Raw genomic sequence first — 104451 nt, forward strand, 5'->3', positions numbered from 1 at the left:
TTACAATAGTACGCACTTTTTCATACTTCCGTATTTCAAAGTGCATATTATAAAAACAGGACTTACCGGTTGTAACTTGATTACTTAAATAAAGAGCCAGGTAAAAAAACAACAGTTTCATTGTTAAACTTCTTTAGAGACTTAACTTGCTTCATGCAACTGATTTTTTAACTTGTGTTTAATGATATATTTATGCACTAACAGAGGATGATACTACAAAAAAATGTTAAATTTTACGGAACTGGTGGGTGGAAAAATTTCGTATTGCCTTAAGGGATGTTTGTTTTGCAAAAATTATCCTAGTTTATTCAATTCCGATATCCTTTTGGCAATGTATCCTGTATTTAAATGTTAATTTTAAACATTTATAATTACTAACTCGGTATAGCAACCTACTTTAATAGCAATGTTTTATTTAAAAAAGAAATAAAAAAGTTGTCTCTTATATTATGAGTTGGGGTACCATTAAATACTGTTTATAATATTGGTATTGACGTAATATAAAATTAGTTTATCTGTTTTTACAAATTTACTGACTAGCAATAATCAATTTTATATTTATATTCTTGGGCTTTTGTCACCTTGGGATAAAGTGAGTGCGTTTTTATAATCAATTCTCGGTAACATTTGTGGTTAAGCAACAACTTCTAAATTAATTACATCATTTTGCGCTACACACTTTTTGCCTATAAAAACTAAAATGGCTATGGGCGATATACCGAATTAAAAATGTTGCTTTATTACTAACTACAATTCTAATATTTTTATTTTTAATTAAATTTTTATATATTTTTATAAAACGCAAGAAGGTGTATCTCTTAAATCGGGCGTTTGCACATAACAAAATAGTGTTCACATGTTGGTTTTCTTTTGAACTAGAAACAATTTAACGAATGACATGCTTGGGTTTTTTGCAAATGTTTTATTATATCAACACCAAAAGCATTCAAATATGTGCGAATAAACAATATATCATTATCAGAATATTTACTATTATCAAAATTTGAATGATCAGTATTTCTTGAAACATTTATTCTTTAATTTTTTCAAACACAGGAAAGCTTTGTCTAAGGAATAAGGTTGGGGACAATACCTAAAACTTAGTTTTAAATGATATTTAGAGAAAAATATTTTAGTTTTATATAGAATGTAGATGCCATTCTATATAACATTAAAGGCAATACCAAATATTATAATGTTGTTTATATCATCAAAGCTCAAATGGATATACAAATAAAGGAATTTCAACTGATAAAAATTAGATAAAAAGTCAAACTTACAAAAGGTTAGTGCTTTTTATTTTCTTGTGTTAGTTGTTTATATAATTTAGTTAAAAGCAATATGTAAACAAACGACCATGAACGTATAAGTGAATTGTACGAAGAACAACATGCATAAATATTACAAATGTCGTGAACGTATACTTAAAATGAAAAGTCAACGTATACCTAAAAGGTACAAAAGCTGGTTCACGGTTAAACATTTAAACTTTGAACCTGACAAATTGAGTAAGTCGTTTTAAAAAAGTCATTTGGGTAATAAATATATATCTTGAAGTTGGCAAAATACGTTGTCAGCTTCAAATTTAAATACTTGAGGTATTTGATTTAGACGTTAAATAATTTAGTTGCTGTTGCTGTTTTAATGTAGACAATGTTTGTCGAATATAATTTGGACTTTTAAAATTCTGTCCAAATATTATCCGTTGTTTAAATTGGTTTGGACTTATTAGTAATTACTTTAAAAGTATATTTATTTTTCAACATCTCCAAAGTTGAAATAAGAAAAAAAATCGGGTACTTCATCTGTAAAATAATAACTTTGTTATATTTTACAAACAAAGGTAAAATTATAACATATGAAGTTTATGTTAACTTTTTTTAATATATGGTTGTGTAAATTATTAATTAATTACTTACTGCATTGACACGTTTTACTTTCACTTGCTTTTCCGCCAATGTTATTCTCGCAAGTTCTTGTATGTTCTATAAACCTCCCTTTAGAGCAACTTCTGTACCTAGTTTTTCTGCACGAGTGCTGAAAACAGGTACCCCACGATTCCCAATTGTCCCATGATACCCCACATTCAGAAGCGGGGCAGGGTTCGCTTTGTGAAGTCTTGGGAAATTTACAGCGGGAGCTAAATGGACATGATCTTTGCTGAGTTTTCATGCAGTTGAAGTCACATTGACCCCACCTGCCCCATTCGCCACATGGCCGGCATGGCAGCGCTGCCGTTTCAAAACAAAACCGCGTTTCTTCGCTAAAACCAACACACCAAATATCGAGTAGATCGGTGAGCACATTGTCATCTGGTGAATGGCAAACTCGTTTCCGTTTCTGCTGGGATAAAATTCCTTTTTGGACACACTCGCTCCATTGCTGCCAACTGCCCCATACCGTTTCTATCACAAAATTTAAAATAAAAACGTCGATAAACAGCGTGAAAAAAGAAATGCCTGATTTCTAATTTAAATAGGGTTTTGACATAGTTGTGCTTGCTTAGATGTTGACTAAAAAAAGCCTGTAAGCAACATTATAAACTTTACCTGGAAATATGCTGGGCACGCAAGTATCTAATATTGGCCTTAATGGTGATAGAAGACTGGTTTGTTCAAGCATTAAACAAGGCCATTGCGGGGAAATATCGGAGTTGTAGCCTTCTATATCAGTGATGTCGTCAACACACCCGCCCGCGCACAAATCGCATCTAAAATAAGATTAAATTTATAGAAATCAAATAAAATAATATACGACGCTCCTTCTTAAACCCTAACCCCGCCTTGTTGTAACACAGTTCGTGCTTTTAGTAGACTATAACGTAAATTTGTTTATAACGTTTACATTTTATTCTATTTTCATTTTTTGTGTTTAAGCTTACCCGAATTGAGTTTCTTGTTCGATAAAAATCGACAGCGCCGAAATGTTAATGTTGTCATTTTGGCCTCCTTCCATATCAATGCAGCCCACAAATTCAAACAGGTTTTCAAACACTTCGTCCAAAAGATTTTCATTGTTCTCTTGTAGTCCCGTCAGATCAATTACGGGTAATTCTGTATCTATGTCAAAGTCAGGTATACTACCGAATTCACCAAACGAGCTAAAATCTACACCATTAAAGCTTAAGTCCGAAAGAGATTCCGGACCGAAGTTGAAAGAATTATCGTCAGAAAATTCGTCAAAAGATTGTCTCTTTTTTCTTTCTGCAAAAGTGGTGAAACTGTTTACTAGTTGGTTAAGGCACATGTGTTAATGAATATACAGCTCAAGCGATGATTTGTATAAACGTTTTGAAACGACGTATTTAAAATGGTAACTAGTAATACTTATTTTAATTTTAAATTTAATTACTTTTTTGTTCTAGTTTTGAATATTTCTTTATGCACTTGCTTGCGGGTTTTAAAAACCTAGACTCTTTTCGTAAATATTTCTCTAAGTTTTTTATCAAACAGCCAGCATTGTCATTGTTATCGTTATGCCTGTAAATTAAATAATTTAACATTTTTGTTGGGGCAAAGTCGGTGCTTACAAACTTTGTACAACCCTATTATGTCTATGTTAAGAAATGGTAATTTTAAAAATTATCTATGTCTATGTTAAGAAATGGTAATTATACTTAACATTGTTGAAATCATACCCGCAATTTTGTTCGTTATTTATTTCAAACCAACTGCTGTCGTCTATTACGAACTGAACAGCATAATCTAGATTCTGAAAACATAGGCATAAATACAATTTTCGTAGCAAATAGGCTTTAATTATCATTTATAAAATAACAAAGTTGTTTTGGTAAATTTTTTATATAAGTACCTTGCTAGTTTCTTGTTGAATGCAATTTGTGAAGAAATTTCGGATGAATTTTGAAGTTGCTCGTTTTTTCCTATGTCCCCTGAGGTACGGCAAATGACAACCTGTCATATATTAATCACCGATAAGTAACTATTTAACGAACTAGTACGATGTTTAAACAGTTTTTTCTCCAATTTAAACAGTTTTTTCGACGATTTTAGACGTTTAAATATATTACAATAGTACGCACTTTTTCATACTTCCGTATTTCAAAGTGCATATTATAAAAACAGGACTTACCGGTTGTAACTTGATTACTTAAATAAAGAGCCAGGTAAAAAAACAACAGTTTCATTGTTAAACTTCTTTAGAGACTTAACTTGCTTCATGCAACTGATTTTTTAACTTGTGTTTAATGAAATATTTATGCACTAACAGAGGATGATACTACAAAAAAATGTTAAATTTTACGAAACTGGTGGGTGGAAAAATTTCGTATTGCCTTAAGGGATGTTTGTTTTGCAAAAATTATCCTAGTTTATTCAATTCCGATATCCTTTTGGCAATGTATCCTGTATTTAAATGTTAATTTTAAACATTTATAATTACTAACTCGGTATAGCAACCTACTTTAATAGCAATGTTTTATTTAAAAAAGAAATAAAAAAGTTGTCTCTTATATTATGAGTTGGGGTACCATTAAATACTGTTTATAATATTGGTATTGACGTAATATAAAATTAGTTTATCTGTTTTTACAAATTTACTGACTAGCAATAATCAATTTTATATTTATATTCTTGGGCTTTTGTCACCTTGGGATAAAGTGAGTGCGTCTTTATAATCAATTCTCGGTAACATTTGTGGTTAAGCAACAACTTCTTCTAAATTGATTACATCATTTTGCGCTACACACTTTTTGCCTTAAGAACTAAAATGGCTATGGGCGATATACCGAATTAAAAATGTTGCTTTATTACTAACTACAATTCTAATATTTTTATTTTTAATTAAATTTTTATATATTTTTATAAAACGCAAGAAGGTGTATCTCTTAAATCGAGCGTTTGCACATAACAAAATAGTGTTCACATGTTGATTTTCTTTTGAACTAGAAACAATTTAACGAATGACATGCTTGGGTTTTTTGCAAATGTTTTATTATATCAACACCAAAAGCATTCAAATATGTGCGAATAAACAATATATCATTATCAGAATATTTACTATTATCAAAATTTGAATGATTATATCAGTATTTCTTGAAACATTTATTCTTTAATTTTTTCAAACACAGGAAAGCTTTGTCTAAGGAATAAGGTCGGGGACAATACCTAAAACATAGTTTTAAATGATATTTAGAGAAAAATATTTTAGTTTTATTATTTAAATTATAGTAAAATTTTTAATTCGGTGCTTACATGCTTTTTAATTCGGTGCTTACACCCACCCCAAGCACAAGTTCCCGTATTACCCAGCAGTGGCCCGGACCTGAGAGTCTAGCTTCGATCCGAGAAAGTGAATCAGAAGGGGAAAACAACGTCAAAGTAAAAAAATTATTTGATTTTTTAACACTTTTCAATTAATTCTGATAAAATCAGGTTTTTGAAAAAAAGATTACTACTTTTAATTTAATAATATTGACTTCTGTCATTTATTTTTAGATAGGTACCTTTGCGCCCATTTTTGAAAACCCAACAACTGTCAGACGCCGTCGAGACGACTTCGAAGACGAGGAAGATGACCTTTTGGTGACCTCGGGCGACCTTGACGAAAATGTGAGTGGCAAAGTTGGTTTGTTCGACGTTGTAAAAAGAGAATTTCGATGCAAAACTGCGGTGATTACTAACAGGGCAATATACGAAGACCCAAAAGCGGTTGTCAGAAAACCAAAAGTGAATTTTATACAGGTATTTCTTTAAATAAATTGTGTTATTTTATGTTTTCTGTTTTGGTTGGTTATTAGAGTCGTGCTGTTATTTTTTTTCTTGGTTAATTTTTGTGCTACAACTATGTATTGGTACCGGTATTTTTATATTAACGTTTAGGATATGAAAGCCAAGGTTAGTATAGCAATGGAAGTAAAAAACAAAGGAATGGAGGAATTACAACCAAATACTTTCACCAAGCCTTGTTGTATATAAAAGGTAACAAAAAAGGGCAAACTGAAGTTTAAAAATATAAACTAACACAATTTTGATAATTTTTTTTAGGTTTAGACCCGGACGAGGGAGTAACTTGGAATCCTGAATTTGAATCTATGGACAAAGACAAAATGCCGTTAGGGGTTATGCCAAATGAGTTAAAAGAGATCAAAGAAGCGGTGGAGATTGACTGTTACCTTAACTTAGCAGGTTAATTTACACTTACATCAAAACTAAAAGTAATTTATTGTTATAAAATTCGGTTTAATTCTCCGCCTTTTTTACATTTTGACATGGTGGCTTTTACTTAAGGCTTAATTATGAATAGCAATTATATTGAAAGTATTTGAACAGAGTTATTTTGAAGAGGTCCTTTAGACTAATATAGGATTAACTTGAATAGACGAGGATTATTTCTAATTCCTTGTATTGCTTTTGACGATTTTATTCAGGGTTATTTACAAACGGTTAATGTAATTCGTTTTATATTGAAAACCCACAACGCTATATAAAGTCAAAAGGTTAACCTTTTATTTTTAAGTTTGTTGTATTTTATTTTCAATTGTAACAATAGTTGATTTTTTGTTTTGGATACAGTTTAATATTGATACCTTTGACAGTTTAAATAGGTTCAAAACAGCTGGCAAAAACACAACGAACTCTCCAAAAGCATGACACTTTAAAATAAACAAATACAGCTTTATGAAAAAAATAATTTTGAATAACTAATATCGCTTTTTAAAAATTGAAAAATGACAGCGTTAAATAATATCTTGAATCACGTATATTGGTCATCCGATATTTGTAAAAAACAAATCATCAATTTTTCAACTTTTGATAAATGCGACACAAAAATATGACATGAAACACAAACTATAAAGTATATAATCAACAAATTAAGTATAAAAGCGAAAGTCTAATTGTGTGTTAAACCTTACTTCGGCCTTACTTATTTATGAGTTTTTACGTCCAGCGAACTGACCAAAAAGCTATATTGCCAGTTATTTAAAGCGAAATAAAATAGGAGAATGCGCTTACAAACAATAAAGAAAATACAAAGCATTATTGATAAACAGAACAACAAGTGCGTCGTAAATGACGATGGGGAGTGAAAAATCTCCCGCAGCTGGGATCAAGCCGAATGATTCAGCGTGAAACGCCGAAGCTCACTAAAAGTGACCTCCCGCTAATAAATCATTTCAAATTTTTAATAAGATCGATAATGGACATAACATACCGGCCCCAAATGACAGAGTGTAATAACACGAGGGCATTTAACAACAAAAATGTTCATTATACGATAACAAAATACAAGAAATAAACACAATAACTATGCATTCGAAACTTTAACAAACATACAAAGTATTCAGTTAACATTACGTATAACATATAATAACGATAAAAACTAACGCTACATCTATAAGGTAGCAAGTGTGCCAGTTCATGCAATACAAGGCACACCTATCACAAAAATACGTTTTACAAAAATGATATGAGGTGTGAAGAAGAAAAACTGAAGAAAAACTGTGTAAAGAAGAAAAACTGTGAGGCATGCAGGCGTGAATACAAACACAAAAAACATAGAAAATACAAATTTATGCGACCCCTTCTAAAAGGCAAATTTTGCGAATGTCTCGGGTTAAGGTAGCATATGCAGTGCGCACCTGGACACGGCGCACCATCCCGTTCTTGTCTTTAATGCACTTCTCGATAATCCCCTTCGGCCAGAGTCCTCTCTTCGCGTTCTCATTAACGATTAAAACCACGTCGCTAACCGTGAAATTCCTCATCGGTTGAAGCCATTTTTGTCGCAATTGTAACAAAGGCAAATACTCTTTGGTCCATCGGTCCCAAAATTGATCAGCAAGAAGTTGAACCAACCTCCACGATCGCCTGTAACCGTCTGCCTTGACAAACGTGTCTGGACGCAGGTCATTGTCTATTGCTCCTTTTAGCAACATACTTGGCGTCAATGCCAATTCATCTTTGCAGTCGTCGCTGAGTGGCACCATAGGTCTGCTGTTCAAGATTCGTTCCACCTCAGCCATCAAGGTTAAAAGTGAAAAATCGTCAAGAATGGTTTCGCCCACTATTAGCCTCATGATTTTCCGAACGGATCGTATCATCCGCTCCCAAACTCCGCCTTGGTGACTCGCAGCTGGCGGATTAAAACTCCAATCAATCTCATTTTGTAGGAGCGCGTCGTGAATTTGCTTTTTATTCCATCTCCTGATGCCTTCTCTTAGCTCTCTCTCGGCCCCAACAAAGTTTGTGCCGTTATCGCTATAAATTCTTTTTGGACGAGAATCGGCGGTAAGCATCAATAAAAGCACTTGTTTCTAAGGATTGGGCTACTTCGATGTGAATAGCCCGAGTAGCCATGCAAGTAAAAATACAAGCATATCGTTTAACTTGACTTCTTCTACTTTTTGTGAGAATTGGCCCCATGTAGTCAACTCCCACACATGAAAATGGAGGATTATTTGAAGTGACCCTCGGCATCGGTAAAGTGGCCATAATTTGTTCCCCCACTTTAGCAGACCAAAATCGGCATTTTCTACAGCCTCGTAGAATCCTTCTGACAGTGGCTTGTCCGCGTACAATCCAAAAACGTTCTCGAATGGCGGACAAGACATGAATTGTTCCCGAATGCCCATGGCAGCTGTTGCGCTATTTAGTTCTTTTAGCGATAAAAATTCAGGAATGGCGTATTCGTCGTTAGATTTAGCTTTCCGTTGAGACACCTTCCGTAACAAAAAGGTGCGATATCGCAGAATCCAGGCGGTTGCTCGTTGTAGGTTTGTAAACGAAGAATAACGACGCCACAAACGCAGTAAACTAAATTGATCACTGCAAACAACATTACACAAGGTCACTGACTTGACCTCAGGATCGGCGGTCAACAACGGCAAGATAGCAGGGCGAACCGGCCAATGTTCGACTGTCTTATAAAGAAAGGTTGGGCTTTTAAACCACAGGTCTGCCTTGTGCAGTTCATTAGGCATTAAGCCTCTTAATGCAATGTCAGCGGGATTTCGCTTTGTGTCAACATGCATCCACTGTTCTGGTTTCGAAATCGAATGAATCATTTCTAATCGATTAGCGACAAAGGTTTGAAATCGCGTTGATGTGTTTGTAATGTATTGGAGAACGGTTGTAGAATCAGTCCATAAATAAACATTGTCAATTTTATATTCCAGTTCTCGACGTATAAGGTCGCTGAGTTTTACGGCTACCACGGCCGCCGTAAGTTCGAGTCGGGGTACGCTTACAGGCTTAAGGGGAGAAACACGTGCCTTTCCCATTACAAAAAGACAAATAAATATTTCCATGCAAATCAATCATGCGTAGATAACTAACAGCACCATAACCAACATTGCTAGCATCACTAAACGTGTGCAGCTCAATACAACAATAATCAACATTTACAGGCTTAAAACATCTGGGTATACTAATGTGCTCTAAATCAACAAGAGTGTTAAGCCAATTATTCCAAGTGTTAATATGTTGTTCTGAAACCGGATCGTCCCAGCCCAACTGTGCAGAACATGCTTTCTGTAAAAGTTTGCGTGCAGGAAGAATAAATGGAGAAGAAAAACCCAATGGGTCATATACCTGACTTACCATCGATAGTATACCTCGTCTCGTGGACGGTTTAGTTTGAACGTTTACTTTTACCTCGAAACGGTCTAAAGAGGTGTTCCAGTACACACCAAGCGCTCTCTCGGTTGGCAGTACGTGTAAATCTAAATTTACCACCGAAGATGCCAAGTCACACGCTGGTATTGACAATAGTACGGACCTGTTATTACTAATGTATTTCGTTAAAGGAAAGCCACCGCTTTTAAGAAGCGGTGAAATAGCAGATATAAGTTCTACAGTATCATCAACAGACTTGCACGACTTTAACAAATCGTCCACATAAAAGTTACGCTTAATAGTATTTACAACATTCTTATCTGCTTTTGTTGCGTTGTCGTCAGCGGTTTTCCTAAGCGCATATGACGCACAGCTTGGCGACGAAGTTGCACCGAAAATATGCACGTTCATCTGATAGTCAACTGGGGCTCGAGAAAGGTCATTATCGGGCCACCACAAAAATCGCATGGCATCACGATCACATGGTCTCACAAAAACCTGATGGAACATGCCTTTAATATCTGCCACAAGGGCAATAGCCTCTTGGCGAAAGCGCAAAAGCACTCCCACCAGGCTGTTAGTAAGGTTATGCCCCTGTAATAAAACATCATTTAAAGAAACACCGCAGTGTTTCGCAGCACAATCAAACACTATACGGAACTTAGGGCCCGTACAGTGGTGTGGTATATACCACGTTATATCATTTACACAGTTCCTATTAGCCAATACAGTGGCATGTCCTAATTTTACATATTCATCAATTTTCTCCCTATATTGCCTAAAAATATCAGGGTTAGCAATAAACTTCTTCTTCAAAGATTGCAGCCTTTGAAGTGCCATTTTCCTATTCTTTGGAAGTTTGATATATTCCTATTTCCATGGTAATCCGATTTCATAGTGTTCGCCGTTCCGCGAAACTGTTTTATCCATAATTTTCAACGCCCTTTTGTCGTTTAATGACATTTCGCTCTTTGCTCACAATCAAGGTCATGAAAGTCGCTCGACAAAACATTTAAAATGTCGCTGCATGATGCTGATACTTGTTCAGGTTCATGCATAAAGTTAACATTTATTCGTTGCGATCGTTTCTTTATATTATGGTCCGAGCCAAATAATGGCCAGCCTAAGGCCATGTGTAACCCGAAAGGCTGGCCCTTTTTGCCGTAACGCCATTCAGAAACCCTGAATGCATCGTGAACGTTGTTTCTCAAAAGTAGCTCCACTGATTTTGATTTAAGTTCAGGAAACTTCAGGTCACGCAGATGCGGATACATGTTTGCCACCTTTTCCGTAGGAATGCTGTCACTAACGTTGACAGTATGGTCGAGCACCAAAAGTTTTTCGACATTAAACGACTCTGTTTCATTGATCCCCTTTACATATAACGAGTCAACTCGGCTCCCATGGCTTGTTACCGAATTTGCTGTGTAGAGCTCGATATGTTCATTTGTCTCCTTGAGACCCAATTTCTTTGCAAGGCTTGCAGTGCAAATACTTGTATCTGAACCGTCATCCAGAAAAGCGTTAGTTTCCACAAAATTACTTTGATTGTTGCCCCAAACTTTAACTGGCACAATCTTGAAACGTTTCACATTTTTTACGCTGTTGTGGGAAACCTCGTTGCATGCCACAATAGCTGACTCGCTTTGCGGCTCCGCACTAGCCTCGGCGCTACTTGGCGGAATATTAATATGCAGGAGAGTATTGTGTGTCTTGCCACAATCCCTACAGCCTTTGTCATATTTACAATCTCGGGATTGATGTCCTGCTCGAAGGCATTGAAAACATAAGCGTTTGTTTTTTACGTGCTCACGTCGATCTTGTGGGGTTTTTGATTTGAAAACTCCACATTGCCATAAAGGGTGGTGTTCACTGCAAGATGTGACCAGGGCGGGTTACCTTACCTCTAGCGGTGTATTGGGCAGTGGGCACCTTTGACCTGCAGTCCCGTTCAAGCTGCAGGCGGTGTAAAGATCGACGTTGATGTTTCGCAATTCTTTTTACGAACAACATAACATCTTCAAATGTTGGTGTCTTGCCATTATCTTCCATGTCATTAGCGAATTCTTTGTAACTTTTCCAAGCATTTTCTGGAAATCTTCGTAAGACTTTGAAGATTGTGTCTTGACTGTTAAGGTCATATTCAAAGCCACCTGCACTTAAAGTACAAGCACAAAAGTAAAGGTCGTCGGCAAATGTGTTCCAGCCGTCGGCATCAAACTCTTTTAGTTTTGGTGCCTTTACTATTTTATTCATTGCAGCTTCTTTGAGTATATCAGGCTGATTGTACTTTTCATGCAGTCTAAGTCGTGCCTCACGGTATGCCTTTGTTCGTTCTGCAATGCTGTCACAACCGCGAATCGCTTGTAGGGCCTCGCCAGTACAATATTTAAGTAGAAAACTTAAACGGGCACTATTATCGTGTATTCTACGTTCAACAAATTCTTCAAAACGTCTTATAAATCCTAAGTATTGTAACACGTTGCCACTAAAACTATCCAATTCAATCTTTGGCGTGGCAAAATCAAAACTTGAAAATGGCGGCTGATGCTGCTGAACAGGTTGAGGTCGGTCATAAACACGATCTTCTTGGCCGGAAAGATAATTTCTCGGGTTCGCCAATACAGACGGCCTTGGTCGATGTGCCAATGCCGGTGAAACTGCAGTTGGTGCCGGCCCCGCTGCCTTTATTGAGCGAGGTGATTTGTCGCCTTCGTATATTCGTAAATGCGACAATGATGTTTCATTAAAGTTCACTTCTGGTTCGGTAACAGGCTTTGCAGCATATTGTTTCAGTCTTAAAGGCAAAACTTCAGAGATATCGGAGCCAAATTCGCTATCTTCGTATCTCTCAGCAAAACGAACCTTTTCTTGTGCATGAACAATTTGTTCCTGCATTTTAAGTTCCTCGCGTTTCCTGTTTAACTCTTTAACTTTTCTCTGAGCTTCAAGCTCCTGCCGCTGGGCTTCGAGTTCCCTTTTCTGGCGCTTAGCTTCAAGTTCATCTTGAAGTTTGTCAATTTCGTGACGCTGTTTCATAAACTCGGCTGTTGAGCGGACAACTTCTACATTTTCTTCGAGAGCTTCAACGCTTCGTCTGCTACGGTGCGAGCGACCAGATCTAATCGACCGTCCGGCAACAGAACCTGCTCTTGAAGAAGTTTTTCGAACACAGGTCTCCAAATATGCCTGGTACCGATTGTCAGCTACAACTTTCCGCTGTTCTACTTCCTTCAATTTTAAAGTAGCGGAGGTTCTTACATCTCTCTCTGACTGGGAAATATAGTTCTTGCACGCGCCTACAACTCTTTCGTAGGCCATATCAAAGTCACCCTTTAACCTTGTGACTTCTTTACTATCAGAACACTCTGCTTCCATTTCTTTGTAAAGTTTGTTCTCACATCGGGTAAATGCCGATAGAGCATATGTACGCTCTTCCTTTGACCCCAAAGGTCCCGACTTAGTAACAGTTTTACTAGTGGAAATGTCTACAGTGGTAGACGAAGTAACAACCACACCTTCCGTTGTTACGGCAGGAGAAGTGACGTTTCCTTCCTCCATATTTCACAAAAATTAATTAACAACTTAATTAACAAAACCCTATGTATATTATTAACCAAACACACAAGTTATTGAATCTTATATTCAACAACTTTACAAAAGCTAACTATCACAAATTAGCACACAAAAAATACTTTCAACTACGCACAAGTAATACCTAACAACTTTCCAAATCTTACTTAGGTAAAACTCATAAATCTCGCAATGTAGGATCTAATACACTCCTACTATGGCTTAAACAATTATTAAACCCCAATAGAGTACGCTGTAAAGATAAGCATCGATAAGAAAGTCACACTTAATTAAAATACACAAAATAGTCGTGTTAAATCAAACTCGCTAACTTATTACCAAAACCTGCCCAGAGATTCAATCTACCAAATGTAATCTGTACAAGCGGCTTTTAATTAGAATTGAAACTACAGGAAATGCGAAATAAATGCGACACAAAAATATGACATGAAACACAAACTATAAAGTATATAATCAACAAATTAAGTATAAAAGCAAAAGTCTAATTGTGTGTTAAACCTTACTTCGGCCTTACTTATTTATGAGTTTTTACGTCCAGCGAACTGAACAAAAAGCTATATTGCCAGTTATTTAAAGCGAAATAAAATAGTAGAATGCGCTTACAAACAATAAAGAAAATACAAAGCATTATCGATAAACAGAACAACAAGTGCGTCATAAATGACGATGGGGAGTGAAAAATCTTCCGCAGCTGGGATCAAGCCGAATGGTTCTGCGTGAAACGCCGAAGCTCACTAAAAGTGACCTCCCGCTAATAAATCATTTCAAATTTTTAATAAGATCGATAATGGACATAACATACGTTTTTCATTACAATACATATCCGTTATAGGATATGTTTATATAATACTATATGGCAATTCTCATTGAAGGTTTGTTATAGTGGTTGACATGTAAACATATTATAAAGCGTGCTGAAGATATTGTTTAAAATAAGAGTGATCAATTAATTAATGTCTTTCACATTTTATTTTTTGTTTGTAAAATGTTTTTAATATTTTATTTCAGTGTTTACTATCTAAAACAGCTGAGTAAATTTTCGTAAAGGCGACTAAATTATGGTAACTATTTAAGATGGTATCTGCCCATATTATACCATAAACCTTTTAACCGGAAGGAAATTTACCCGAAAATTAAAATTGACATTTTAACAAAATTTTGGTCAACCTTTTTTAAAAATTTAAGGGCATTTTTTAAGGAAGAGTTTGGGTAAGAAAGGATTGATAGAAAATGTCTTATTGTCGGTCAAAAGCTGTTTTCAGGCATACAAGTTTTGGTTAAAAGTTCATTCGGCAGAATGGTTTTCAGTAAAATGACAAGAATTCGTATTAAAAATGCCTATAGGCATAACTAAAACTAAAATTTATAAAAAATATTTTATGTGTTTTGTTCTAAGGTTAAGAAATATCATCGTATAAGCACATGCGTATTTGTTTCCATTTTGCTAATAAAAAGTCTTTAAAATTGTTCATAACCAAAATATATGTTTTTTTGTAGTTTGCCTTATGCACAAAGAGCGGGTTCCCTACAAGAGAATAAAAGAATATTGTTTGCACGTTGTCGATATTAGAGACGACCACATTAAGGCTAATATGCGTGCAGGAATGGCATGTTATTACCTAAGAGAATATGAACTTTCGAGATTTTATCTTCAAAACGCAAAGGACTACTCACACGAGCCAATGGGTAGGCTGTATTTAATTAAACATAAATATAGTTACTTTGGGTATTTAGTTTCATGTTGCCTTTGGCAGATATAAATATTTAAAATGATTTTTCTTGATAATAAATTTCTTGACAATTTTTTGACGCAAAAAAAACTTTGTACTATATATAAAATCTACGACTAGAAGCAGTGGAGATCGAACCTAAATCATGAAGCAAAAACGTTTATAGTTGTACCAAACCATCGAATTTATTTATATTGACTTAAGTGTGTACGTTGTTATGTTAACATTTGTTTTTTTATTTTTTTTAGATCTTAACATTAAGAAATATTTGCACATGGTTGAAACGCAACTTTTGAAATCAAGAAAAAAGAAGTAAATGCGCCCACACAATTAAAAACAGTGCAATTTTTTTACAACGAAATTTTTGTCTGATTTTTTACAGCCCATCAAATCTCATTGCTTTTGCAGTTTTTTTCCGAAACTATAATTACTTTTATGGCTATATAGAACCGTTAAGTTAACACGTTTCTATTTTTATTCGCTTAATGCTCTTTATTAGTTGAAAAAAAAATTGTTTTTATTTTCTTGGTAATCTATGCTTAAATTATATTTTAAAAACATTGCCAAACATTTTCTGATTGATGGTGTTGTCACAAACAAAACAATTCACATAACTGCCTTAAAAATAACCACGAAAATTAAAAACCGAGCACCGCACGCAAATTCTTGCCTTAAGCTGAAAATACAATTTAATTGGATTGGCACAGCTGTATGCAGTTCTATTCTCGCTTTTTATAGAAAGAAAAGAATTTTTTTTAGAAATGGTGATTAAACTCGTAGTTTAAAACAAAACAAATTAATATTTTGTAAGCAAAAAAAAGGGCTGTTTATTAACCTGTAGATGCCATTCTATATACCATTAAAGGCAATACCAAATATTATAATGTTGTTTATATTATCAAAGCTCAAATGGATATACAAATAAAGGAATTTCAACTGATAAAAATTAGATAAAAAGTCAAACTTATAAAAGGTTAGTGCTTTTTATTTTCTTGTGTTAGTTGTTTATATAATTTAGTTAAAAGCAATATGTAAACAAACGACCATGAACGTGTAAGTGAATTGTACGATGAACAACATGCATAAATATTACAAATATCGTAAACGTATACTTAAAATGAAAAGTCAACGTAAACCTAAAAGGTACAAAAGCTGGTTCACGGTTAAACATTTAAACTTTGAACCTGACAAATTGAGTAAGAAGTTCTAAAAAAGTCATTTGGGTAATAAATATATATCTTGAAGTTGGCAAAATACGTTGTCAGCTTCAAATTTAAATACTTGAGGTATTTGATTTAGTCGTTAAATAATTTGGTTGTTGCTGCTGTTTTAATGTAGACAATGTTTGTCGAATATATTTTGGACTTTTAAAATTCTGTCCAAATATTATCCGTCGTTTTGGTTTGGACCTATTAGTAATTACTTTAAAAGTATATTTATTTTTCAAAATCTCCAAAGTTGAAAAAAGAAAAAAAATCGGGTACTTCATCTGCAAAATAATATCTTTGTTATATTTTACGAACAAAAGTAAAATTATAACATATGAACTTTATGTTAACTTTTTTTAATATATGGTTGTGTAAATTATTAATTAATTACTTACTGCATTGACACGTTTTACTTTCACTTGCTTTTCCGCCAATTTTATTCTCGCAAGTTCTTGTATGTTCTATAAACCTCCCTTTAGAGCAACTTCTGTACCTAGTTTTTCTGCACGAGTGCTGAAAACAGGCACCCCACGATTCCCAATTGTCCCATGATACCCCACATTCAGAAGCGGGGCAGGGTTCGCTTTGTGAAGTCTTGGGAAATTTACAGCGGGAGCTAAATGGACATGATCTTTGCTGAGTTTTCATGCAGTTGAAGTCACATTGACCCCACCTGCCCCATTCGCCACATGGCCGGCATGGCAGCGCTGCCGTTGCAAAACAAAACCGCGTTTCTTCGCTAAAACCAACACACCAAATATCGAGTAGATCGGTGAGCACATTGCCATCTGGTGAATGGCAAACTCGTTTCCGTTTCTGCTGGGATAAAATTCCTTTTTGGACACACTCGCTCCATTGCTGCCAACTGCCCCATACCGTTTCTATCACAAAATTTAAAATAAAAACGTCGATAAACAGCATGAAAAAAGAAATGCCTGATTTCTAATTTAAATAGGGTTTTGGCATAGTTGTGCTTGCTTAGATGTTGACTAAAAAAAGCCTGTAAGCAACGTTATAAACTTTACCTGGAAATATGCTGGGCACGCAAGTATCTAATATTGGCCTTAATGGTGATAGAAGACTTGTTTGTTCAAGCATTAAACAAGGCCATTGCGGGGAAATATCAGGGTTGTAGCCTTCTATATCAGTGATGTCGTCAACACACCCACCAGCGCACAAATCGCATCTAAAATTAGATTGAATTCATAGAAATCAAATAAAATGTTATAAACAACGCTCCTTCTTAAACCTTAACCCGCCTTATAAAAACACAAATCGTGCCTAAGCCATAAAAACATTTTTTTTTATTTATTTATTTATTTTTTATTTTCATTTTTTGTGTTTAAGCTTACCCGAATTGAGTTTCTTGGTCGATAAAAATCGACAGCGCCGAAATGTTGATGTTGTCATTTTGGCCTCCTTCCATATCAATGCAGCCCACGAACTCAAACAGGTTTTTAAACACTTCGTCCAACAGACTTTCAATATTCTCTTGTAGTCCTGTCAGATCAATTACGGGTAATTCTGTATCTATGTCAAAGTCAGGTATACTACCGAATTCACCAAACGAGCTAAAATCTACACCATTAAAGCTTAAGTCCGAAAGAGATTCCGGACCGAAGTTGAAAGAATTATCGTCAGAAAAATCGTCAAAAGATTGTCTCTTTTTTCTTTCTGCAAAAGTTGTAAAACTGTTTTACTAGTTGGTTAGGGCGTGCATGTGTAAATAAGTAAAAAAAAAAATTCAAGCGATAACTTATATGTTCGTTTTAAAACGTCGTATTTCAATGAAGTGTTACTTAATTTAATTTTAAATAAAGTTACTTTTTTGTTCTAGTTTTGAATATTTCTTTATGCACTTGCTTGCAGGTTTTAAAAACTTAGACTTTTTTCGCAAATATTTCTCTAAGTTTTTGATCCAACAGCCAGCATCGTCATTGTCATCGGCATGTCTGTAAATTAAACACTTTACCACTTTTTGTTGGGGCAAAATCGGTGATTACAAATTTTGTACAAACTTATTATCTATGTCAATGTTAAGAAGTAATAACTGCGCTCTATATTGCTTAAAATGGTACCTGCAATTTTGTTCGTTATTTATTTCAAACCAACTGCTATCGTCTATTACAAACTGAACAGCATAATCTAGATTCTGTAAACATATATTTTTATAGCAAATAAGCTTTGGTTATTTAAAAAAAAAATATTAAGTTGTTTTGGTATATTTAAAAAAAAATATAAGTACCTTGCTTGTTTCTTGTTGAATGCAATTTGTAAAGAAATCTCGAATAAATTTGGAGGTTGCTCGTTTTTTCCTATGTTCGCTGCCGTACGGAAAATGACAACCTATTAGTCATATATTAATTACCGACTAGTAATTAATCAACTAACTAGTACGATGTAAAACAGACTTTTCTTTAATTTGAAATTTTTGATGACTTTTTGTTAGATTAAATGTAATGCATTGGTACAAACTTTTTCATACTTCCGTATTTCAAAGTGCATAATATAAAAACAGGACTTACCGGTTGTAACTTGATTACTTAAATAAAGAGCCAGGTAAAAAAACAACAGTTTCATTGTTAAACTTCTTTATAGACTTAACTTGCTTACTGCAACTAATTTTTTAACTTGTGTTTAATGATATATTTATGCACTAACGGAGGATGATACTACAAAAAAATGTTAAATTTTACGGAACTGGTGGGTGGAAAAATTTCGTATTGCCTTAAGGGGTGTTTGTTTTGCAAAAATTATCCTAATTTATTCAATTCCGATATCCTTTTGGCAATGTATCCTGTATTTAAATGTTAATTTTAAACATTTATAATTACTAACTCGGTATAGCAACCTACTTTAATAGCAATGTTCTATTTAAAAAAGAAATAAAAAAGTTGTCTCTTATATTAAGAGTTGGGGTACGTTTAAATACTGTTTATGATATTGGTATTGACGTAATATAAAATTAGTTTATCTGTTTTTACAAATTTACTGACTAGCAATAATTAATTTTATATTTATATTCTTGGGCTTTTGTCACCTTGGGATAGACTGAGTGCGTTTTTATAATCAATTCTCGGTAACATTTGTAGTTACGCAATAACTTAAATTCTAAATTGATTACATCATTTTGCGCTACACACTCTTTGCCTACTAAAATGGCTATGGGCGTTTGTACTGATCTATGGGCGATATACCAAATTATAAATGTCGCTTTATTGCTAACTACAATTCTAATATTTTTATTTAATTAAATTTTTATATATTTTTATAAAACTCAAGAAGGTGTATACAATCCAGCCTTTTTTAAAACTTTATACACAAACGGAACAACGCCAGAACGTTTCAAGAATTAAAATACTGTAGGAGAATGGTTACTGTTATCTCTTAAATCGGGCGTTTGCACTTAACAAAATGGTGTTCACATGTTGGTTTTCTCTTGAACTAGAAACAATTCAACGAATGACATGTTTGGGTTTTTTGCAAATGTTTTATTATATCAACACCAAAGGCATTTAAATATGTACGAATAAACAATATATCATTATCAGAATATTTACTATTATCAAAATTTGATTGATTATATCAGTATTTCTTGAAACTTTTATTCTTTAATTTTTTTATTCTTTAATTAAACAGAGAGAAGCTTCGTCTGAGGAATAAGGTCGGGGACAATACCTAAAACATAGTTTTAAATGATATTTAGAGAAAAGTTTTTTAGTTTTATTATTTAAATTATAGTAAAATTTTTAATTCGGTGCTTACATGCTTGACATGATTCCGTATATAAATGTGAACCTCCAAGAATATTTGTACAAGTTCTAATATTCTCAACTCTGTTTCTTCTTGCACATCTTCTCCTTCTAGTCCTTAAGCACGTGGTTCGGCCACATCGTCCCCAGTTGCCCCAGTTTCGCCACTCAAGTCTACATTCTTTAGCATCACACGTTTCTCTCTGTACAACTTCTTGTCCACATTGTCGCCTATTAGGACAACCTCTTCTTCGCACTTTGATACACCTCGCTTGACAGATGCTAAACCTTCGCCACGGCCTGCAGGGTTGGCATATCACACAGGATTGCGTTTCCTCGTTTGATCCAACGCAAAATAGGTCAGGTATCACGATCGAAATAGGTTCAGGGGAGTAACAACTTCGTTCTCTTCTTTGTCTAGGTCTCCCCATCTTCCTCGCACATTCGCTCCATTGCTGCCATTCGCCCCAAAATGGTTCTAAGATAAAACACAGTCAATACATCTGTTAGTAAGTATCTTTAGGGTTAAGATGCCAATTATGTTTGTTACCATCGTTATTTAAAATCATAGATAACAGCCACTATGTAAGTGGTGGTTTTAAAGTACATAAGATGTGTAGTTCATTTTAAGACTTGCTTTCTTTATTCTAAAAAATGCCTTGCAAAAAAAGCTTGACATTAAAAAACTAATCGCACCTGGAAAAATATTGCTAACACAACTTTCTAGTATAGCAAATAATGGCGAAGATTCTCTTGTTTGTTGAAGAAAACGACAAGGCCATTGTGGAGAAACGCCTTCAGGCAAAGGAATGTTAAGATCACAACCTCCAGGACAACTTTCACATCTGTGGCAAATAAAAACGTTGTTTGGGTACACAAAGTATTTTTTTTATTTTTTTTTAAAAAAAAACAGTTTTTCAAAATTTAAGATCACAAATGTTTAAAAAAATTTCAAGAACTGAAGTCTGCTTACCCGTATTTGGTCTCCGCTTGCACAAATCCCGCAAGAGCGGTTAAATTGGAATTTTCATTCTGCCCCCCTTCCATATCAATACAACCTATAAATTCACCCAATAATGAAAAAACGTCACCTAAAAGTCCAACGGCTAAGCCAGTTATTTCGGAAACTATGGAAAGATCTGGAACTGAAATATTGGAAATGTCCGGAATGTCCGGAATGTCAGGAATATCCGGAATATCTGGAATATCTGGGATCTCAAAAGCAGGAATTGGGACGCTTGGAAATGAACCAAAAAAGCGTTTTACTCTTTTGTTTTGAGATTCCTCGTTCGCATATCTGGCCACGCATATTTTTGAGGGTTCCAAGAACTGTGAATTTTCAGCAAAGTAGTTGTCAAGATTTTCATTCCAGCAATTTACATTATCGTTCTCATCCTCGTACCTGTTGTTTATGCAATTTTAGATAAAACAGTTTTGTTGCTTTACTATCGTAATATAACCACTTACTTTATATAAAGGTAGACAATTTTTCACTCACGCACTATAAAGCGTTTTTTTAATTGTAAAGGTTTTTAAATTGGACGTACAATTTTTTATGGACGTCCACTAAACTTCATTATATACAAATAATTTTAAAACTTTAGTATTTTTTTACTTACTTGCAATTGATTGCATTGTTAATTTCAAACCATTCGCTATCTTCTATCACAAACTGAACAGCATAATTCAAGTTCTGTTAAAAAGCATATACAGTAAAATGTAATGTTAAAAGACGAAAGAATTTGAATAGATTTTATCGTCAACTAAGTTATTTTATAATCCTGTTTTGTTTTGCCTTTGGCATAAATACAATGTTTTTTAACCTCTGATGTCACGTCCTGTATACAAGTGGTAAAAAAGTCACGAAGTTCTGATGAAGTGGATCGTCTTCGTCTGTCATGGTCTTCATCATAAGGAAAATGACAACCTTTTTGCAACATTTAATTTTGATTTAATTCTTTAACAATTATTGTAAAATATCGACGTAATTCTAACGTACCTATGGCTGCTTGCAGGCTTAATACAAGCAAGCAAATAACAGTCGAACAATTCATTCTACCTAGCTTGACACTACTTCTGTAACTGAATAAAATTATCATTTAAATAAATATTCTACTTAACTCAAACGGTCTTTAAACCAACTTCTATTTCTTGAACGTATGTTATCTAATTTCACGTTGAAAAATGTGCCAAACCTTAATTTAAGTTGTTTCGTGGTAATAAGACACAAAATATAGTTTATGGCGGTTTGGCCGGTTCTTAAACAATAAAATTTGCCGCAAGCAACGAGGTGCTGCAAATGGTTACATTTTTTTTTTCAATGTTGTTTATATATCCATAATATGTTTTTTATTGAAAGAATAAGTAATAGAACTGGAAATCAAATCCAACTTAGCGGTTTAGAGGTAACCGCGTAAGTCTACCATACGCCTACAAGGCATAAATAATTACAAGGTTTAACTTTAAGTTGGCGTATAAAAAATAACAAATTGATTATAACTGAACAACGTGCGAATCTTGTTTTCAAGTTTAAGCTTTATTGTGTGGGCGTACGATATTTATCGCGTGGTAAAGAATCAGGATTTCCCGCTTAAATTTTTCGCGTTTTTGTTAAGTTTTTTTTCCTTGTGGTTTGTGTCTCGGTTGAATTGCTTTTACATTATTATAGTATGACTACACCTTTACACGTGTTTAACTTTAAATATATAATTTTTTAAAAAAGTTTTGATTTTTTATTAAAAAATGTATTTTTATTTATCAATTTTTGCAAATTACTTTTATTAAATTTACGATGTGTACTAATTATATGTTTTTATTATTAAGGTTTTCTTTATGGATGTAACAACAAAAAATTGAATAACTTTAAAGATCAAGTAAAGAATTGAAAAAAAACAAGCAATTTAGACCTAACAGGTGAGAAAACAACATTTTTGTTTCAAATATATTTTTTAATACTGGGTAATAGTCGACTTTACCGACTGCAAATTAACCCATTTGGTCAGGTGCGAGTACATCGTTTATTTTATTATTGGCGTACGAAAAATTACTAGTCGGCAAATTGATTTAAACTAAACCAGCCATGGCATCAGGTTATGGACTGAGTGAACTGTGATTTTAATTTAAGATAAAATTAAACACATGTTTTATTTTAAAGCTAGTTGCTCAATTCTATTTATATATGTCTACTTCTAGAGTTTTGACAAAAAAAATTAACGCAGTTACTTTTTATAGTAAGCGTAACGCTATTTACATTTATTTATTTTTTTTATGCAACATTTACAAAACTGTAGATTTAAGCAAAAAATAAGTACATGTGGCTTTTAAAAAGTATCATTGACACGGAACTGAACAGCTTTGCACATCTATATCACGACCACTACCACACAACGCTGATCTGACCTGCAACAAAAGCTTAGTAATTTACCGTTATCCTTAAAATTTATAGATGTAATAGTTATATATCTATTTGTCCTAATAACAAATAGGAAGCGCTTTTTTGAACTTACCTGACGAGTTTCTGATCGTAGACAACGTCGGGAACGAAGTCGAGTTCCTTGTCCACACCTGCTTGATCCTCTTGATCGACATGGTGTAAAATTTGACCAGTTTGTCCATTTGACCAGTTGAACGGTCGAACCTTTTTTAAAAAAAACAAGTTATAGTGTGCAGAAACCTGAACAAGCATAGGCTTTTATATAAACAGCTTACATTTTGACCTATGACAGGTTTTTTGGTCTGTTGGATCACCGCCACAATATTTCTCACACAGCCGATCGTCGACTCTCGAATCAAATCGTTGACATTGCCTTGATCGTGTCTGGATGCAGCTTTTACCTTGGAAAAAGCAATCTGTAAATGAACCCCATGATTCCCAATCCAGCCCGCAACCCCCGGTAAAACAGAACTCCTTTTGTATTGAATCACCATGACAGCTACCACTGCTACATCGCCTTTTTCGATTTCTTTCACAATTTTTTCCGCAAGTCGACCAACTTTGCCACTTTTCCCAGTTTGAACAACTGTTTGTTTTGCATTTTTTCGTTTCTGTCGACGAGCCCACACACCATACATTTGAAAGCATTGCCTCTTTTCGAATTTGAGAAAAGCACTTTCGTCGTCTTGTTTGCTTGCCACCATTGCACGTTTTGTCGCAGTTGCTCCATTGCTGCCATTCTCCCCAACAAGGTTCTTTATAGCAAAAAAAACTTTAAAACATTGAATTCCTGTTTTACCCCCTAATTCTAAACGTGTAGTTAGTTACTCTTTAACTATTAAGTAGTTACAAAGTTGCCTATTTACTTTTAATCTGTTGTTAAAAATACAAGAAAGGCGGTTTACTCACACTTTGAAATTTGTAACCTAAAATTATTCACATGAACTTACGTGGGTAAAACTGCTGGTTGCATCTTTCAATCGGTATTCGAAGGCTGGACGAGTTTTTTGTTTGTTGTAAAAACAAGCACGGCCACTGCGGCGGAATCAGCCTCGGGTTGTATCCCTCTATTCTTCTAATATCACGACATCTTCCCAAACAAGCTTCACACCTTTATAGTATAACAAAGTTAAATAAACAAAGGCAAAAGATTGCGTAAATTTGAAATTGGACTATAGAGAAATTAAATTAATAAAAGTACCACAAAAAATGATAATCTTTTAATGGTTAAAAAAATAATTTGCAAAACATTTTGAAACAAAAGTGTTAATTTTTGGATAGTATTTTGTTTGTGGACAAACTTACCCAAATATTGTGTTATCTCTTACAAACTCAGCAAGCGCCAAATAGTTTCTGTTTCCGTTCTCTCTTCTAGATAGGCATGATGCATATTGCTGAATTCTGTTTCCAGCACTTAAATCGTCTTGGTAAGGATTACCATTTTCATCTACAGCGGTCAGCAAAGATCTCTTTTTACGCGCTTCTGCGTTTAAACAAATGGTCAACAATATTACCAAAAAAAAATAAATAGGCATAAAACAAAACTTTACTAAGGACATTTATTGAATTACTAAAATAAATTCAAAAATTTTTATTTTTAACCAAACAAAGGGAGCTAATTCTATTACATTTTTACCATTTGCCTTATTGTAATTAAGCAACATATTACATTAGACCTTTTAAGTGTTTAAAATTGATCTTTAGTAATTAACAAAAAAGAATATAATAGTAATAAACAAACAAAAATTAAATCAAGAACAAGTTTATTACGAACAATAACAATATATTAAAAATTGCAGGCCATTAGTAAGCCATTAATTGCTTTAGAGCGAAAATAGGTGAATCCATTAAATAAATCCATATGAACCTAATTTATATATATCTTAATTCTTCATGTTTCCATTTACCTATTATTCCGTAAATATCAACACATGTTTGAGTTACTGATAAAAAATCAGAATTGCTGTCAAAGTATTCATTTAAATTATCGTTCCAACATGTTGTAGTGTCAGTTCCTTGTTGATTTCTAAAAAAAAGATTACATTCTAGAAAACAAATTTTAAGAAAAAGAAATCAAGTAATCTGGAAATTTCGATTCTATTTTTGTATCGACATTTATTAAATGTTAATGCAGTTGTATTAAATTAAAATTTCTATTTCACAAATAATAAATTTTAGCGATTTTTTGTAAAGTTGTTGTTAACAAAAACACTACTAAAAATAATATTAGCGTAATTAGAGTTTTTTCTAGCTTTGTATATGCGCCCGTCAGTTACTAGATTCGTTATTTGTTTATTTCGTTTTTTTTTCATTTGCAATTTTTTTGTTTTTAATAAATTGCGAATTTTTTGTTTAGTAGGTAATGATTTTGTTAAGTAACTTTGGGTTTATATTTTTAAATTTTTAAAATTGAAGACTTACAAGATTAGATTTTACACAACTTACACACAATTTACTTTATTGTTCAATTCAAACCAAGTTGAATCATCTATAACAAAATTCACCCCATAATCGACATTCTGAACAACAAAGTTTATATTTTTAGTAATGATATGAAAGGCATATTTCTGATTAAAAATTTATGCTCCCTTTTTTCTATTTTTGCTTTTTCACCTGATTAATTTCTAGAATTATACAATTTGTGAAAAAACTTTGCAAACCCTCTGAAGTTTCGCGTTTCCTTCTACGTCCATAAGGATAATGACATGCTTTAATGTAGTTAAAGATTTAGTTGTTTGAAAAAAATATTAATTTTAAATTTTTAGTTAAATTTTTTTAAACATTTTGATTGCCTAATTTAAAGTTTAAAAAGTAATAAAGTTTTGAAAAAACTTACCGGATGCAAAACCAACGAAAATCATCAAAACACTAAATAATCTCATTTTGTATTTATACGCTAACTTTCGTTTATATCATATGTCAATTTAACATTATAAGTGGATCATAAAATAGAAAAATATCTTTAATTTTGCGAAAATTGCAACTGCCTTATATATTTTGTTTGCAGAAAAGTAATTACACGATTACCTTTTTTCCGTTAGCTGCTATTTTAAATTTATTGCCGTTGGCAGTTTTTTGTTTTTAATATAAAAACCGTTGGAAAATGTCAGCTTTGCAAAAAAATTTCCAAACCCAAGGCGGACTTTATATTATTGTTCAAAATTTGTATACAACATTGCCAATGGTATATATAATAATATTTAACAAAGCTATATTATAAAAGGCCACAGTAATGACATATGAAAAATAGCCTTGCTTATAGTATAACGTATTTCACCAAAATCAATTTAATTTAGCCCGAAAAATAGCAATGTACATTATTTTATATTCTGTTTAAAATATTCATCAATATTTAAAATAAAAATTACAACTAATTGTAAAAGACTTTAAAGTCAGTTAAAAAACGTTTAAAGCCTAAAATTGACTAAATATTTATTGGTTAAATTAATTCAACAATATTTATCGACTATAATATGTTTTAAGTTGTTAATTATAAATAAGTAATTTACTTGTAAGAACAAAACTTATTTTGAACCGAGCTACCAGAACAAGTTCCAAAGCATATTATTTTTTAAAATTATAATATAATAAAAAAGATTTGATTCTTTTAAAGCATAAAGTAAAATATTTACAACTACCATGTTGTTTATATATTTATTTGGCATGGAACTTTTATTAAATTTACGATTTGTTTTAATAATGTTTAAAATATTAAGATTTTGTTTCTAGATGTAACGACAACCAATGCTAAACTGTATAATTTTTTTAAAAAGTGAAGACTAAAAATCAAGCACTTTAGCATTCACAGGTAAATGTTTTTTAAAAACTAATATAATACTGTTATAAGACAAAACTACTGACTGCGTTTTAACCGGTTTGGCCGCGTGCGATCACCTTGTTTATTTTAATGCGGTTGCACCAAATATTTTCCCGCTATGCCAAACAAAAGTTGATGCATGAATCATTTAACCTTTTTTATTATTCCACTAAATTTGTCAAATTTTAGTTCGGTTTACCGGCTATGGCATTAAAAGAGACTGTATTGCAAATTTAAAAAACAAAAAAAAGAATTATTATTTTAAAGCTATGTTGCTTTTCTGCCTGTTTATACATATAATTAGTTTAGGAGTTTAAAAAAAATAAAACAAGATCAAATTTAATTGTAAGTGTAATGCTATTTATATTTATTTCTTGCTTTTTATACAACAATTATAAACTATAGATTACTGAGAAGCAAAAGTACACGTGACTAAAAAAAACTAATAGCACGGAACTGAACAGCTTCGGAAATCTGTATCACGACCACCGCACAAAGCCGAATTAACCTAAAACAATGGCTTAAAATTTCACTACAAGCTGAAAAAATTTATAGGTGTAAAAGTAATAAAATGCCGTTATACAAATAATAACGTTTTTTGAACTTTGAATAAGCAATTTACAAACCTGACGAGTTTTTGATTGCACACATCGTCGAGAACGAAGTCGAGTTCCTTGTCCACATCTGCTTGATCCTCTTGATCGACATGGTGTAAAATTTGACCACTTTGTCCATTGAACTGTTGAACCTATTTTGAAACAAAATATTGAAACGTGTGGAAAATTAAACAAGCATAAGCTTTTATATAAACAGCTTACATTTTGACTTATGGCAGGTTTTTTGGTCTTTTGGATCACCGCCACAATATTTTTCACATAGCCGGTTATCGACCGTTGCAGCGAATCGTTGACACTGGCGTGATCTCGTTTTAATGCAACTTTTACCTTTCGAATAACAATCTGTAAAAGAGCCCCAAGATTCCCAATTCAGCTTGCAACCTCCGGTAAAGCACGACGTTTTTTGTATTGAATTGCCATAACAACTACCGCCGCTACATCGCCTTTTTCGAAACCTTTCACAATTTTTGTCACACGTCGACCAACTTTGCCATTTTTCCCAGTTTGAACAACTTTTTGTTTTGCATTTTCGCGTATCTGTCGACGAGCCAATACACCATACATTTGAAAGCATTGCCTCTTTTTGGATTTGAGAAAAGCACTCTCGTCGTCTTGTTTGCTTGCCACCATCGCAAGTTCTGTCACAGTTGCTCCATTGCTGCCAATTTCCCCAATTAGGTTCTAAATTTTGAAAACGAGTATAGTATATGCTTGCGTCCAAACTAGTACTTTAAAATTTTAAATTACTCTTAAAACCCCCAAAATCGTTTGTCTACTCTTTGTTTGTTGTTTAGAACACCAACAAGGCGTCATTATAAACATTTGAAAACTACAAGAAAAATCCAAAAACTTACGTGGAAAAAATTGTTGGTTACAGTTTTTAATGGGTAATTGAAGGCTAGACGAGTTTTTCGTTTGTTGTAAAAACAGGCACGGCCATTGAGGCGGAATCAGCCTTGGGTTGTATCCCTCTATTCTTCTAATATCACGACATCTTCCCGAACAAGCTTCACATCTAAGTCATATAACATCGTTACAAAAAAAGTTATAGCGGGAATTTAAATTTTGCACCATAGAAAATTAAAACGCGCAAAGATGCAGCAAAAAATTACAAAAAACAATCGCAAAGCATAAAAAAAGTGTTAATTTTTGAATAGTCTTTTTGTTCGTTTACAAACTTACCCGAATATTGTGTGATCTCTTACAAACTCAGCAAGCGCTAAGTAGTTTCTCCTTCCGCGCTCTCTTTTAAAGAGACACGATGCATATTGCTGAATTCTTTTACCAGCAGTAGAACCGTAGCGTTGAGTTGTTTTTTGGTAAGTGTTGCCATTAAAGGAAGCAGAATACTGGGAAACAGAATACCGTGAAGTAGAATACCGGGAAACAGAATACTGGGAAACTACAGCCCGCTTTTTACGAGTACCTGCATTTGAACAAATGGGCAACAATTAAATCTAATTGAACCTAATAAATATATATCTTAATTGTTGTGTTGTAATTATACTTCGTTCTGTATTGTAATTATCAACACATGTTTGAGTTGTTGATAAAAATTGAGAATTGCTGTCGAAGTATTGTTCTAAATTATCGTTCCAACATGTTGTAGTGTCTGTTCCTTGTTGGTTTCTAAAAAAAGATCAAAATTTTGGAAAAAGGTTTCAGAAAGAAGAAATCAAGTAATCTGGAAATTCCAATTCTATTTTTGTATCGACATTTAATAAATGTAAACGCAGTGGTTTCAAATAGGAATTTCCATTTTACAATTAACAAATATTTGCAATGTTTATGGTTGTCAAAAAATCACTTTCAAGATTAGTATCTGTGTAAATAGAGTTTTTTCTTGCTTTGTATATTTATTCGTCATTGCTACGTTTAAAAAGTTGTAGTTTGGTCATTTTTTGGTTAATTAGCGATTTTTTTGGTTAATAATTTTTTTATTCCTAATATTGGAGACTAAGGTTTAAATTAAATTACATCATAAATTTTAAATGACTTACACACAATTTACTCCATTGTTTAATTCAAACCAAGTTGAATCATCTATGACAAAATCCACCGCAAAGTCGACATTCTAAACATTAAAGTTTTTTATAATAATAATAATAATGGTAATAAAGGTATATTTCTAATAAAAATTTTATGTGGTCTTTTTTAATTTTGGCCTTCTCACCTGATTAATTTGTTGAATTATACAATTTGTGAAAAAATTTTGCAAACCCTCTGGAGTTTCGCGTTTTCTTCTGCGTTCATAGGGAAAATGACACGCTTTAATGTGTAGTTAAATATTTAGTTGTTTAAAAAAATATTAATTTTTAGGTTGGTAAAACTTTAAATACATTTCAACAACTTAAATGAAATATACAATGTAAACAAATAATTTCTACACTAAACTTACCGGATGCAAAACCAAGAATAATCATCGAAACACAAAACAATTTCATATTAAACTCAAGCACCTTTTCCTCACAAATTGTGTGTTAACAATGAAATTGCAAAATTTAAAACTGCCTTATCTATTTGTTTGCAAGTTATGACATAAATACTTTTACTTTTTTATGCTGTTATATAATATATATTGCCGTTGGCAATTTTTCGTTTTCAAATACAATGACGTTGGAAAATTTTAACTTCGTAAAAAAATTTCCAAAAATTCTCTATAGTAGAATAAAAAACTTGTACTGAACTGATTATTGTATTTAACCTAATATTAAACAAGGCCATGTTAAAAAAACATAGTCAAGATATTTAAATAAGTTTTATAAAAAATATACATTTTCTTGAAATCGATTTTATTTACCCAAAAAAATTGCAATGTACATTAGTTTATATTACTTTTTGTTTATAATTTAAAAAAGCATTCTACAGCTAATTGTGAGATGCTTATCCCTCCAAGCCAGTTGGAAATCCTCCAAAGCCTGGTTGAAATCCCCCAGGCATTTGTCCTAAAATCAAAAAAGTAATATATGGTAAAATTAATTCAACAACATTTATCGACCATAATATGTTTTATGGTTGTTTTACTATAAACAGTTACTAACCTGTAGGGGGACAAAACTCACTTTGGACAGAGCTACCAGAACAAGTTCCAAAACATTTTCTCCTTCTGTTACGAAACCGAAAGAAAACTTGACATGTTGACCACGTTTGCCATGCTCCCCATCCCGAACAACCATTTGTGTTACAAATTCTTGTCTCGTTAAACCGGCCAATGCACCATACAGTTGGTACAGCGACGTGCTTTTGTATTTGAGAGAGACATTTTCGTATTCTTGTTTGCTGGCCCCTCTTACAAATTTTGTCACAGACGTTCCACTCTTGCCAATCTCCCCAACAAGGTTCTGAATTGTTTAAAAAAAATTATTATACCGATCTTGCTTGTGTAAACTAACTTTTGGTTTTAACATCATACCTGGATAATATTGTCGGTTGCAATTTTCAATTGCTCTTCGAAGAGTGGACGAAGCTTTAGTCTGCTGAAGGAATAAACATGGCCACTGTGGTGGAATTAACCTGTAGTGACATGTTCCTAATCTATTATTATCGTAACATCCACCTAAACAGGACTCGCACCTTTAAAAAATAGTGTTTTAAAATTAGAACTTTGTTTTCTAGAAATGATAAACGTTAAAATTGGGGGTTTTGTCACATTTAAAATACCTACTATAAAACGCAATACTATTTTCTTCTCTTGAAAAAAAAACTCACCCAAACATTGTGTTGTCGCGAATAAATGTGGAAAGAGCAAAATAATTTCTTCGTCGCTTTTCATTTTCTGCCAAACATTTCGAATATAGATAAACAACCTGATCAGGAACAAGGGCGACAAGTCTGTTGATGCCACCCGAATAGAAATACAAATTATTGTAAATAAAAGAAGTGGTATAAGTGTTTGGCGAGGTTGCTGAGTTTTTAAGAGATCTTTTTTTTCGTCCTAAATTTAAAAGTGTTAGGACAGCAATACTTTTGTGAAAAAATATTAAAGTTAATCTTTTTTTTTTTGCATTACCTCGTTGGTTACTGTATGCAACCACACATGTCTGGGTTGCTGATAAAAGTGCAGAGTTGCCTTGGAAGTATTGTGCTAAATTATCGTTCCAACACTGTGTGGTGTCGGTACCAGTTTGGTTACTAAAACATATTTTAGAAAGCATAACTTTGTTTATATACAAACAGTTTAGTGTTATTACAAATGCTTTAACATGCGTTCTGTACTGCTTATATTATAACTGTTTTAATTTATTCTTTTTTGTTAGGTCATTGATTTTTTTTAAATTTAAATTTAACTTACATGCAATTTACTGCGTTGTTGATCTCATACCACGTCGAATCTTCTATTACGAATTCCGTAGCATAATCCAGGTTCTAAAAAAAAATATGGCAGTAAGATTATTTTTTTTAGATGATTGCTAGTTACTTGAATATGTACCAACCAATTTTTATCTTAGATTAAACAAGTATGGGCAAGCAGTTTAATTTAAATGCGAGTAAATATTATCTTACCATCCCTGTACTTCCTAATAAACATTGCGTAAAAAATGTTTGCAGCTCATCAAACGTTTGTCGCTTTCTTCTTCGTTTACCAGGCCAATGACATCCTTAATAAAAAAAATATTTTAAAATTATTTATTTAAAGAAACATTGTTTTTTTTGGATTTTGGCTGCACCAATGCTACAATATTTGCCATTGAGCCACGTGTTTACATGCAGCTTAAATATGTGTTAAACATCTTTTCAAATAAATATACATGTACACCAATAAATTTGGGATCAAGTTACCTAATTAAACTTACCAAGCACAAGTGGCAAAAGAATAATAAAAAGACAAATTTCAAAATATTTCATTTTTACGTAACCTTTAAAACTAAAGGCTAATTTATTTTATAAATCGCCCTAAAAAATAATATCGGTAACCCTAAAAAAAGAATGATTTTTAATAGATTTTAATGTTAATGTTATTGGGTATAGCTAACTATATCTATAGTAATAAACGCTTTCTTACTTTATGTATAACATGCATACGATCCAGCATTGACCTTTTGCAGCAAACTGATAAGCTTTATTAATCTTTTTGTTAAGACGGAAATGTTGCCTTTGGCAAGCGAAATTTTAATAAAACCACCAAAAATATTTAAAAAGTGGTTTAGAATTTAAACATTAAGCTTAGTATATTGTTCTCTTTTGCACGTTAATATTAAATTTTTGCTCTGAAAATGATTTTTTTAATCGGTTTTAAATACTTTTAAACTTCAGAATAATAAAAAATTTATATTTCATTTAAAAGATGATTTTCCAATATTTTTTCCATTTAAAAATATTATAAAACCTTAAAGCACTAAGCATTTTTAATCAGTGCAAATAAGTAAGCACTGCAATATGCTGCTAAGTTATTAGCCATAATTTTTAAACTGACAACTCTATGATCTCATTTAGGCCCAATCTATGTCACACAAATTTTCGATTTAAACTTTGACTAAATTTTGCCTTATTTTATGATCCTATGTTTTTAAAATTACACTGAGCCAAAACACTTTGTTTATTTTTCTATTTATCGTCGCCTTCGTTTCGGTTTTCGTTTTGGTGCTTTCTTTTTTTTTGAAGAAACACTTTTACGTCTTTGTTTGTTGCCTCCGGTTGTGCCAAGCTTTAGAGCTTTACCGGTCAGCTTGATTCGTGCACCTTTCTTTGCAAGTACTCTTTTTGACACCAACCAGACGATGACATTTTTTAGAATAAAGTCATTTCGAACTTTGTATCTTTCCTCTATGTACTTGGCTACAGCGTTGTAACTACAACCGTTTGGCTCGCGAAGCGCTTTTACAGCCCTCAGTACCATATCTCTGTATTTTGGCTTTCTGGCTCTCTTTTTTGGCTTTCTCTTTCCTGCCCCCGAAGGAATTGGGGTTGAATAAATTAACGAACAATCCTCCATGATGAATGGGGCTCTTTTTATTTTCTATAATTAATTTACCATTAAACGAAAAGTGTGAAGTTTAGAGTTTTAGTAGTATAAAGACAGACCTTAACGAAACGTTATTACTTGTTACGTGACAATGCTTCTCCATTATTTGGTGACAACAGACATTAAATAACTTATTTACATCTTAATATTGCGTCATACAGGCGATTGCTTAGCAAAAGTATAAATTCAAGGAAAATAACAAACTGAAAATTTAAAGCGGGAATCAGGTAAACTACCACATCTTGGTAGCTCCTGATGTTATCACCAAAGGAAAATTTTACAGAAAGCTGAATACTTACTCTAAGATAGAAAATATTTCTAAGAAAGATGTGTTTAGATTTTAACGAAACTTAAACAGATTTAAAAAGATTGCATTCATTAGCAAGTTTTAAGTATTGCGTTTATTTTAAATGTGCTATTTTCTTTATTTAATTTGTTTTATTATTTTTTGATTTGTATTATATAGGGTTCTATTAAAAATAAAATGTATGCAAGGCTATAAGTGCAATTTATTAAAAAACGTTTATTTATTTTGATTTCCTTAACCTATCTCAAAATTCTGTGTTTTTGGTTATTTAAATTTTATCAAACATTTTTAAGAAGTTTTATTTTTATAAGAAAAAAAATACAAAATATCATAGAGCCTAAAATGTAAAGCAAACACGTAAATTATATGGCCTTTTAAAACTAATACTGCCCAAGGTACTCAATAACTAATTTAAAATTGTGGATAATACCACAATTAAAGCTTATTGCAATTAATATTAAACATACAGCTCTGCGAACAAGTAAATCAAATTGGCGGTGACGCAAACAAAAAACAAACAGAATTGCTGCTTTAAAATATAATGTGCATATATATATATTTATGTATAACAAAAACTTTTAAATAAAATTATACTGGCTAGGATAATATTATCTTCTTTGTTACATTCAAATAAGACTTAGGAGGTTAATATGTAGGATTTGCGATTTGATATTATGTTTTGCATGTAAAAGATTTTTCTGTACTATTTTAGGGCACAAATTGGTTAACAAAGATAAACTTATAGAACCTTCCATTGTAAAATAGGCAGTTTCAATCTAGCAAGCCAAAATTGTCTATGTTACTATTAATAAAGGAAAGGGGAAAAGTGATGTAAAATAGAAACAGGGGCAAAGCTAAAAACAGTGCCTGTGTATTATACCAGCGCCATGCTCAAAATACATGTCCTCAGAAACACAGAGATTGGAAAAATTTGATTGTTCAGAAAATATAGAAGCCCCGATCCAAGTTGCGTCAGCCCCGTTAGTTGTTTGGCGAACATGAAATTTATTTTCACCCAAGACTGAATTTAGTTCATTTTGAAGTCGAGTTTTAAATCCTTTTAGCAATCCGTTGCCGCCAGCAAGAAGTACTATGTTGTCAGATGCCGATAAAACGTCAGGATCCGTCCTTTGTAAAAAAAAATGTTAAGCCTTAAAAAGCATATTTTATTACAGAGTTTCTAATATAGAGGTGAAAACTTAAAAAAAAAATTAAAATTTTATATGTTTATTAATTTTGTATTAAATCAAATACATTAAAAAACACTTAGTCATGCTAGAACTGTCATAACTACTTTAACAGCGCTTTCGGGTAAATTTTGACATGTGCTAAAAGAAAAGAATTGTAATTTACTATATACCTTTCGACAACTTTTTTAATAAGTTGGGGAAGTCCGGGTTCTGTTTTTCCAACTAAATTAGGGTCAAAAAGCGGTTCAGCGCAGTAAGTAAGTTCCTTATCAAGGTCGATTACACGGCCATCAGGCAAAGTCATCTCGCTTTGATTAGAATTGCTGGGCGGTCTCCACTTGTCTATCAATAAACCAAAACTTTTGTAACTAAAAACACTATTATAAAAATTTATGTTTATCTTTAGTAACATATTTTCAGCACTATAGATAGAACAATTTTTTATTTAAAGAAACACATTTTATCCTAAATTTACCGGAGCTAGAATTTCGGACAAAAGCATGCTGTTCTTTAATGTTGTTAAGGATTTCAGTTTCTGCAACTGTTTTAAAACTAATTCCCTTTTCTCGTTGTGAAATAAGAGATAAGTAATCGCTAATGTGTCTTCCACCAATTCCAAGCTATACAAAAAAAGATGTTTTATAAAAAATAACATTTGGCAAAAAAAAATTAATTTCAGTTTAGGCCTGTAGTCAAATATTAGATAAAAACGACCATAAAAAACATTTTAAACCATACCTGTGCAGTTTCCAGCTGAAAACCATCATAAACTGGTGTGACCTCCGTTGTACCATAACCACTGTGGACAACCAGTGCCACCTTGTGGTCGGCTGAGAGTGAGCTCAAAACCGCTTGCTGTCGGGAACATACCCCGGGAAACCGTAAGGTTTCGATTAAAACCTGAAATTCGGTTTATATGTTTAATTGATATGCAAATTAAAAAAAATTATTAAAAAAGTATTTTCGGGTAATAAAAAAAACTGTTATTGTTTACCTCTACAAGTTTTTCACGTTGTTTTTTGTCAACCGCTGCGGACTCAGAAATTAAAATTGGTTGGTTTGATGGCTCTGCTTCTAGAATTTCCGATAAAAGATGATTCCAAACTTCATTTTGGCCTCGCCAATTAACGATTTTACCATCTATAAAAACATGTAATATACAAATAAACTTCAGTTTGTATAGCAAGGTTTGTTTTTTTTCCGCGTTAAGTTTTTAGTAGGTTACGTTAAACAAATCAAAAAAAAAGTTTAATAAAGTAACCTTCGACGGGGTAGTTTAACGAAAGCGTGGCATGTCTTTGAATTGCTGTTTCTCCAACAAAAGTCGACCCGAGGGCTTCTTGCCAAGCCTCGCTCGCTTCTGCCCTCCAGTTACCAACAACATTTCTCACGCGAGCGCTTGGCTTGTATTTTCCTGACCAGCCAGCTCTTACTGTATACGAACCATTATCAACAATAAGAGGTCTTTCATTCAAGGCTTTAAACCCAGAAGATTTAGAGGTACTGGAATGGATGCTTTCTCGAACTCTCTGTGATAATTTTGTTTTAGACTCAATGTTTTCAGTATCGTCCGGTGTCGAGGTGCTTGATTTTTCGTCCAAATCGTCGTCTGTAGTATCGTCGATAAATTCAACGTCATCGTCGTTCAGAAGTTCTTGTTGAAGTTTGTCACGCCATTCTGTTTACACCGAAAAAAAAATTATAAAATAACAGCTAAGAACCTTGCAGCAGTTCAGCTATAAACAGTTATCAGTAAAAAAGGGATTAATATAAATCTATTAACACTAGTAGAAAAAAGGTTGTAAATAGCATAATAAATTTCGTACGATTTAAATACAGGAGGTTGTATTTAAAAACATACAAAACTTATTTATGAGTTTAATAAACTTACTAGCCTGCGGTGTTTATTATTTAGATGTTGTTATTAAAATTATTATTTGTAATAACTAAAGCCTTCTTAATTGCTCCGTTTATCATGATTGCAATTAAGCCGTCATAAAAGTTATGCGCAATTATAATATATGTGTGGTATCATATTTATTGTACGTTTAAAGGTTCTAATAAAATTCTAAAATGCCCACTGTATTATTTATATACAAAACCAACAAAGTGCGAACAATGCGGTTTTAAAAATTAAATGTAACTTAGTCTACCTGAAGATCCTCGATTGTCGTTAGCGTTCTGGTTGACTTCATCCGTGGTTGAAATGTTGTCGTCAGAAACATTAACCTCGGCATGATTAGTTAAGCTAACTGTGTCCGCTTCCAATACATAGGAATCGCCTGAATTGGAAGCAGTCCGCGATATGGAACAAGAATCGTTTTTTGAAACTTCTGGAGCCGTGACGTCATCGTTGATTGCGTCACGCGACCCTGAGGACTGCAATGTCTTTGATTTGTCAAGTTCTTCAAAAACAAGTTCGCTTAGACTCTTGTCGTCGGACGGAAGTCTGAATACCTCGCTGAGGTCGCTGATCTGTCGCATCTGTCGTGGTTTGCCGAAGTCTTCTTTGTCGCATTTTAGTTGTTGTTTAACAAAGACAGTGTCGTCTTCTTTGGCAAACGCATTGTTGTGGTATCCATTTTTTTCTTCCTTTTCCACAGCTGCAAAAATAGGTTTTGATAGGGATAAGTTACAAATACAAAAATTTTTTTTTTTTGTGATAAAACTATATCTTTTTTCCAAATACAACCACTTCCAAATACAATTAAAAATAGATTTAAATACAGGTTGCTTGAATTCGAATTTAATTTTAATTTATAACATATGATTATAGTAACATGGTTTTAAAATTCCATTATGGTTTAAAGAATAATTTTGCTAAAAATGGTCAGCAATATTTGCCCAGGGCTAATTTATGCTCACTTTAATGGGTAAACAACATATTCAAAAGCTTTAACATGTTCAATTTGACCGCATTTATCTCAAACAAAGAACTGTAACAGTAGATTTTAAAGCGATAACAAAGTGTAACAAATTGGGGGAAATTGAAACAAATTTTTTCGGCAACGATAATTTAATTTTTTTGAATTTAAAATTTAAAATAAAACGCTTACGTTTGTTTGATGTTAAATTGTTCACTTTAACTGTCGGTACATCATTTTTCTTCGGCGGTAATTTTGACTTAGTCGGTAAATCTGTTTAACAGAAAACAAATTAAATAGTTGATGTTGATTGTATTTATAGAAAAGTGATTTAGAAATTAAAAATAGCATGTCAAAAAGTTTTTTTTGTTAATTCCAAGCTAACACTGTTTTTATACTTTTATTAAACTAAGATCATTGCTATTGCTAATACTAAAATCACTGGCATTGACGTTCGGTCAGGCGTAAAAACAACCAGTTAAGAAATAGCACTTTAGCTTGAGTCGCCACTGCAATCAAAATTCCTCGAAAATTGTATGTGACTGTAATGTAGGTTATGACATTTTAGTGCTTTTACTTGTGTATGTATATCAACGATTGGTATTACAGAAAATTGGTATTTTGTAAAAAATTCTTTTCAAAGTTTAAATTGTATGTTTTTTTTTCAAGTGATAATCGCTTTTTAACAAAAATAGTACCACAGAGTATTACAAATTTATTCGTGCGTTTTTTTTTAATTTGATTAAACATCGTATCAACTAAAATAAGTTGTTAAAAACATTGATCTCCTTCCAAATATGATCATTCGCCCGTTGCATACCTATGACATATGTCGACATTCTTTTTCATTTATATCTTTGTATGGGTCTTGTTTTGTACAAATATTCCATATTAGGCTAAAAAGCACCCGTCTTACAACACATGTTATTTTTAAACATTTATTTATTCGTGTTCAAACTTGCTGTTTATATGTATTACACACGCATGTGGTGGTATAAATAAAATGTAAAGGGTTGCGTGCGGTTGTGACGTCACTCAATGTCACGGTGAGCGGGAATTTGAGCTGGCATTCGTTAATATGATTTCTATGCGCTCTATTTTCGGTACAATACAACATTTTTCTAACAACTTGTAAATGGCCGTGTGAAGTTTGATGATGTCATTTCCGGCATTTTAAATAGCGGAAAACAGGTTCGAAACATTTACTTGTATAACGTTTAAACACTAGTCGCTAAAAAGGAAATATCTATAAATAACGTCATGTTTTAATTTAGAGCGAAACTGAAAAATCTGGAAACAAAATTTTTATGAGGTTCTACATCGAAATTGTCCTACGTGAAAGTAACCACATTTTTATATCGGCAATTAAATTGTCTAAGTTGTCACAATAAAAAAATAAGCAGCATTTGTTAAGGTACTAATAATGACTAACAAATGCATAAAAAATTTGGAATGCAAATAAACTATTTCTTTTTCAACTTTTAATTGTTATGACTACACATATTAATATTTAATATTATTATGAATAAGCCTTAAAACAGGAAATATGAATTTTAATTGTTTCAATACAAATTGTAAATTAAAATCGAAATTCTGCAAATTAAGCGCTTTTGGAATTAAATCGTTTCACGAATTAAAATCTTGGTTTTAAATAATTAAAAAAAAATTATTATTATGTCATATGTTTATATATATTTTTTTCTATAGAGGTATGGTTTTAATGTTTACATCACTCTAACACGTGATACAATTAACAAGTAAAATAAATTGCTCGTTAGTTTAATGAGCAAATCCGTTTTATTGGCAATCTAATAAACACTAACACAGTTTAATGGATTCAACATATAATTAATAAAGCGTTAACTACATACTTAACAGTTTAATGTGCTAAAGTAATAAGTATTTACTTAAGCCTGTAGGGATGGGAAGTTTCTAATCTATCAAAATATGTTTTACACACTTATTATTGCACGGCTGACTTGTATGTTCTAAACAAGTAAAACTTTTCCCAGAAAAGAAATAACAAAAAAAGGATTTTACTAAAAATCTTAACAAAACTATGAAAATAAATAATTGTGGTATACGTTTGAGAATTATGACGTCGTTTGTGGTGGGTTCGCATGTCGAAAGCCTTACAAAACGTCTGACGTCAGAAGGAAACAGTCGAAATCTTACCACATAAAATTACACGCCGCCTCTTGTTTTCGATAAACTCAAAAGACAAAGAAGTTTTAAAATAAGTGATTTCCTATAGGTTTTAATTCTACCTTTTAAGTACTTCCATAATCTAGATTCGATATATAAGATAACGCGATATGACGTTAGTATAAAATACCAAATATATTATATTTTACCATAAGCAATTTAAAGAAGTGACGTAACTTACCACGCGTTATTACGTTTACAATTTCCATGTAAACCGGCGTGGTAATTTGTAAATCAATATGTCAAATGGATTCATAACAAAATCCGAAGTCTTATAATTTTTAAGGGGGGTGGGTGATGATATGTTATACAAAAACACATTGGTCTAATATTTTAACGTGATATATTTTTAAACTATATTAAAGTTTAATTATTTGTACATTTGTTTCGTCAGTTTTAGTGTAATATCCGTTATTTCATAACAAAAACAAACAGTTTTAACGAAACTAAAACTGGCTAAACAAATATTTATAACTAACTCTAGCTCACCTTGTTTTATAAGGTCTAAATCAAAAGCCTCGTATAAATATTTATAAAAGATGTATTGTTATATACTTTCACCGTACTTTTGTTTACAAATTATATATTGGCTTGATAACTTACCTTGTTTAGAATATTTAGAACCGCAGCAAATACAACATTTTGTCACGAAAAATCGTTTAAGACTCATTCTAAAGTGGTTTATTTAGCTTTCAATTTCCCTTGAATATATCCAATATATGGATCGACTATATTTTCTTTTAATACAAAACTTAAACTTGTTCAACCAAAAATGGTAATTTCTAAAAGTTGCATTAAAAAAATACTTTCATTTTTCAAATTTAGAAAATAAGTTGTCATATCTCAATTGAAATGTTTTTTTTCTCATAAATGACTCATTGAGTTATCCAATGCCTTAATTGTCAAATTGAGAAAATCGAAATCTAATTACTATTAAATTACGTTCTTTGATCTAAATTAAACCAGATGATTTTATATCTCTTACTATCATAACTAAATTACATTTACTATTGCAGTGTCCCGAAGCTATCTTGATATTACAATAAATATATAGCGATAAGTGTAGTCCCTGCATTACACGATAATTATCCACTCAGCAACCAATAGGCTACATTATAACCTGATAAGAACTTGCGCTAAGACTGCGTACACTTAATCTTAGCCTTGACAAATCTTCAGTGCCTTAAGGCTTACAGGTTTATTACAAGCGATTGTAAATGGGTTGCTGCACAGATCTGTTGTTTTACTTTTACGCCATCATTCCAGCGCAACGCATCGCATCATTTGACGAAACCCAGCCGTTCCTTAAACCGCGGTGGCCTTGTTTAATGCCAGAAATTACTAACCAAACTAAGCAAATCTTTACCATTCCTAAAGGAAAGGGTTGGCAGTCTATTGGCTAGTCGCGCGTGAAAATACAACTTAAACCACACGCACTAAACTGTTCAGAAAACACCTCTCTTGTTCTAAAATGACTGTTTTACTTTTGGCCAAACGCGTCATCACAAATCGCATTGTTCTCAAACAATGGAAATCGCGCACTGCGCATAACATTGCATTATAAAGCCGGCCATTTAGCAAATGGTTAAAAAGAAAATTAAAAAAAAATTATTTCTAATAAAAAACTACAATTAATTTATTTCAACAATAACCAACAATTTTCTAAGTAACAAACTATTTTAGTTAAAATGATGTTAATAACCAAAAATATAAAGTCCATTTTAACCTCATTGTGCAATTTAAAAATGTGTTTTTCTGACTAATTATATTACTTGCTAAGTTCACCATGCATTGACACTTTTTGAGTACTCTAAATAAAACTTTTTTTTTTGTTTTAATATAATTTAAATAAATTAGTACTTATAATAATGTTGACTCGTCGTAGCAATTATTACCAAACGAAGAGCAATCAAGTACTATAAACCTTTAATCAAAACGTAAATATTGATTTAGTTGCGCTTTAAATTATTTTTTTGAAAACCAAGTATTTGTAAAATTAATGAATTGTTTTTATAGATTACCGTTTTTAAACAATTTAACCGCCTTTAAGGTGGCAAATAATACGATTTGTTGTTAAATATTACTGGGGCAAAATATTTTCAATTTAAATTTTACGGATTACGTACATAGGACATAACTTAATGTTTAAAACTTACACGTTGTTGCACCACGTGTTTATATTTAACTTTTTTATAATCCACTAGAGGCAGCACGGACTGGTTTTCATTAAAATATTTTTGAAGATAGATGGCGTAGTCCGGTAGTGTGACGAACCGGTCATGGCGTCGGACTACGAGCCGAAAGGTTTCGAATTCGAGTCGCACCAACGTCACACTATTCGCCCTTGAGCCAGGCGTTTACGGATAGCTCAAAACACGTCTCAACAGCACACCCTACCCCAATAAAAAATATAAAACTTATCACCTTAATGTGATATGGAAAAAAAAAAAAGATAGATGGCGTAGTCCGGTAGTGTGATAAACCGGTTATGGCATCAGACTACGAGCCGAAAGGTTTCTGGTTCGAGCCGCACCAACACCACACAATTTGCCCTTAAGCCCGGTGTTTAAGTATAGCTTAAACATGTCATAACAGCACACCCTTACTAGATAAAAATATCAAAACCTATCAACTTCAGGTGTTACGGGAAAAAAATATATATATATTAATGGCGTAGTCCGGTAGTGTGGTATAATGGTCATGGCGTCGGACTACGAGCGGAAAGGTTCGAGCCGCACCAACGCCACACTATTCGCCCTTGAGCCAGACGTTCACGGAAAGCTCAAACACATCCCAACCGCACACCTGATAAATCATCAAAAACCTATCCCTCTAAGAGGAAATGGAAAAACAAAGATATTTAATCTCAGTCTGGTAGTGTGGTACACCAGATTTCATTTATTTAATATTTCTATTAGTAGAAATACCTAATACAACTGTTTAATTTATTACAGCTGTAAAAGAAGTTTTCTTAAAAATTTGCTTAATTGTCATACATACTACTAACATCATAGAAGGGTTGCCAACAGCAATATGTTGTTTTAAAATTATGTAGAAAACATTGAGTATTTGCAAGTTTTACGATAAAAGATAGTTTGCCTAATTTTAAAGAAGGAATTTATAGGCAAATAAAGGCCACGTAAAGTGGTCAACTATTCGTTGCGGGTTTATAGTAGGAACGCTTCGCTTTCTTCGTATTACGAATTACAGTGGCACGATCTAATGGCACAATCCAGAGGCTTACAGTAATTTTACGTTAATTTAGAACACCACGTATTCTATAACAACTGATAGTTAAACAATGTCTGTTCAAGACCAAGTTCTTGACCTAAACTTAGGCTTAGAAGTAATACAGTTTACCAAAACGAGATTAGTATTTTGCACTAACGATTTTTGTTTACACATCGTTATGGATTTCACCACACATTTCAGTTAATTTAAACATTTTTTAACAATTTTTTTTATATTTATTATTTTTTCCGCTTAACTCGTGTTAAAACAAATTATAGAAGGCTAAGTGTGTTCAATCTTTAAGAATTAAATTTGTATATCTTCGTCAAATTAAATAATCGTCTGTTGTATTGCTTTTCACTTCCTCATATTTTTCTTCTTACTCACGGATACGCTTCAGTGGTTTTAAGTTTCAGTTTTGCCCTATGGCTGGTACTCTTATATAACCAATTACCAAAACTTTTATAAAAATACACACTTTTATATTGTTAAGAGTAATAAAACCTTAAGATTCTGGCAATAAATATGGCAAAGGGTTGGTGGTTTAAATATGCAATACCAACGTATAAAGTCAATATACAAAGATAATTATTTGTATAATGAAACATTCGGTTTCGGTCATCTTAAAAGTGTAAACGACACATACTGTTCTAGTTTAAACACCATTTGCTTTTTTAAAAATGTTGTGTGATTAATAACAAAAAAATGTCTTACTTGCTGAACCACGAATTCTGTACCATCGCAAAAATAGTATCGACACAAAAAATAGCACAAAAGCTAACGTGAGTTGCCAAAATGGAACAGCATTCATTTTTAACGATCGCCTAAAAAAATATTTTTTTTACATTATTCGTTGTGCAATAAAATTTTAAGAATATTTTAACTAAGTTATACAAAAACTTTTATATAGCCGATTCCTAAAAAACAAGTATAATTGTTTGCATGAAAAATGATCTTATATTTTAAATAGTGCTTTAACTTGCCTCTACTATCATTGTAAGTAAAACTCCACAGGAAACTGTCCGTGTACTGTGGTAGCTTTTCTTAAGCGAAAGTTAATTAACCCTGTCACTTTTTTTTAATAGCCGCAAAATAAGCCTAGTGTTATTTTAAATCTTTTGCTAGTGATATTAGTAATATAAAAGATTATTTTTTTGCTGAACTCGCTAAACTAAACGAATATTGTAATTCTGCTTTTTAGGTGGTAATAAAATAGTTTATAGGCTTATAGTTATATTGCTATAAAATTCAACACTAATTTACAAAAGAAATTGATACGATTGTTACAGACAAAGCTTTTCGTTCGGGCTGACGAAACAACAGTGCAGTTTGTGTGGCAGCTAATGTAAAAGCCCAAAAGTGAATACACAGAATTTTGAGTACTCAAAGCCTGAACCATGAAACCACATTAGGTAATAATTTTTCGATTGTTTTTATGATTTTAGCAAATCATTCACGTCAAATTTTATTTGGGTTTTAAGGTTTTACCTATTGACAAAATAAATTTATTGTGATATAATGTAAATATAGAGTAATAAATCAATTTGTACCGAGCCGGTGCAAAGTTGAAATTTGTAAGCTTTAACCATTTCTCTTTTATTTGGTGCTTTAGGTATTGCGGTAATGAGATCATATTTTTGCAATGCAACTGAAATTAAAGAAGGGGGTTTAACTAATCATTGCTACAGCGCAACGTAAAACAAGAAGTTTTAAACAAAGGTTAATATTTATTTTCTTTACTTAAAACTCTGACCATAGATATTACATTACAGTGTAATATCTATGCTGTAATGTAATATCTATACTCTGACATATAAAAAAAAACAAAAAAAAAAAAAAACAACAACAAATATTAATTTTTTTTTATTGTTACGCAATATCTGCTACTTTGTTGTTATCGTTGTGACGGAACAATTAATAAACAGCAGTTTGTTAGGAAATGACCTTTGTCCTTTAGTTATCAAACTGGGCAAACCAAAAACCCAACCACTTGTTTTTTGAGAGAGGAGAAAAAATTAAAAAAAGGAACAGTGGGACGTGTATGAGCGCGTTCTCTCTTTCAATAGAGCGCTCGTGGATACACCTCCTTTTCATGTTTAGTGATAAGTAAAATCACGTCGTGATATCCAAACCAGCTTTTGATTGGTTAATATAGCAAAGCGTGCCTGTAACTATCACGCGCAAGAGAATTGAACAGAAAAAGGACGTTGTTGTCATACCAAAGTGAACCAATAGTCAGTTTATACAGTATATATAGTTGGAAACTAAGTAGGTTTCGTATCTTTCGTGATGGTATTGTTTCACGTGAGTAACAAATTTTGAGTATTGAGTAGCCGTTTTTAAAAAGGGATAATCTCTTACAATAAAGCGATGTAGTACACAATGTAAAATACTTACTACACGTGTTTCTTAATTGTGGTAAGCATTAGGAGCATTTACTTGAATAGCTGCAATTACTAGATTTAAGTATTTTAAAAAACAGGTTAGCAACAATTTTTCTTAGTTTTGCGAAAATGTAAAATGCAGGTGTTACCGTTTGCCTCAACTTAATACCAAATATTTAGATTTTTTTATCTTACTTATTTTATATTTATATAAAGTTGTTTTGACTTTTTAAAGAATTTTTTATAAACTTTACTTGTGTTTTCTGTTTAAATTTATTAAAGAATGAATGAAGGTGAGTCATTGATTTTGTATTTATTAGTTTATTACAAAGGTAATTTAACTTGGTTTTGGTACATTACTATTATCCAGCAAATTGCTATAATTGTACTTTTAATGCATTTATGTAGATAAAGTTCTTTCTGTAGAAGTACAAAATATAAAAGCACTTTATCCGAAGTCTCTATTGTAAGTTTTAATATTGATTTAATTTTGTGTGCACCTGTAGTTGGTAAAGTGGAGGGTCGTTAGGACCCTTTGCAAATGGTGTATTTTTTAGATTTCAATAAAATGATAGCTTAGTAAAACAATAACTTGTACTTGAAAAAAAAATTAAAAAAAAATTGCTACTTATTGTACTTCTTGTTTTTAATGTTCAAACACTATCAATGATATTGTTTTAGGCGATCCAAATCTTTGCGAGTTAACACTTTAAATATGAGCATGATAAATTCTAAATGTAGCGAATCCAGCCTCAAGAAAATAAGGCAAACTGCAAGAAAGTCCACAAACTCGAAACTAAATAACCATATAAATGGATTGAAAACAAGCGAGGTCGTTGAATCCACAAACACAAATGGGCAGGATAAAATTGTGTTAAAAATCAAAACCTCAAATGTTTCTTCGAACTCGAAACATTTTTATGCATCTACTACAGAAACAACGGGGGCTAATTCTCCGCTAAAACCTACTGTTCAGAAATTTACTTCTAATGGTAATTTAAACGAAGTTATTAGTATCCCATTACCTAAAAAGGTTCCAGTTTTTAAAAATGGAGTAAGTTTGTGTAATGAGCAGTCAGCTTCAATAGTTACACCGATAAAATGCAATGCTAACAAAATTGACAATCCCGATACCACTAAAATAAATAATGGTTTGCCAAATGGACAGAAAATTGATAATATTTCTTACACGAGCACTCCATGTAAAACACCAATTCCACTTAAAACACCAATTCCACTTACAAAAAACAAAAAACCCGATCAACCAAACAAGATTGCAAAAAATAAAATTTCCCAGAAAGAAATTTTATTGGAAACGCTGTCAAATTCTGATTCAAGAGAGAAAAAAAATGGTATCGAGCCAATTTCCAATGAAGAAAAAAGTAAGTTATTACTCCGTAAAAAGGAAAAATGTGGATCTCCAATTGCCAGTGCTGCTAACAATTTGTGTCTACCATTAGCAAACACCTCTCTGAACAAAAATTTGCAAAACTCTAAAAAACAAAAATTTTCCCTGGAATCTGTGGTGCAAAATCTTAACATGAAAAAACAATTAACAAGCAATGATGAAGTTAAATTATCAAAAAGTGTAAAAAGATCTGGTAGTGTTTCTAGTGATGATAATTGTGTAAAGAAACAAAAGCTCTCTGTTGTAAGTAACTTTTAATTTTAAAAATTAGGTGTGTTTGTATATAGGCTGTATCAACAAATTTATGACTTCTAATTATTTTTAAGGATATTTCAAAAAAGGATAAAAATTCAGCAATTACAAATACAGTTGAAAAAAATGCTAAATATTGTTCCGATGTATTAACCTCACAGTGCAGTTGTCAATTAGAAACCTTTAAAACTGACATTGAAAAGGTAGCAGGCAAATACAATTTTGTTTAATATTTTTATTGTGATAAATGTTCTGTTTTCTGGGTTATGTAATTATTATTTTTTTGCTTAGTATGTTAAGCAATTTGTAATTCAAGCATTAGAAGCCAAAAAAGAGCTTGCAAAAAAAGATGAAGAACACCAATTAAAGGAAAGATGCAATAAAATTGAAAAAAATTTTCGAAGTTGGATTGAGTTTGCAAATAAACTGCAGGCTAGGGTAAGACATTTTTAGAGTTTGAACTGTAAGTTGACATACACTTTAAATGAATATTCACTTTATTTTCATTTTAGATGAAAAGGGTAGCTAGTACTGTACAAAGAAATCAAGATACATTGAAATTTGTTCAGCAAAATCGCCCGTCTATTTCAAAAAAAGATGCAAATACCCAGACTGACTTAATTAAAAAAATGGAGGAGATACCCAAGGTATGGTGATCCAACACAAAATTTACTTAACTGCAATTTTTTTTCAGGGGTGTAAATATGCTTCATTAAAGTAGTTTTTAAACATTTCTAATCAGTCTGTTTATTAAATTTTTCTAGTTTATAAATGTTGTTGTTGTAAAAAAAAATTTGTTGTTGTAAAAACTGCAAAAATTAGGTGCAAAAACAATCTTTTTTATAATTAATTTATTAATAAATAATACATAAATAAATAATTTGGACAGTCACAGTGGTTGCCAGTCAATCCGTTCTTATGTCGATGCACAAATGGTGATCCATACCCGGGTTCAAGTCGATCCGTACTCGCATCATGTAACCCTTTAAACAATTCAGGCTCTTATATATGACGAATCGGTTTATTAAATATGATTTATCTTAGTGGTAATATGCGATAAGTACTTACATATGGTACATTGTAAAAGTTTTGCTTACCATGACAATAGTTTTAAAAGATTTAGTCAACTGATAAAAATTTCAATTACATTAAAGCTACCGCCCTTATCTTACGACTGTCTTAGTTCCGATAATGGTTAAAAAGCAGCTGATAAAGAAGAGATATCAACAACACAATAATTCAATACTACAAACATTAAAACATTATTAAACGCGAGTGATGGTCGCTTGTTGATACAGTGGATTGCAAGACAGTCTAAAAGGCGATAAACTCCAACAGAGAAATTTCAAATTTTCTGTTGTTTTTAGTACCTAGGACGCATAAATTTGAGTAACAGCCACCATGTGCTATATTATCAGTCACTAACAGATTTAAAAAATTTTAAAAGGAAGGCTGTAAAATTTTGTGTTTCTGGCTTTGCATGAGATTGGTGTAGACCAACCTTTAAACCAAGCCATGATAATTAAAGCCTGAATTTTTTTTAATGATTTATTTATCACAGATAAAGACTTGGTGGCCCCTTAATTGGAGGCACTATCTAAATCTTCTTTACTGTGTTTTTAATTTTTTTTAGAAGAATATAAAAAGCCCTCAGAAGTCTGAAGAAAACATTGAAAGCAGGTAAATTTAATTTTTTTCTTGTAGACTTTCTTTAGACATAAAATAATGTAAAAAGCAGTTGTGATAAATAAAGGTTTTTATTGTGGTTTTTGTTTAACAAAATTTTAATTTATAGATTTGATTTGATTATCTCATTTTAAAATTGACTTTAGACAAATGTGGACTAAATATTATTACCATTATTATTTTAAATATAAGAAGTGTTAATTACAATAATGTGAAATGTTTTTATCATAGGCAACAACAAATTTCCACCTCTCAGTCAGTTGAAAAAAATTTGCCATTGAAGGTTTGTAACTATATTATTTTTATCACCATTTTATTCAAGCTTGTAAGTGATGTAGTGTACCCTAGATCAATAAGTCACATATTTGTTTTAATAAAATATTTGGACTTTGAGAAAACAGTCTTTTTTAATTTCTCAGATTGCTCGAAAAAGTCCTCAGGGCAAAAAACCTGGACCAGTTGCTGCTGTAATTGATTTGACAGATGACACTGAAGAAGAATTGCCAAAACCAAATGTACAACAATTATTAAACACACCAAACCAGATTGCACCAGCAAAAAAGGTTTATACTTTAAAGAAGCAACTCATAAATCTACTAAACTAAAAAAAAACAATTTAATTATTAATATCCTTTATTACAGACTATGTACAATGGAATCAATAATACATCGACTCCCATTCAACCACAGCTTGTAAGTTAAAAAAATGGATTTTCCTTATTTAAAAATAGATTTACAACTCATAAATTTTATGTTTTTATAATTTAGATTACGAATGGGTTTAGACAAATTCAACCAAAACTTAGCCATAATCAAGGTTGGTAACATCAAGGTTGTGATTGTTAATTACAACAAATTTTGAGCAAAAATTTTTTAATTTATTGTCTATGTATCCACAGATAAGAATAGTTCAGTCTTACAGCAGATTGTCCCAGAAGGCAATAAAAACCAAGCAGTGTTTGTTGATAAATCAAACATTGCATACCAACCCACTGGAACAGCAAGAACTGTTTTCTCAAACCATGCAAGGTCAGCTTTTTAAATATTTAGCTTTAAAAGGAGTTTCTGTTTTATTCTTTATCAAACTTTTTATCACACTTGATCTGATTGTATTAGTTTGTCTTAAAATAAATTGAAAATGCTGCTTTAACACTTTATTTAAACACAAAAAAACATAAGGGACCAAGTCTGCAGTTATTTTGGCAATTATTACCCTGGCAATGTAGCCTGCTGACTACTTTTTAGGCTTAGCATAAAATGTGCTATTTTCTAATTCTGCAAGGTTGAAAGCAGTAAAACCAATCTCAGATGATTTTGGGTAGATGTTTATTGCTCCATTGAATTATACAATTAATATAGTGTTAATATGTGAGATTATGATTTAAAATTTTGTTTTTAATTTTAAGAACATCGATGCCAAATCAGCAGAAGTCTTCTCGAATAAATTTGGTACCATAAATTTACTTAGCTTTTATTTTAAATTAAAAGACATTAATTTATTTTAAAACAAATTATTAATTCTTAGCCTACACTTCCATCAACTGTTATGTCCTCTAATCAAAAGTCTTCAAACCGAGTGGTATTAACTTTTTAATTATCAAATTGTTAAAGGCTTCTATAAATGAATTTTTTTTAGAAAACAATTTTATTTGCAGAATCAATATAAAGGAAACAATGCTGTTAATTATCCACCGCTCCCGCATACACAATCGAATGCTAATATTAAAGTTCCTGCAAATGTTTTGGGCCCACCACCCAAATTGGTAATTGCAATCAAAAAGGCAAGTGATATAAAACTTTATGTAAAAACAAATAAAACTAGATTTATTTGGAATATAAATCTTGATTTTAAATCAGTGAATCCTTTTGATAAGTATACTTGTATTTATTATGTATATTAGATAAATAATAAAATTCTAATATAAATTGTTATTGGTTTGACTAAATTTTAATCAACAAACATGCATTTACTTGCAATAAATAAAAAAAAAATACTGTTAAAAATTTTTTTAAAGTTTTGATATTGCAATACATATATAACTAAACAAAATTAAAAAAAAAATATCAATCTTAATTTTTTTTAATAAAAAAACAGTTTTTAAGTATCACTAATAAACAAAAAAAAATTTAATACATAACTTTACTTTTACCCATATTTTAACTTTAACCAGTATAGCAAATAAAATGCTATTAAATTTTAATAAATATTAAATTAAACATTAATAAGATATAAATATTAAATTAAACACTAATAAGCCACATTTGAATCTTTATTTTAAATAGCAACCAACAGAATATAACAACAGGCAGTGTGGTGTAGTGGTAAGAACACTTGCTACACCACACATGAGGTCGTGGGTTCAATCCCCACTGATCTCATGCTGTAGCGGCCTTAAGTAAGGCGCTATAAACACTTAATCAGCAGCATAATTACCGGGCAATTATAGTCTCTATAATATCCCAAACTGCCACAGGCAACTCGAGACTGGGTCGGAGTAACTTATGTTACTCTATGTTTAAGTCGCGCATTCGACTTTCCCACATCGAGGATAAAGATATATACAAAAAAAAAAAAATAAAAATAATTTAGAGGATTTACTCAATCAGAGCAAACATTTTTGTCTTCCAAAAAATTGTTGAACAATAATGACATCAATAATGATAATAAAACCGACGTATCAAAAATTGATTTAATTAAGTAAACCCAAAAAACTCTAAAAGTCTTATTCCTTCATCTAACGATTTTTTGAAGTACTTTTTAATATAATTTTTTTTTTGATTTTGTAATTTTGTTTAAAATTTTTTTTTTATAGAATGAAGGTGGAATTGTTCTTTCGTGGCTTAATGAACCCCCTGTACCTCCTCATGCAAAGATTCACAGTTATGAGCTGTTTGCTCATCAGGACCCAATGAACCTATCCAAAACATGGAAAGAAATAAGCAATGGTAGAGTTCATGGTTAATTCAAAATGAAATTTCAAGTTTAAGTTTTCAAAGCTAGTCATAAATTAGTGTTAATCGTTATAGTTCCTGCTTTTGAATAGTTTGAACTATTTATATAGAACCAAAAATACTTTTACGTAGGTTTAAAATGCGTATGCCAGGATTATATATTAGTAATCGACTAAACCGGATACTTAATCCGCATATTTTTAATGTGGGAGTAACTGGGATTAAAAAAAATAAAACTTGCTTAGATAGCAAATTTTATATCCTAGCAAAAATATGTCGTTAAAATTAAACGCGTACTGTAAAGAAGTTCGTTTTTTTTTTTTAGTAAACCCAAAATTACCAAATGTAATTTTAACCAAAAGTTGCGCGCTATCGGACCATTACTTTTGTAAATTATTCTTTAACCGACAACGTACTTGTTGTCTACAACAGGTCTGGCCCGCAGAGTGCGTGTACAAGTAAGAAACTAAAAAGAGAAAGTCGCGCATTCAGGATGATACACACACAAAGTGCGCGCTCTCTTTTTTATTTTAATCGTTAAAAAATATTGCGCAACAACTTCAGTTGGTTGTTAAACAATATTGCGCAACGCTTGAAATAGAATAACAGGACTGTTTCCTTGACAGGGCCTAAAGGAATATAAGGATTCATAGGATAGTAAATTTAAACTTGGAGTGTATCGTAATATAACTTTATCGTATAAAATTTGTACTGGTTATTTACCAAAAACAGTAATTTGTTAATGGAAAATACAAATAAGTTATTGGAATTTTCAACATGGCGTAATTTCACAAGTTTTATTCAATGCATATCATCCTTGATCACGTAACAAATTGAAGTTAAGTAGGCCCTTATTTACGGCAAAAAATTTCCACACGCTTGGTTGAACGCGGAAAATTTGCCAGACGTCTGATAATGACTTGCCTTTTTCTCACCAGCAAGTCACGTAATCTACTTTATTAAAGAAACATTGCTGTTTTGGTAGCAGTTGCAATGATAAGATATTAACTTTTAAATGCAAATAATTTAAGTAAATTCACTATTTAATGTAATATTTTTACACGTTATTAATAGAATAATATGTATTTTTTGCATACAGAGAGTATTAAGGCTTTACCCCTTCCAATGGCGTGTACCCTAACCCAATTTTCGACTGGTGCTACCTACTTTTTTACGGTTCGCGGAAAAGATGTGTATGGGAGGTATGGTCCGTGCAGTACACCTTGTAGCACTAAACATATTACATCATAGAGAGTTTGGTTAGACACAGGCCCATTGTACTAACTCATATTTTGATGAAGTTCCATGAACTAAGTTATCGCTTTATGTTGCTGCGTCCTTATTTTTGCCACCTCTTTTAACAAACCCAAGGTCAAGTGTCAATATTAAAATCATTGAGTCTATTCACACCATATTATGTAAACAATAATTTTCTTGTCAGAAAAAAAGAAACGATGCTGATTTGAAAGTTGTTTACATTTTGTAATAATCCACAAAAATAAACTGTTTTTTTTACCCCCAGTCTTTATCAAATTTTTGTTAAAATCCATAATATTTTTTTGTACATTTTACTTGTTTTTGTAAATACACACCTTTTTAATAACATGTGTACCGATTACTGTGAATCTTTGTAAGTTAAATTTAAATTATAATATTTTTTTTTATATGATAAAATATAATCCATTTGACTAAAAGGTAAGTAAATATTTTTATTATGATTTTTTGATTAATTTTTAAGTTGGAAAGTGGTTGATAAATTTTTTGTTAAAAAGTTAGGAAATAATTGATGATACTGCATGTACTTCTAGCATTAACAAAATAATTTAAGTATAGGCCTGAGAAAGTTTTGTTAGTACTAACGATTTGTCAGCAAGCAAATTGTTGGTTGTAAAACTTGACTAACAAACTTTTAAGAATCTAATATTTTACCGCCTTCTTCACTTACATATCGCAGCGCCTTTGGGTAGGCTATCCCTAAATCACGATTTCAAAAAAAGTTTGTTTTTCTTGCAAAAAAGCGAGTTTCCCACGCTCTTCTTGCCTCAACAAACAATTTATGGTTAATTTTTAACAACGTCATGTGGTGTTTACATTAAAACAGTTGTTTGGAAAGGGTAGGTTTTAAAAATAAGTAGACACAAACAAATGTGAGTTTATATATAGTTCGTAATATTAAATAAAAACTACTTTAAGGCAACCAACCTAATGGTGGTTCACTTACGCGGTATAGTCTGTTGTAGCAGTAGTCCAATCGTTATTGTCCTAACATAATAAAATATTTTTATTTGCCTCTTGGCTACACTTACTACGGCAGATTATTAATTTATGTTATACGTTAAGTGAACTTAACTTTTAACATCTGACTAAAAGTCTATAAACAAACCACACGTTTTAAAATCAGTGTACCTAAAATTTTTATTCGATTTAATATATGGCGTGCTTTAATATGCACACCGACGTAAGTTTAATTACGTATTGCGCATATTGTATTTCATGTTTTATATATTTTATTAAAACCACGTAAATACAAAAAGGGCATTCTGACAGCTATATTATGCAAGTATCATTTTTTTTATTACTTCTGTTCCATTAACTTCCGTTCCCTTTAATTCTATTCTATTTCATTCCACTGGTTTCTTTTCTACCGATTTTATTTTTTACTGCTTCATGAGTTTTTGTTTTTTAAATTTTCGTTTTACTTGTTGCTGTTTTATTTTATTCGGTTTTATTTGTTTTTCTTTCCATTTATTTACGTTCCACTTCTTTCTGTTCTAACGATTTTATTTTTTTGCTCTGTTAGTTCGCATTTTATTTGTTTTTGTTTCACTTGTTTCTGTTTTATTATATTTGGTAGGTATTATAAGTTTCTGTTTTATTATTTTATTTTCTATTAACCTGTTCTACGACAACCAGCCCCTTCTTTGCTTTAATTTTAGAAAAAATTTTCGACTTAAATTTCGATAAAATGTGTTTTTTAAATTTCAGTTTTCAGATGTATGTTTATTCGAAGATGAAATTTTTGGTTATTCCGTCGTCGGTTAATAATATAATTTTTGTATATTAGTATCTCTATGGTTACCACACGCGATTGTATCTTTTTAGGGGAAATACCAACAGTTATTAAAAATTTTTTTTATAATTTCATGTTATAATATAAATTTAAGACTGCAGTCTTCGTTTATTTGTATAGAAAAAGAAAATGAGCAACTATGGAAGCTTTAAAAATAAGTACTTTTAATGAAGATGGTCTAGATTTTTGTACAATAGCATTATCGCCTAATCATATTGCTGCAGTGAAAAAAAATGATATTGTTTTGATTCCAATGGCAATTGATGTTTTTAGTCAAAAACTTGAATTTCATCAACAGGTAATTTTGTTTTAAACGTGTTTTAATACAATTTTTAGGCTCACATATTTCTTGCCTTAAAAATAACTTTTACTAATTACACGCTAATTACAAAAGAGAAAGCTAGTAATATTAAAAAGGCAGTGTGGTGTAGTTGTAGCAGTGAACACTTGACTTTTTTTAGCATCTTTATTCTCCATGTGGAAAAGTTGACTTGGTGACCTAATCATAAAATAACAACCTTAACTCTGGCCAAGTCTCGGATTTCCTTTAGCAGTTTGGGATATTATTGATTATAATTGCCTGATAATTAAGCTGCTGATGAAGTATGCCTTACTCAAGGGTGCTACAGCATGGGAGCAATGAGAATCGAACTTTTGTTCTCATGTGTTGTAGAAAGTGTTCTAACCACTACACCACTTCACAACAAAAGGTTAAGGTTCAATTCTTACAGATTTTTTTTTGTAACAATCTTAAGTAAGGCATTTTAAATGCATCTTTTTGGACTGGGGCAACAAATGTTGTCATGCTGTAAAGTTGACCTTCGTTAATAATTGCTGATGCGTAAATGGCGCTTTGCAGTCACATTGAGTCATTCTTTATATTATTCTGGCATATAAATGTGTTGAATCAGTATATTAATAATTTTCTATTTTGGTATATATTTGGCATTAAGCTGTTTTTAAATGAAACATATTGAATTATTATTTTCACGATATTATTTAAGTTTATGTATTTAGAGACTTTTGATTATAAACATAAAATAACAGCTATTATTTTTGTTTAAGAAAATATTACTTAAAGGTCATCATGTAAAAATTTCATTTCTTTTGTTCGTTGAACACTTGAACAACACCTTCCTTTTTAGTGGAGCATCAGATTATATTATTCGATGGAATATAGATGATATTTTAAAATGCAACGAAAACGGTAGTATCGTAGTTGTATTGTACATTTTTTTGTTAGAGTTTTATAAAATTTCTTAATTTTGTTTACTATTTTTGTAAATATTAACTAGCTAAAGGAATTAGGGTTGTAATGCAGTAATCTAAGGTTTAGGGTTTTAATGTATGCCTAAAGTATAAATATAAAAATTGAGAAACAAAATTATAAAACTTAACAAAAAAAAAATTTGCATAGAAACTGTTAAAATATTTTATTATTAATAAATTTAAAATTTTATTGAACAAAAAAAATATGTGCCTTATAGGTAAAGAAATCAGGGGGCATGTTGTTATTTCCACTGAGAATATTGCACCCTCCTTCATAGCAGTTTGCCCCTTATTTAAAACCATGTGTTTTTCTGTTGAAGGTCAAATATTATTTCATGATATTGCCACTAAACAAGTAAATAACTGCTTATCTTATTTAATAGTTTAAACAAAGTAAAACTTTTTGTCATTTTGTTGACCAAAAGATGTTACATTGTTGGCTACATGGTGTAGTAACTGGAACACTTTGGTTAACAGTGTAAGTTCATCGGTACTATTCTATCTGTCACCATGTCTTAGCACCCTTAAATAAGGTGCTATTACTTGTATAAAGTCCTTAACCAATTGGCAGGTTATATATCCGGTAATAAGAGCCAAAACTGCCAAAGACAGAGTTAAAGTATCAAATGTTACATTAAAAATAAAAATATTTGAGAAAAGTGGGCCAATTCAATAACTTTTAAAAATTATTCAAAAATACCTTCTGTACAAATTTTTTATGTTATATTAGTAATTGCTGTTTAGACTAAAAAACATTTCCCTGGTCTTTAATTGATTATTTCATAACCTGTATTGGTTTAAAATGTATCTATATCAAATTTTTAAAATTTAAAATTATTTATGCTTAAATTTTTTTGCTTTTTATTCTTGGACATTTTAGTTTACCCAAAAAATTCAATTGAATGAAGTTTCTGCTATAGTGTTCCTGTCAGAATATGAAGTTATAGCATCAACATTCACTGGTTACTTATATGTTTGGAATGTGTTAACAGGAGAAAATGTTTGGAAAACTAATACAATACATGGTTTGATTAACATTAAAAAAACACAACCTTTTTGTCAAAGTCAAGACTGTCAAATAAAATATATATATAATACTTGGTAGGCTTTATACCTATACTTCTTAAACTCACATTTATTTTTAATAGGGGCAAGTTTGAATTGCCTTTGTGCTTCCAATATTAGAGCTTTTGCAAGTGGAACATCTAACTCAGTGGTAATTTTTTTCAATCATAAAAACTTTCTTGTTTGTGTTTTAACATTAATAAGTAATTTAACATTTTATTGTTTAGGTTTTTATGTATCGTTTTTGCAATAGTTTAAATAATTATCTGAAGTACTTTAAGCTTGATTTGGATGAAAAGTTAATGCATATTGATCCAAATTGGAAACAGATTGGTATTGTGTAATTAAAAAATTATTTAAATCTCTAACTAAAACTAATACAAGTTCATTATTAAACATTTGTTTAACCTAACTATACTGGTATAGTGTGTTTGCAAGTTGTGATATATTTAACAAGGTTCAGGGGATGAGTCTAGGGGAAATGTGATAGCAATAATTTATTGTAACAATACAAACAATATTGATTTGAAGGAAATTGGTGATACAAGGTATTATTTCAATATTTCAAAAAAAAATAACTTAATTGTCTGATAATAAACATTTATTTGGAGACCGATAAATTTTTGTGATAGCACACTTAATTTGTCTAAAATTACTTTCTCCAAGTTTTAACGTGGAATGCTTAAGAAATAATATTGTTGCTTAGTAATTTGCATGAAGAAGAGTATCTGATATGTGCAACAGAACGTGCAATATTTTTAATTGATTGTATGAACCACCAAGTTGAAATATCGAAATATTTAGACCAAGATATTGGGCCTCCTGTTATGTCTCATGTGCATTTTAATCAAGATCCTCTTACGAAAAAGGTTGGTTAATCTTTTAAACAGGTCTATTTATTATTTAACAAAAGATTTTTTTTTATTTCTAAACACATTTTGCAATGTGTTTGTTTTTAAAATGTGTTTTTTTTTCGTTTTTATAGGCAGTTTAGTGTTAATTAAAATATAATAAAATCAAGTCATACTTTTTAATAATACTACTTAAATTATGTTTGTCATGTTGTTAGTTTTTAAATTTTGTTATAGATACTTTGTGTTGCAACACCTATGTTTACATCTGAAGCTATTGTTTACTTAATTTCCTTGCCTGAAAATAATTCAACACTCTCAATTTCAGTGATACCCAAGTACAGTTTAAATTACTTATTTTTATTGTAGAAATAAAATTAATTTTTTTATTATTTTAAAGAATGAATGTAGAATCTTTTTCTTATTTATTTTTGTACGATTATATCGCCAATTTTTAAAACAGCGTTAGAAGTTTTGACTGTTATTGATCCTACCTCATAATTTACTTGCTCAATCATTTTTACAGAAGGTAGTTTGTGTTATAATTCTTCAAGGGTGCAACAGCATAAAAGCATTTGAAAATAAACTCATGACACCATGTTATAAAGTAAAATGTTCTAACCATTTTTTGGTTGTCATGTTTAAATATGATATAATATAATTTGAAACTATAGGGTTGCTGTATGTGAACAATCACCCTTACGGAGCAGCGTAAAATTAAAAACTAAGACAAAGAAGTCTTTAGATCAACCTGTTACTTTTAAAAGAAATATTAAGAGTTCTGGTTATAGTTCTTCACCAAGGTATTTAAAAAAAAATTGTATTTTTAAAAAGTAAAAATAATTTTTAAAGATTTTTGTAGTTATTGTTAGGAAAAAAATTTTAAACTTTTAATATTATTTTGTTTGCAGAATGACCATGTTTAAGCCTGTATTATCCACAACTAATAAATCTTTACAAAACCTAAGAAAAAAATCAACCCAACCTACCCACTTAAAATCATTGACTTGGGATAATGCTCCTGATTGGTCAAATCAAACAGAAATTCAAAAAAGTATTCAACTTTGTGAAAAAGAGACATGTGTGAAACATATTTCTATTAATGGTAAAAAAAACTTTCGGACAACTATTATCTAAAATTTACATTTAAATAAAAAAGTTTTTTTTATTGACATTTTCTAACTTAAAGTATTAAAAAAAAACTGGCTTTACCAGACGACTTTAAAAACTAGCTTAACAAGACGACATTCTTTTTTTTTTATCCTCGTAGTGGAAAAGTCAACTTCACAACCTAAACATAAAGTAACAACCGTTACCCTGACCCAGTCTCGAGTTGCCATTGGTAGTTTGGGATATTATAGATTTATATTTGCTTAATAGTTATGCTGTTGATTAAATGCTGGCTCAGCAGTAGTTTATACCAATTAAAGCGCCTATGAGAGCAGTGAGGATCGAACCCACGACCTTATGTAGTGTAGCAAGTGTTTAATTAACTGTGATGTCGGCCTTTCCACATCAAAATAAAGATGTATACAAAAAATCTGACATAACATTTTTTTAAGATAAGAATCACTACATAGCTTGTACTATGACAGATTCAACAGTTCATGTCTCAAGAATACCCCTGCCCAGTGACAGCAGTAAATTCAAAATAGTTACCGGTAAGTTTTGTCAAACTATTTTGTTAATATTTAATTTTTTTTATTAAACTTGAGAAAACATAAAACAAAATTTTATACTCTACTAAACGAACATTTGTTTAAAAATTACAGAAACCAAATTATATTCTAAATGTATTGACTTTTTTCTAGTTAAAAATCTACTTTTTTGATCTATTATGCATATTTATTGTTTTTATTTTAAAATTTAAATTGCAGGGAATAATAAAATATTGCAAGGTTGTGATTGGTCAAATGACAAGGACCTACTTCTTACATATTCAAATAAGGGTGAAGTGAAAATTTGTAGTCCCCCATTTACTGGGGAATCGTTACAGCTTTCATTTAATGTTGAACTTAACAAGGTGAATACTTATTTTTTATTAAATTTATTAAAATATTGTAAAATTTTGAAATAAAGTTAAAAAATAACTGATCTATGTAACCTTCTTACTTACACGTTTTTTATAATGGGTTTGTTTTTTATTTAGTCTTCTAAAGATCTTACCTATGCACAATTTTACTACCTTGACAAGTTTTTGCTCTCTGCTTTAGGCAATTTAGTATGTTTGCATAAATACCATTTGCATGAAGAAAGTAAAGATGATGTAAAAAGGTAATAAAATTAAATACAAGATTAAAACTTAATCAATCATTACCTCCAAATAATGCACCATTAAATCAGCAACTCAGGACTAGGTCAGAGTAAGGGAAATTATTACTCTTATGGTTAGGCACTTTATGGATAAATATATTTAAAAAAAAAAAAAAAAATTTTAATTTAGATTAAACAAAAAGCAAAGAAATGTTTATTTTGCTTAGATATTTAAACCAAAGTAAGTCTAAATTAGTTGGAAGTTGGCCAATGTCATCAGCTCAAAATATCACATGCCTCACTGCCCCCAACAATTTATTTTCATGTAAGTTATCTATTTGCTAAGAAATAACTTATAAAAGAAATCATATTGTCGGTTACTTTGTATGACTAGTAAGTTCCCTGTTCCAAAAGCTGCATTTTAATTGTTACAATATTATTTTTTTGTAAATATCTTTATCCTCGGTGTGGGAAAGTCGAATGCGCGACCTAAACATAAAGTAACATCAGTTACTCCGACCCAGTTTCGAGTTGCCTTGTGCAATTTGGGATATTATAGATTATAATTGCTCGACAATTAAGCTGCTGATTTAGTGCTGGCTCAGCAGGAGTTCTGACCGTTTCTAGCGCCTTACTCAAGAGCGCTACAGCATGAAATCAATGGGGATTGAATCCACGACCTTATGTGTGGTGTAGCAAGTGTTCTTACCACTACACCACGCTGTCTTACCACTACACCACGCTGCCGTATATGGTTGCAACTCTTAAACAATATATTCCTGTTATAATTTAACCAAGCAACGCAAATGGGAATTGTATTTTTTTCGAAAGCCTTTAAATTGAAACCACTGTCATTCTGCTAGAATTTTTTTTTTTTTTAATCCTAGCAAAACTCCGCATTTTTCCGCGTAAGTGCATGTTGATATAAATTGTTAAATCGGTAACACAAAAAACTAAAAATAATAAATTAATTATTGTTCTATTAATGTTATTCTCATTGTTTATCCCAATTTTGACTCCGATATTAAACCAATAATTTCGCAAGATGCAGATTTTGCATTAGCGCAAATTATTGACATTTTATATAATGTTAAATAAACAATATCAAAAGTTATAGTAAAATCAAAAAACAATAAAGAAACAAGATTTTGCTCCGACCCGAATTAAAATACTACCGACATTATGAAATTAAAAAAAAAATTAACATCATATGAAGCGAATTAAAAAGAAGGTGTATGTTAATTTTTAAAATAAACAATTTCGTTTACGCGAACTATCGACCGAAAACTGATATCAAAGATGTCGAAAATTCGACAAATCTTTTTATTTCCGAGTTATTTTAAAATACTTTCCGACATTATGAAGTTTAAAAAAATTTAATCACAGCTAGGTTCTGCAATTATCTAAAAGTTTGCGCAGTTTTAAGTTGCACATTTTGCGTTTTCGCTAATTATCGACATTTTAAATATTATAAAAGAAACAATATCCCGCTCCTTTAGGCGAAAAACGAAACCCACTCTCCAGCAGAAATTACTTTCCCAAAAAAATATACGAGCCAAATTTTATTCATAAATAAGTAATTGTAAATTAAATTGCAAGCAAAGTTTAAAACGAAACAACCTTCGTTTGCAAAAGTTATAGTAATTTCAAAAAACAATAAAGAAACAAAATTTCGCTCCGACCCAATTAAAAATACTTTCCGAGATTATGAAATTAAAAAAAATTTTAACATCATATTAATTGAATTAAAAAGAAAGTGTATGTTAATTTTCAAAATGAACAAACTTAGTTTACGCGAACTATTGACCGAAAACTGTTAACAAAAATGTCGGAAATTCGGCAAATCTTTTTATTTCCGAGTTATTTTAAAATACTTTCCGACATTATGAAATTGAAATAAATTTAACACCATATTAAACGAGTTAAAAAGAAAGTGTATGTTAATTTTTAAAATGAACAAATTTCGTTTACGCGAACTATCGACCGAAAACTATTAACAAATATGTCGAAAATTCGATAAATATTTTTATTTCCGAGTTATTTTAAAATACTTTCCGACATTATGAAGTTCAAAAAAATTTAATCACAGCTAGGTTTCTGCAATTATCTAAAAGTTTACGCAGTTTTAAGTTGCACATTTTGCGTTTTCGCTTATTATCGACATTTTAAATATTATAAAAGAAACAATATCCCGCTCCTTTAGGCGAAAAACGAATCCCACTCTCCAGCAGAAACTACTTTCCCCAAAAAATATACGAGCCAAATTTTTTTCATAAATAAGTAATTGTAAATTAAAATTGCAAGCAAAGTTTAAAGCCAAACAACTTTTGTTTGCAAAAGTTAAAGTAATTTCAAAAAACAATAAAGAAACAAGATTTCGCTCCGACTCAATTAAAAATACTTTCCGACATTATGAAATTAAAAAAAAATTTACATCATATTAACCGAATTAAAAAGAAAGTGTATGTTAATTTTTAAAATGAACAAATTTCGTTTACGCGAACTATCGACCGAAAACTGTTAACAAATATGTCGAAAATTCGACAAATCTTTTTATTTCCGAGTTATTTTAAAATACTTTCCGACATTATGAAATTAAAATAAATTTAACATCATATTAAACGAATTAAAAAGAAAGTGTATGTTAATTTTTAAAATGAACAAATTTCGTTTACGCGAACTATCGACCGAAAACTGATATCAAATATGTCAAAAATTCGGCAAATCTTTTTATTTCCGAGTTATTTTGAAATACTTTTCGACATTAGAAAATTAATAAAAACCTGACAATATTTAATCTATACTGAAATAAAAGACTATTAAGTTTTAAGTTGAACAAATTTAAATAACGTAAGGTATTAAAATTTCAATTTTTTTTTTTTTAAATTTTAAAGTTAATTATTGAGCAATCTTAGTTTAAAAGCCCGGATCCCACGACAAGGGGTTGCTCTTCATCCGGGAAAGAAGAAAAGAAAAAGAAAGATAAAAAATGAAAATGTGTTTTGTAGATCTAGTAGTAATTGTTGTTGTTGATGGTTAAAAAGTGGCAAAAAAGTTAAAAAGTCAATCGGTTACTACAAAAAATTTAGATAAATGAAAACAAAAATTATAAAATAGAAATAACAGAGACAGATAATAATAGAATTATAGCACATATTTAAATTAATAGATAGATTTAATAGAAGGGTGTAAATTAAAAAGTTGTTTTAAATAAGAGGCAATTGTTATAGAGAAAAAATATACAATAAGAATATAAAACTGAAATGAAAATTTGTTTTGAAATTAATTCAATAGAAAAAATCTGGTTTTAAGTTGCCCTTATCAGTTTGGTATATACATCAGACTATAAACGTTTACCTGACCAGTAAGTCTTTGATTTTTCAAGAAATGCATATAAAAGCAGTTTGAATGTTGCTCACCTATCAGCTAGATTCAAGGTTGTCGCAATAGGTTACGCAACAAATTCCCCATTCGTGACAAATTTGAGTATATGTTTTATTTTGTAAAACTGCATAAAAAAATATTAATATTTCACTATCTAAAACTTGTCTAACATAATTTTCACAATAACCCAATTCATTGTTTGAACTTAAAAGATGATTATAAAGATCATGTTTGTAATTTAAGATAGATGGTTTAAACAATAAACGAATTCTGGGTGGAATAACAAATTCACCGATTTTTTTTGTGAAATGCCCTATGTGCTGTTCCAGACAAAATTGATTTTTGATAAAAAAGTTAAGTTGCGATAAATATTTTCAGTGACAGGGCAACTAAATATATTGTGTTGACTAAGTTTGTAATTTCTACCCTTTAAAAATAAAGAATGACGATAACCATATACAGTGTTTTTTGATTTATCAAATGCCAATGTTATGATAGTTAAAATTTGTTTTTGTACATTTTGTAACAACGGGCTACTTGTTTCTGGCCAAGAAACATCTTTTACGTAATTGTAACTAAAGTCCATAAAGAAAGTCTTAAGTTTATGTAAAGACCTAAAATCATTATTATCGAAAGTTTTACATCCAAGTAAATTGTCGCCGCCATCTACCTGCTTATTTAAGGTCGATTTAAGATCAGTATTTATAATGTTATTCGCTTCTGTTTTATGACTTTCTGTGGGTAAAATTACATTTTTCTCGGGAACATCACAACTATTATCATCGTCACCAAGTATTGTAGTACCAACTAACGTATAAAAAAATAAATAGCCGTTTTTATTAATGTCTGTTGTCGGAAATAAAAATAACTCGGAAATAAAAAGATTTGTCGAATTTTCGACATATTTGTTAACAGTTTTCGGTCGATAGTTCGCGTAAACGAAATTTGTTCATTTTAAAAATTAACATACACTTTCTTTTTAATTCGGTTAATATGATGTTAACTTTTTTTTAATTTCATAATGTCGGAAAGTATTTTTAATTGGGTCGGAGCGAAATCTTGTTTCTTTATTGTTTTTTGAAATTACTATAACTTTTGCAAACAAAGGTTGTTTCGCTTTAAACTTTGCTTGCAATTTTAATTTACAATTACTTATTTATGAATAAATCTTGACTCATATATTTTTTGGGGAAAGTAGTTTCTGCTGGAGAGTGGGATTCGTTTTTCGCCTAAAGGAGCGGGATATTGTTTCTTTTATAGTATTTAAAATGTCGATAATTAGCGAAAACGCAAAATGTGCAACTTAAAACTGCGCAAACTTTTATATAATTGCAGAACCTAGCTGTGATTAATTTTTTTTAAACTTCATAATGTCGGAAAGTATTTTAAAATAACTCGGAAATAAAAAGATTTATCGAATTTTCGACATATTTGTTAATAGTTTTCGGTCGATAGTTCGCGTAAACGAAATTTGTTCATTTTAAAAATTAACATACACCTTCTTTTTAATTAGTTTAATATGGTGTTAAATTTATTTCAATTTTATAATGTCGGAAAGTATTTTAAAATAACTCGGAAATAAAAAGATTTGTCGAATTTTCGACATATTTGTTAACAGTTTTTGGTCGATAGTTCGCGTAAACGAAATTTGTTCATTTTAAAAATTAACATACACCTTCTTTTTAATTCGGTTAATATGATGTTAAATTTTTTTTAATTTCATAATGTCGGAAAGTATTTTTCATTGGGTCGGAGCGAAATCTTGTTTCTTTATTGTTTTTTGAAATTACTATAACTTTTGCAAAAAAAGGTTGTTTCGCTTTAAACTTTGCTTGCAATTTTAATTTACAATTACTTATTTATGAATAAAATTTGGCTCGTATATTTTTTTGGGAAAGTAGTTTCTGCTGGAGAGTGGGATTCGTTTTTCGCCTAAAGGAGCGGGATATTGTTTCTTTTATAGTATTTAAAATGTCGATAATTAGCGAAAACGCAAAATGTGCAACTTAAAACTGCGCAAACTTTTATATAATTGCAGAACCTAGCTGTGATTAAATTTTTTTGAACTTCATAATGTCGAAAAGTATTTTAAAATAACTCGGAAATAAAAAGATTTGCCGAATTTTCGACATATTTGTTAATAGTTTTCGGTCGATAGTTCGCGTAAACGAAATTGTTCATTTTAAAAGTTAACATACACCTTCTTTTTAATTCGTTTAATATGGTGTTAAATTTATTTCAACTTCATAATGTCGGAAAGTATTTTAAAATAACTCGGAAATAAAAAGATTTGTCGAATTTTCGACATATTTGTTAACAGTTTTCGGTCGATAGTTCGCGTAAACTAAGTTTGTTCATTTTGAAAATTAACATAAACTTTCTTTTTAATTCAATTAATATGATGTTAAATTTTTTTTAATTTCATAATGTCGGAAAGTATTTTTAATTGGGTCGGAGTGAAATCTTGTTTCTTTATTGTTTTTTGAAATTACTATAACTTTTGCAAACAAAGGTTGTTTCGCTTTAAACTTTGCTTGCAATTTTAATTTACAATTACTTATTTATGAATAAAACTTGGCTCGTATATTTTTTGGGGAAAGTAGTTTCTGCTGGAGAGTGGGATTCGTTTTTCGCCTAAAGGAGCGGGATATTGTTTCTTTTATAGTATTTAAAATGTCGATAATAAGCGAAAACGCAAAATGTGCAACTTAAAACTGCGCAAACTTTTAGATAATTGCAGAACCTAGCTGTGATTAAATTTTTTTAAACTTCATAATGTCGGAAAGTATTTTAAAATAACTCGGAAATAAAAAGATTTGCCGAATTTTTGACATATTTGTTAACAGTTTTCGGTCAATAGTTTGCGTAAACTAAGTTTGTTCATTTTAAAAATTAATATACACCTTCTTTTTAATTCGTTTAATATGGTGTTAAATTTATTTCAACTTCATAATGTCGGAAAGTATTTTAAAATAACTCGGAAATAAAAAGATTTGTCGAATTTTCGACATATTTGTTAACAGTTTTCCGTCAATAGTTCGCGTAAACTAAGTTTGTTCATTTTGAAAATTAACATAAACTTTCTTTTTAATTCAATTAATATGATGTTAAATTTCTTTTAATTTCATTATGTCGGAAAGTATTTTTAATTGGGTCGGAGCGAAATCTAGTTTCTTTATTGTTTTTTGAAATTACTATAACTTTTGCAAACAAAGATTGTTTCGCTTTAAACTTTGCTTGCAATTTTAATTTACAATTACTTATTTATGAATAAAACTTGGCTCGTATATTTTTTTGGGAAAGTAGTTTCTGCTGGAGAGTGGGATTCGTTTTTCGCCTAAAGGAGCGGGATATTGTTTCTTTTATAGTATTTAAAATGTCGATAATAAGCAAAAACGCAAAATGTGCAACTTAAAACTGCGCAAACTTTTAGATAATTGCAGAACCTAGCTGTGATTAAATTTTTTTAAACTTCATAATGTCGGAAAGTATTTTAAAATAACTCGGAAATAAAAAGATTTACCGAATTTTCGACATATTTGTTAACAGATTTCGGTCAATAGTTCGCGTAAACTAAGTTTGTTTATTTTGAAAATTAACATACACTTTCTTTATAATTCGTTTAATATGATGTTAAATGTCGGAAAGTATTTTTAATTGGGTCGGAGCGAAATCTTGTTTCTTTATTGTTTTTTGACTTTAATATAACTTTTAATATTGTTTATTTAATATTATTTAAAAGGTCGATAATTTGCGCTACCGCAAAATCTGCATTTTGCAAAATTGCCTGGTTTATTATCCGAGTCGACATCGGAATAAACAAAGAGAATAATATTAACATTCATGTAACAATAATTAATTTATCATGTTTAGTTTTTTGTATTACCGATTTACCAATTTATATTAACATACACTTACGCGGAAAAATGCGGAGTTCTGCTAGGATTAAAAAAAAAAAAATTCTAGCAGAATGACAGTGGTAAATTGAATGTACTTACACATACAAAAATTCCTTATAAATAGATTTTTTTTTACACAAATATTTTACACAAATCCATTTTTTAACACAAATATTTAATAATAATATTTTATTCAGACATTGTTGTAAGTTGTGGATCCGACCGAAGTATAGAAGTATTTGATTTAAATATATGCAAAAACATTCATAAATATAATGATGTTCACACAAAACCTGCTTATGGTATACAGCATTGTTCAGTAAGTAATTAAAATCATTTTAAAGAATGCCAGACACTTCGGCCCAAAGATTTTTTTTAAAACAGCGGGGAGTTCGCATTTTAGTTACCGCGGAAAATTTCATCTTTGCGTATTTATATACAGTTTTTTAGATAGTATTTGAAATTAAATAAGCAGTAAATTAATAATTTTTTCAAAGAATAATGTGCAAAAACATGTTATCTTTTTTTTCCCGTGTCAATTTTTTAATTTTACAAACTGAAACCCATAAAAAAACTTAGTTTGCAAGCACGCGCTTCAGGTGACACAAGACAATGCGTTATGATATCACGTATTTTGCAAAATAGTATATATATCTTTATTCTCGATGTGGGAAAGTCGAATGCGCGACTTAAACATAGAGTAATATCCGTTACTCCGAGTTTGGAATATTATAGATTATAATTGCCCAGTTATTATGCTGCTGATTAAGTACTGGCTCAGCAGGAGTTCATACCGTTTATAGCGCCTTACTCAAGGGCGCTACGGCATGAGATCAGTGAGGATTGAACCTACGACCTCATGTGTGGTACAGCATATGTTTTTACCACTACACCAAGCTGCAGTGCCGTCTTTCTAAACAATAGTTGAAAAAAAAGCATTAATTTATCATTTTTTACACTGAAGAATGTGCATAAATATGTTAATATTTATTGCCCGTGTTAATGTATATAAATTTATATACCAAAACACAAAGAATAAAACGTTTAAAGGGTTGCCAGATGATTTGGCATCCAAAAAAAAAACGGCGAGTAGTCGGCGATGAAATTCCCGTGTATAAAGTCAGCGTAAGACCAAATTTTACCGATATTCAAGATAAAATTTTACATAAAGTACAGTATATATAAAAGTTTTAAGTGGTTGTTACTTTAATGACATATGTTATTTTTTAGAGTATTTATTTTTTTAAGATTTATGTTACAAAAACTTTTTTAAAACGGATTAAAAACGGGTGCTTTTGGCCTGCAAAAAAAGATAACATGTTCTTGCACATTATTCTTTAAAAAAATTATTAATATACTGCTTATTATATTTCAAATACTGTCTAAAAACTGTATATAAATACGCGAAAATAAAATTTTTCGCGGTAATTAAAATGCAAATTCCTCGCAGGTATAAAAAAATCTTCCGGCCTAAGTGTCTGGTTATTATTTTAAACATTGGTCAGCAAATATTTTTTAGCAAAAACTATAACCCTAATGTTTGTTTTTATATTTTTAATATTGGATGATTTATTTTTAATAAACATAGAATTTTAATATATTTTACGTAGGGTTCATCTTGTGTATCAAGCATGTCTTATGATACTTTTGTGACATCATCTCCTTCAGATGGAATTAAGTTGTGGGATCTTAGAACACAAAAGTACTATGTTTTTTTAAAACTTTTTTAATGTTTGTGTGTAACATAGCATTTATTGCCCCTTGTCTCAAGTTGGCTTTGGCAGTATAGGTAAAATCTTTACCATACCGTTATTCATTTAACCATAGGCCAATGTCTCTCATTTTCTTAATTAAAAGTTTAAGTAATAAATGTTGTGCCATTTCTTTAATTTAAAAAAAAATTAATTGATCAAGATTGCTTTTCTGATTTCAATTTATAACTTTTATGTTCAGGTGTTCAAGGAAATATACACACCATAATTGCGTGTCAAAATGTGATTTTTCTGTTAGCCCATGTGGTAAATACATAGCATCAGCTACAGATAATAAAATGGTTAGTAAAAACTTTCAAATAAAGTATTTTAACAGTTTTACAATGACAACATTTTTTGATTATCCAAATTCACTAGATTTGTGTTTATGATGTTCGCAAATGCTTTCCTATTCAAAACTTATCAGTGAGAGAAAAAGTCACGGCACTAAAGTTTTTACCCACTTCCAATAAGGTAAGGTTTAAATTAAATAAGATACATTTTATTTTTGTAATGGTATTTGTTCAATCTTAGTTAAGGAAATTCTTTATATATACTGTATATATACTAAAAAGATGGTTTCACATATAGCTTTAAATGCACATTTTCTGTTTAAATCACTAAAGGTTTGTTGTTATTTTGTTTAGATTATAGCTGGAACAGATACTTCTAGATTAGTTTCAGTTTGTCTTTCTAATATCTAAACCATACCTAGTTTTTTACAAAAATCATATTTTTATAATAAAACTTTAAAAAATTTGATTTATTATGTTGCGCAAAATAGAAAATTTAATTTTAGTTAGGTTTTAACTTTTTCGACTTACATTTATGGTTTAAAGTATGGTAGGCTATTTAATCTACAAAAAATTTTAAAATCAAGAAAGCCAAAACTATAATAAATTTTTTTATAAAATTGTTTCGTATAAAACTGTAAATTTTTGGAGTCTGGACATATATATATTGTGCTATTTTTTGGCAATACTTTGGGTTTAAATCTAACATGGTAGTTCAGGTAAAAATGTTATTCATCTTTTCCTTCTAAAAAGTTTTCCCATTTTTGTAACCGAACTTCTCTTTCCTTGTCTGTTTCCTCAATTTGATAATTAGTCGTCCCATCCCAAATCTCAGCTTGCACAGTTTTTTCTGCAAACCATCGACCATTTAAAGATTTTTGACATATTTTTGCATCGTCAATTTCTTTAAAAGCGACTGAACAAACGCCGTCAGGATGTCGATCAAAAACAATAACTTTTTTAACAGTACCAAATTTTTCACATTCATTTCTTAAATCCTCTCTTATTTCTGCAATTGAAACGGGATTTTCTTCAAATTCCTTTGTTTCAAACATGTTTTTTAAAATAACTACTCTGTCACTTTTCGAAACAGTCTCTTCTGCTCTATTTAATTTCCAATCTAAACGTTTATCGAGGTCCTTTTGTACCTTTTGTTTTTCTTTTTTACTTAACATTTTTGGCTTTTTTGAGGGGTCGAAATTACCTTTCATTTGAAATGACGCTTCTTCAATGTGTAGTTTATAACCTCTAACATCGTAACCATCCAGAAGTTGCTTTGCTAATGCAATGGATTCCTTTTTTAAGTAACAACACAACCCATCTCCTTTTAGGTTTCCCTCTTTATCTGAATAAAGTTTAAGTTTTAACCCCCCAGTAACAGGGTTGGTACCAATTATGCCACACTTGGACATAATCTCAATGTATTCATTTTGACTTATATCAGGGGGTAGACCGGAAACATACACACTTGTGTTTTTTTTGTCGTCAACAGCAAACCACTCAGGTTTTGAAGCTGCTCGTTTTACTCCCGGTTTCTTTTGATTATTTTTCTTGGCTCTTGCTTCGGTAGAACTTTGTTTATTTTCATCACTTTCCGTAGTTTGAGGATAAAGAATTTTACCATCACCATTTATCCAAACTTTAACAGTTTCATCCCATTTATATTTAGTTCCATCCTGTGGATCTGTGTAAATGACGGTCCCATCCTTGTTTGTCACACAATTATCAAAGTTCTGCGTGTTAGTTGATGAAGTTGAAGTCGTAACATTATTATCGCTTTTCCACGATTTAGTTTGTTCATTCCAATTGTAAGAAATACCAGATTTTTTGTCAACAAATTGGAATGTTTCGGGTTTCCATTGCTTTAAAGTGACATCCCAGGAATATTTAATATTAGATTGGGGATCAAGGTAAGTAGTTGGTTCGCTTGACTCTGACTCGTAATTTGATTGATATTTCATCATTAGGTCAATACTTAGTTTTGGAAACCATGCCTTTTTTGCTTCGTCCCATTCGTATTCCGTACCGTCGTCGTCCTTTTTCGTTAATTCCTTAGTTTCCACTTCCTTTTGTAATTGCAACTGACGCTGAAATTCATCGTAGTCTTCGCGTTTCATAGACATTTTACTGGGTGTTTTTTTTGTAAGTTTACATTCTAAAAGCATACGTTACACAAGAAATTATAAAAAATTACACAAGTAAAATAGAAATGCTGCCTATAAAGTTGTTTAAGCTGTCTTAACAGTAGGCTAACGATTGAAAAACGTTGTTGTTGCGTACGTGGGTTATAACATCGTGTCTCAGCTAGGTTTGTCGAATTTCGTCGCTTTTAGGATTGGTTATTATAATGGTTATAAGTAGCAAAAATATTCTATGCGTGATTAAAATTTTTAATTACTAATATATCCAACAAGTAGGATTTTCGATATTGTGTTTTGATTTATTATTTTGATAGTTACGCATGAATAATCTCGGCAAACAGCTGATTTGTTCATCTTAAATTTATTAAATTTATCACTAAACGTAGTTAACGTAAACAATTTGTTATGCAATATACATTTTGTTAATAGTAACAAAGTTGGTGGTTTATTGTGCGTTTTTAACTTTATTTGATGAGCATAGTACTTAAAATAAACTATGATGAACAGTAAATGTCATTTTTTATCATTACGAAAATATTTTTTTGCCAATAAATATAATTCTTTTGTTCGTTTTTCTACATCAATTAAAACACATTTCAATGACGACATTTTACAAAATCCTGGCAATTTGAAAAAATATTTTGCTGATAATTCATACGAGCAAAAAACTATTAATCGATTACTAAATGGATTAGCTAGTAGTGATCGAGCTTGCTTAGCCGAATCCATAACTTTAGTCGAATCAAAAAATACAACGAAAAAACTGATGGGTCAAGTCTTGTTGCAACTAATATCTCTTCAAATCAGTGAAAGCCAAAAAAACTTAAATTTTATCACGAAATGTTATCAAAATCATGCAGATTTGTTAACTAACAACTTTACCCCAACATTAAGAATTGGAATAACTGGACCACCAGGTGCAGGGAAATCAACATTCATTGAAAATTTTGGAATGTATTTAGTAAAGAAGTTTGGTCTTAAGGTTGCTGTTTTAGCAGTTGATCCTTCTTCCATTAGAACTGGAGGTTCTTTGTTAGGCGACAAAACAAGAATGTTTAAGTTATCAGTCGAACCAATGGCTTATGTCAGACCATCGCCAGCTAGTGGTGAGTTAGGAGGTGTGGCTCGGAACACAATGGAAACTCTTTTTTTGTGTGAAGGTGCTGGCTATGATGTCATAATTGTGGAAACAGTCGGAGTTGGGCAAAGTGAAGTTGCAGTGTCAAATATGACTGACATGTTTGTGTTGATTATTCCACCAGCAGGGGGCGATGAACTACAAGGTTTAAAAAGAGGTGTTATCGAAAATTGTGACTTTGTTTTGGTAAACAAATCTGATGGTGACCTTTTACCAGCAGCTCGGAGAATACAATCAGAATATACAAGCGCCTTAAAATTTATTCCTCAGAAAAGTAAACTCTGGAGACCTAGAGTAAGAAGAATATCTTCCATAAATAAAGAAGGCATTGATCATTTCTGGAATTTATCTTTAAAATTTTTTGAAGCTATGATTAAAGATAGTGCATTGATTGAAAATCGTAAAAGACAGCGCAATATTTGGATGTGGAATCACATACAAAGCGATATTTTGCAGCACTTTAAAGAAAATCAGGATATTTGTGAAAAATTACCACTTGTTAGAAATTTGGTTGAAAGTGGGCAAATCACACCTGGACTTGCATCAGATATTTTATTAAAAAACTTTTTTAGTTCTTAGCAGACAGGCAACTGGTTAAAAGACATGCTTTATACTATGCAATATTTAAGACTATGTGCTTTTATTTTATTTTACATTTTACTTTATTTTATATAAATGTATTTTTAAGGTTTTAGAATAAATGTATGTTTGTTAAATGCTCTAAACACCAAATAATTTTAGAGCTTATATATTTAATAATATGGCCATACCTAAAAAAAATTAAAGAAAACTTAACAATAAAGTGTCAAAGCCTATGGTTGACAGTAGTATTCGTCCTAGGTCATTTGGAATATTTTTAGTTAAACAAAATGTTCACAATAGGTCGAAAATTGTTCATTGTTCAAAATTTGGGTGTGTGTTTGTTTTGTATTGAAACTAGTAATCTATCACGGTTTCTTACGAAAAAGGTTTAATAGAATTTAATCTTAATGTCACTTTACAATGAAAGAAAGTATTTTAAAAATGAATAAAGGAAGGGCTAGCAACTTATTGTATTTAGTTCTGTGTTTTGATTTTTGATAAGAATTTATTTGTAATTCCAAAAAAATATTAAAAATAACGTTGTAAATTTTTTTAATAAAGTTTTTATTCTAAAGGTATTTGACTTTTGACAATAATATTTTAAAGCAGGCTTAAAACAATGTTTGCTCCCCTTTATGTATTGTTTGATTAAGGTTGGTTGATGTCTTTACAATGGACAGCCAATCGAATAGCAGTAACAGCAGTCAAGAAAATACAGCATTAAACCCAGTAAACTTACCTGGTTTTACTGTGCCTGGTGATCAAAATACAAATGGTAATGTTGTTTAAGTAAAATAATGTTGGTTAATAAGTTATAAATTATTCATATTAGCAAATAATGTATGGATCAATATTTGTAAACTATTGTAGCTACAGTAAAGCAGTATAACCCAAAACTTACTAGAGAATTTAAAATTTTTTTTAAAAATGTTAACTAATGTATAAAAATTATTTTAAATATAGCTAGCAATAATAAAACTCATCATTTAATGAATAAAATTGAACCTGTTAGAAGAAGAAACGGATTTGAAAATAAAACTTTAGAGGTGTTGTTAAATTAAATTATTTGCCAATATATTGATTTACTTTTTTAACTTTTAATTAATAACTTAAGGTTAATTAGGCAAGATAACACCTAAAATTTTAACTACTAATTTTTTTTGTTGTTTATAAACTGCTTTTTCGAAGTTGATTTTATTTTTAGATGGATGAAGCTTCTAAGTTGACTTCTTTTTCTACAAAGGAAGGAGTGGATGACAACATTAATCCTTTTAGCGAGTATTCCACCATAGTACAGCCCTTACCCAAAGGGTAGGCAAAACCTTTAAAATTTATAAGATCTGAGCACCAATATTTTTTAAAATTTATTTGTAAGTCTGAATAGTATTATGAATGTAAATTCAGGTCGTTTTTGCCTTCAGGCAGTTTTATTTTTGTAAAAGTTAAACTGTAGGTTAAAGTTAAATTTGTGTCTGGACTATCGGTCACAATTGGTTTTTATGGGTTTAAAAGCAATTTGAATTTTAATTAATTTCAAGTGAGATAGGATAGGCTGAAATAACACTTTTTATAAAATTATGAAAAGTAAAAAAAACTTAAACTCTGATGTGTGGTCTGTTTATGAATGGTAAGTTTTAAAACAAACTAATGCTCTATTTGAACAATTATGCAGTTACTTAAGCAAAGTTAATAACTAAACCATAAAAGGTGTAAATGCAATCTTAGGTATTTTCTTTAGACCCATCATTTAATTTACTAGTTTTATCGGTTTTTATTAATTAAATGCTTGCCTTACAGACTGTATTTGGATTTTTGTTGTGTTTTTTAATCGCAACTAATACAGGCTATGTAGGGTCTATACATAGTGTCTGAGGGGCTGAAGTGTCTGGTTACACTATACATAGATCATATATATATATGTATGTTAAGCCTTATATATACACATATCTATATCACCCACTAAACACTCTTATAAAAATTATTTTGTTTTATGTAATACAGTAATTTACTTTGTAATTCAAGATTAGGTTAAACTTAATAAACTTGTTAAACACAGGAATTTGTTTGCGTAACTGGGTAAATAATCACGTCTTAACCCAACAGTTTAAATATTATATATTATAAAGTCTTCATTTTTATTTTTTAATTTCGCTTAATCATTTCACCAGTCAGGGTTATTTATAGAATTATATAAATTGACTGTATGCCTTAGTTGTATAGGCACTAAAGGTTAATTATAGTTCAGAATATTCACGTGTGTAATGTGTACAGGAAACAAGTGAAAAACCAGTTGTTGGCCCACAGAAATATTGTTTTTATTAGTTGTCTGATACAAGTTGATGTCTTGCAGTAACGTTTTTAATAAACATTTTATGAAACCTATTGTGATTATAATATCTGTTTTAACTTTAAATATAAATGTATTAGTAGTGGGTCTTAAAATTTTGGTAGGCTACTTAATTTGTAGTAGTTTAGTTTTTAATTGAGTTTGATTAGTAGTATTAATTACCTTAAATTATTAATTACCTTAAATTACAAGTAAGACTTTAAGCTAATGAAGCATAGAAAAAAAAGTAGAAACGGCCTTATATAAGATATTATATAAGGTTTATGAGTAATACCATGTATTTATTAAAAATACTTAAATAGGTCGGATAATAAAATAAGAATATATAAGCTATACCAGCATGAGGTATTTAAAAATACATTTTTAAAGAAAAACTTATAATAATCTGTAAATATTAAATAAATTAGTAATAATGGCAAAACATTTAGTATATAGTAATGTTGTGGAAGTTCCTTTAATGAAGTGAGTTTTACTTTTAAAAATTTTAATTTATTGTTGATTTAACAGTTTGAATTTTAAGGTGTTTTTAAAATGGCCCAAAGTCAAAGAAAGTGCATTAAACAGAATATAAGTGGGTTAGGAGCGGATTTTAATCAATTTCATGATATAAATTAAGCTAAATTTTAAATTAATAGTGTCATTTTTTATATTATTGGACATTTAATCTTAGTTATTAAACCATTTTGGTATGCTTATTTTTTTACCATGGGTTAGGTTATTAGGTTAATTTTGCTTTAAAATTTTTACTATAGTTTTAATGGTATTCCCATGCATTTTCAGAATTGTAATGTCAATGTCACTTACACTTTAACTAAAGACCTAAATAAAAATGTTTTTATGTTTTTAAATTTTTAGCAACTATGTTAGTAGTTCATTCCAACGAGCAGACACATTACAAAAAGTTGAGGAATTAAAACTTGATAATATTGATCCTGATGAACAAAGTTTACACCAGGTATGATTAATTATAATTTACAACTTTTTTATATCCTTATCCTTGATTTGAAAAGACTGATTTTATGATCTAAACATAGGTTAGCATTTGTTACCTTGACCCAGTTTTAAAGTCCCACAGGTAGTTTTGGATTTTCTTAAGAATGTTGACCAATTAATAATTTGGTGGTTGGTTGTGGGCTTGGCATTAAACTGTAATGTTTATTGCGTCTTACCTGAAAGAGACGAAACTGAAGCAGTGGAAATTAAACCTATGCTGTCATGGTGTCAAGTCAAGTGTTTTAACCACTACACCATGCTGTTGTTTTTTACGATTACATTTCCATATTGTGTTAAATGATATCTATTTCACTTTCTTTTATGTTTTTAAAAAGTTTAAACAAAATTTTGATATTTGGATTTAGTTTTTTTTCTCTTATATGGTTTCTTTTAGAATAGTATTGTGTTTTAACGGTTTATGTAGTTAAGATTAAAACCATTATATTTTAAGTATTTAGGCTAAAAGTTTCTCTATTTGCTATTGTAACATTTAACAAACCCACTTTTATTAATTTAATGTTTTAATACTCTATATGTTAATTAATATTTGAATTTTTTTTAAATTATTTTTTTTAAATACTTACTATGAAATTTAATGATTAATTGTAGATCGCGAAAGATGGGGATATTATTCTTATGCAAGCAGTCTTAAACCAATATACTCCATCCCGGACTGTTAAAAAGTTAAACAAACGAGATTCTGATAAGTTTACCCCTCTTCACTATGCAGCAAGATACAATCATTATAGAATGTGTGAATTACTTGTGGAGAGAGGCGCAAGTAAAAAAATGTTGTTTGTTTATTTTAATTATCCGCAGTGTAGAAAGAACATAGAGTACCTACTTTAATATTAAAAAAATATTTTAATGAATTACAGGTACCTTTTTTAAAATTTATAGCTCTTGTTAAATATGAAGCATTTTAAACATAAAATGTTAAATTACAACTTTCTTTTAGAAATTTCTGGCTTGGGTGAGGACGACATGACAGCTTTACATTTAGTGGCAAAATTTAAGCCAAAACCAATATCTGAGGTAAGGAAGCAAACAAACTTACTATTATAAGAAGTATTTTTAACAATGTTTAATTTATATGAGCTTAAAAAAACTATCATTTGTGGTGCTTTGGCAATATTTTGTAGCCACAGCAAAAAAATGATTTATTAATTACAAATAGGTCAAAATGTAGGTTGTATGACAGGAAATATGTTATATACTAATAATACTAGTTTTTTAATATAACACATAGTCCATAAAGCTTACAAATTCCTTAAAGTTGTGCGTGTATTTAAAAGAGTTATTATTGTGTTTCCAAAATAAAAATCAAATAACATTTTTTTTCTAATTTAATCATGTTGTATAATATACTTTAGTTATTTTCTATTTCAGTGTTGTTTATGAAAATTTTTGTTTTACATTTTAAATATTTATAAAATTTTCTTCTCTTTAAGGATAACTCAGATACAAGTAGTGAAGATGATGGTGTAGCTCAACAGGAAGCAAACTTAAGAGTTCTTAATTTTTTTATTGATTGTGGAGCCAGCGTGAACGGCAAAGACTTTTACGGACTTACAGCATTGCATCATGCTTCTTATCGAGGCAATCATGCTTGTGTAAAAAGGCTAATGGAATGCCCAGGAATAAATATTGAGGTAATATAACATGTTTTATACTGTAACAGTAAACTGTTATGTCTAAGCATGTCACATATGCAATTTATAAACAAAAGTTGTGACAGATAGACTGTAAACCTAACCAAAGAAATGGTAATTAAAAATTGTTTTTTTTGCACACATATTTTCACAACTCTCCATAACTACCTGGGCCTCAAAATTTTTTGCTAAACTTTTTTCATAGTTTAAACTTTTTTAATTTTAAAATCATTATTTTGTTATTTTCAACATTTTTTTTATAACAAATAACATCATTGTATTGTGAAAATCATTTAGTTTTTTTATTTAAATATTTATAATAAAATTAAAAAAATCTGGAGGTAATTTTGATATTATGTGCCATTTTAAAAAGCAAGCACATTTTTTTTGCTTTTGTAAAATATCTTAACCACACCTTGTTTGCAAACAAACAGGCAACTGACAAACAGCTTATGACCCCACTTCATTATGCTGCAGTGTATGGTCACGTTGATATTGCCTCCCAGTTTATCACAGCGGGAGCAAATGTGAGATGCAGGGATAATGATAATGGGACTCCATTGCAATTTGCTGCAGCTGAAGGAAATTTGCAGGTCTGTTTTTTCATCTAAATTACATTTTGATTTATTCTTTTTTTAATTCTTTTGTTCTTAATGTTGGAAAGCAAATTTTACAGCCTTACTGTGAGGTAACTCTTAATACCCTGACATAATTTTGGGTTGCCTTTGCCTTTTTTAGGTTTTACCTTCTAATTATTTTTTGGTTCAATAGAAGTTTGTAGCGTTAGCACCTTTTTATGCAATGCTGTCACTTACTTTAATTGATAAAGGCTTACCACTGCTTTGTTCTTTTGATAAATTGGTTTATGAATGAACTTGTGATATTGTCTGTTTAAAATTCTGCTGTGCTTAGTACCTTCACTAAAAAATATTATTTGCCAATTTAACAGATTGTTCAACTAATATTTGATCATTTTAACACTGATTCTCGAAATATTCAAGCAATGTTAGAAAATAAAGATAATGATGGTAGCACTCCTTTACACTTGTGCGTTGATAATGGACATTTACATGTTGCTAAACACATCATCGAAACCCTTCTGGCTTTTAGTAAGTTTATGTAACTTGGATAACATTTTTTTTAATATTTTTTTTTAATTTATGGAAAAAAATAATTTCAATAAATTGCTTTTAATGTTGTGTGGAAATTTTTGTATAAACTCCTTTTAACCAATGGTATAAATAAAACTATTTGAATAACTAAAACATTTTCTAAAAAAAAAACAATATTTTAGATTTAGACATATTAATAAAGACATATTAATTTTTTTTATAGACTTAACTAAATCTCTAAATTCACGAAGAAGTAACAGAGAAACTCCATTACATCTTGCTTCAAAGCACGGCCACCTCGAATTGGTGAAAATTTTGTTGGAAAATGGAGCTAAAATTGATGTGAGAGACGAAGAGTTGTCTACTCCGCTAATTCTGGCTGCGCAATATAATCACTCAAAAGTTGTTGAATATCTAATTAAACAGTGAGTACAAAATTTTGTCCTATTTTTGAAATGTTTTAATTTTTAGCGGGTTATTTTATTTACATTCATAAATTATTTTAGTTTATTTGCATAGTTTCCTAACAATTGTATTTTATTCAAAACTTAGTTGGAGTTTAAATTAAATTATTTTGACATTCTACATGATTTTAAAAACTGTTACTTTTATAATTATCAAATTATTTTTTCGTATTTTTTTATCCTCAATTTGGGAAAACATATTGTTAATATTCAATTAAAACTTGTTATTTTTACTAGTGGTGCAAACATTGAACTACACGACTCAGACAACTTCACAGCTTTACTAATAGCAGCTAACTATGGCCACACTTCCACTATATCAGTTTTGCTCGATAACAAAGCAAATGTGGCAGCTGTTGACAAGAATGACAAAGGAGTTGTGTATCAATGTGCTGAGGAAGATAGAGAGGATGCTTTGCAGGTTTGTTTAAAGCTGTTACGTAATGTTTAAGACAGTTTTTTTTTATTTTTTTTTATGGCATGTAAAAATTCGAATTTTATAAAGAATTAGCAACTAAATTTTACAAGCAGTGTTTTGATAACAAGTTAAATTTCGTCATAACATTAATTTATAATCAAAAAATAGTTATCATTTTTTTGTATAAAACAATGAAGTTTGTTTTATTATTGTAAAGTTGTTCTTGAAACGAAAGAGAGTTAAAGGATTGCTTGAGAATTCAGACAGATATGGAGACACCCCCCTTCATGTTGCTGCTATGAAAGGAAATTTCAGTATTTTAAAGGTTTGTTTGCAGCAACCATTAATATTGAATTTCAACATTTTTAGAATAGGCCTACTAATTTTTTTGTATGAAAATATTTATAAAATTAACTTTAAAGAGATGGTTCGGTCGCAGAGTTTCTTTTTTAATTATGTTGGAATTTTTCCAACTTGCACGAGGATACCATTGTTTTAAAAATGGGTCAAATGGATTTTGAGATATCGGGATTTGCAGGTAAAATATTGTAAATAGGTAAAGTCCCTACGCTCGCGAATCACGCGATGCACGACGTCAACATCGTAAGATCATATGCTGGCAGACATAGAAAAATATATTTTTATTTTGGCCTTTCTGACCCGTTTGTTGTTTTTTTTTGCAGAAAACAAACTTAGCATGAAAAGCAAAATTTAGCCGTAAAGTATTTTTAATTAGGTAGGCTGTATTTCAAAAATTCTAACAAATTAAGGTTATGTTGTTAATTTTGAAAATTTACCAGCTAGGAACAATTATATTGGCTGACAAACACTAACAAGAAACAGACAGGTCCACTGAGTGTTACTGATGCGAAGTTTACCTGTTAGAACAGTTTTGCTTAAAACTTGATATATCCAACAATTTTGTTGGGTATCATATAAAAATAGTTCTAATCACTAAACGTCACATGGGTTAAGACACATATATATATTATACATCAATAAACTATAAACACTGAATATTCTGGTTAACATTTTTTATGTGTTTTTTTAATCTACAATTCCAAACAATTTTTATTATAACCTACAATATACATAAGTACTTGTACCCCTGGCAACAAATATTAGTGTTTGCTGCCTTTCTTAACTTTAGTTTGTGCTTAACATTTGTAAAATGAAACCTTAATAATTGTTATAATATAACCAAAATAAAAGTAAATTATTTTTTTTTCGTATATATCTTTATCCTTGATGTGGGAAAGTCGAATGCGCGACTTAAACATAGAGTAACATCAGTTACTCCGACCCAGTCTCGAGTTGCCTGTTGCAGTTTGGGATATTATAGATTATAATTGCCCGATAATTAAGCTGCTGATTAAGTGCTGGCTCAGCAGAAGTTCATACCGTTTATGGCACCTTACTCAAGAGTGCTACAGCATGAAGTCAGTGGGGATTAAACCCACGACCCCATATGTGTGTAGCAAGTGTTCTTACTAATACACCACGCTGCCGGTAAATATTGTCTGTATAGGCTATATATATGTATATAAGCTAACTTGAACAATTTGACAATGTATAAGTTAACAAAGTTAAAGTGATTTTATTTTATACAAAACTAAGACTGTGTTAACGGTTAACTTTGCTTCAATAACACTTGGTTGACCTGTCTCTTTCTTGCAAGTGTTTGTAAGCGTTTTTGGCTGGTTTCAAAAAAAAATTGGTTAAATTTTTTTAAATATGGCCTACCCAATTTAAAATACTTAAAAAGGTACAGCTGTTTTATATAATATATAATATCATATATAATGAAAAAAAAGTACAACAAATGGCTCAAAGAGGCCAAAATAAGGTTATTTTCCTATGTTTGCCAGCATATGAACTTGCGACATGACGTTGTGCGTCACGTGACTTGCGAGCGTAGGAATTTTTCCTATTTACAATATTTACCTTTAAATTCCGATATCTCAAAAACTACTTGACCAATTGGTAAAATAATGGTATCCTCGTGCAAGTTGGAAAAATTCCTACATAATTAAAAAAGAAACACTGCGACCAAACCATTTCTTTAATGGTTAAGTAATTTGTCCTTGAAATGGTCTATTGGTAAATAGTTAAAATTTTGACTTTTTAACTTTCGAAAAAAATATATATTTTTTTTAAATATTGTAAAAATTCAGATTCTCTTGGATGCAGGTGCAATTATTGACTCCAAGAATGAAGATGAACAAACTCCTCTTCATCTTGCTGCCACCTATGGAAGAGCAAAAATTATTCAGGAGTTGATTTCGAGGAAGAAGGAGATTGTTCATGATGATGATGAGGCAGCAAATACTCCTCTTCATCTTGCAGCTTTAAGCGGGAGGACTCATTGTGTCCGGGAGCTTGTAAGGCTCGGAGCAAGTATTGGAGCAAGGTTAAATATTTTATAATTGTATTTTAAAATTTTTTTTGGTTATTCAAAATATTAAATATTAAATTTTAAAGGTATCAAAAAATATTATTAGATAAATAAAATATCTGTTTATTTCTTATACAAATTTATGCAAACTGACCTAATCACCTTAACATATAACAAAATTTGTTTTTCCCACCCAGTCTTAAGTTGTCGTTGACAGATTGAGATATTCTTTAGCATATTACCTAATAATTAATCTCTTGATTGGTTTTGTACATGTCTGAAGTATATTTTATTAATTTGGGCTTGCTACAAGGTGCTACACCATGAAATCAATGAGAATTAAATCGATGACCTAATGTTGTAAAGCCAATAATTTTAACCATTATACCACCTCACCACCAAGCACAATTCAAACTTTAATAATAACAAAACTATAATAATAAATCATAATTACAAATTTCTAACCACTTAGAAATGCTAAACAGTGGACTCCATTGGATTGTTGTGCCTCGGTTGGAATGTACAAATCAGCAATTGTTTTGCTTGAGGCCGACTCCCCTGTGGACCCCAAGGACAAACGGAAAGTTACCCCACTTCACCTTGCTTGTCAAGAGGGTCATCCTGAAATGGTTGAAGTTCTCATCAAGTAAGTAAACACTCATAATAATTGTTTAAATATTCTGGAAAATTCTATTTCCTGTCTTTTTACAAAAAGGAAACTTTTTTGCAAAAAAATAAAAAATTCTGAAGTGTTGTTTTGTAAGTTTAAAAATAAACTGCAATTTAATAAACAAACTCTATAATAAGTTTGATAATTTGCTTTAAAAAAATGAAAAATGAACCAAATTCAACAATAATCTAAAAAAATTGAAATTAAATTTGCATAATATTAAACAAAGTGTTAATTTGGTTGTTGCTTTTTTTTACTTTATTTTTTTTCATTATTGGAAAATTTTGATTCTTTTAGGTGGAATGCTGATGTAGGCAGTAGATCAGTTGATGGTAAAAATGCATTGGATTTTGCGATCGATTATGGAAATCCGGAATGTGCAAGATATCTTGTCACTTGTGAGAAGTGGAGAGAAGTAATGAGAAACAGAACAAGAGATCCTGTAACAGGTAAATACAATTTTTGAGAATAGAACAAAGTTTTTGTACCTGTTATTAAATTTTTCAGGTACTTTATACTTGCTGTTCTCTAACAATCTCTTATACTTTACTGATTCAGGATTTAAACTTAAAACTTTTCAATTTTAAGAATAAAACTTTATTTACCTGAAGTTTATTACTTAGCATATTGCATTTTTAGTCTATCTTGTATTTTACAATCCTAAATTTTTAAAGGATTATAAGGTACATGTAGTTATATTTAAGCAACATTTAGCTTTTTTTAATCAAGGTCATTTTACAAAAACACCTATGCGAAAACTTATCCAGAAGATGCCAAAGGTAGCAGAAGATGTGTTCAGACAATGCTTGCGACACAGTGAAAAGTTAAAGGATAATAAGGATTACTGGGTTAGTGATGTTAAATAAAGTTTAAAAATACCTCAAGTTTGTGTATATTAGTATTTTAACACAAACTAGAAAAGTAATCTTTTTTAAAAAACTGTATATAGTAAAGCTTAGTAGACGATATATATTCATGTGTCTTAATTAAACGCAATTGCCATTTAAATATAAAAAACTGCCATCTGTAGTACATGGGTAAATTTGCATATATTAGTAACAAGTTGCGACCATATTATGAACTGCAATCAACTAGATAATTTTTATTCTTTATTTTTTTGAATTTATTTTTCATTTTGTTAGATATCGTTTGACTACGAATTTTTAGATGATGAATATTCATGCACACATTGGGTTGAAAATGATGATTCAATTTCGGAACTTAGTGTTCCTATTGGTGATGGTCATAACCAGGTAAATTTTATTACTTTTGTAACAAGAAAGCTAATCCAATCTAGAAAACATTTTAGTATATTTATAGTTACAGCTGCTTCCTTCAGGTAGTTATTTATGAATTAATTTTTTTAAATAAATTAATTTTTTATTTTGCAGTTTGATAACTTAGTTATAAAAAGCTGATATTTAAAATTTATTCTTCAATAAAAGTCATGTAGTGTAGTATAACGGTCATGACGTCGAATTATGGGCCAAAAGGTTAAGGATTTAAGTTGAACCAATGTTACACTATTTGCTTATCGATACAGAATACCCCTTATTATTAAAATATAAATCCTATTACCTTAATGTAATACATAAAAAGTTTCAAATATTTTAGTAAATAGTAAAACTTTGTAAGTTTGAGCAGATATAACTTAACATAAATTAAGTTTAACTTAGATTACATTTTAAAGTAGGTAAAAAAATGGGATAAGATTTCTTTATGTATAGTATAAATCAAAATTATTTAACAGGGTTTCACTAAACTGTTAGCTTTTTAAGTAGATTTAAATTTTTTTTAACATTTTTATGCTTAGATTTACTGATTTTTTTGTTTTGTTGTAATACAATTTTTTTTATTTTAAAGACATCAGCCTTGTGCACTATTGTGATGATATTTTTAACACATATCTTAAGTAGATAAATTCAACTAACAAACCGTTTAACCAAAATAATATTATAATGTGAATTAAAAACTAAACAATTTTAAATCCTGTGTTAGATAATAATGGGCTCAGCAGCTTATGAAGTTGATTATGATGGAAAAGTGGTACTTTATTATAAATCATAAGAACTTTGCATGGGTTCTTATTGTTTGATATTTTGCACCTGATATTTGTTGTTTTGTTACTTTTTTATTTTTTGTATTCTATATTGGGGATTTTTAGTTTCATGTGTTTGATGTTAATTTGTTTTTCTTTTAAGTTTATTTTTTAAGCCGAACTATGCATACACCAATTATTTATTGCCTTATTTTTTAACATTTGGATTTATTTTAACCCCAAATTTCATATTAAATTATTTTATTAATTTGTAGCACGTGATATTGAAATTAACTAACATTAACTTACTTAGTTTAAAAGTTCAAAAAAAAATAAAGCAAAAAATATATTTTAATATTTTTCAACTTAAGAAAATAGTTTATTGTTATTGTTATCTATTATTTATGCTCTTTGTATTAGATTTATGATGATTCTGGCAAAATTGCATCTGAGGCTATTCCTTATTCAAAAGACTCTTCTGTATTGTTAACCAACCATCCACTTTCTATCATGGTAAAAGATACTTTTATAAATTTTTCTTTAACTGGGGTTATTTATTTTTTTGTCTGTGATGTTTTGAGGCCAACCTTATGGCTTAAACATAGGTTACATTTGTTCCCCTGACCCAGTCCTAAGTTGCCTTGAGCAGTTTAAGATACTATTAAAAATGTTAGTGGATAGTTAATTGCATATAGGTTTTAAGTAAAATCTTGTTAAAACCTTTTGATTTTTATGGTCACCAAGTTTATACATCTGTAAGAAATTAACTTTAAAAAAAAAACTATTTAACTGGGAAAAACATGTAGAGAGAAAATCTTAGTAATGCTTTGTGTCAACAAAAACTAAGAAAAAGTCTACACAATTTTAGTTTTTTGGAGTGATAGCATAACATTTATTATGTTAAATACTATTTAAAAAAAATCTACTTTTTTGTTTTCGTTTTAGGTGAAGTCTAAGAGAGAAAATTTACTGAGACATCCCCTTGTTGTGAGTTTATTAAATCACAAATGGAGATCTTATGGAAGAATGGTGTATTACACCAACCTTTTGATTTATGTTATTTTTATGGCTATATTAAACTCGTACATGCTGACTGCACTACCACCATACTCAATAAGTAAATAAAAATTTAATTTTTTAAATGAAAAACTTTTTTTTTAAGACTGTCTATAATCTTTTTTAATTTACCAAAAATATGTTTTTTTAATTTTTCTATTGTTTGATTATTTTTTGCAAAAATTTAAATATATAGATAAAGATTTATGCAACTTTATTAAAAAATCTGTAAACAAAATAAATTTATAATTATTTTTTTTTTAATTTTAAGAATGTAAAATCATACAGCAATAAATAAGTGAAACTAAGAGTATTATTTAAAATATTTATTTTTTTATTGATACCCATAATTTAAACTTAGTCTAATCGTGTCTCGAATATAATTCAGATATAACATCCACTGTATACCCATATACTTGTGTATTTGTAAGAGATGTGGCTATACCTGTTTGGGGTTCTGCATGTCAACCGAACTACAGTGGATATAGAGATATATCTACTTACATTATCATAATACTATCTGGAATTGGCCTTGTTAAAGAAGTTAGTATTATTATTTTTAAAATTGGGTGATCGATTATATTTAAATAGTTTAAGATGTGTTGTTGAAATAAAATAAGATTATCAAATTTTATGTCTAAAAAACTTTTTTGGGGGTTTTAGCTTTACCAGTTGATGTCACGCCGTTTCTCTTACTTTATTGATTTGACAAATTTGATTGAGTTATCCTTATATGTTCTTTCAATTCTGTTGGTTGTTGACACTACTGAATATTCAAGGTTATCAGGAATAAGAGAGGTATAATGGTTTATATAATATACTTTTCTATTTGTAACTTAGTGTTTATAAAAAACTTTTTTTTTAAATTAAGTAGTTTATCTACTAAAAATACCTACTCACTATTTAAAAGTGTATTTTATAACTTGGCATAAAATTTATAATTTTTTTTTATTTAAAATTTTTTTAACAGAATTGGCAATGGGAATGTGGCGCTGCAGCTTTATTTTTTTCTTGGATGGGGTTACTGCTTTTTATCCAAAACTTTCCAAAGTTTGGAATATTTGTCTTAATGTTTAGTGATGTCTTGAGAACTTTTATTTCATTTGCATTCGTGTTTGCATTATTTGTTCTTGGATTTTCATTCAGTTTTCATGTTCTTCTTCAAAATCAGGTTTGTTTGTTAAAAACTCAGTTTCAACAAAATGGCTACAATGCTCTTATTCATATTCATTTTCTATTATATAATATTAATTTAAAAAACTTTTGTAAATTTTTTAAAATATTTTTTTTTGTATAATTTAAATCTGACTTGGTGTTGTTTGATTTTTTAATACGGTTTTTGCTTATTTAAATAATGCCATATATCTTACAAATGCCATATATCTATATTCATTATTTTTAATAAATATTTTTTTAGTTTTCGTTTGATCGTTGGTGGAAGTCGATAATAAAAACATTTGTGATGATGATTGGTGAGTTTGAATATACTTCTATATTTGACGCAGAGTCAACTAGTGATGCTTACAGTGACCAGGTAAAAAAATTTTTTTTTTGGGTTAAAACAATTACTATTTTACAAATACTTAATGATAGAGGCAATTTATCAGTGCAAAACAGAATGCAGTTATTTAAATTTTAAAGGCCTTTAAATTGAACCTACATATCAGCCACTAAACTTTAATATATATGGATGGTGCATATGTGAAAATAAATAGTAATAAAATTATAAGTGTTTTATTTTTGTTAATATTTTTCTTACAGTTAACTTATGAGGTTGTGACTTATCTTCTGTTTTTCGTGTTCATGATTATTATGAGTATCATCATCATGAATTTACTTGTAAGTTTTATTTTGTTTATTGTAGTTACTTTTTTTTACCTGATATAAATCTTTTAACTACTAAAACTTTACTCATTGTATTATAAGGTATAATTTAAATAAAATTTTTTTATATAATTTAAGTTAAATATATTAGGAAATATAACACTCACAAATTTTCCTAATTTATCATTTGAGTTGTTAAGATTTTAAGTTATTTTTCAATTTATGTTTGGGGTAGGTTGGTTTGGCAGTAGATGATATTAAAGAAGTACAAGATAATGCTGAGCTTGAAAGTCTTGCAATGCAGGTCAGTATTTAACATTAAAGCATAATATTGAAATTAGTAAATTGGTCATTACAGGGTTTTTAAAAAACTGTATAAATATTTTCTTTACCTTACCAATATATAAAAATACAAATAAATTGGTCAGTTTAGGAAAAAAATAAAAAAATAAAATCCTGAATTTTAGGTTAGACTTGCTTTAGATGTTGAATACACTCTTCCCCAATTTCTTCGTCGTGGTTTTTTGCGCAAGTTTCGCTTGTTCTATCCCAACATGTATCGCGCCAGAAACCAGATTGTTAGGTGGTTTTATTCTGAAGACCACCTAAACCATAAAACTATTGATGAGACCCTCAATCCTGATGAGGTTAAAACTTTATATATTTTTGTCAAAAACCTAAACTCAAAATGAAAATTATTTTTTAATACTTTAACAATACTTATGGCACTCATTCCAGTTAAGAAATTAGGATAATAATATAAATAGTTGATTGCTCACCCTACAGGCTGCATTTATATTGGAATATGGTTGTTACTTAATATATATATTTGTGGTAATTATTTTTGTAAATCTTTTTAGTTGGTTGAACATGTATATATTTGCATGGGCTCCACCAAGCTCATCATATGTAGATCATCTTATAGTATTGTTTTAGTATTAGTTGTTACAAATCAATTTAAAATGTATAATATTAACCTGAATTGTTATATTAACTTTTATTGAGTAGAGTGAGATTCAAGATTTGAAGGTAAAAGTTGTGTCGGTCAATCAAAAATTAAAACTGATGAAATCATCTCTTAGCACGTTAAATGATCGCACAAAAGTTATCGAGAATATGTCAGCAGCTATAATCAAGCACTTCAAATTATCGTGGGAGAAAAATGAAGAAGACGATGATTAAAGAGATTTATTAGTAGCAAAAAAAGTTAGAGGTAGCACCGTTAATTTATCTTTTACACATTAACTTGTAATTGTCTTGAAAAATTACTCTATTAGCAAATAAAAAAATTGTCCTATTAACAAATACTGAAAAAAATTTTTTTGTGCTGTCTTTTTTGATTATAATTACTTGGCATTTTGTGTTTAATTTGCAGCATAAATATATTAATCAGTATTAATTTAGCTATGCATAATCAACCTAAACTGAGCTAGAGAAATATTTTATTGTTTAAAATTACATCACTTATTTTTATTTAAAACTATTTCATTTTAGTTTTGTGTTGAAATGCAACTGATTTATAATTTTAACTTGTTTATATATCATAAATTGTATCATATTAATTTGTATGTGCATTTTTTAAGTTTTGTAAATGTGTATATAAGTGACTTTAAATAAAATGTTCTTCCCTATTAAGTAACTATATTTCTATAAAATGTGCCACTTTCTATAACAATGTTCCTTCTTCACTGTTTAATTTTTTCTTACAATATATATCCACTGTATTATTTAATCGTTACTTACAGATTGGTGATGTGATTGTTTTGATTTAAGCTAAATGAATAATTTTTGGGCAAAAATATAGTCAAAAATTAAACCTAAAATTTTACCTTAACTAATAAAAAATGTAAACATATAGCGTTTTAATATTGTAGAACTTTGTTTAAAAATTAAATTACTTATTGTGATTTAGCTTAGCTTTTTCTTATGTTAATAATGTAGCTATTCAACTTGTTAATGTTTAATTTTTAAGTGGTTTATATTGCTTACTTTTTTAAATAAAATATGATACCTCAATTAAAATATGATACTTCAAACAAATTTAATTTGGTAACTACTGTTTTGTAAAATATTTTTACAAAAAATGTTTTAAACATTTACTTATTTCACTAAAAAACTTATGTAAGACAATAGTTAAACTTTAAAAAAATGTTTATAAAATTGAGGATAAACTTCTATCTTTAATTTTTTTTAACTAGAACAAATAAATATTAGCAAAACGGAAAATTCTTTTTAAATGCGATTTTAATTTTTATGCGATGTTGTAGGCTAATAGGTTGGCAGTAGTTTTATCGAAACTATTTCATGTTGACGTCATAATTTTTTGTTTCCAGTTTGGACAAGTGCGATGACGTCATAAAATTGCGTGGAAATTATATATAGATGGCCTGCAGGTTATTAGTCACTCGTCATCGTTTTATTTCTAAGACTGTTCTACAACACTTCGTTGTCTACACTATATATTGTTTTTTTGTAAGTCCAGTCACGTTATGTGAGGTACAATAGGTTGGTCTAGTAAAAAATCTTACGCAGCGAGTGAATTTCTTAAGAGTTATGATTAGAAAAGGGCGTTTTAGTGAGATTGTTAGTAAATGACGCCAAACGGTTTTACTTTAACAACAATCAGACAATTGAAACTGGTATGGCGACTTTGTCTGTCTATTAGATGGTGGGAGGTGTTTTTCGGTGTCATAAACTATTATTGACGTCATGGACAAAGTTAAATAAAAGAAAAGAAGTCTTTTAAGACGAGTTTTTTTTAAATGCTTATGTTATGTAATAATTGTGATAGATGTTAATTGTTTATAAAGATAATTTAAATGTAAGGAATTTTAAAATGTAACATTGAACGCATCTAAACACAAATACAATAAATAAAACTAGTACAAATTTTAAATAAGTTGAAAATGATTTTATAAATTTATGCAGTAGACAAATAGACCCAGTTAAATATGATGTTTTTCCTAGAGATTTTAGTAAGTTGTAAACAGTGTTATTTGCGATGATATTATGGTGAACCCTAGTAAGCTCCTATGAATATATAAAATGGCCTACTGACATCTGGATCAAAACTTACCCATTTCTAAAATATTTAAATATTCATCAGTGTCTTTAATTACTTATTTTATCTAGCTTAGTGATACATAAAACTCTAATGTAAAAGTAAGTAATCAGTTTAAATATCTGGTTTGCATTCATATTACTTTAAAAAGTTAACTCTTCATATTGTTACATTTTCTGCAAAAAACTTGGAATTAGTTGAACCTTGTGTTTAATCATGGAGTGTGTCGCAAAATATGATTTTAATGCAACTGCTAACGATGAGCTTAGTTTTAGAAGAACTGACGTTATTAAGGTAGGTAAAATTAGAATAAAGATATTTATTTTTGTTATGATACCACAAATATTAAAACATGTAATATAAAGTTTGCCAATTGTTTTGCTAACAACCCAACATATAACATTATTTCTTGCTATTTGTAGCTTGAATTGTTTTTTAATGTTAAAAATAAAATATTTACAGCATAAAACTTAATTGTAAGACATTTTACATATATAAACCATTTAGTTCACAGTATAAAGTAAGCATATATATCTTTTAATGAAGTTTATAACTATTTAAGTTCTTTTAAAATTTTGCTTTAAAATAACATGGTCATTCCTATATCTCAATTTTTTTTTTGCAAATTTTTTTTAATAATGTATGAACTAGTTAATTGTACCCTTCCCTACAGACTGCATTTTTATTGTTAAAATGTTTACATAACTTTTATCTAATATATTAACAACAGTTTTTTAGTTTGAGGGTGTTTTAATTAGACATACATACATATATTGGCCACCAAGTTCTATTCCAATGATTAGTTAAAATATTATTCTCATTAAACATTTATTTTTTGTTAAAAGATATATAATATATATAACTCATTCAATGTAAAGTATGGATTGAATTTTCTCTTTTTTGTACTAGGCCCAAACCTCATCCTTTCTTTAAATTGTTATTGGTGCAATTTTAAAATTATTATGTATTATATTTTAAATTTTTATTGTTAAAAAAAAACAATTTTAAAACAAAGCTAGTATCCAACGTATTTCTTTAACAAATTTTTGTAGGAACCCAATTTTATTGCACTTAAATATATAAAAATTGTATTTATATCTATATTTTTTTTAAAAATTTTCCAATGATGGTTTTGTTAAAACTATTTTTCATTTCAATATGAGGAAACTTTTATTATGGTATTGAGTCATTTTTTCAATTTTCATGTTACCCATGCAATTTGATTCAAAAAATTTAAATAATAAGATAGAAAGTGGGCTATATTTAAGCTGATAATTTTTATATCATAACATTTGCAATAAAAAGGCAGTTATGATCGTTGAGTGAATTTTTTCTCTTTTGTTGCTGTGTGTTTGGATTTGTTGTCGTGGTTAAGTAAACATGTAGGCACATCAAGTCAACATGCTTTTGTAGACTGTTGCTTTATCTTTAAAATATGTACTACCTTTTATTGCAATTTGTATTTCTCGTATGGGTATTTAAATGACTATTTTTTTGTAGGTAGTTGCTTCTTTTTGTGGATATTATAATGTTGCTTTATTTTTTTAAACATGTATATACAACTTTTTTGACATATTTAAAAAAAATTTAAGTATTGGTTACCTTTAATGTATAATGTTTATTTAACTTATGTTATATAACAGGTTTTAAACTTTGATGACGATAAAAATTGGTGCAGAGCAGAACTCGATGGAAAATACGGATTAATCCCCAAGAATTACATTCAATTTAAACCACATGAGTAAGTACTCAAGCCTGATTAAAAGAAATATATATATCATAAATTTCTACTCATATTTACAAGTCTTTTTGAAACCGAAATTTTAGAGAATTTGAATTGAAGTTCTTAATTTATTGTTCTGTTATTACTTAAACAAATTCTTAAAAATAAACATTGGTTATAACACAATATTGTTAAAAATTATTTTTTGTTTTAAAGGAAGCAATTGGTAATAACTATTTTGCACTCTTTGATTTTTTTATTTTTTTATTATAAAGAGTTTTTATAGGCTAAGTAAATGTGTAAACTTGAAATGGCTAAAACAAACCGGAATGTTTTTTTCTTTGTGTATTTATGTGTTGGCTTTATTAAGCCAGCTCAGCATACTTTTTCAATATTTCAGACATATAAACCACATTGGCCAAGTTTGTTGTTAATGTATACAGATTAAATTAAGTTAATGCCTTTTAAACTAAGCAAGTCTGACCCACAAGTATGCTTAATGTTAATTTAGTTTAAAATTTGTCATTTTCAAAAATATTGTCAAAATTAAAAAAAGATTTAAAAAAAAGAGAAAAAAAAGTTTTTGTTTTTTACTTTTTACATTTTAAATTAATTTCTTATATTCTTGTAGCCTTTATAAATCTAGGAAAATCTAAGCGACAAAATAGGAATAGGCTTATTTTGATTTGTGGTCACTCAAGTTAAATTAACCATTACATTTCTTAAGAGCAGCATGGTAACCTTATAGGTTCACATTGTTTTTTAGCAAATAAGCATGCCTAAAATGTAGCTAAAATTTTATGTTTCCTAGGATTCTTTATTATTTTGTACTATTGATTTATCCTTTATCGGATATCAAAATTAAAAAAACAAATAAAAAAATTGATTTAAGTATTTATTTTTTTGATACTAGGGCCCACAACACACAAAATATACACATTAAAACACTATTTGTGTATATTATTCTCTATTTCCAAAATTTTTGGTGTTTTACTTTAAAAATAAAAAATTTTTCAGGTGGTATTATGGAAAAGTGAGTCGAATAAAAGCTGAGCAAGTTTTAAACAAGCCAAACTACCCAGACGGTGCATTTTTGATACGTGAAAGTGAAAGCTCACCCGGTGATTTCTCCCTATCTGTCAAGTAAATATTTAACTTTTTTAATTTTTAGGTCAAAATTTGCATTTTTTTACTACTTGTTGTATAGCCTAAGTCTAAACAACTCATTAGTTAAATGTAGAATCTTAATTGTCTTGTTCTGTAGGAATATGGTTGGGTTTTTACAATTGTGTAGTAGTGACGTTGGTGCTTTAATTAAATTTTTGTAAGGCATTGATTAAATTAGAAATTCTGTTTCATTTAGAAATGTATGCACTAATTGTTGTTGTGTAAGAGCAGTTTTAAAATGTAGATCTAAAAGCAGGCTACCAGAATATTATGTTGAAAAAATATTACGGGCACTCTATTAACCAAAGTGAAAGTAAACTTAGGTTTATTGTTTGTACTAGTTGATTGCTCGACCTACAGGCTCCAATTTAATTTTTGTGATATGGTCGTAACTTGCAACTTATATATTTACTCGCGCATCACAAATGGCATTTTTTTATTTTTAAAGACCAAAAATTTGAACATTTATAAACATATGGATCATTCTCTAGCTTGTCTATGTTTTAGTGTTTGTTATAGCTTTGGCTTTTGTTAACTAAGCCAATGTGCAAATATTACGTGGTTTTATTGAATACAAAATAAGTTATTTAATCTTAACAGTAGGGCTTCGGTTACATAGCAGTCCAGTTTTGTTAAACTTTAACAATCAACTTGGCAAGAGGAAAATAAATAAATATAAAGTACTATACTTCATTTAAAATAATTTTTAATACAAACTCCTTTGAATTTTTAAAACCATTGTAATAACAATTTTTACATATTTCTCTTAAAATCGAATACTGTTCTAATTTTATATTGAAATTTTTTTATTGTTCCTATTTCCTTTACTTTCAATGATGCTACTGTTTTGATTTTTGCACTCTTTTTATACTAAAATTGTTATTTATGCAAAAGGAATGGTATTAACAATTAAAAAATAGTTATAGCCAAAATGTTAAATATGTACCCTATTAAACTATCCCCAGATAGAAAATCATTATTAGGCTTAAATTTTTTAATAAAATATTTAAAATATTATATTAAGATATGGAAGTGGCGTTCAACACTTTAAAGTTCTGCGGGATGGAGCTGGCAAATATTTTTTGTGGGTTGTAAAATTCAAATCTCTAAATGACCTGATCAGTTACCATCGACAACAAAGTATCTCTCGAACCCAAAATATTAGACTTGTTGATATTCCCAGCAATAACCCCGAACCGGTAAGAAAATATGTTTTATTTTGTTATAATTTTTTTTAAATTATGTGACAAAATGTGCTGGTTTAAATTATTGATAGCTATTTATTTTGTCTAAATGCAATCTTTTTGTAAAAAAAATAATTTCTAAAATAATGCAAGTAAGCAAAGTGTATTTTAACATTACATTTTTTGTATAATTAAGTGTCTTAGTTTAATTTGCAAAATTAGCAAAAAATTTTATACCCTTTCTTCATTTTAAAAATATTTTATCAGCAACACTTTCAAGTCAAAGCAGCTTACGATTTTCACCGCCAAGAAGTTGGCGAGCTTGATTTCCGTGTCGGCGATGTTATAACAGTTACAGAGTGGATCGATCGAAATTGGTGGCGTGGATGTATTGAGGGTCGACCTGGTGACAACCGCCCCATAGAAAATCGCTCTGGCGTTTTTCCAGCAAATTACGTCACCGTACCACAGGAAATTCTACAAAAAATGGGCTTAAATTAACAAAGTTTTAGATTGTAGTGATTACAAGCAGATGAAATTATGTTTTTCTTGTAACAAAACTATGTTGCTTTTGTTTCATATAAACAGGTAATTCCTCATAGAAAAATAAAAAAAGCAATTTGAAATGCTGTTTAATTGTGTATAGTTTCGTGTTGCATTTAATTTCTCTTTTGTAAAAATGCTGACAGTTATTTTGTAAAGGAATTAAAATAGTGTCATTGCCAAATAAGTATATTTAACATTTAAGTTGAAGGTAACACAGCGAAATACACTCACAAACCTTGAAAATTAATAAACTTTGTGTCATAATTTTATTTCAGGTTATAGCTATTTTAAAAACTAAAAATTTATCAATATTTTTATCTGCAACTTAATATTGTATATTTACTCTGCTTTAATTGATGGCGCATTTTGTTTTTAAACTATATTATTTGTAGTTTTATGATTGTAATTGTTTTTGTGTTGTAAAAACATCTTAAATATAGTTGTTTTTGGGTGGCATAAATTTAAAGTATAAGCAATAACATCTGTTTTTTGTTTAAATATCAATAAATCTTTAATTATAAGGAAGGTTTACTTTTTAATGTATTTTCACAACCTATTATCTTTTATCCAGAATTTAAACTCAATATTGTTCAATTTACCCTGACTTTGTTGTAAATTTTTTATAATTTTATATTCATGACAGTGTAATATTTAAATAGAATAATGAAATTGGATATTTAGACAAACAGAAAAAAAATTTCTTACTAAAAAATTAGTTTTATTTAAACAAAAATTTAAAACTTGATTTAATAAAATGTTTTTTCTTGCTTAAAACTTAAAATGTAATATAAATTGATTAGTTTTCTTTAAAATGCACATTTAAACCTAGAAATTTTTCCCTAAATTATGATGTAATTTGTGTAAGTAATTTTTGTCATGCAGTCGGTAATCCCTTCTTTCTTACACCCCCTACTCTTTGTATAAATAATACTTTTATTCGCCGCCTTCTGTGTTTATTTTTTGGTTGTTGATAGTTTCGCGTTTTATATAGTGTGCAGCAATTTGTTTTTATTATCTCTATTTTGTAAGTAAGCTTATGGTGATACTGTCTTTGTTTTTTTTTAACGTAGTAATGATAACCCTTTTTTCTCAATTCTTTGAAATTAAGCTAAAGAAACGTTGAATTGCTTGAGCGTAATTCTTATAAGTAAAAGCAGTTTTCTTAATTATCTAAAATACTTTAATTTATCTTGTTACGTTTAGCGATCTTAACTGTATGTCACCTATCTCTTGAAAATTTATTAAAACTCTCTAACTGTACACTTCGATAAGATTTTTGTGTCGTTTTTTCGAAGGTCCAAGCAAGCAATCATTATATTATCCGACTTATGCTAAGACTTGTTTTTTATACGTTCTCCAATTCAATTAATGGTAATATTTAAGGAATATATATAGGCACTTGTTTTTGCGATATAAGATCAAGCTGGGCGCTATACAATGATTAATATAGAATACACCTATAACTTTGGTTCTATTAAATATTTTGATTAAATATTTTATCTAGAGTGTAAGTTAGGCCAAAGCGGAACTCAGATTTTAAGTTAAGTGTTTCAAAAATTCGTGAAAATATTAATAAATTCGTCAAAACATTTTGGTTAATGTAACCAATTCGCCATTTTGTTGTTTGCGTTAAATATTTATCAATTTCTGGTCACGTGTTTACACCTATTGTAGAGTTGTATTTCTTCAAGTTTTTGTAGCCTAGACCCTTATCTCTTATCACGTGATTCGCCGGCTCAACATGTTTGAAATGCACTTTATGTTGTATTCGTGATGCGAGTTTGTAGACGGTTGAATGAAACTCTTTTTTCACATTAGCATGCTCCGCTAGTCGTCTGACTCGAAGTCGCATTGACTGGGGTTCGATTCCACGCAAAGGCAATAATTAAGTCCAACATTTTTTTATTTAAATGACTTGTCGCAACCAGGGTACCCTTAAAAATGTGTTGGTTTACATACTTTCCCGTTGGTCCTTGCTTATAGTCGCCGAACTTGAAGTCGGTCAGTCGTGTGTTCGAAACCACGCAAGGGCATCCGTTCAAGTTCAAAAATTTTATTTATTTAAATTATCCTGAATTAATAAAAACTAATATCCTGCATTAATAAAATACGTATCATAGTCACACACACCAAATTCAAGATTGGCTAAGAATACACACACCAAATTCAAGATTGGCTAAGAAAGATGTTAAAATTAATAATTCCATAGCAAAATCTTTTTCGCTACACAAACATAGAACAACAAAAGCATTTTTGCACATACAATAACAAAATGAAAAAAATTAAAACTAGATTTATTTGATAAATAAAATATGGTTTGAAAAAGTAAATATTGATATAAATAAACAAAACTTAAATATAAATATTAAATGATTTAACATTCCAAGATTCTAATTTTTAAACTATTGCTGAACAACACACTTAAATAACTGGGGAGATACGTCACACTAAAAGCAAGAATAATAATTAAAAAAAAAATAGATCTCTGCGTTCACAAGGATTCGAACATTAGCGTTGCCTAACTACATACATTAATACCTGGAACAATACAACATACAAAAAAAATAAAATACAAAAAAATTATTAAATTTTTATTACATTTAAAAAAACCGTAAATTTTTGGACGTTCAGATGACTTATAGCATATAGCGCATGTTTTTTCTGCAAAAAAAAATAATAATTTTATTTTTTTAATTTTTATTCTACTAAATATTTTCGCAAATTTGTTTATCTAGTATGTTAGCTAGGTCAATGCGCATCTAATAAAACGCTAAATTTCAGGTTTTGACATTTCAAAAAATTAAAATTTTTAAACAAAATTTTAATAATACCAATTAAAATGCATTGGCCTTAATAGTGTATTTATAAAAAAAATTATTGAGAAATATTAATATTTAACAAAGTTACGACATATTTACTGAATTTTTGCTAAATGTCAAAACTCGAAATTTAGTATTTTATTAGATGTGCAGTGACATAACTAACATACTAAATAAAGAAATTTGCAAAAATATTTAGTAGAACAAAAGTTAGGGATATTTTTCATTTGCCTAAGTTGACCTTACTTAAAATATGTTGGTACCATATAACATTGGTCAAAAATTTTTTTCAAAAAATTAAAATTTTTAAATTGAATTTTAATTATACCAATTAAAATGCATTAACCTAAATAGCGTATTAATAAAAAAAATGTTAAAAATTATTAATATTTAACAAAGTTATGACATATTTACTATATTTTTGCTAAATGTTAAAACCTGAAATTTAGCGTTTTATTAGATGCGCATTTACCTAACTAGTATACTAGATAAAGAAATTTGGGAAAATATTAAGTAAAACAAAACAAAATTTTGACCATTGTAAATGTCACTAATAAAGGTCAAGTGGGGTCAGCTCGAGCAATTGTTCTACTTAATATTTTTGAAAATTGTTTTATCTAGTTTGTTAGTTAGGGTAATGCACATCTAATAAAATGCTAAATTTCAGGTTTTAAAATTTAGCAAAAATTTGGTAAATATGTCATTACTTTATTAAATATTTATATTTTTTAACAATTTTTTTTATAAATATGCTATTTGGATCAATGCGTTTTAATTGGTATAATTAAACTGAATTTAAGAAATTTTGATTTTTTGAAAAAAATTGACCAATATTATATGGTACCAATATATGAAATATCTCAAACTTTTTTTTCTACTACATATTTTCGCGAATTTTTTTATCTAGTATATTAGTAAGGTCGATGTACATCTAATAAAACGCTAAATTTTAAGTTTTAATGTTTAGCAAAAATTTGGTAAATGTGTTAACTAGTAAGATTAAAAATAATAACCAGATTTATTTGATAAATAAAATATGGTTCGAAATTATTTGATTATTTTTAAAATTAATTTTTATTGTGAATAAAAATATGCCTAAGCATTACTTAATTAAAAATATTAACAAAACTAATTAATCAAATATTACGTATTTAATTAATAGACTAAAACCTTTTTAATAATTAGACTAAACATTTTAAAACAAAATCGATTTAAAAGTTTTAAAATATCATCAACCCTTAAAGTTTAATAAACAATTAGGAATTTACTTGCAAGAAACAAAAAAAAAATTTTAACACATTTTCTCATATTAGTATTTATATACATAAGACCAACATTTTTATAAATAAAATTGATCTTTAATTTTTTAATTAACAAACGAGCATTGCAATATATTAAACAAACAAAAATAAATTTTTAACTCGTTTTAAGTTGTTAATATCAGGATATACATTAAACTAAATTTTGAATTCCTAAAATGGATATTTAATTTTAAAGTAATTAACAAGTATTTAAATACAATAAACAAACAAAAATTAACTTTTAAATATGTTTTTTACTAATTATATTATAAAATACGTTATACTAAAAAAAATACGTTATACTAAATAATACTAAAGACTTTTAAAAAACAAACAAAAATTTAAATATAATTAACAAACAAAAATTAAATTTCTGGTCCATTTTTGAGTTATTGATATCATGATTTACAAGTGACCAAGATTTTAAATCTTAATGACAACCTTTAAATTTTAATAAACGAACATCTATTAATTAGTAATTAGTAATAATTAAATTTCATAAATAAGAGGATTGAAACACAATCTGATAATAAACAACATACTAAAATTTCAGAACTGTAAATGTTTAAGAACAAGTTATTTTAACTCAAAAGTTACAGCTTATAAGACACTGGAATATATTAATAATATTAATGACAATACCAATATGTTTCGAAATCTAAGGTTTCGAGCCATAATTAATATCACATTTTAAGCGTAAACATGGTCTTTTTTTACCTGTTGCATTTAACTATTACCCTTTTTGTGATTAGATTAGTTGTACAATCTTTGTATGACGCTAAAATTAAATAAAATTGAAATGTGTTTATATTTATTAAAAAAAAACTTATAATGCATATAGCACAAAAACAATTAAGCAATCTTTATATTAAACTGGTCAAGCAAAAAATTAAACATTTTTTTTGGCCAATGTGTTTAAACTAATAATATGGTTAACAATTATTTTGTAAATTTTAGATTATTTTAATAAAAATTCAATATTGTTACCATAAATTTAAATAAAAACAATAAATTTGATTTAATCCTTATTTAAGTATATTTTTATATTTGTTAGTTCTGAATATTTTTGAAATTTTGAATAGAAAGGTTTAATTTAAAGATTGAAAGTTGAAATATTTTTTTGCTTTAATGTAAGATTTTTGTACTTTAAATTGTCAAGCATATTTATTAAAATGCCTACGTGGTTTTTGAGGTTTGAATAAAATTAAATCTGTAACTATGAGGTTTAACAAACATAGAACAACTGGCAAAAAGGTATTTACAAAAAAAATTATTTCAAATTTTTACCGTTATCTTGACAAAATACTGTAAAAAGTTTATTTGCATACATAAGCACCGAAGTTTTCCTCAGTGCCAGAACTAAGACGAAGTTGAATATATTCTACTGGTTCTAAGCTTTGAATTACATCAAGGTGATCAAATTTGGTTTTACAAGTCGCCTGACCTTTAAGATTGACCTCTAGATTTTGGTCACGTGTTGTCCAGTAATTACAATTTTTTGACACTCCAGTTTTGTCCGTGAAAACGCCAGTTATATTTGAACTACTTACATTAATTTTTGCTTTGTTAAAGTTTTTTTGGTTATTACTAGTTTCTTGTATATATGATTGAGGTCGGTAAACGACTTGGTTATTGTTTTGATTTATTTTGTATGGCTCAAATTTTTCGGATCCTGAAAAAAAGCAAAGAATGTTTAAATCGCATTTTTAATAACCTTTATTCGATAAACTGTTTTCATACAATTACAGAAACAAGAAAAATATTTTTGTTGTTTATAAAACTTTTACAACTTTGCGTTTAATAATTTGTTGAAACATTACCAAAAATTTAAAAATTCATTTTTAAAAACTAACTTTTAAAAAATATTTAATTTTAATTTTTTACCTTTTGAAACACTAATAAAAATGTCTCGTTTCAAATTTGATAAATTTTCCTTTTTTAAAAACCTGAAAAAAATCAGCTGTTTATAAAATAAGTTTTTAGTATAAAGTACTTATAAAATCTTTATAAAAAAACTGCTTTTGAGTAAAAATCGGGCAATATAGAATAATCAAAAAGATCCTAAACTATCTAAGCTTGAGACTTTTTACATAAAAAATAAATAAATAAACTAAATTATAGTAATTCCAAAGTATCTTAAAATTTTTTAATTTTTTGTTATAAAATTTTGTAAATAAATTAACATATCATCGGCACCTAGATGGAATGTGATGTTCGTTTTTTGTGGACATATTCGATAATTCCATTTCCTGATAACATCAAACAATATTAAACTTTAACTTATTAAACTTTAACTTAAAATAAAAAAAAATAATAGTTTTAGCTATTTAAGTAAAAAAAAAATTAAACGTTTTTAAATTATGTAAAAAATAAAAATTAAACATGGTTGTAACTTTTAATTTAAAATGTTTTAAACTTAAACTTAAAGTAAATAGTTTTTAAATCTTTTTTCTAACTTTTTTTTCTAAAAAAAATTTTACCCAAAATTCAGGAATCTGTTTTATATCTTGTCTACATCGTTTAATTTTTCTTATTATTATAAAGAAAAGTAAACCCAAAACAAATAGAACTCCAACAACGACCATCGCCAAAATTATATTCCAGTTAAACTTGTTTTCTTAATAACAAAAAATAACTAACTATGAAGTTGCATTAAAGTTAAAGAATTAATTCATAATCGGGTTTTAGGTAAACACTATTGCATGGTAAACCGACTGGTTAACTAAATATTGTACTTTACTGTACATGAAGTCAAAACTGCTAAAAAAGCAAACGTTACTACAGGTTAAACTGTAAAAGAAATCTTCTTAAAGCTAGAATAAAGATGAAGTCTTGTCTATTTTATATTAAAAGCTTTGTTAATTTTACCAACCTAAACTACCTAAAGTTTATTGTAAAATAGCATCAAATTTAACATAACTTTATTGCCTATTTTCGATAAAAATTTAATATTTTTTTGTAAAGTACTTTAAGTAAATCCTTAAGCCTTTAAACTACAAATACCTGGTTTGGTAGAGAAGCTTTGAACTGCATTTTCACTTCTATAAAGTTTTTCAGGCAAGCTGTTATAATACCATCCTAACACACAAAATCTATGGTTAGGTTGAAGCTCATTTACATTCCATATAAAAATCCCAGTTTCATATGAGAACGACTAAATGAAAAAAATAAACAATAATATACGGTTTAGTAGTAATATTAATTTACTGAATACTCTCAAATTAATGTTTTTATAATACCTATGTAGCTTTATGGGTGTTATTGCATTATTTTATTAAAAATTAAATAGTTACTTCGGCTATGGTATTCTAAAAAGTCCGTTGTTTTAAAATTTTAATAAATAAAAGAAAAACAAAATAAAAAGAATATTTCAATATAATTTCGTTAAAGCCAAATAATAAAAAAAAACTTTAAGTTCATTAAAAATGTTGTAAAAAAATTATGTAACTATAAATAAATTGGCTCACGTCCTTTGGTGAAAATTGGGTCGTTGTATTAGTTGCAATTATGGCATCATTTGACGTAAGTTGGCTGCTACATATAATACTATTATCTGTAGCAAAAAAAACTGACTTTAAAAAAATATCCGCTTATATAACTGAAAATTATTTCAACGAATAGACATAATTTTTTATATATATATTTATCTTTGATGTAGGAAACATAGAGTAACTTCCGTTACTACGATCCACTTTTGAGTTGCCTTTGGCGGTTTAGAATAATATATTTTCCCGATAATTAAGCCAGCTGCTGATTAAGTGTTGGCTCCGTAAAAGTTCATACCCTTTATAGCGCTTTACTAAAGAGGCCTAAATCAAGAA

At 29.7% G+C, this 104451-nt stretch overlaps 13 protein-coding genes across 19 annotated transcripts; 6 read left to right on the forward strand and 7 right to left on the reverse strand.

The window, feature by feature from the left end:
- The first annotated feature begins 5210 nt into the window (after positions 1-5210).
- LOC145745929 (tetratricopeptide repeat protein 9A-like) lies at positions 5211-15283 on the forward strand. Its single transcript, XM_082564110.1, is given in 7 exon segments — positions 5211-5330; positions 5454-5699; positions 5838-5889; positions 5892-5936; positions 6003-6143; positions 14664-14852; positions 15145-15283. Coding segments are annotated over 7 exon segments (861 nt in total). The 3' UTR covers positions 15213-15283.
- Positions 15284-23108: 7825 nt separating this feature from the next.
- On the reverse strand, positions 23109-26267 carry LOC145745762 (uncharacterized). Of its 2 annotated transcripts, none has more exons than XM_082563920.1 (9): positions 26126-26267; positions 25903-25997; positions 25735-25808; positions 25197-25315; positions 24595-24769; positions 24240-24400; positions 23565-24044; positions 23363-23493; positions 23109-23255 (listed from the first exon to the last, which is right to left on the reverse strand). In XM_082563920.1, the coding sequence occupies exons 1-9, from the start codon at positions 26169-26171 to the stop codon at positions 23187-23189; spliced, it is 1350 nt and encodes a 449-aa protein (XP_082420046.1). In that variant the 5' UTR covers positions 26172-26267; the 3' UTR covers positions 23109-23186. The 2 variants fall into 2 exon arrangements, with proteins under 2 accessions (XP_082420046.1, XP_082420045.1); XM_082563919.1 differs by having other exon boundaries at positions 24595-24772.
- Positions 26268-27010: 743 nt separating this feature from the next.
- LOC145745599 (uncharacterized) lies at positions 27011-30241 on the reverse strand. Its single transcript, XM_082563717.1, has 9 exons — positions 30122-30241; positions 29897-29991; positions 29724-29797; positions 29231-29352; positions 28906-29149; positions 28578-28738; positions 27925-28404; positions 27733-27854; positions 27011-27614 (listed from the first exon to the last, which is right to left on the reverse strand). Exons 1-9 carry the CDS (start codon positions 30165-30167, stop codon positions 27549-27551), a joined length of 1410 nt encoding a protein of 469 aa, XP_082419843.1. The 5' UTR covers positions 30168-30241; the 3' UTR covers positions 27011-27548.
- Positions 30242-30534: 293 nt separating this feature from the next.
- LOC145745850 (uncharacterized) lies at positions 30535-32640 on the reverse strand. The gene is made up of 8 exons (XM_082564022.1): positions 32517-32640; positions 32227-32321; positions 32015-32088; positions 31733-31854; positions 31432-31657; positions 31136-31296; positions 30765-31064; positions 30535-30668 (listed from the first exon to the last, which is right to left on the reverse strand). Exons 1-8 carry the CDS (start codon positions 32566-32568, stop codon positions 30607-30609), a joined length of 1092 nt encoding a protein of 363 aa, XP_082420148.1. The 5' UTR covers positions 32569-32640; the 3' UTR covers positions 30535-30606.
- Positions 32641-33271: 631 nt separating this feature from the next.
- LOC145745930 (histone H1-like) lies at positions 33272-33655 on the reverse strand. Its single transcript, XM_082564111.1, has one exon. It carries the CDS (start codon positions 33653-33655, stop codon positions 33272-33274), a length of 384 nt encoding a protein of 127 aa, XP_082420237.1.
- A 618-nt stretch (positions 33656-34273) lies between these two features.
- On the reverse strand, positions 34274-44677 carry LOC145744920 (uncharacterized). 3 transcript variants are annotated; one of them, XM_082562891.1, is made up of 10 exons: positions 44466-44676; positions 44197-44306; positions 38239-38319; positions 37336-37785; positions 36444-36860; positions 36177-36322; positions 35921-36082; positions 35658-35802; positions 35353-35524; positions 34274-35120 (listed from the first exon to the last, which is right to left on the reverse strand). In XM_082562891.1, exons 2-10 carry the CDS (start codon positions 44291-44293, stop codon positions 34847-34849), a joined length of 1944 nt encoding a protein of 647 aa, XP_082419017.1. In that variant the 5' UTR covers positions 44294-44306; positions 44466-44676; the 3' UTR covers positions 34274-34846. The 3 variants fall into 3 exon arrangements, with proteins under 3 accessions (XP_082419017.1, XP_082419019.1, XP_082419018.1); XM_082562893.1 differs by lacking the exon at positions 38239-38319 and having other exon boundaries at positions 44466-44677; XM_082562892.1 differs by lacking the exons at positions 44197-44306; positions 44466-44676 and adding an exon at positions 40855-41067.
- A 112-nt stretch (positions 44678-44789) lies between these two features.
- Positions 44790-53759, forward strand: LOC145744919 (uncharacterized). Of its 3 annotated transcripts, XM_082562890.1 has the most exons (18): positions 44790-44894; positions 45095-45201; positions 46275-46332; positions 46548-47517; positions 47601-47729; positions 47818-47964; positions 48039-48173; positions 49160-49206; positions 49444-49495; positions 49632-49775; positions 49855-49905; positions 49981-50029; positions 50112-50241; positions 50619-50661; positions 50738-50791; positions 50868-50993; positions 52026-52158; positions 53264-53759. In XM_082562890.1, the coding sequence occupies exons 4-18, from the start codon at positions 46582-46584 to the stop codon at positions 53413-53415; spliced, it is 2328 nt and encodes a 775-aa protein (XP_082419016.1). In that variant the 5' UTR covers positions 44790-44894; positions 45095-45201; positions 46275-46332; positions 46548-46581; the 3' UTR covers positions 53416-53759. The 3 variants fall into 3 exon arrangements, with proteins under 3 accessions (XP_082419016.1, XP_082419015.1, XP_082419014.1); XM_082562889.1 differs by lacking the exons at positions 44790-44894; positions 45095-45201 and adding an exon at positions 45681-45964; XM_082562888.1 differs by lacking the exons at positions 44790-44894; positions 45095-45201 and adding an exon at positions 46020-46159.
- A 1568-nt stretch (positions 53760-55327) lies between these two features.
- LOC145744649 (WD repeat-containing protein 27-like) lies at positions 55328-70547 on the forward strand. Its single transcript, XM_082562553.1, has 20 exons — positions 55328-55532; positions 56300-56441; positions 56722-56858; positions 57384-57528; positions 57652-57719; positions 57796-57901; positions 58026-58116; positions 58275-58437; positions 58657-58757; positions 59094-59222; positions 59331-59524; positions 59982-60080; positions 60297-60442; positions 60569-60693; positions 60900-60997; positions 68153-68274; positions 69566-69657; positions 69909-70008; positions 70085-70180; positions 70354-70547. Exons 1-20 carry the CDS (start codon positions 55374-55376, stop codon positions 70408-70410), a joined length of 2370 nt encoding a protein of 789 aa, XP_082418679.1. The 5' UTR covers positions 55328-55373; the 3' UTR covers positions 70411-70547.
- Positions 70444-72150, reverse strand: LOC145744650 (17S U2 SnRNP complex component HTATSF1-like). The gene has a single exon (XM_082562554.1). The coding sequence runs from the start codon at positions 72120-72122 to the stop codon at positions 70728-70730; it is 1395 nt and encodes a 464-aa protein (XP_082418680.1). The 5' UTR covers positions 72123-72150; the 3' UTR covers positions 70444-70727.
- Positions 72151-72529: 379 nt separating this feature from the next.
- LOC145745496 (methylmalonic aciduria type A homolog, mitochondrial-like) lies at positions 72530-74314 on the forward strand. The gene has a single exon (XM_082563590.1). The coding sequence runs from the start codon at positions 72637-72639 to the stop codon at positions 73855-73857; it is 1221 nt and encodes a 406-aa protein (XP_082419716.1). The 5' UTR covers positions 72530-72636; the 3' UTR covers positions 73858-74314.
- A 125-nt stretch (positions 74315-74439) lies between these two features.
- On the forward strand, positions 74440-90617 carry LOC145746399 (transient receptor potential cation channel subfamily A member 1-like). Its single transcript, XM_082564681.1, has 28 exons — positions 74440-74635; positions 74824-74906; positions 75065-75171; positions 77063-77162; positions 77810-77981; positions 78159-78235; positions 78652-78852; positions 79287-79445; positions 79802-79961; positions 80188-80389; positions 80666-80849; positions 81064-81171; positions 83021-83256; positions 83714-83887; positions 84209-84360; positions 84641-84759; positions 85054-85164; positions 85910-85957; positions 86370-86462; positions 86895-87066; positions 87394-87548; positions 87669-87803; positions 87976-88176; positions 88423-88560; positions 88767-88844; positions 89065-89133; positions 89297-89476; positions 89838-90617. The coding sequence occupies exons 1-28, from the start codon at positions 74533-74535 to the stop codon at positions 90009-90011; spliced, it is 3891 nt and encodes a 1296-aa protein (XP_082420807.1). The 5' UTR covers positions 74440-74532; the 3' UTR covers positions 90012-90617.
- A 748-nt stretch (positions 90618-91365) lies between these two features.
- Positions 91366-97770, forward strand: LOC145746242 (growth factor receptor-bound protein 2-like). Of its 2 annotated transcripts, XM_082564477.1 has the most exons (6): positions 91366-91991; positions 92088-92184; positions 93534-93631; positions 94631-94756; positions 95805-95979; positions 96232-97770. In XM_082564477.1, the coding sequence occupies exons 2-6, from the start codon at positions 92107-92109 to the stop codon at positions 96463-96465; spliced, it is 711 nt and encodes a 236-aa protein (XP_082420603.1). In that variant the 5' UTR covers positions 91366-91991; positions 92088-92106; the 3' UTR covers positions 96466-97770. The 2 variants fall into 2 exon arrangements, with proteins under 2 accessions (XP_082420603.1, XP_082420602.1); XM_082564476.1 differs by having other exon boundaries at positions 91369-92184.
- Positions 97771-101946: 4176 nt separating this feature from the next.
- Positions 101947-103219, reverse strand: LOC145745931 (uncharacterized). The gene is made up of 4 exons (XM_082564112.1): positions 103111-103219; positions 102827-102879; positions 102515-102576; positions 101947-102302 (listed from the first exon to the last, which is right to left on the reverse strand). Exons 1-4 carry the CDS (start codon positions 103213-103215, stop codon positions 101947-101949), a joined length of 576 nt encoding a protein of 191 aa, XP_082420238.1. The 5' UTR covers positions 103216-103219.
- Positions 103220-104451: the final 1232 nt, after the last annotated feature.

Source organism: Corella eumyota, chromosome 3, assembly GCF_963082875.1.
Source record: "Corella eumyota chromosome 3, kaCorEumy4.1, whole genome shotgun sequence".
NCBI classification, from domain to species: Eukaryota; Metazoa; Chordata; class Ascidiacea; order Phlebobranchia; family Corellidae; genus Corella; species Corella eumyota.

Bases quoted from the DNA above. Each gene is read 5' to 3' on its own strand.
- LOC145744650 (XM_082562554.1), bottom strand. From the start codon at position 72,122: ATGTCTATGAAACGCGAAGACTACGATGAATTTCAGCGTCAGTTGCAA.
- LOC145744920 (XM_082562891.1), bottom strand. From the start codon at position 44,293: ATGAATGCTGTTCCATTTTGGCAACTCACGTTAGCTTTTGTGCTATTT. The intron at 38,320-44,196 runs GTAAGACATTTT...TCTGTTAAACAG, and splicing joins CAGAATTCGTGGTTCAGCAA to ATTTACCGACTAAGTCAAAA. The intron at 37,786-38,238 runs GTAAGCGTTTTA...CTATTTTTGCAG, and splicing joins CAATTTAACATCAAACAAAC to CTGTGGAAAAGGAAGAAAAA.
- LOC145745599 (XM_082563717.1), bottom strand. From the start codon at position 30,167: ATGAAATTGTTTTGTGTTTCGATGATTATTCTTGGTTTTGCATCCG. The intron at 29,992-30,121 runs GTAAGTTTAGTG...TACACATTAAAG, and splicing joins TATTCTTGGTTTTGCATCCG to CGTGTCATTTTCCCTATGAA. The intron at 29,150-29,230 runs GTATAATTACAA...GTTCAAATGCAG, and splicing joins TAATTACAATACAGAACGAA to GTACTCGTAAAAAGCGGGCT.
- LOC145745931 (XM_082564112.1), bottom strand. From the start codon at position 103,215: ATGGTCGTTGTTGGAGTTCTATTTGTTTTGGGTTTACTTTTCTTTATA. The intron at 102,577-102,826 runs GTGCCGATGATA...GATTTTTTTCAG, and splicing joins GAACATCACATTCCATCTAG to GTTTTTAAAAAAGGAAAATT. The intron at 102,303-102,514 runs GTAAAAAATTAA...GCTTTTTTTCAG, and splicing joins TTTTATTAGTGTTTCAAAAG to GATCCGAAAAATTTGAGCCA.
- LOC145746399 (XM_082564681.1), top strand. From the start codon at position 74,533: ATGGACAGCCAATCGAATAGCAGTAACAGCAGTCAAGAAAATACAGCA. The intron at 75,172-77,062 runs GTAGGCAAAACC...TTAAATTTTTAG, and splicing joins GTACAGCCCTTACCCAAAGG to CAACTATGTTAGTAGTTCAT. The intron at 86,463-86,894 runs GTAAAAGATACT...TTTTCGTTTTAG, and splicing joins ACCATCCACTTTCTATCATG to GTGAAGTCTAAGAGAGAAAA.
- LOC145745762 (XM_082563919.1), bottom strand. From the start codon at position 26,171: ATGAGATTATTTAGTGTTTTGATGATTTTCGTTGGTTTTGCATCCG. The intron at 25,998-26,125 runs GTAAGTTTTTTC...ACTACATTAAAG, and splicing joins TTTCGTTGGTTTTGCATCCG to CATGTCATTATCCTTATGGA. The intron at 24,401-24,594 runs GTAAGTTTGTCC...TATACTATAAAG, and splicing joins AGAGATAACACAATATTTGG to GTGTGAAGCTTGTTTGGGAA.
- LOC145745496 (XM_082563590.1), top strand. From the start codon at position 72,637: ATGATGAACAGTAAATGTCATTTTTTATCATTACGAAAATATTTTTTT.
- LOC145745850 (XM_082564022.1), bottom strand. From the start codon at position 32,568: ATGAAATATTTTGAAATTTGTCTTTTTATTATTCTTTTGCCACTTGTG. The intron at 31,065-31,135 runs GTATGATGTTAA...TAAACAATTCAG, and splicing joins CAACCGACAATATTATCCAG to AACCTTGTTGGGGAGATTGG. The intron at 30,669-30,764 runs GTTAGTAACTGT...TTTTGATTTTAG, and splicing joins TGAGTTTTGTCCCCCTACAG to GACAAATGCCTGGGGGATTT.
- LOC145745930 (XM_082564111.1), bottom strand. From the start codon at position 33,655: ATGGAGGATTGTTCGTTAATTTATTCAACCCCAATTCCTTCGGGGGCA.
- LOC145746242 (XM_082564477.1), top strand. From the start codon at position 92,107: ATGGAGTGTGTCGCAAAATATGATTTTAATGCAACTGCTAACGATGAG. The intron at 93,632-94,630 runs GTAAGTACTCAA...AAAATTTTTCAG, and splicing joins ATTCAATTTAAACCACATGA to GTGGTATTATGGAAAAGTGA. The intron at 94,757-95,804 runs GTAAATATTTAA...TATTATATTAAG, and splicing joins GATTTCTCCCTATCTGTCAA to ATATGGAAGTGGCGTTCAAC.
- LOC145744919 (XM_082562888.1), top strand. The intron at 49,906-49,980 runs GTAAGTTAAAAA...TTTATAATTTAG, and splicing joins CTCCCATTCAACCACAGCTT to ATTACGAATGGGTTTAGACA. The intron at 50,662-50,737 runs GTACCATAAATT...ATTAATTCTTAG, and splicing joins AGTCTTCTCGAATAAATTTG to CCTACACTTCCATCAACTGT.
- LOC145744649 (XM_082562553.1), top strand. From the start codon at position 55,374: ATGGAAGCTTTAAAAATAAGTACTTTTAATGAAGATGGTCTAGATTTT. The intron at 57,902-58,025 runs GTATTGTGTAAT...ATATTTAACAAG, and splicing joins TCCAAATTGGAAACAGATTG to GTTCAGGGGATGAGTCTAGG. The intron at 60,081-60,296 runs GTAAGTTTTGTC...TTTAAATTGCAG, and splicing joins TAAATTCAAAATAGTTACCG to GGAATAATAAAATATTGCAA.